The 106,537-nt window shown below is 42.1% G+C and overlaps 2 protein-coding genes across 2 annotated transcripts; both read right to left on the bottom strand.

Annotated features, from left to right (window-relative positions):
* Window positions 1-52,036: 52,036 nt before the first annotated feature.
* On the bottom strand, window positions 52,037-73,263 carry Nup35 (nucleoporin 35). Its single transcript, XM_021627282.2, has 9 exons — window positions 73,125-73,263; window positions 69,433-69,603; window positions 67,934-68,061; window positions 65,740-65,794; window positions 58,135-58,276; window positions 55,646-55,715; window positions 54,777-54,905; window positions 53,482-53,646; window positions 52,037-52,602 (listed from the first exon to the last, which is right to left on the bottom strand). The coding sequence occupies exons 1-9, from the start codon at window positions 73,162-73,164 to the stop codon at window positions 52,525-52,527; spliced, it is 978 nt and encodes a 325-aa protein (XP_021482957.1). The 5' UTR covers window positions 73,165-73,263; the 3' UTR covers window positions 52,037-52,524.
* Window positions 73,264-79,117: 5,854 nt separating this feature from the next.
* Dusp19 (dual specificity phosphatase 19) lies at window positions 79,118-93,176 on the bottom strand. Its single transcript, XM_060390387.1, has 4 exons — window positions 92,560-93,176; window positions 88,644-88,690; window positions 87,642-87,794; window positions 79,118-83,354 (listed from the first exon to the last, which is right to left on the bottom strand). The coding sequence occupies exons 1-4, from the start codon at window positions 92,780-92,782 to the stop codon at window positions 83,115-83,117; spliced, it is 663 nt and encodes a 220-aa protein (XP_060246370.1). The 5' UTR covers window positions 92,783-93,176; the 3' UTR covers window positions 79,118-83,114.
* Window positions 93,177-106,537: the final 13,361 nt, after the last annotated feature.

Raw genomic sequence — 106,537 nt, forward strand, 5'->3', positions numbered from 1 at the left:
GGAAGGCTAGGGTGCAAGAAAAACATCAGACAAATTAAATCTATATCTGACTCTGTGTGTTTTCAGGCTTTTGAAAGAAATTTTAAAAACAAGCAAACAAACAAACAAAAAACTTGAGAATGAAGATGTGACTTCATGAAAATAAAATTGTTTCTCCTGGTGTACTTTCTGAGCCTGTACCTAGTGACACAACACAGCAGGTGAAATATTACACAAAGCTCATTTCTTGCTCATTGTGAATACAGCCTCAGACACAAATGTTATTCTAAAGGATAAGTCAGTAAACTTTAGAGATGTCATGAGTCATTCAGAAGTTATCAATGTTGTTACAAAAACTTCGTATTTGAAAACATTTTATGTGTTTTACCACCACTTGATACATGTGAATAATTCTGTTCTTCTTGACCCATTCAGGTATCTTACCACACCATTTAAAGGGTTTTGTTTATGGAGGAACACAAAGACTGGCATCAAAAGTACACTAAAGAGCCGGAGAGATGGCTGAGCTGCCAAAGGCTAAGCTCAGAACCAAAACACCAAAAGTGCACTAAACTTATGGCAGAAAGATACACGTTGGCTGCTCATTTTCTCTGATTTACAATCCGACTTCCTTTACTTACAGTGACAATAAGGTGCAGTGGATATAAAAGGAACGCTTCTAAAGCAATCCTAGCACCTAGGGATCTTTCATCTATCATTCATTTCTCATTTAACATCACAAAGGGAAGATGGTCATTCAAATTATCAAAAATCAATCCTAAAGCCTAAGACAAGTCTGTTGTCAACTTTACTGAAAATCTTCAGGTTCTCCCAGCACTGCTTCCCCTCACTAAACAGGCCCTTCCAACTTCAGCGAGAACTGCAGCCCTACAAATCAAGGAATAAGGCCCTTGAATTATTTTTATTCAAGGAATTACTTTTGAAAATGATACAAAATTATTTTCCTACAGCCTTATCCTTTCCCCTTAAGATTCTTAAGTCAAAAATGGTAGTGTCAACAGTTCTTATATTGTTTTTTATTTATATTCCCCAAAGCACTAGGCAACTTTTAATATGAAAAATGAATGTGTGTCTTAAATCTCATGGTTTAGAAAAAAACACAAGCAACTAAGTATGAGGAATAAAACACTGTCTCTTTTAAAAAAGACAGTCAGAACGTCTTCCACTTGTGGAGTCTGATAGCCTGTCACACAATCAAATGAGGGGCCTTTAACAGTTTGACTGACATCCGTGGAACCTGTGGGTTTAACAGCACAGGATTCTGATAAGAAAAAGCTATAAACAGATGAGGTACATGTGGGTTATGTCTCCCTTGAAACTCTCGGGGCTCTAAAATCTAAGAGATGATGTGCTTTGAGCCTTCAAATTCAATGACCCTGAACAGAGATGATCTCCCTCCCCTCAGATTATGAACGGCCAGGAAACACCAGTCACATTTCACAGCAGAGCAGTGGCTCGAGAAACAAACAGAGCTGATCCGCCAAAGCCAGTGTGTGGTCAGACTTGTAATCCAAGCCCCAGGGACATGTGAGAAGGAAGGGTAGAGAAAGGAGCAAAGGAGGCAATGGCCCAGGGCACAGGGTCCACTTTCAACAAGTCAAAAGTTCCTTCTTGTAGGATCCTTGCATGTTACAGCAATATCAATTAATCTGACTAGCCCACAAGGCAGAGTACCATCACTTATGGTAAATAGAAATAAACACTACATTGACTAAAATTGGATGTATTCATGTAGGAAGCCCTGTTAAACACACCACACTATTAGAGTGTCATTTGGGAAATAAAGTCAGACATTTCATTTGTATTTCTTAATGAAAGTGAATCATTAGGAGGTGGAGAACACAAAATAGTGACCTGAAAATAAGCCTGCAGCAAAGGAAGCTGCGTGAGGCCTACTGTGCTCCATTCTGAGGGTGTAACTGTGATAAGGGCATGGTTTCCATAGACTTAAAAATGCATAAGAATTATGACTGTCAGAGAAACAAGCATTTTTCAGAGTCTGCTCTGACCCGGGTGCTATCCAGCCGTACTACAGCTCCGCTCTCCTTTTATCCTACAAGATCCGTGAAATAAGCAGCAAGGATAGCATTATGTATGAATAAAAGCCCAGGATTTGTGGCCTTCAAATCTTACACATTTCTCAAAGCCGTCCAGCGGAATAAGAAACAACACATGAAATGTTCGCATCAGCAAAAGCCGCGTGTTAAGTGTAGATATAATACTGTAAGACTTCGGAGTTAATTTCTGGTTGGGTATGCTGTAGAATGTCCATGTCTTCCTCCCCTAAAGAGGAGATGAGGGGACAGACACCCACAGAAGAATGACCATAATGAGACCAAGAGAGAAGGCGGGCATCCACAAACCAACGAGAGGCTTTTGATCAGCACACTGATTAACGATGTCCGCCTTCCCAGATGGTGAGGGGGAGGCATGCTGCTCTAATGGCCTTGCTTAAGTTCCTCAGACTCTGGCCCTTTGTGATGGGAGCACTAGCAAGTTAGGAAGAAGTAACCAAAATATCATACCTATAGTCAACCCTCTCACTCAAGACAGACCCTTCCCTAAGAAGAAGCCGTACAACTGTTTATTGGAATCGGTGTACGACAGGTTTGCAGAATTAGCTTGTTCAACAACAACAAAAACTAAACTAAACTAAAAAGACCTAACAGAAACAAAGTGAGATGAAAAAAACCAACCCTGAGTGGGTTAAAGAGAAGGCATGGCTGTGATGCAATCTTTTTAAAACATCTAATTAAGCATCCTCAGTAGGACTGCAGTCTACTGTGGAAAGAAGTCATCTCCAACAGAGAGGTCTCCTGCGGAATTTTGTCTCCCCACAAGTCCACCCACACTGCCAACCACCTGTTCACAGAAAGCTGTGAGTAATAATTAGTGAATGAAAAAGAAAATAATGTGACATAAAAGAGTAAAGTAGGCAGGTTCTCAGCTACATCTCATAACACTTTAAAAGGTAGAGGACAATTTTGTGCCAGAACTTTGTTATACATGATAATACATGTAGATGGGTCACAAGTTCTAAATCCCATAACTGAGAAGCACAGAAAACTCCTACCAGTGATGACTGGGTTAAGTTCCAACTTACTGAGAAACAAAACAATATTAGATGGATGATAACAGATATGTAGGTTGTCTGACTGATTAATATATGAAAGATAGCCAGAAAGACAGAGATAAATATTTCCTAATACTCCATCTTGAAATGTTCAATCTTGCAGAAAATTTAATTCAATTTACTAAACACTTTCTTGATAGCAATTATCACCAACTGTATCAAGCTGCCCTGATAGTGTGTGGTAGTGATTAAAAATCCATAACTTTGCTGGCTTTGCATCCCACAATCTCCAGCTAGCTGATGACAACTTACCCTTTGTCTCATTTACCATCAGGCTTCTAACCATGAGTCTAAAACAGTATAGAGGATTTTTTGGCAGGCTGAGTAAAATTACACTCAGATTCACACAATAATGTAAATGTTTTTTATTTCCTCAGATGAGGGGGTAAGATGAGAACCATATACAAGCTTTATGATACGTGGCTTGAGCTGAGCCCAGAACATTTCTGTCTAAATATCCCTAGGCCTAGGCCTGGAAGCTTCTAATCTTCTGCAAGCCAGACCTTGAGGCTTCAGCTTCCAGCTCCATTTGCTCACCTAGGCCTAGAACGTTTTTAGCCTCCAAGACTTACTACTGAATAAGATCACCCTTTCTAGTTCTTTCTGAACTCTGGCTGGCTGGTATAACTCAACTGTTCTGGTTTAAAACTCCTCTCCAAGCTGACTGCTTCAAACTGGCTTCTGTTGGCTTTTCACTGAATTGCTCTGCTTAGAAAAACTGTTTCTGAACTCTATGAACTGATGTGCAAGAAATCAACTACAATCACACAAACTGCACCCAACTGCACCAAACTGTACAGCCAAAATCTACTGTACTGTCTCCATGAACTCCTTGCTCTCTCTCTCTGCACTGCTCTTAAGTACCTTCTCTTTCCCACCTGTTCTTGTAAGAATTGAGCATATCCTATCTCTGACTCATTCTGTCAAATCTTTCTCTGATTCATCATTTTGTCTGCCCCTCAATTAGATAGCATTGTTTGGGACTAAGGGTGTGTTCTAAATTTCAGCCAAAGAGATTAAAGGTGTGTCATTTTTTTATTCCAGCCAGAGGAATTAAAGGTGTATATTCTGGACAGAGGGATTAAAACTGTGTATTATTATTATTATAATTATTATCCTGGGCACGTATTCCAGGATTGCAATCTACTGTGGAATGTCATCTCTGAACAGAGAGGTCTCCTATGAAATTTCATAGATAGGATTATACAGACCTAGGACTTTGGATGTCCAGAGTAGCCTTCTTGCTAGATTAAAATTCCTGAACATCTCTAAGACTTCTAAACTTCAGTTCACTGTTGTTATCAAAACTATGTTCATATGGCTTCACCCAAGTTTTAAGTAGAAGAGCTCTAACAGAAATAGAAGAGGATCTAGTTCCAAGAGCCCCCCCCCCTTCTGGTCTTAATTTAACCAGTCATGACTAAAACCCCTCCCTCTTTTCAGATCTGACCTTCACTTTCTCTTTCTATCTAGTGGCACTCTCTCTCTTCTCTCTTCTTCTTTTTCTTCTTCTTCTTCTCCTTGTCACTTCGTGTGTGTGTGGGTGTGTGTGTGTGTTCATGGTTACACAAGTATATAGATGTCAGAGAACTGTGAAGGGAAACCTTGGATGTTGGTCCTCTGATGCCTTCCACCTTTTTTTTTTTTGAGACAGAATATCTCATTAACCTGGAACTTCACCAAGGCACCTAGACTAGGTTAAAAGAGAAACCCAATGATCAACCTGCTTCTGCATCCTTAGTGCTGTGAAAAGATTTTAATGACCCATTTATTTATAAATGCTTTTAAAACTTTTGTTGTTTCAGAGTAGTTACTTTCTATTTATTTATTACAATTTATTCAATTTGTATCCTGGCTGTGGCCCCCTCCCTCATCTTCTCCCTCTATGTCCCTTCACTAGTCCACTGATAGGGGAGGTCCTCCTCCCCTTCCATCTGACCCTAGCCTATCAGGTCTCATCAAGACTGCCTGCATTGTCTTCCTCTGTGGCCTGGTAAGGCTGATCCCCCTTCGGGGGTGGGGAGGAGATGATCAAAGAGCCAGCCCATGAGTTCATATCAGAGACAGTCCCTGTTCCCCTTACTAGGAAATCCACTTGGACACTGAGCTGCCATGGGCTACATCTGTGCAGGGGATCATGCATGGTCCTTGGTTAGAGCATCAGTCTCAGAAAACACCCCTATGCCAAGATTTTTTGTTTCTGTTGCTCTCCTTGTGGAGTTCCTGTCCCTTCCAGATCTTTCTGTCTCCCCCTTCTTTCATAGATTCCCTGCACTCTGCCCAAAGTTTGATTATGAGTCTCAGTATCTGCTCAATATCCTGCTGGGTAGAGTCTTTCAGAGGCCCTCTGTGGTAGGCTCCTGTCCCGTTCTCTGTTTTCTACCTCAGAGTAGTTATTAACACACTGTGTGATGCTTCCGTCCTAACTAGAGGTTCCTTGCATCAAAAGATAAAAGTATTGGTAGAAATCTGCGCCCTGTGGGATTTTCAGGGCCTTTCATAGAATTTCTATTACTTTTCTATAGACTTCAGGGTGATTCTAAACTGGTGTCCTGTTTCTTCTGGAACATTTCTGTCTTTGTTTTTTGCTATTCCTGTAAGTCAACCTAACATGTCAACTCAAGCCCCAACTTTTTTATTTCCTCTGCTTTCAATGCTACTGTCAGTGGTTGGCTTCAATATAGATTTTGGTGGTAATGGTAAGAAAAACACCTAACATTGCAGAAACTTTTAAGTTAGATATTAAACATCTTTTCTTAAAATAATTATTAATGCTTCATAACTCATATTCCAATTTTCTACTCTTGCACAACTCTCCTCTTCCTCCCTTCGTCCCTTTACTCTCTTCCTCCCTTCATCCCTTTACTCTCTTCCTCCCTCCCCCTCTTTCTGTACAAGTTATAGTGCAGCTTTAAATTTTGCTTTTCTCTCCATGAATACTTTCTACTTCATCAACTGATAAATAATAAAATATAATGTAACCATACAAGAAAATGTTTTCTGTAATAAAAGAAATGAGAACTAAAATATGCTAGAACATTAAAGCATAAAAACTAGTCCCAGAAATCCACATGTTGTATAATTCCATTTATATGCAACATCCAGAATAGACAGATCTGCAAAATTAGAAAGCATAAGAGTGGTTGCCTAGGGCTGGGGAAATTGACAGGGAATCCATGGATGCATGATTCTATAAATATACAAGAAGCCAAGAAAGTAAGTTCAACGCTACTTAAATTATTTCTGAATAAATCCGTTATAAAACAAACAAATGGAACAAGGGAAACTGTCCTTGCCTGGCGTGGGCGAGTCTCCAGATGTGCCCACCACTGCAAAGAGACAGAAACACACATGTCTGTGTCCAGCATCCCCTGCTAATAACTGGAGTCGGTATCTTGTAGTCAGACTACATGCCGTAAGTAAGTCACGGCCCTCACAGAAATGCAGTGCACAGGAATGTTTACCACCGAGGCAATGCTGTGGGACTCACTGTGATGGATATTTGTGAGTTACTCACATCAACAGCCTCCGCTTGTTGAAGTGATCATGGTTTATTGCCACCTGTTCTCCACTCAGCCCTCACTGTGACTCCCATTGCTCTGTTCATTCTGTTATTAAATAAATCTGGTTCATTTTAAAAACCTGGTTTGTGCTCCTAGTACAGAACAACAAGCCCTGGGAAGCTTGGCTCTTCGTGTGTCGTCCTGATATAAATTTAATGGACTTTGGCACTCACAGGCAAACCATGGGTAGATCATTTCCTTAAAGATTCTTTGCTGCAAAGCTACAGTAAAATCTCAGCTATTTTTAAATTAAATTGTCTTTGAACTGATCAACACCATCATATCATGAAAAGCACGAAGTAAACATGTTTTGTTTTTTGTTTTTTGTTTTTTTCATTTCTGTCGGTCAGGGTGGAGCTACTTGGGGCTACTCCAGGCCCAGGAGGCTGTAGAGGATGTCCAGGTGCAATTCCCAGAGGAGAGTTGCCAGGAAGGCGGAAATCTGAGCCCACGTGAAGCTGCTTTGAGAAAATGAAGAGAAAGAAAAAGAAAGAAATACGTATAAGGCAAAAAACATGGCAAAGACCAAGGAAAATGAACAACCGTGTCCCAGGACAAAGCCTAGAGACCATCCCCAAAATAATTAGACATGGGAGGACAGATGAAGTGGACAGAGATTTTGTTAACTGCCGCTGAAGTCAACCCATGAACACACAAATGATGTTTGTGAAAGATGTGGCATTCTTTCTGGGTTATCCACCTTGCTATGGCCTTTTCTAGGTCCTCATTTACCTGCAAAGTTCGTTCTTTACAGCTGAGTGCAACTCCACTGTGTAAGTGCGCCCTGGTTTCCTTACCCCCTCATTTGTTAAGCGCATTTAGGTTGTATTGCACTAGGAAAACTATGGACATTGTTGAGCAAATATCTGTGGGAAAGGATCTTCAGTCCTTTGGGCATATGCTAAAGAAGGGCATAGGTGGGTTAAATGCTAGATGTGGTTTTGGTTTTTTCCGGATTCTCCATACTGATTTCCAGAGTGAGTGCAACGGTTCTCGCTCACACCAGCAATGCACGAGAGTCGTTTGAATTTGCAATTCCCTGATTGCTGAGGGTGGTGAGCACTTCCGGGTCATCTCTGAGCCGCTTTCACTTCCTCCTTTGGGGATTCTCTTTATACACCAAGCCGAGATTTTTATTTTCTATTGTTGTTTTTTAATTATTTTTTGTTTCTTTGCTTTTTTTGAGATTATAATATAATTACATCCTTCCCCTCTTCCTCCCTCCACACCGTCCCATATACCTTTGCTCTCTTTCAAAGTCATGGCCTTTTTATAATTAATTGTTACATGCCTATGTACAGAGCGCGCAGCCTGTGCAGATTGCTTGCATGCATGTTCTCGGGGGTCGTATTATCTGTTTCATTAACCCTTTGGGTCTCTTCAGGCCTTTGCATCTTCTGGGCGTTAATGCTCTGTCAGATGTACCTCTGGCAAAGACTCTGTCCCCTTCTGTGAGCTTCTTCTGCATTGGATAAACTCTTTCCTTGGCTGTACAGAGCCTTTTGGTTTTACAAGGTTCAACTTGTCAATTGCTGGCCTTCATTCCGTGGCAAATGGAAGTAAGGAATCAATGAACGGAGTCCTGTTCAGAAAGTTCTTTCTGACACCTATATCTTGTAAGGTACCGCCTGTGTTTTCTTCAAAAATTTTCAGTGTTTCAGGCTTCAAATTGGGAGATTTGATCCACTTAGATATAATTTTGGTTCCGGCTTATGAATATAGTTTTAATTTCATTGTTCTGCATGTAGACATCTAGAGTTAAGAGGCATTTGATTATCATACTTGCTAACAAGTGGCCATGAACTCCACAGCTTAGTGAAGTGAATGTGTCCAAGATGACGAGAAGGTGGGAAAGGGGCTTTTTTGTTTTGAGTTAAAATATATTTTTCCATTTGCTTTTCCTCCCTTTAGCCTTCCCATGTAGCTCTTTCACTTTCTTTTAAATTAATGACTATTTCTTTAAAATAGCCATTGTTGTAACATATATCTGTACATATTTATAAATACAGTATATATGTAACATATACTTTTAAATACCTAGTAGAATAATGTAGAAAAGACCAGTTACTGGACCTGATGTATTGATTTTATTTAGAGACTCACTTACAGCTCTGCCAGTACTGCTGATTGCCCAGCACGGCTTCACTTACTACCTGGAACAGAATGACCTGGAAAAATGGCTGAAACAACAGATTTCTGTCCTCAACAACCAGACTAATCTGACTTGCTCGCTTGCCCCACCTAGTGGTTTTAGAGTATAGAATGAGGTCACAAGCCGGACCTGATGCTGAGGCCTTTCAGGAGCTGTCCTGGCTTCAGCCCACTGGAGAAGAGAATACATCTCCTCTCTCCCACTCTCAGTGGTGTTGCAAGGCTTATTCCAGAAAGAGTCCGACAACAAATACATAAACACACTTATTCAGCTCATAAAAAGTTGCTTGTATGTATATGGTTTTAGGGTTTCCCACTTGATATTGGATAACTAATTTGGGGGGCTCTTCCCTGGGGAAGATGATTTGCTCCCACTCTCGGCATTCCTCATTTGCCTGTAGTGTTCTGTCTAGGGTTAAGATTTAGCCTATCCATTACAGCATGTCTATGATGCCTATGAACTAAAACAAGGACCAACGTGCCGTGATAGCTCTCTGGATGCAATAGTGGCTGGCACTCATAGCTTGGTGGTAGGCAACAGCTCTCTAATTAAATTTAAGAGTCACTTAGAAAAGGACACCATGCCTGGTGTTGGAGACCTAATGAAGAACCCTGATGCCCACAGATAAGTGTCAGCCTTTCCCACCAAAGATGCAAAAGTTTTAAGGAGATGAAAAAATAGAAATTTGCAATTGTGGACTGGAGAGATGGCTCAGAGGATCAGAGCAATGTCTGCTCTTCCAGATGGCCTGAGTTCAATTCCCAGCACCCACATGGTAGCTCACAACCATCTATAATAAGGTCTGGTGCTCTCTTCTGGTATGCAGGTGTACATGCAGGCAGAACACTGCATACAAAATAAATAAATAAACCTTTTTTTTTAAAGAAATTTGCAGTTGTGCAGTAATTATTTCAATACCAGCTTAGGCTTCAAAATAAGTAATTCCAACCATAAATATAGTGGGATAATTATATAATCATGGAAAAACAGATAAACTTCAAAGTTTATAGGAAAGACAAGTGAAGTTCTGGAGAGTGCCAATTTTTAAAACTCTGGATAATATGATTGACCTGCTAGAGCTATTGGAACTGGCCTAATACTTTTTTAAACCCAATTTCATTAGCTGCTGCTGCCAAGAAATGCATCAAGTTAAAATGAAAATGCTGGGCTGTATGCCCTTCAGCAGAAGCCACCAAGTGTTGAGCGTTACCAACAATGGGCACCTTTTCATCTGCAGACAACTTAGTCTCAACGCTTTGTAAAAAAAAGGGGGGGAGGGTCAAGTCAGTGAACAGTGGCCTCCATTTATTGCTGACTTTTCCCAAAGCCCTGGATATTTGAGCTGACAAATACAGACACAGTTTTCATTTTCTAAAACAACATTAGTTTGCTGCACCATTGGGTAAAATCCAAGCATTTAGTCAGGCTTGTTTCCCTTGCTGCCTGGCTTAGCACATGTAATGAGAATTCTGTCTCTCACGTCCATGCCAACTTGAATACACTTGTGCAAGAATAACAGAGCCGGCACCTACCGAGACAGACAAGGCCGCAGAAAATAATCAAGCTCGGCCTTACCCAGGCGGCATTTGGCTTTGAAGCACTGTAGCTAATGAACCACAGAAAACTAATGATGAACTACAGTTTTCTATTAGTCTCATAAAATTTCATAATTTAAACTACTCAATCCATTTGTTCTACTTAAAATCCATTTGTTCCCTTAAGCAGTGTTACCTTAAGACTACCTGATAAAATACTCAAGTATTTTTCACCTTAGAAATAAATATATAAGACACATGGAAATATGGCTAGATTGTATTTTGGTTTGGTTTGGTTTTGGTTTGAGGTTTGGTTTCGGTTTGCTTTGTTTTGTTTTTAACAGACTCTTTACACAGCCCTGGCTATCCTAGAACTCACTACATAGAGCCAGATGGCCTTAAATTCACAGAGATCTGCCTGCCTCTATCTCAACACCCAGGTTTGGTTAGATTTTATTTGGGCATTTAAAGGGTTAAATATAACATTTATCAAAACATTGCTCTTTAAGAAGGATCCTGAAATGTAAATGTAGATCCCTGTTTTTATTTAATTCTATGTAAATTTTATACTCATATAGTAAAGTGCTATATACTAGGTTACACTATTTTACATATATTTTGTTGTCTTTTTCTGTTACAAGCATTAGTCTTTAATAGCTGAGCCATCTCATCAGCCTTTATTTTGCATATATTTTTCTCATTTGAGTCTTCTGGACATAAATAAAATATATACTTCATTATCCTCATTTTTATTAATTGCTTAGCACACAAAATAATGGGCTTAATTGTGTTATGTATATCACACATGTATGTATATCAATATGCTCTGCCTTTATTTACCCTTCACTGTCCTCCCCTATAATTTTTCCCACCCACTCCTTGCTGTTTTTTTTTCTTTCACCAAATAGTTCTACTGCTTTCATGCCACATCTATTCCAGCACCTTCTCTTGCTCTCTCTTCCCCTCCCTTTTACATCATTCTTCTTTCTTAACCCTTTTTTACTTTCACACTACCTGTATTTTTCCACATGTGGTAGAAAAGGTGATGTTTGTCATTCTGAGTTTTTAATATAATGGCCCCCACTTCAATACATTTTTTGCAAATGTTGTTTCATTCTTCTTTACATCTGAATAAAAATTTATTGTTTATATTATATTTTTAATCCATTCATCTTAGCCCAGACCCAGAAGGAAAAAAAAAAAAACACTGTGTGTTTTCTCTCATATATAGATGTTAGCTTTGAATCTTTAGATACATGTGTTTCATTTGGAATACCCACAGAGATTTAGGAAACAAGTAAGAGATCATAGGGGGAGAAAGGATATTCCAAGGAACATAGAATACAGTGATAGAAAGGAGTAAAAGGAATAATGGAACAGGAAGGATTAAATAAGCAGGGAATATGGGGGCAAGGTAGAAGGGGACTGGGGGAAGAATAAAGAAATAGTAAAGGCCTTCTGAAAAAGTCATGTAAGACTCTACCACTGTAGAAGAAGTTCTCTAAAATGTATGCATATACACACATAAAAGTAGCTTAAATGGAGTTATTCTACAACAGGGAAACACTATCCCAACTAGACACAACATGTTAGTAAACCTAGTACCAGGAACAGATTTCCTTTTGTGAGTTATTTGACAAGCAGCTCCAGAGCCCCCCAAACATTGCAGGCTATTACCAATGATCTTGATTACCTTCCAGAACTTGAGGGTAAGACCCTCTTACTAAAGACACTGTATACCTGAGACATAGAACATGGAAAATCAAGGTGATGCTAGCAGAGTCCATTTAATCATTTTACTAACTAGTATAGCTCTTGAAGGTATCATACATGCTACCAGAGGATAATGGTAATAGTCAGCCTTGCCCAGTTGCGTACCCTGTAACCTACAATACTGACTAGCCTGACAAGTTATATACAGTGGTGCAATAGTGGCATAAATGTTACAGGAGCAACCAACCACTTTCTAATTGGACCTAAGGTCTACGTCTACCCCATGAGATAGAATCCATACCCGGCACTGATAACCAGTCCAAGAACACGTGACTAGATAAACCATAGAGCCTATAAGATAACCTCATGTGATTCGGTTAGAAGTACATAGTATTTAAACAACTTATTGCTATGCTCACAGATCAGCACATTTCTCAACCCTCTTCAAAGAAGCTCTGTCTTGCAGGAGATGACAACACGGAGACCCTCAACTGGTAGGTGAACAAAGAATAATTCTCAACCTCAAATAAAACATGCATACCATGCCCCTCCCTGAGAGGCTCAGAGATCATAACAGAAAAAGAGGCAGAAAGATTGCAAGAGAGGAAGGCAGTGGAGGGCTTCGAGGAAACTGTTTTCTGGATGCAGCAAGATAGTTGCATAAATGAACTCACAAAAACTGTAACAACTTATAAAAGCTCATGCCAGGGAAAACCTCAACAAGGAGCAGCCAAGGTGAGCATAAAATCCCACCACAAACTGCGGAGTTGCTGACATTTGGTAGCTGCTGAGAAGAGAGTCAATTTTCTTAGAAGCGTGACGCCTGGTTAGCTGAACTGGCTTCAAGCAAGCCCCACCCTCAAAAGTAATTGGGCAACACAAATTGTTCTCAATAGGTTTATAAAGAAGAATAAAAAGTAGAAAAAAAAGGAAAAGGAAAAGAAGGAAGAGGAAGAATTGAAGTTGGATAGATAAAGAGATGAGGGTGGGAAGAGTTGTGGGAAAGTAAATATAATCAGAACATAGTACATGAAGTTCTCAAAGCATCAATAAAGAGCATTTGAAAACATCCACTTATCCACTTGGTGACTTCTTTATCGCTATGGCAGCATCCATCCTCCTGCTACCATTATAGCCACTGTGAAGCCACTTCCCCTTTCCTCACCTCTGCCTTAGAGTTTGGATAGTTTGAGTACTAACCTTTGACTTTCATCTAGGAGTAGTTACATGCCTGGAGTCTACTCAGTGAGATACATAAGCACAAGTCTCCTGCAGAGCTGGTCAAAACATCTCTAGAGCTTGATGACAAAAATGACAAGGATTACTAGCATACTAATATGACTTTTCCTTCCCTTTCCGCTTAGCTCATAAATATATCTAGCAGCCATGTTATTATCTGTGAGGTAAAGCAAAACAGACAAAAGAAGTTGTCAGTGCGGAAGAGATACATTTCCAGGTCTAGTACAGTTGACTCAGGCTTCTTGTTAAGTATCAGTAAAGGTCTTCTTGCTACAAGCTCTCTTAGCTACATTTTCTATATCCCAGAAACAAAGTATCAACTCTAACTTACGTGTGTGGATTCTATGTTTCAAAGAATGTGATAAATGTTCTTGTAAAGCTCACATCCTCAGGGAAAAGACGTTCGGCAACCAAAAGTAAAGATTTTCCAGGACAACAGAAAACAGTAAAGTAGAGCAGAGGACTGCAGAGTGGCAGGCAGACCTGGAGACAGCTTCTCCAGGCCATCTTACAGGAACTGCAACCAAATCATCTACCACTCATGATAGAAGGCCCTTTCAAGAAAAATTTCTCTATGAAATTATCTCTTTCCAAAATAAAAGTGAGATAAAATCAATCTTTAGAGAGAAAATAAACTTGCATGTTAAGTAAATACAATGCACAAGAGCGATGAGAAAGGGAAATGTCATATGTATTCTAAAGTGCACAGATGATCAATATGGCAGAAGCCCAGTGAATTAAGAGCAATACGTTGCCAGGAAAGTAAACAATTTAGATAACATCCATGTATTTGATTTTTATAACTTTTTATTTAGTCAGAACTATTTGACTTCTTGAAAGCTATGTTTGACTTTGAGCAATTTGTTGCCATTCACTAAAGCATTCTCAGGACATTATTCTGTCTCAAATATAATATATCCATGACAAGCTTGAAGTGATTTCAGACAAATGTGCGCTTTTTACATTCTAAAGACAAGGGTGATCTGAGGAGGAGATTCTTCAAAGTCTGACTGTAGAGGAAGAAGAAATAAATACAGTGTTTTCTGGGATTGTACAATTTAGCTCTCTAAGCAGAGTTTTGGCATATTTTTCACACTCTTTCCTAAAATACTCTCAACATGAACCTACAGCATTTTCTCTTTTAACTGAGCTAGCACCAAAGAATGGGAAAAAATAAACAATTTCCTCATAACATGTTCAGAAATTTTGACACCCACATTTAATGATGAACTATGGAATTCCTTCAAGTCGCCATCTGTTAGCAGGCTGCTTTAGAGCAGTGGTGCAAAAATGTTGATAATTTCTTCCGTGAGGAAACAGCTGGTGGGTGAAGCAGGAGAATGATAGATGCTAATATAACCAGTTAATCTCGTTTCCATAGCCTTTCGTATAAGCATCAGGGCAATAAGCTAAGCATGACTGCTTTTTACCTTGCATCTAACAGGGAATGTGAGATAGATGTGTAGAGTTCTAAAAATAAAACCAGAAGAAAAATAACATAAAAATGGCAAGTCTGGATTCGCTGTCATTTTTGTTTTGAAGTTATGACCTCAATGTACAAGTGAATATGATCATGAATCTAAAGGTTGGATCAGAACATAAACATAGACACAGTCATACAAATGACAAATATATTGTTTTCCTTTGCATTTGAGTTAAGCTCTATTTGATCACAAGAAAAATATTATTATAAAATTGCAGTTAGTACTAGGTCCTCTGCATTCATGCTATGGTTGTTTACCTTCAGGTTTTGTACCCCTAACAATGGGAATGGGAGTGTCTCTGATTCTCTTCTCTGCTCTTGGGATCCTTTTCCTCCTACTGGATCACCTTGCACAGTCCTGATATGAGGGTTTGTGCCTCATCTTATTGCATCATGTTATGCCATGTTCAGTTAATACATTTGGGAAGCCTGCTCTTTTCTGAAGGGAAACACACGGGAGAGAGAGTGAGGAGTGGTCTAGGAGGAGTGGAGGGGTGTTGCAGGACATTTGAACACACCGTGAACCCCAAGATTCTGTCATTTACTGAAAAAAAAAAAAAACAACTGTTTTTAGTTGTGGTGTGGCTCAGCCCAAGCACACAACTTTAATCCAATAGCTTTTCGCTTGAATATTATAAACAGGATTAAATGAAGATAGTGTTAGGACAAGAGGTGGAGCAAGAAACCAGATGACAGGAAGTGAGCACAGGAAAAGGCATAGTAAGAGGAAATCAGGTGGATAGAGGTACACAGAAAGTAGAAGGGAGACATTCAATTTGAAGCGTTTGTTTTTGGTGGGTTTTATTTTTGTTTGTTTGTTTGTTTGTTTGTTTGTTTGTTTGGGAAGGCATGGGAAAGGAGCATTCCATCTTTTTGGGACCTTGGCTGAGGAGGAAGATCAGTTGGGTGCTTTCTGTGCCTCTCTGAGCTAGCAGGCTTTCACCCAGCATCTGGTTCCCAAGTCTTTATTGGTAAAAATCGAACAATTAAGCTTTTCTTTAAAAAAACAACAAGAACAAAAAAACCGGAGGAAGGGAGGATATGTTGTATGAGAGAAGAGTAAATAAAAAGACAAAGAAATGAAATAAAATTGCAGCTTAAAAATATTAAAGGAGTGGGAAAGTATATCATTATTTTGTAGCCCAAATAAAGTCATGGTTATTATCAACAAATCAAGTATTCAGCTTTTCAGTGGGAAGCGTTGGACTGCGATCACCACAAACTACTGCCGAAGCTTAGTGTCACAACAAAGGGGCACCTGACCGTGTTCCACCTGATATGATGAGGTAGAAGCCCCCAGAACCACCTGTGAAATATTCTGACCTTAAAAATGTGAAGGCATAGCTAGTCAAATTTCTAAAACCTTTGATTTACAAGTAGGGTCTAAAAAGGAATAATTAAAGCATCAAAACAAAGCAAAGAGACAAATCCAGAATGCGGTCATGCTTTGAGACAGAACAGTTCAGTAGCATGGGTGAAAAGCTAATGAAGAGGCCTTCCATGTGAATGGAGACACAGAGTACAAAGTACTGTCTTACTGGGGTTCCTGTTCCTGTGAGGAAACATCGTGACTAAACCAAAAGTAACTTGGGGAGCAAAGGGTTTATTTCAGGCTATATTTCTACATCACAAATCCATCATGAAGTCAGGGCAGGAACTGGAGGCGGGAGCTGATGCAAGGACCATGGAGGAGTGCTGTTTACCAGCTTGCTCCTCCTGGCTTGCTCAGCCTGCTTTCTTATCCACGGCACCACGAGCCTATGGGCGGGCTACCCACAGTGGGCTGGGCCCTCCCTCATCATTCGCAGGTAAAGAAAATGCTCCACAGGCTTACCCACAAACCAATCAGATAGGGCACTCCCTCTGCTCAAATGCCTGTAGCTCGTGATAACAACAACAACAACAAAACTAACCAGGACAAAGAGCAAATATGTCACCCTGTTGGACGCCTGTACTGTAGCGCACGGTCTGACAAGAGATTAAAATTTTCAGGAAGTCGTTAAGTATGTATTAGACGACACCAAATAATTGTTGTAAGTCCTGAATAAGAAAGGAATCACCAGGAGAAAATAACTAGTCTTCACAAACTTGTACTGAGATTTAGTATTGCATGAAATTTATCTTAAACTTAATCAGCAATGAAAGGGGGAGGTATAGCAAAACCCTGATAAGCCCGATCAACTAATTTTCCATGTTTGGACGTTTTCATAATACTTTTAATACTCACTGATCAGAGTTTTGCTAGGCAATTTGTATGAAAATGTCCTTTCGGGAAAAAATGATATTAGCAAAAGGCAATTAAAGGGAAAATCCGCAGCTATTGAAAACGCAGTGACAGATAGGAGCTGCCATGTACGCATGGCACCACAGGCATGAAACAGGCATTTATGTATGATGGCTTTCCTTAACTATTTATGAAACGTGTGTGCTACCAGGGCCTGATTAAGGAGGGAAACAAAATATGCGGAAATTAAAGCACACTTCAAAGCATATCCCGGCTCACACACTAGCTACATACGCAGGTAAGTTTCTTCAGTTTGGGGTTTTCGGCAGAACCGTTCATTCAGCTACATACAGATTTGCACAAAATCAAACGCCTGTAAATTTTTTAACAACTCTGAAATTCTGTCTGCTTATAAAGGATCGTTGTAAATGACTGCTGTCTTTTGGGTTGTTTTGTGGTTTGTTTGTTTGTTTGTTTGTTTGAGAATAATCAAGGAGCATGATAAATGATAGGTGTGCAAGTATTTTTGGGAGGGGTTGAGTTGAAGTCGATTAGCTATGCAGCCAAGTATTCAAAAGTAACGTAGCGACATCATATGGGCGTTCCAGCTGCAGTTCTTAGAGGAACCTCTTCGCTGGCTTCCATAGTGGCCGCACATATGTCTCTAAGTTGTACATAAGTGTTCCTCTTTCCCAACATCCGTGACATGAATTACACGATAACCATGTGCCTACCAGAGATAGAATGTGAAGGCTGATGGAAGAAGCTATCCAGGTATCATGTTAGTCTGCTTCTAAAATCTATTCCCTATCAGCTTTATAGTGGTATAAAATCCACTATAAATATGAAGCAAATAATTCTATCTTGAACCAGTAAATTCCGGTCTCCTAGCTGGGCGGTGTATGCCTATTTCAGTAGGAAAACACTATCAGAAGAAAGCAGGAGACATGCAGACACCCTCCTACACACAGTCGTCCGCTCACCTTCGCTACCCAGCTCCTACCTACAGATAGGAAGAATGAGTGCCAGTCGTCCACTATACTAAATCCAACATGATCTTTACATCGCTCTGCAAGTTCAAGAACCTGAGAACCAAGTAAGACGACTGCCTGGTGCTCTTCACCTGTGTCCACCCCACAGTGCCTTTTGGCCTTTTTTATCAGTTACCTAAATTGTTGTTTTTTTAAAGATGTTTTTCCACAACTAAATTTTAACTAATTAGAGACAAGCTCTACTATGCTGTTGTCTGTGTTTCTTCCTGGACTAAATGACTGCACCGGACCTAAGCAGCCATTTAGTAAATATGTTTAACTGCTTAATATGTGATTTCTCATTCATAAACAATAACAGGCTGCATTCAGACAGAGGGAAGAAAACGTACATAACCTTGTGGTAGAAGAGTCAGTGGGTGCTGGGAAAATAGAAAATGGTAAGTATTCAGAAGAGGTTACACACTGCATAGGCCTGTACTCCGATAAGGACTTGATTCACCATCCTGTGAGCAATCAAAAGCCATTAAACACAACTTAAAGCATTGCCAATGTCAAATTAAAAGTGGTTTTGGATTGTCCTTCTTTTTATCCATCTATCCTGTTTTAACTTTCCCAGTGGTTTTTACAAAAGGTTCCCCTCACTGACTTTTCCTGAATCAAAAAGCATTTAGAGGGCTTTTCTTATCGCTACTTTAGATTTTTCAATTAACAGAACTGTCAGAACAAATGCGATAGTATTTTAAGAAGAATCTCCTTAAGCTTCTGTCAGGCCTTTTTTATTTCCTAAATCCAATCATATTCTGCTGAAAATCCCCCACTTCCTCAGAGAGGGTGAGCAAACTCCTGCACATCTGAAAATTACACAGAAGTCGCTGGGTGTCTCACCAAGATGCGATTAAGTACAAAATGACTCTTGTCCGGCTCGGATCCCTTACGAGTTTAGTGTCTTCCATGGAAAACAGACCAGCTACACAAATAATTGTTTTCTTAATAGGAGATCTGCTAACAAAATACAATACAAATACAATCCATGTAAGCTTCAAGGCACTGTGCCTCGAGGAAAAGTCTGATGGAGGAGTGTCCAGGAAGATGCATGAGGGCTGAACACAAGAGGCTGCTAACAGCATATGTCTTGTGGTCACCTGTAGGACTCTAGTCACAATGCTTTGGATTTATAACATTTCTATCAGTTGTGTGGCCCAAGAAAATTAATATTGATATCAGTGTCTATGTTTCCAAAACAGCCATAGAATTGTTGCTGCCGATTGTTGTAAAGAGTGAAAGACAATGAGAAAGACACTGAGTAGAACGAGCAGCTCAGTAAACAGTCATTTGTTTTATTACCCAGCAGGTGTATTGGGCGGCATCTACTAAATTTTCTAGAACTTGTGTCAGCTCTGACAGTTCTTGGGCAGCTCCAGCATCTTCTTGCAAGGGTGGAAAGTATTTGGGAACAAGGACAACAAACTCAGAATCATAATCACATGTCTCTGAGCAAGCCATTTTCTCTCTTTCCACGTGTTCTCCGGCTTCTAAGAAGGCAATAGAACCCATTCTGAAGCTGGTGTGGAAGATCATATAGGTGAACCAGCATGGATCCAAGCTGCTTGAAAACTTGGACAAGGTTTTTCAGGCCACACTTTTAGGTTAGTGCCTCATAAAGTGAACTATCTATTAAGTCAAACAAAAGTATATGATACACTAAAAGCTAATTTAAAGGTTCCTTTTCAGGGACTGAAGAAGTGGCTCAGTGGTTAAGGGGAATTATCTACTCATTCACAGGACTGGGTTCAGGCTCTAGTACCCACATTGGTTCAAAATGAGGATCACAATCATCTGTAGCTCCGTGCTGGGGTTCCAGAGCCCTCTTTTGGCCTCCACAGGAACAGGCACATATGTAGTGCACATACAGACAAGGAGGCACACACGCATACACGTAAAACAAAGAGAAATCTTTTTAAAAGATTTCTTTTCAATAATCAATAAACATGGTGAGGTGCTTCTTCAAACATCAGAAATACATTGCATGCACACATGAAATTCTAAAGAACCAATGACACATTAAAATAAAAAATGAATTATCAGACAAGTGCCTTGACAGCCAACTCTGCCATTTACAGTGCTACCTGAGGTAAGTCAGTGACCACACTGAATTTAGTTTTCTAATGTGCAAAATGGAAATAATGATCACAGGCATGAGTTAATAACAATTAATACTGAATTGTACTGTGCCACGATGTATTGTAGCTCATGTGTAGTGTAGGCTGTTTGGTTTTGTTGTTTTGTTTTAGAGGCTGAAGGTCTGTGTCTACCCTGTGTTATAGAAGTCTACCTTTTTTTTTTCAAATTTATGTCTTTAGGTCACATTTCTATAAGTTGCATTATTTTGACTCATTTCCCTCCTGACTATCCTTTTGGTGTTTGTGATTAATGATTCTTGATGTTAACATTATTTGTTTAGGATCCGTGAGCTGCATATCTATCGCGCAGCACATTCACAATGCTGGGCAATATTTACTCCCTCCTAAACCTCCAAGCCCTCAGTTTCCTAACATTTAGATTTCCCACATTATACTTGCTTTTTGTGAAATCTTAGGTCTGGTTCATGTTCCAGGTCCTCTCCTCCAGCTCTGCTCTCCTCCTGCTCTCCTCTCCTCGAGCTCCTCCTCCTTCTCGCCCCTTCCTGTTCTCTAGCTCCTCCCCTCTTTCCTGTCCTCTGGCTCCTCCCATTGCACAACATTGTATCTAGTTGCTTTATTTGTGTCCTGTTTACACAAGAGTTGAGACAGGATGCTTATAGTGAGTATCACAATGCAATATCCAGATTGAAACCAGAGAGTGGGGGGTGGGGAAATCAGCATTTGAATTAACAAGGGTAAGGCATATACATTTTAAAAGAGCATTATACCAACATCCAAGTGTTCCAGGATAGCTCATTTCTCAATTTAAATCAAAAGCTAAAAATGACTGACCACACAAGTGAGACAAATTATGATTGCAAAGGGAGAAATCTTGAGTGGAATCATCAAGAACTAGCCCAGTAAATGAATGAATGAGAAGAACATATAGCAAGCTTACACTAACATATAGAAAACTTCAGTGGTCTGGATAGAAGATCAAGCCAGACACAACATTCTCTCAAACCAAAACCTAGCAAGGACCAAATGGAGCAAGGCTCTAGCTCTCATCAGGTGTATAGAGGCTGAGAAAGGTGAGGAAGATAGGCCAGGTTGTTAGTAAGGCTTAGTAAACGAGGCATCGCTACAACATACAAGTGCAAACAAAACTTCATGTGCCTGTCTAAACACGGCAGCAAGTTCCTCAAGGGATTTGGCTAGGAGTATTGGTGCTGCTCACACAAAACCACGATGCAGGCAAAGCAACCTTGCATGAAGAGAGATGCCAGATAGGATGCTCATAGCGCAGGTGGAAAGTCAATGACTGGACTCAAAACTTCAAAGGATTCTTTTATTAAGATAACATGAACTGGAGGTCATTGCTCATTTGCCAGGCAAAGGATCCTAGAGTCCTTTAGAATTAGAGTAAATCCACTCTGCCTTTATTCCGTAGATGAGACTGAGCCTGGTTGGTGGCACATATATTTATGATACGATTCAGTGAATGTTTTCCCACCTGATTCACAAATCACCAAATGCTCAAATAAACTCTCACTCATATTTTAATGTATCCTAATCATTTAATATCACTAATGCCCATTATATGACTATGTATATGGATGTGTACATGTGTGTGTGTGTGTGTAATTGTTACCAAGGTAGACCGTAGATGAAAACTTTCAAAACCAGCAAACAATATTTATTTAAGGCTAATTTCCTATAGCATAATGGAATATGACTGTTAATTAAAGTCATTTTGGGTAAAATGAATGATGCCTCACATTTTACCCAGGAACTGCTATTGAACCAGGAAGCCATAGTGTTTCTTGTTAGTCATTAACTTCCACTGTCTGCTCCTACCAAATACGTAGCTCAATGGGATAATCTAATTTTCTTTCTCTGCCCTCCTCAAGTACTGCATCATAGGTCTCAATGAATAACCACAAAAAATGGCTGCTAGTCCCAATCAATAAAAAATCTATTTCTTGTTGCACATGACAGTGTGCACCTGTAATTGCCATACTAGCAGGGCAAAGGAAAGAATGGTATTAAATCTGAGCTAGCCTCAACTAGTATCAAATATATATATATATCATAAAAACTATCATAAAAAGTCATCAAAAGAAAATATTCTTGAACATACAAGAAAGCTATATACGAAGGAACAAACCACAATTTCATCCACAAATAAGCTCACCTACATCATTTAGTCCTCAGAAAAACTCATGTATACAGAGGTATGCCGACTATGACATTAAATGCGAATTTGAAGTGCAATATTTAATGTCCAAACTTTTAGAACTAAAAAAATACTTACACATGCATATATAGTTATTACTATAAACATTTGTTTTTTAGAAGTGAAATATACTTAGTTACATAGTGTTTTATAGTATTGATTTGTCCATGTTTCTTGAGAGATATAAAATGTTAAGAAATTAATTGAGAAAGAGCATTTAATTTTTCTATGAAATTTATATCTTGTTGAATTATTAAATATTGATTTTAAAGATAGCTCCAAGGCATGGGAGCAGTGTCTCAGCACTTAAGAGTACTGACTGCTCCTCCAGAGGACACAGGTTCAATTTCAGTAGCCACATAAAGGTTTTGTAAGTCCTATGCCCTCTCAGACCCCCAAAGGCGCTTCACACACGTGGTACACAAGTAGACATGCAGAAAAAAAAAAACACCAATACACACAAAATAATAAAGGAAATATAATAAATTTGAAGCATAAAATAATAAAAGTTAAAAAAAAGGCTTCAAGGACAACGTTGTTACTATTTAAAAACGCATTCTATAGCAGAAAACAAAGCTGTGTGGTAACTTAAAATGGGGAAATAACAGAGTTCCAGCTACCAAAGCTATTTCAGAAACACTGCTGAACTGGAGATGAAAACAGTAAGTAAGCAAAGAGTACTATTAGTCCTTACTGATTCCTCTTGTTGAAGCCCATGGGCAGTGGCAGATGGAAGACAATGGAAGGTTTAATGTCACCTGGAAAAGGAGATTAATCTGCAAGAATGTCAGGCAAGAAACCACAGCAAAACTCTGGAGATTCTATTTATGGCAGCTTCTTGGAAACTGTGGGATCCTCTAGGCATGACTTGCTAGTCATGTGAAGGAGAGATTTCTGGTTTCTTTGAAGACTCAGTTTTGTCATGTGATGTTTTGCTGGAGGCTGGCTTGGGAGACGGCACGTGACATTCTGCGGTGAGCTCTCTCATTTGAGGGCGTGACTTTGGCCAGCTGAGAACATCCGTGGGTGGACTCTGAGGAGAGGAGATATATTGAGGCCCCCACACAGTGAGGCTTTGGTTTTTGGATCGACATCCCTGTGCTGATCTTCGTGCTTTGGCCCTTGACTTCACAGAGAGAAATATTCCAGAGAACTTCTCTGGGAAATCCCATTGAGTCTTTCAGTTTTTGCTGCTTTATGTTGGCTTTTGGACTGGACTGCTGGTATCCTGACAGCTGAGTTTGGTAATCCTCTAAAGACCTAATCAGCAGGAAGTAGATAAAACAGGTCTACAGCGCCTTTCCCTAATAATCTTCTACCTCAGGTCAGGGTGTTGGAGTGGAGGTAAAGGTGTTAAAGAGCTCTAAGTAAAGGAGGTTTGCTGAAAAATCTGAGCCTACAGTTATGTGTCTCAATGTTTGTTTGGGTTTTTTTTTTCAAGTGTATTTCTTCCTTGCTTAATGACTTCATTAGTACCTGAAAACCCTGCCGTTAAATAAAGAGCTTTTAAATGAAGGGAAAAGGAGTTTCCATTAAATTTAATAGAAAAATTATGGTTGTTTCATCTCAATACAAGATACCCAATTTTCACAGCCAGAAAAATATAAGAGTTTGCATTAGCAATAAACAACAATTTTTGTAAGGAAAATACATAAGCTTAGTAACACCCCTACTTAGTAACACCCATACCGTTGTATTGCTCTGACCTTTTCACTAATCTTTCAAGCTTAGAGGCTCACGGTTATTTTCCAGTCAGACTACACTTGAAAATAAAATTTATAATACAGAAAAACACCTTTCTCAGCAAGACACAGGCATAGTGAGGGCGGAACAGACTCAGAAAACACTACAGACTCCTCTTTCACTTAGACTGCGCACACAAAACATGCTTTGTGCTCACCCCACAAAGTAGTCAGTGTATCTGTCCCAGAAGCACTGTCCCAATTGTGCTGTCACACTTGCTGCATGGCCTATAGCACTTGGGACATGTCCCAAAAGGTTTTGCTACATTTTGGTGTGCTCTCATCAAGCCCTGAAGAACGGCTCACCCTGATGGCCCCAGACTCACCAAGGCCACCACGTTGATTCCCAAACTAGCATCTTTTTAACCAACAGAAATGTTTGCAATCATTATCAATCATTATCACCACTGATTATGATTACCAATGACCAAATCACGCTACCCTGTCAATCCGTCTAGAACCATTGCCATGAATCAACCCAGAGCGTAAAACATCCTTTGACCTATCTACAGAGTATTCCCCTACAAAAGCCAGTTCTAAAACTGGGAGAGATCAGGATAAGGACACTGAAAACATGAAATAATCAGAGAACTGTAACACACTCAAAGCTAATTGAATGTATCTAGGAATAGAGCTTCCCACCAAAAAAAGAAAAAAAAAATCTATGAAATGCTTGAGAAGAAAGCAAATGCTGATTCTATGGAAACTTGGTGAAATGTAAAAGAATTCAGTAAAATGGTTCATGAGGATAATTCTAAATGAGAAATCAACAAACATTGAAATAATAAACAAAGAAAGTTTTAATTACAAGAATTAAAATACACATTGCCCCAGAATTTGACCTTTGAGTCTTAACAGATGTGTGTGGCTTAACTCTGCTGTAATTAGAAGGTTGAGCCATTACAGGATTCAAGTCTGTGGCACGTTGGGAAATAACAGAATGCAATAATGTTCATGTCTTTGAAATAGAAAAGACTGAGACTTGAATTTACATACATGTGGAATCAGAAAAGCATTTAGAAATCTTCTTGCCTAGATCTATATTCACATCCTTTCTTGAGGACCCTAACAAGAATTTAATTTGTTGCTTGAATATCTCCTGTAATAAAGAACTCGGGAGCTCACATCATTAAACTCAGTATTATTGTCCATAAAGCACAAGGTACCGTGGGGGGTAACGTGCTGATGTGGTGAGATAAAGGAAATAAAACAACTTTTTTACACCTTAGCTAACCTTCTCTTCCACATACTGGTATCTGCTGATTTTCTCTTGTGCAGCATCAAAGTATATCTACTATAAAAGGCAACACTCAAATTGAGTAAACTTCCTGTAAAAATATGTAAACTTGGAATTCACAAAAAAAATGACATTTTTAACAAAAAAGAATGTATCAAGGAATATCTCATCTTGATTATTTATAAAAATTGTGGGAAAACTATTTTAAAATATACATGGAAATCTAAGAGAACTAGAATACCAAAAGCAGTCTTAAAGAAGGCAAGTTGGAGACTTGCCATTCTTCATCTGGTGGTAGTCTGAGACACGGCTGTCAGCTTCCAGAAAAGAACAGAGGGACCCTGAGATCAAAGGTTCCATTTCTCTCAGGAATGGCTGGAGTTCTTTGGGTGGGGTCCCGCCTGTGCTGGCATTCTGGTCTCATAGAGGAGGTGGAAATGGGTTTTCCACTGGTGTTACACCGGCAGCAGAGGCAGTGGGAAATCATGAGTTCCAAAAGCCTGTGATGATATCAAAGCATTACAGCTCTTTTTCTAAGCCTGGTGAGGCTCGGGCCCAGCAGGCTGAAAGGCAGGTATGGTGAGATATAAGCCTGGAAGGCCAGAAGGTGAGTCCAGGGTCAGCAGGTGCTTCCCTGGTGGTCATCAAACTCATGACGGTTGGGCAGGCAGCCAAGCCCCAGGAGTTCAATGGTGAATTTCCAGGGAGGAAGGGAGCCCTCCCTTCCCCAGAATAGATGATGAATTTTAGGCCGCCATGGTGGAAAGATGATGACACCATGCACCATGTTTATTTCCTGTGAAATCAGGGATTTATAAACCTTGGGCAGTGGGAGGGGTTTCGAGGGTAAAAGTGTTTGATTCGTTGGAGCTAGAGGTGCTAGGGAAACTTGATTTAGATGTAGTGGTACAGTACCTCATTCACATGCAGAAGCAGCGTCCTATCACAAGAAGGAGAACATATTACTTAATCATCCTGTAGGTAGGGAGGATCTCCAGGTACAATTGAAGGTCATTTGCTGAAAGCTAAGATCTCCTTCAAATAGGGTGGGATATTTCCAAGAATCTCCAGGTTCTTGATGAGTAAGTTTCTTATCAGGAAAGGGTCGGGCCTGTAATCTTCCCGGAAGACTTTGTGACAATTCTTACGGGATCTGGAATTCCTCAGATCAGAAGAAGAGAGGACCCCAATGAGAGAGGGAGTCCACCATTAAAGACTGAGCTCAGAGGCTCTCTGGAAACATCAGATTTTGACCTTACCTCAGAGTCCTATGAGACTCACAAAACTCAGCTGAAACTTACTATGTTTCACCTTTTGCTTTCCAACTGGTCTTTGTCGTTTGTGAAAGATAAAGATCTAGTTTCATTCTTCTGCATGTGAATTAACTCTTTTTCCAAAGTAGTTTTTAAGATTTCTTTTACTTCTTTTAGAGTATAATTAGAGCATTTTCCCCTTTTTCCTTTTCTTCCATCAAGCCCTTTCATATAACCTCACTTGTTCGCTTCCAAAATTGTGGTCTTTTTTTTCATGAATTGTTGTTACATGTGTGTGCGTATACATTTATATTTCTAAATATAACCTGCTCGTCTGTATAATACGACCTGCGTGTATACATTTTCAGGGCTGACCGATTTGTACTAGATAATTAACGTTTATGCTCATCTCTGAGGAAGACTTTTCTCCCTCTATCAGCATTCCTGAGTTGCCTGTATACTCTGTGTAAGGCTGAGATGTCTTGATCTTTCTGTCCCGCCAACGTTACCCTGTCTGTTGCTGTTTCCCTTGCTCAGCTCACACTTAGGCAGCCATGTTGCTGAGATTTTACGGGTACACATCCTGTTGTTACTAGGAGACACCATACACAGCAAACTCTCTTGGATCTTGTAAGATCCACTGTCTCTTACAATCTTCCTACATCCTCCTCTACAATGTTCTCTAAGCCTTATGTATGGGAGTGTTTTGTAGAGGTGTCCTTCAGGACTGGGCTCCACAACTCTGCATTTTGAATGGTTGTGCAGTTTTTTGAAGCAACTGTCCTTTCCCAATGTATTCTTGGCATCTTTGTTTGAAAGTCATTGGACTGAATGTGTGCACTTCTTTCTGGAATTGCCACTGATTTTTCTTGTGTGTTTTTGTATCCGTGACATGTTATTTTGAATAATGTGGCTTTGTGATGTATTTAAGGTCAGCTGGCGTGATGTTCTTGAATTTGTTCTTCATTTCAAAGTTGCCATGGCAATTCATAGCCTTTTATAGATCCATAGATATTTTGGGATTTTGTTTCTTTCCAAGAGGCATTTCAAATTTTGATGATTATTACACTAAGACTTTAGGTTTACTGGGTGGTGTGAACATTTTGATAATGTTAATTCTTCCAGACTGCAGGAATGGGATATGTTCCTATCTGATTGCTCATCTTTTATTTCTTTCCTCAGAATTCTGTAGTTTTTGATGCAGACTTTTCACCTCTATGGTTGAATAGATTCTTGGATATTTATTATTTGATTCTTGTGACTATTGTACATAAGATTATTTTCCTGAATTGTCTTTTATATAGTCCATTGTTGATATATAGAAATGCTACCAGTAGCACTATTTGAACTTGGTGTGTTTTAGAGAGAGAGAGAGAGAACAATGAAGTTGCAAGGAAGTTGGGAGAGTGATTGGAAATGGGATTGGGAATGAATATGATCAAACTACATTGAATGTATGCATAAAATTCTCAAAGAATGAAACATATAAAATTCTTATTTTTAAATGCTATCTGTTTCATGTCCTGCAAAAATAAATTAAATGAAAATATTAAATATAACTAAGAGATTCAGTAATATGATAAAGCAAGCAAAAGAAAGAATTTTTAAATTTAAAGACAAGTCTTTTGAAATAACCCAGCCAGTCAAATGCAAGTCACATGATAGCCCCTGACCTAAAATTGTTATGTCAAGAAAACTGTCAAATGTGTCATTGATGTTGCCTGAAAATGTAACATTGAAATGTCATTTTTAATAGCATTTTACATGTGTGAACAAGTTGTTTTACAAAAAATGAAAATAGGTCAATGTCCAAAATGGCACCACTTTGCAAAAATCATTATGGTAAAAAATTCATTCCCTTAAATAGTCATTTTATAAGTTAAGTGTCAACAATTCCAAGTGGAAAGTACATTTTGAGCTGTTTAGATGTCACTTAAAACTCAGTCGTTTGTGTCATTTAAACCTTGAGATTACTGAACTGTTGGCCTGTCTCATATTGAGATTGTGCTGGACAAAATGTAGGAGCTTAAGGACTTTAAGCCCAACTGTGGCTTTTCTCTTTAGGAGAGCCCTTCGAAGTAAAAGCTTTTCCATCTTGGTATAATTGCTCAGAACAGCACTGTGGCAAATATCATCACCTCCCACACAATCTCTAGGTCAGCCTCATAAGTTAAAGCATTATTATTTATAGAGCCTTGCCAAAATAACTTTTCTGTCTAATAGGGGAGACCACGTTTTCTCAGGAGGTCAAGTATGACATGGAGGAAAGAAAGTAGCAATCTTCTAGCCAAGAAGGACCGGTTAACTCACCCCTGAGGTGGCAACACTTGCTGCCCTTCCCCCTGAAGCTAATGCTCCTGTTTCTATCTAGGTCAGTGCTTCTCAACCTTCCTAATGCTGTGAACCTTTAATACAGTTCCTCATGTTGTGGTGACCCCAAGCATAAAATTGTTCCATTGCTACTTCATACCTGTAATTCTACTACTGTTATGAATTGTAGTATAAAAGTGTAATGTGCAATATATATCTGATATGAGACCCCTATGAAATGGTCATTTAAACCAACAGGGGTCACAACCCAGAGGTTTAAACAGCTGATCTAAGCCAATAACTCCCTCTCGTCGGGGTTATAAGAGAGTTAGTTGTTCGCTACTTTATCTTCAAAAGTATATGACAGTTAAATACAGATTGTTTCTCCATTAACCAATCTCATATGACAATAAGTTTTATATAAGAGTCAAAGGGCAATAGAGCCCCTGAACCCCAATGTGAAAAATTGTCTAGTTGTGATTCAAATCTTTTTGGAACAAGTGAAGACGGTGCTATGCAACTGAACCTTCTGTAACAATAGGTGTGCTCTGATCTGGCCTGTCTGATGGGTTAGCCACTAGGTAACTTCTGTCCATTTAAATTTAAACTAGATTGCTAGAGACGTGCCCACTAGGCCAAGGAGAAAAGTGAAAGTTTGGGAAGCCCTGCCAAATAAGTCCAAGTAACATAAAAAAAAAAAAAAAAAAAAAAACTAAAATGTTTCTGTGTTAGTGCCACACTCGCACAGAACCCTCAGAGTTACGGCTCTCAAAAGTCCTTCTGTGCCCATCAGGAAAGCAAAGGCCATAATTCTGATAGTTTATACACAGGAGCTTGTTAGAGGCATGGGGAGGAAAATAAGGAAAAATAAAATGTGTCTTCTATCCTTTTCGGTTCAGTAGCTAAGACACAAGAATTAAGCTGGCAAAAGAGTAACAGAAGAAAGCTGTTTAACTTGATACGAATGTTTTAATATTTTGTGTAGAAGAAACTTCATAGAAAATGAAGAAGTAGTTAGGCCCAGGGATTATGCATCACGCTAGCAAAGGACAATAAATATGTAAAGAAAGTGTATGACAAAAAGAAAGTTTGTCATGGAGTGGTCATGAATGTGTGCGGGAACTAGTGAAAAGCTGACATTTTAGTTAGGTTTGCTTGCACAGACCCATCTGCGGGGAAACCGCCGTCTCCCGCTCCCTAGTGCACAGAAGCAGGCACACAAAGGTTCACAAGGGGAAACACATTCCCTGCCTTCTGGTTTTGCCTTCAGCTCCAAACACTCCCTAAGTCCTAGCGGCATATTCTGAGATGAGAGATTCAGTCCCCGCCACTCTCACTAGTGGTTTTTGTACTAGCAGAGGCCTTCTGCCTACTGTAACAATTTTCATTTCAGCGGCATGAATATGAAGTTGAGCCATTAAGGATCTAGTCTCCGCCTCCTCATGATTAAGATTTTGGGTTCTTTTACCTAGGTTCCTGTATCAGGTGCCCTCGGTGAAATGTCTTCTGAAACTCTCCAAGCCGCAGAACGCTCTCTGGGACTCCTTCGCCGAGCACGGCCGCGGTGTTCTTCTGAACGCGGTTAACTGGGGCAAACAGGATGGACCTACTTGGACTTTAATCCAAGTACAGTTGGAAGCTTCAAAACGTTTGGGAAGGAAGCGAATGGCGAATCGACTTACAGTGTGAAGCAAGGGTTGTAGGAAGAAAACAGAACGGAGTGAACACGGGGAAACCCTCAGAAGACCAGAAAGCAATCCTGTGAGCGCCGATACACGCTGCAGCGCTGGTCCCCGCGGCCTCTGTAAAGATCCCGTATGAACCGCGCTCTGAAACCCAGGACCAAAGTGCAAGGTTAAGACACAGATGCTGCAATGTCATCGCAAGCCAGCTCGGAACTTCAGGCTGACCCCCGAGATTCACCGAATGTAAGAATATAGACTATGTCCTCATTCAGACATAGAGAGAGCCCAAAAGGAGAAAGACAAAAATACCAGGAAAAGGTGAAAGCGTAGCCGGGGGCGGCAGGATGACTGAGAAGAGCGGAGACTCGGGCCCCACAGCCGCCAGGCGCTGGATGTCCTTTCGCAGCTCCCAGTCAGACTTTCCTGAGCGTCCGCGTCTATAAACGGGACAGAGCACGGAGCATGGGCCTTAGCTTAGCATGGAAGAGTGCCTCAAATGTCGTAGTTGGTTCAGAAACAAAGACAGACTTACAGTAATACACACCTTCTCAGTATAAATGTAACCACTACATCACTCAGCTCTCCCATGTAGAAAATTTAATCTCTATTAGTTATATAAACTCGGTTGCCTCCTTTACAAACCTTGTCCATCCACTTCGTGGCCCTCTATTGAGTTTACTCAGACATTTGCCCTTGATAAAACAGTACGGACAGCTTGAAATGTATTTTCTAGGTGAATATAATTAGGGCTCTGCATATAACTCCCTTGCAAAAGTAGGATCGATCCAAAAAATCATCCGCTTTGAGGTGAGGAGGCAAGCCACAACAGAAAAGGCATCCTTGTGCTTTGAACCATGACTTGGAAAAGGTCAAAAAGGAAGTGTTAGCATTTGAAGTGTGACTCATACTGCTTCCCTCGTGATTGTGCGCACAGGCGAGGCGTTTCGTTACATTTCAATGCCTAAATTATAAATCAGTAGCTATTTGCAGCCATAATTATTTACCATATATAATTAAGTTTGTAGTCACAAACTCTGGCAAGAATCAACATTAACATTTTTATTTCTCTTTTTAAACTGGTTAAATGATGAATGTAGTTATTACAGAGCGATTATAGGACTGAAAGTCCTTAATTGTTACCAAATCTTAAACCCTATTCTGTACTTGAATTTATTCTTACAGAATAAATCAAAGAATGAGCAGTTTGAACAGTTGCCATTTTTACATAAATGCCATGCATTTCTTCAAGGCTGCCTTTCATAAGTATATCATTTTAATGCTCATAGACTTCATACAGAAACTGTGTAGCAAAGCAAGGGTAAAATTAAACGACTCATTTTCTTTGTGATCAGAGCTGCAAACCCTTTCTTTTATCTTGTGAATTTCACCAAATACCTCACAGTCATTTACTGAAGTTTTCTTCTCTCATTCACATTTCAAGCTGTTGCATACAAAATTAACTCAACTCTTCATAATATACCCCAAATTTTCCTTTTAAATGTCCTATAATAAAGCCAGTACTAGCTAACACCTAGCAGAGGGAAGACCCAGTTTATTTTCTAATTTGTTTTAAATAATTCTAATATTTGAATTTGAAACATAGTTACATCATTTTCCCTCTTCCTTTTCCTCCCTCTAACCCATATCATAGACTCTCTCCCTTTCTCTTTCTCACGTTCATGGCCTGTGTGTCTTTAACTGTTTATACATATATTCATAAATGTGTAACTACAACCTGCTCAGAACATAAACGCATACAGTGTTAATTGTATGTATATTATTTCTGGGCCGATCACTTTGTACTGGATAACCAACTGGAGGTCTCTTCCCTAGAGAGGACTGTTTCTCCCCCACAGAATGACTTAGCTCTTTGGCTAGGGGTAAGGCCCCTGGGAATTCTCCATTCCATGTTAATAAGTCTATCGGTGTGGCCTTTGTTTGCTCTTCTTTAGGCAGCCAAGTTGTTGAGATGTCATGGATGTAGCTTCCCTGACATTTTCTGAAACAAAAATCTCATAGCAAACTTCCTGTTCCTCTGGCTCTTACAATCTTTCTGCCCTGTCTTCCACAATGATCCCTGAGCCTTGGGTACAGGAATTGTATTGCAGGTGTATCATCTGGGGCCAGTGAAGGACCAGCCTGACTCCATCTTAACAATGGAGGCCATTTTCTTGTAAGGTCAGAACAAGCCCATTTCTGTTTGCTTCAGAATTCAAATGGACCATGCTTTAACACGTTTCTGGAATTTGACATGTTCCCTATCCTATGGGTTTTGACTCATGCTTTGAATATAATATAAAATGTTCTGCCAGATAATTTTGAAATGTTCAGCCAAATTCCTACGTAACAAAAATTCCCCTGGAAATCCCCCACTCTTTGAACCCCCCTCGTCTTTGCAGGGCTTGGGGGGACTGATGTGTAAACCCACTATTTCCTATGTTCAAGGTTGTATTTTCAAGCCCTGTTTTAGGGAGACAGCCCTGTCTGGCAGGAAATAAATCTTGCTTAATTTGACCAAAGAACCTGGGTGATGGTTCAGTGGGACTTAACTACTCTTGTTCTCTGCATTTTGATCTCTTGCAGTTTCCTGTAATAGTTTCTGTTATCAAAAGAAGTTTCTTTGATGAGCGTTAAGAGCTGCAGTTATCTGTGAGGTAAGGAGAAGTAATTAGAACACAGTCAGGAATCATGCTGGTTTAGTAAAGTAGTTGCTGGCTCCTTTAAGATTTGAGAGAATGGCCTCATTAGCCAGGGGAAGTTAGCTGAGTTGTCAGCCATGCTCTCCCTGTTGTTAAGTCCAATTAGAAAGCTGTTGACTAACTGCCAAGTCGTGAGTGGCACTTTTGGCTCAGGGTCATCATGCCAAACTGGTCATTGTAGCTACAGGTGTGAGAGCTGGGAAAGGCTCTTGCATGCTTCCCTGCCTTGAATGCTTGCACAGCGCCTACTGGGACCATGAAAGCTAGTCCTCAAGGAGCAAGCATTCGTTCAGGTCAATTCCAGCTCAGGGGCCTCTGGGCCGTTTGTGAGAAGTGCATGGTGTCTTCAGAAATAGATGTACCTTCAACCTCTGGCAAGCAACCAAGGACAATCACAATAGCCTGTAATGTTTTGGGAGTCTCCTGGACAAGCCTGACTTGAAAAGACGTGTCTCGTGCCTCGTGTTGGGCTTTTGTTAGCTGCTCTGTGGCTCGTGGGGGGAGCACCGTCAGCACATGTGAAAATTTTTCATTTAAACTATTATGTGTAAACATGGGATTGTATGTATATAATTTTAAGTGAATGGAGAACAGTGCGAGTCTAAGTGACTCTTTCAGACGTCCTTATGGCTATCTTACCTCCTCCCCTTCTTGTTCAGTGGACGTGAGTGAGGACTAGCGTCAGTGAACACGGCTGTATCTGAAGAGTGAGACGTCAAGTCCTTTCGGCATGTGGCGAGGAGTGGTATAGCTGGACCCTCGGGCGATGAACTGTTTCTGAAGATTCTGGAAACTTTAGGAGACGCAGGCTAAACTGGAGGAAGTAGGTTATTGGGGTGCTTAGGGATGTATTACCTCTGACTGCTTCCTGTCTTGCTTTCTGTTTCCTGTTAAGAAAACAGTGCTCCTCCACCACACACTCCTAATGCCAAGATTTCCTCCCCAACTGTGTAGAGCCCAGCAACTGTGGATTAAACCTTCTGAAACTGTAAACCAAAATGAACCCTCCTATTCACTGCTTACTCTTTAGGAAATGGAGGCTGCTGTGGGGGACTGTGCAGGAAGAACTCCAAGGCCTAACAGAAGAAGAGAGGACCAAATCTAAAATACATCACAAACAAAAGACTTTCTGAAAACAGTGATTCCATCAGAAGCCAAACTGATGGGATTTGAGATGTTAGTGACAATGGGCAACGGTGAGCCTGCCTTTTGCCACAACCTCTGCTTGCATTTTCACTTCTTTACTCTGAAATAAATGGAGAACACACACAAGTTTACAGTAGCCCCCCCAAAATGTGACCTTATCCTACACTCCAGTGTGAAATAATGCCAGTACAACCTCTGTAGATCCCCTCCTTCGACTGTAAGTATTTCACAGAAGTTAGTGTTAACTTTATCTGTACATTGACACGGTTTTCTTTCCTTCCGCAGGTTTATTTTATTACTCTGTGTGGATGCGGCTGCACATGTGAGAGTCAGAGGACGACTTTACGGAGTCTCTTCTTCCCCCCACCATCCCCCACCCCCCCCATCCCCACCATCCCCCCATCCCCACCATCCCCCCATTCCCCCATCCCCCCATCTCTCTATCCCCCCATCCCCCCATCCCCCTATCCCCACCATCCCCCCATCCCCACCATCTCCACCACCTCCACCATCCCCACCATCCCCACCCCCGTCACGTATGTGTGTTGCAGAAATAGAAGTCAGGTCATCAGGTTGGAGCAGCGTGTTTTACCCAGGGAGCCATCGGGGGTCCAGTGCTCTTTTCTGGCTTCCACAAGCCCTGCACACACACGGTAGACAAACACATACAGACAAAGCATCTTTACAAATGAAGAATTCTTCAAAAGAGAAAAGTTCCATCTGTTGAGCAGGGATGACAGATAGGTTGGTAAAAACAAAACAAAACAAAACAAAAACAAAAACAAAAACAAAAAAACTTGCCTTTCATGAATGAAAACCTGGGCCTGATCTTCAGAACCCACATGAAAACGCCATGTATGGTGGCACTGTCTTATAACCCCAGGGTTTTTAGTTGGGGTTTCTACTACTTCGAAGGGAAAAAAACAAACAACAACAACAAACAAAAAAAAAAAACACCAATACTAAAGGACGTTTGTAGAGAAAATGGTTTATTTCATACTACTGTTCCAGGTAAGAACTCATCACTGATAGAAATCAGGGTAGGAACTCAAACAGGGCAGGCACCTGGAGACAGGAGCTGATGCAAAGGCCTTGGAGGGGTGCTGCTTACTGACTTGTTCCTTGTGGCTTGCCTAGCTGTTTTCTTACAGCACCCAGGACCACCAGCCCATGGGTGGCACCATCCACAGTAAGCTCAATCAGGCGGGGGCATTTTCTCAGGTGAGATTCCTGTTTCCCAAAGCACTATAATTTCTGTCAAGTTGGCATAAAACTGGCACCCAGTTCTGGAGAGGCAGAGACAGGGGTAGCCATGGGCCTGGTGGCTGGCCAGTGTAGCCAAATTAGTGAGCTCCAAGCCAAGGAGAAGCCCTGTCTCAAGGAAGGTGGGTAGCATTCCTGAAGATGTCTCACGGTGTCAGTGACCTCTGGCCTCCATGTGCTCACATGCACTCACATGAACACTCATGGGCACACACGCAAACACACTCACAAACAGGCATGTGCGCGTACATTTTCTTAAAGAAAATAATATCTGTTGCATGGAAGATGAAGGCCATGTTTTTGATGTTTATGTACATTCTTCGAAAGCATCAGGCTAATTGTGGAAAGCCTTAAGACACAATCCCAGAAAGTGAGGAAGTGTCTGTAACTGGGGGGTAAAGTTAAAAACATTTTTAAAATGAGAAAATCACACAACAAATGCATCATAAGCACCTGCTAAGATCATGCACTATTTTAGATACTTGTGATGAATCAGCAAAGAAAATAAGCAAATATTTCTGCTATTTTGGAGAGGAAAACATTAAACAATAAGTATTATATAATATAATCATTAAAATGTAAATTACATAATACAATTAGTGTGCAATCGCAGAACAAAGGAAATAAAGCGTCCTAGGGCTAAGAACAGTCGCTCAATTTTATATGAAGAAAGTGATCAAAATTTACCTCAATACAGCCAGGCATTGGGGCACACACCTGTAATCCCAGCACCCCGGGAGGCAGGGGCAGGCGGATCTCTGTGAGTTCGAGGCCAGCCTGGTCTACAAAGTGAGTACAGGCCAGCCAAGGCTACACAGAGAAACCCTGTCTCCAAAAAAGAAAAAAAAATTGAACCAAAGTAAATGGTGACAAATCGATATGAAGTGTGGCCTTGAGAGGTCCATACACGCAGTAAACTCGATTCCCAGGTAGGGGTGCTAGTGAAGAAGGCTCGTAAAGCTTTAGGAGTTGAATGAAGGAGTGTAGTAGCTGTGGGAGGGTCAGTGACTCGTCCCTGTCTGTTTCTTACCTGCCGCTCGGCCATCATGGTAAGCCGCTCTGATCCTCCTGTCCTCCCCAGCATGGGATTCTGCCTCAGCGTGGCCCAGAACCTACCAAGCTGGCTATCCACAAATGAAAAGTTCTGAAACCATCAGCCCAAGCAAATCTTTCCTCCTCTTGCTTCTTTTAAAATTCACCACAGCAATGAAAAGTTTGACACCAAGACAAAAGTAAGACAAGAAAATGGCACTGGGCATTGCTGTGTCTGCAATCGTGTAATTTGAGAGAAAGGACTTGGGGTTTTCTGTGCTCACATTCACCCACGCTTTGAAGCAATTCCCTTCACTGTGTAAATGTCACAACACTGAGCCTTCACTGCATGGGAATAAAATGGTGTGTTGTTTCAAAGACTTAGGACAAGAAACAATGGTGACCCTTCCCAGAGGCCTAAAAATGAAAGCCAGTGCATTGCACTTAATTTCATTTGTAGCAGGCTATTGCTTGAATCCGAAGTGCCTCCCATTCCTCCCCTAACACACACAGGCTTTTTGAATGACTGGTGGTGCTATTTCAGGAGGTTGTAGAACCTTAAGGAGGTGGGGTTTAGCAGGCAGAAGAAGCAGGCCACTAGACACAGGCCTTTGAAGGCTGAGCTTGGATCCTGGCTCCTGCGCATCTCTGTCTGCTTCATGGTCCACTGTGACAGGAACAGCTGTCTTCTGCCACAAGCTCCCATCACCATGGTACTCTACTCAATCACATGGACCAAGCAATCTGCAACCATGAGCCAAAATATGCCTCTCCTCCCCTAGCCGTCTCTGTAGGCATTGTGGATACAGCCACACAAGGGTCACTAGCACAAGGCACCTCTCTCTTCCTCTACCGAAGGCATGTTGTGAAAGGATCAGAACCGGAAAGCTTCACTACAACAGAAGTGCCAAACCCACTACCGACTGCCAGATGCCAACCAGACCCTTGGTGGATGCGGGTAGAGCCTGTGACTAACACCTAAGTGGTCTCTGCTGCACTGTAGTTGGGTGATGATGAAGATCATGCAGAGTCCTGTAGGCAATCCGGCGCTCTTACCATCTTTCTCGCAGTAATGAAAAGAATGAAAGGAAGGTCTAACATTAGACGGAAAAGCCCAGTAGTTTCAGCACACTGCTTTCTGTTTAAAAATCTCTTGTATTGGTTTTAAGTCCTCCAACCTATTTACTTCAATCTTGATTTTTGTCCCCAGAAATACGCTAATCTATGTAAATGCACCATGTCTTCGATTAGTTGTCATTTATAAAGAAAAATTCTATAGTTTCATATATATTCTCATTAGTAGGTATGATAATATGGAATTTTTATAACAGTTGATATCTATAATTCAGGACTTTGAGGGAAAAAAGTCCTCCAAGATGATGTGCTTGCTTTTTAATATTCCATACTTAATTCTATAAAGGGCTGAGTCCTCCACTGAGCATGTGATAAATTGATGACATGCTCCATTTTTATTTCACCAAACACAACGTGAAAATGAACATCTTTTGTTTGGAACCAAAATTCAATTATAAGGAAAAGAACATGCAATGTGAGATCAATAGCTTATTAGACCCTCAGCATGAGGGATGATTCCGGCTTAGCTTAATCTACTGAAATATGTATCTATATACTGTTCATTGGCGTATTCAAGTCTAAGTGCACACTGACATCCATTCAGTTTGCTGTTATGAAACACAAAGGGCAGAGTGAGTGGTGCTCAAAAACATAGCAGAGACCTTGAGCTCAACAAGCTAAAATATAAACAAAAATATATAAACTCTCTTTAAATGTAAACTTGGAATTTGAATACTCAGTAGTCTAATTGCAATGAACATTTTATTTTCAAAAAGTCGATTGGCAAGAAAACAGAAATAAGTTAGTCCTCTAAAAATGGAAATAATTTTAAAAAGTGTGTTTCAAGTGTGATTATCTATTGTTTTGCTCTCTGTTTTGATACAGTATTTCTACCATCCGGGCTGGTCTTCAGTCCTGGAGCGGGCACCTCCTGCCCTAACCGCCCGAGAAGCGAGATTGCAGGTGTGCACATCCAGAGCCATCAGCTTGTAAAGTCGCCAGCGTCTGTGAGAAAGCAAGGCATCAGCTGTGGGGCTAAGTTAGAGAAAATGAAAAACTAACTCATTTGCCTTCCTAAGACCCCCATCAGTGGAATGATCACGGCAAAAACCTGCAGCCGTGAATTCTGCAAGCACTGAAGGGAAACATTTTGGATAGCTGTGAGATTTTGCTATACAGTGAGTAGCGGTATATGACTAAAGAAAGATAAAGTTAAGAAGAAATGCAATTCTTGTTTTCAATGATAAGTAGTGCTGTATGTTTTATGATGAACAATCCTTAGCAAAATAAAACAAAAGGAAAAGTAATGACTCAAAAGGAAGGTAAAAAGTATTTATTTCATGTAGCGTTTTGCCTGCCTGCCAGAAGAGGGCACCAAATCTCATTATAGTTGTGAGCTATCATGTGGTTGATGGGAGTTGAACTCAGGACCTCTAGGAAGAGCAGCCAGTGCTCTTAACCTCTAAGCCAACACTCCAGCCCAGTAAAAATCATTATAGTGGTTAAGAACAGTGCCTCATGTAAGAGGTGCCCAGAAGGGAGCAGGCAACTCCTCTGTAGTCAGAGTGAGGACAGTGTTTGTGACTTTTCTCATTGTGAAAGGATACATCACAGGGCAACAAGTGGGGAGAGACCTTTTTAGCTCACAGTGGGAGGGGATGCAGACCATGACGCTGGGAAGGCGTTGTAGCCAGTGGCTGGCAGAATAGGAACCAGAGGAGGGCAATACCAGAGCTCAGTGGCGTCTGGATTTCCCTTTTTCAGTCTGGGGCAGGAAATCATGGGGTCGTGCTAGCCACAATGCAGCAGGCCTTTCCCCACTCAAGGAGTCCTCTCTGAAAAATCCCGCACGACATTATCACCCCGAGCGTTTCTCGTTTCAAGCAAGCTGACAACTGAAAGGAGTGATTCCAGCTCACGCAAGACTGTGGCTGGGTCGAGGTGGACGAGAGGCTTGAAGAAGTTCTCTTCCACTTACCTTAATTTCCGCAGGGGAAAGCGAGCCCAGATCCACTGACACGGAGCAAGAAAATGAAACTGGAGAACTTGGCAAATTCTCAAACTTATATTACTTCTGAAATATGCAAAGCAACTCTTTTTATAACTCAATTGATTTCTTGTTAACACTTCACTCTGTTTGGAGGGGTGGAGGAGGACGAGGATCCTGTAAACCTGCCAATTGCTAGTTCCAGCCGGAACAACCTCTAAACTGGGAGACAGTCACCCAGCTCAAGCTGGTTGCTCCTCTCAAGCTGTCCTCTGGGCAAAGGGGAAGCTTGCGGAACTAACGGGGCGCCCCTGCCATGTGGCCTCCGTCCTGTCCTAGCCTCACTGGATGTGACTTCCAAGAGGACCAAATTGCTGACTGAGAAACACACTGAGAAACTCCTGTCTTCTGAGGACACCGTCCACCACCCCTGCTCACATCCACACCCCCAAGCCTCATCGCTTCCACTCTCTAGCAGATCTACTGTGTGCATCCTCAGCCTGCAGGCGACTCCCAGGGCGTATGCAGCCTCATTCACTCCTGCAGAAACTCACTCCCTTCCTGACACAAGAGGTCTCTGAGACCCTGTAGCGCTCATCTTTTTTAAGTACCTCTACCCACTTTTGCTTTACCATTGTCTCCCCCTGACAAGAGACACCCCAGTTAGCCGCCTCACAGGAGCATTCCTGATGGAAAATGGGGACAAGGGCTCATTTATTTGGGACTGTCTTCAGCCGCTTGCAGCCTTGGACAAAAGAAGTCAGAACCTCAAGTCTGACTACTTCTTTCCAGAGTGAGGAGCCAGAGGAAGTGGGTTCCTTAAGTTTCCTGACAGGGTCTTACAGAGCACTGAATCCTGCTTTTCATTTGGCCGTTAAACCCAGCGGCTTAACTTGAATTCGGTAACTTTGTTATATTGTAGAAGAAAACATGGTGATCAGTAATGATGGCCTGATTCTAAGTAACAATAGACTTGCATTGGGTTAGAACGCAGGACTGCTTAAGATGGAATTACAGTGGATTCGGAGTCCTAGAATCTGATTCCTTCCACACAAACAGTAATAACTGCAATCTGTTTTCTATTTGCTCAGGCCTGGCAAGGAATTGCAAGGGTGACTTTTCAAGCCAGCATTTCATCCTGATTGCTTCAGCCACCCCCACACACACACCTTGTTTTAGTGCCATTACCACCTCTTTTATTCCATGCTGACGTGATTATTTTAAGAGGCACAAACTTTACAAGTAGGCAGATCAATAAACATGCTTTACTGGTACCTAAACTGCAAACTGAAAATATTTACCACCTGGCTATGTTGAAGTTGTTTATGCATTCTCTCTTAAAGGTCATGTCTCTAGACTGAAGGCCAGACTGGCATTGCTTGTGTTTTGCTCATTGCTGTTTAACCCATAGCAACCTTTTTTTCCTCTTGGGAAGAAAAAAACCTCATCAATTCTTATTAGAATACATAGGTCTGACAGTCAAGGCTGTTAAGTTTTCAAAGTGTATTAATTCTACCCTCTTACTGAGGAAATGTCAAACGTGTTAAAATGTAATATGAAACTACAGCTTCACCGAAGAGGCTCAAAGTTGCTGTACTTAACAGAACAAAAATGTGTATCGATTGGCCCCTTCAAAGTTTGGTAAATTAACTCCTTCATCATCCTTTTGTGAATCAACGCATTCGAGACACGTTTGTGAACCATGAGAACATGGATCTTTGAGGGTAAATTACACATTCATAGGAGGTCAGACAAGATGATAAAGGAGTGACATTTTCACCTTACATAGGCACACGGGCTTTTATTTCTAAAGCAAGAGTAATTTCACGAGGCCATCATATCTCAAAAGTTTATAGTTCAATGCACTTTCTCCGGTGTACTGCACAGCTGGATTTCTTCTCCTAATGTTTTGTTTCATGATCACAGGTAAACTTTGAGAAACGTTTACCAGTTTGCAAATTAGTGATGAATGTATGACAATTACAGCCCTTTAAGTTCCCATTTCTTCTAACTGGTTTCAACGTTAGACAAACCAGGCTTGAACCAAACACTGCTCTCTATTATTGCCATGACCTACCGTATCTGCACTGCTTCAGCGGCCCTGCCTGCATCCGGAGGACAAGTAGACTTAAGGTTCCTCTATGGAGAGCGACAGGGTTTTGTCTGTTTATACGACAGGTGCTCAGTGACACTCGGCTTTAGAGAGCTAGTAAAGCAGAGACACTTGGAGCTCAGGTGTGGAGGAAGGGGCGTGGAGGCTTTCTGTGTGAAGCTGTTGTGAACAAAGCCTCAGAGGCAAGTAATCCAGAAGTGTGGACCATTCTTTTTTTTCCATTTTTTTCATGGCAGTCATTAGCAGGCACTCAAGCATAACTTGGACCAAAACAGCGCACTTTCTCCATAGAGAGATTTTATTAACAAGACTCAGGTTGCTGTGAGATTCTGTATCCTCAGAACCACACATATTCCGTGGCATACAGAAGCTGCTGGGAGAAATGCTCTGTGCTCAGGTTCAGAGCTCAGAGAATTAGCAGCTCACAAGACTGATTGAATATTTCACCCTATGTTTAGAAAGAATATAAAATTAATCAACTGGAGCAATGCTGATTCAGTCCAGAAGTTGCTTGTCAGTCTCCTAATCTCTGCTTTCCATTTCTTTTTGTGGCTAATGTTTACATCTTTCACTATTGGTCCTGTATCCTCAGTCCAAATTCATAGGCTTGTGGTGCTGCTGACAAACGTTTACGTCCACTGGACAGCTGCTGTCACACTACACGGCCTGTGCTGGAAGTGGAGCCCTCAGCTCGCCTGCTCACGCTGGCGTCTTTCACTAGCCTCCTGCATTCTGTCCATGGCACCCTCTCGCTTTGCTTATATTTATTTGTTGTGAATGTGTGAGTGTATGTAAATGTGTGTGCAAATGTGTAAATGTGTGTGTGTGAATATGTGTGAGTATATGTAAATGTGTGTGTGAGTGTGTGTGTGTGTGTGAGTGTATGTAAATGTGTGTGAGAGTGTGTGTGTGTGAATGTGTGAGTGTATGTAAATGTGTGTGTGTGTGTGTGAGACGGTGTGTGAATGTGCACATGCCACCGTGTGCATGTGGAGGTCAGAGGACAATCTGTGACATGTGGTTCTCTCTCCTTCCGGCACACGAGCTCTGGGGCGTGAACTCAGGTCATCAGCTGTAGTAGCAAACTCCATGACCCTCTGAGCTGGAGCCTTGGCCGGAGCTTCCAGCTCTGGCGCTGGGATAACGGAGTGTGCCTCTTGTAGACCTGAGCAGTCAGAGTCCTTTGCTTTTCACCCAGGAAGGGGTCATACGCACCAGCCACGTTCCGATGTGCCTTTGACTGCCCTTGTCCCGCACTTGATAATTAAACGAACAGGTTAACATTCATTTTCTTATGCTCTTGCTTCATCCTGTATCCGGAAGCCCGGCCCTGCTTTGTGGCTTTGCTCCATACACTGGTTGTTTAAGAGAACCGCGCGCAGGTCTTCAGTTTGCGCAGGGTGGTGTGCGAGGCTGACAGGAACACCCGTGATGGCTCTGGCTCCAAAGACAGACGTCTGTGGACATCACCATGGACCAACGTGTTCACAGCTCACCTGCCGCATGATGGGTCTGCAGAGTTTAGGTCATCAGGGTTTTCTCCTCTCCAGGAAACTGATCTTAAATCTGCTCAACCACGCATGCCTCCCGCCACCCCAGCCTTCCTGAGATGGTTCTTCTCCACATCTCTCCACCACGCCACGCTGCTTCTCCACAGCCTTACGGCAATGGGGCAGCTAAACATGGGCGGAAGCCATCAACTACAACCGAAGAGGCTGGAGTGGCCCGCAGCTAGGCTTCCTGCAACACTGAACTATAACTCCCTGGTTCTGCTTTAAAGCACGGGTTCCGTAGTTCAGCGTTTTTGTTCTGTGTAAAGGAAAACTTGGGGTGGCAGGAACGTATGTACCCCTGCTCATTCTTGCCCCAGCACACCTTTGAGCCTTTATAATAAACGAAGTACGTGTTATACAATTCAAATCGAGATTCACACGTGGCAAGAAGGTACAAAGCCATAAAAAGTGTTTCAGTATTTCCAGAAGCGTAGGCGCTTTCACCTCCTTTTCCAGCGGCTGTTTGGACACTTCTGGCTAGTCGCCACCAGGTGGCGGCACACCTGCACTTGAGAAGTGTTTCTAAGCGTTACTAAGTGAGAGAAGAGAGCTGACTGTTTCTAGGAACTTTAACTTACACGTGGATGCGTTTCAAAACCACCTCCGGAAGACAACTTCTAAGCAGCAGCTGGGAAGAGACGGAGAGTTTAAATTTACAGATGTTCCACAGATTAATCAAGGAAATAACTTAGTGAAACTTGTTTTCTGGACCCCTCTCTTAAAGAAAAGTTCAGAGTCCCTGCTCAAAAACTGTCATCTGGTTCCTTCCGTTTGCTGAAACTTAGATCTAAAAAGCTATTCATGCTCCCTAAGCCAGTGAAACTCTTTACTCCAAAAACATGTGCCCACCTGAACCCAGACCATATGTGCTAGCACCAAGATATATGAAGAAGTAAACAAAAGGTAATATTTCAACATTCACAACTAATAAACATGACCAGTGACTTGATATTCAGACAATATTTTGCATAACGTTTTGGTTTACAGATCCATCTGTGTTTTAAATTGTTTATATGGTTTTTAGTACTTTTAAAGCTTTTAATTCTTAAAATATTTTTAAGCAACAGAGCTGTACTGGGAGGCCCAAAAACACAACAGTTCTCTAGTGCACCTCAAATTTAAAATCCAAGTGTGTTTCTATAATTTTCCCTTCTTCCTCTAACTAGTTCCGGGCTCCAGTGCCCAGTCCCTGACTCCCTCTCAAACTTATGGCCTCTTATTCTTTATTATTGTTACAAACACACACAACCTGCTGAGTCCACTCGGTTTTACGCTTGTGTGTGTTTTAGGGCTGATGAGTTGGAACTACATTACCAAGTAGCGTGCTCACTTGGGAAGTGGTGATTCTCTCTCAGCAGCTGGGCACTACCTGCAGCATTGTATACGGGGGTGGGGCCTCGTCAGTTTCATCTGTCCACGCTGGTATGTCAGCTAGAGTTGCCACTGTTCACGTATGGGCCAAGCAGCCTCGTTAAAGCAGCTTTCCTATATTACCTAGAAGACACAATCCTGACTTTGCATTCCTCTAGCTGTGACAATCGTTCTATCCAGTCTTCTGCGATTTCCTTGGCTACAGAGGTTGTGTTGTAGATGTGTGAGTTGGGGCTGGATAGCAGACAGTCGGTTGTTCTGCCTTGTGAGCGGCTGTGGCTTTCTGTAACGTTCTTCTGCTGCTGTAGGAAGCTCCACTGCTGCAGGGTGAGGGCCACACATACCCCTGCATATATGCATACGGATTTAGAATGCAGGTAACGATTACAGTGGGTTAGAAGAGTGAAAGAAGTAGGTTCTCCTCTAAGATCCACTGGTAATTGGGAAGTCACAGCATAACTTCCATCCTGTTGAATAAGCCTCAAGTGCAATTAGAGAGCTGTTGGCTGCCGACAAGCTACAGGTGCCTCTACTGCATTTTCAGGGCTGCCTTGCCATGATGTCACTGTGGATTACAGACAGTCCTACCTACAGCCAGATAGGACCACCAACTGCTTTTCCCCCACTGGGAGTTTGAAAACCACCTTCTAGCACTCTGAAAGGAAGCCCTTAGGGACAAGATTCCCAGGTCACATTCAGCTCAGTTCCTCTAAATCCTGTCTCCAAGGTGTGTGGTATCTTGAACAGGACTGGTGGGAGGCAAACAAAGATAACAGCAATAGCCTACGTTGTTTGGGGAGCTGCTTGGGGAGCTGCTTGGATCCTGTAACTGTGAGCCCAGGGGGGGGGGAATGACCATAGAGGTAGGAGTTCCTGAGGAAAATACCAGGATGCAGGTGACATGCAGGTAGAAAAATGGGCGGGGAGCTTGAGTTAGGGAGAGGAAGGGAGGGAAGACAGTATTGGAGAGGAGAGGAAGGAGAAATAATAACACTAAGGATGTTTTTAAAGCCACAGGGAATTAGAACTATAAGAGTGAGTGAGTGTGTGTGTGTGTGTGTATGGTCGGAATGAAGTTCTACCACATGAGATGGTAACTTTCCCCAAGAGCCATAAAGCCATAGACTGATAAAATCCCCAATACCAGACATTAGAAACTTTTTATCAAGGGCAGTTCTGCATATAATCTGATACTGCCATTTCCATTTGTGTTGAAATGATAACCCTCATGAATTTAGGTTAAGACTCTGTGAGGGGGGACAGAAATGGAGGTGCATACATCATTAGAGCTGAGAGACAGAGGTTCAAGCCAACATGGGAAGCACATGTTTGCTTCATCTCCTTCCTGATCATGAATGATAGTGGGAGATACTAGAACAAACAACTAATAATAAAGACAAAGGAACAAAGCAGCTTATGGGAATGTCTACACAGATGCCATAGCACAGAGCATATTACTGAGTGGATCTGAGCAAAAATGGAAGACACTCCTCAAAGCAGCACCTTGGTGTGCACGGTTTTTCCTCTCAGTTCCTAATCCCATCCCTTACTCTTCTTTGTGAGGCTGGAACTGGTGCCACAGAGTCCATTTCTTCCCCCCAGCCAGCCGGATCCTCTCTGCCAAGAGACTGTACAGAAAGAGCACAGCCAGCACCAAGAAATAGGAACTGTCTTTTTCAAAGATCTGTTCTCGATGTGGCTAGACCAAATTAAAACTGAGAATAATGACAACAGAAATACAGAAAAGAGAGGATCCCATTAAATAAGGGAGAGTGAAAAGAAGTAAGGAAAAGCCAGCTGCCAAACAGTGGCGCATTGTAAGAAAACCACAGGGAAGAGACCAACGGGCAGCTAGAAGGGCTTTGGGGAGTTCACCGTGGAGAACCAATTCTACATACAAAGAAAGGCTAACAAGGTATCAAAATCAAAGCTCAGCTGAGCCTGGCGAATCAGCTGGGAAGGCAAGGCAGTCACCTCTCTGAGTTCCAGGCCAGCTTGGTCTACAAAGGAAGTTTCCAGGCTTGCCAAGGTGACACAGTAAGACCCTATCTCAAAAATAATGGAAGAGGAGGCGGAAAGAGGGAGGAGAAGGGTAGGAGTAGGGGGAAGATCAAATCTCCCAAGTTAGCATCATAAGAAAGAAGGAATGACACCTGTGTTTAGGCAGTGGAAGCAAGACAGACAGACATGCCCCAGAAAAGAGCAATACTATAAAACCTGAATGGACCTAAGAAACAGCAAGAAACAACGCAAGCAAAATGGAACAATGTAAGTCGGAATTAGAACAACTACAAGAGGAGAGACAGAACTCAGAAAAGAATCCAGTTTTAAAAAGTTTCAAATAGGGCTGGAGAGATGGCTCAGTGGTTAAGAGCACTGTCTGCTCTTCTAAAGGTCATGAGTTCAATTCCCAGCAACCACATGGTGGCTCACAACCATCTATAATGTGAACTGATTCCCTCTTCTGGCAGGTGTAAATGCAGATAGAACACTCATTTACATAAAATAAATAAATCTTAAAAAAAAAAGTTTAAAAAGAAGCTTCAAATAAAGGACACATAACTGAGCAAGTGCATAAGGCTCATTAAAGAAAGGTGAGCATGTAAACTCAGCTCCACCATTCTCTCTCTTTCTTCTTCCTACCCACCTATACAGATTGTACTCCAAGAGCATCAGCATACTTTCTGCTAGTACTCTTTTGGGGGTCTCCCAACCACCTCCCTGCTGTCCAAATACTGACAAGTGAGTAATGAGCTGACTTGCACAGCAATCCCCTCAAGGGGAAGCATTTCTTCCAGAACCGAGCGTTCTTGAGGGCCTCTCTCAGTAGTAGATAAAGGAGATGCTGCAAGAGTTAAGAGCACTCACTGGCTGCTCTTCCACAGGACCGGGTTTCATTCCCACACCCACACGGTACCTTACACTGCCTGTAGCTCTCAGTTCCAGGGGATCCGGCACCTTCTAGCCTCCGTGACACCAGGTATGGAAACGGTGTACATACGAATATGCAGGCTAAACACCCACACACGTAAAATGAAGAAGAAATAGCTGATAAATATTCAGGACACCTGAAGTCAAGTGTCTTGTCAGAGGACAGGAGAAAAGCCACCAGGTTTGCCACACTGGTGAGGCCTGAAGGGCACAGTGGTCTAGGGCATGGACTAGCCTCTCCCTAAATAACAAAACTCAACTTTGCACTTCTCACTGCTGAAAAGGAGATAGAACTGTGGATTGCTGGGAAATGCCTTGGATCTATTCCTTGAATCAGAAAACTTCCATGGGGCAGAGTAGGAGGGCCCTGAAGCTAATTAAGGTTATAATACAGTAACTCAGGCCAAATGTTGGGGCATAGCCCAACAGTCTAGAGATACAAAGCCTCTGGCAAGCCCTGATTACAGAAGTCATCGACACAAACCTTTGCTGTTGTAGAGCTAAGCTAGGGTTACTGCACCCTTACCTTCCTGTAACTGCCAACTGTTCACTGGTTACAAAGCAACTTCTGGCATCCTGCCAATTATATAACAAATATCAAATATGTACCAAGCTTCCCATCAAAGGCTGGGCATTACCAGACATGCTAAGACTAGATCAGTGGAGTAGCAATTCACAATACCATCAGGAAAGGGCCCATCCAATTCAGGAAGAGATAGCCAATGCCATTAACTTTCAGAACACCAGCACCTCTCCCTCATCGCACCACCTTTGATTTTAGTGGACCTATCATGGCTGACAGCACAGGGAAAACGCAGGCTTGATGGGATTTGACGCCATAGTGGACCTTGAAAGTCTACCCACCTCCGAGCTTCCACAGTAAATCACTGGCTCCTTGGTCTATTGACGCAAGGTCAAATGAAATGCTGACCACAGCAGGGAAGAGCCGTCCACCATGTTATCCAGCTCATCTGAGGAAAATTTTGAGCTATTTATAAGGTCTCCTCTGTACTTCCTTTCCACAACATCTGGAGTATATTCATGTTTCCCTCCTCAGGTAACACTGCTGGTTCAAGTCTTGCTGTATTAACAGTCAGGCCAAAGCTTGCTCTAGGATAAAATTCTCAGCTGAGTTTGGTGTTCTTCTGATACATACTTCGAAATACTTGTGAATTTGTTTTGCTTTTTGCCAGATAGTGTCCTTCTTAATGTATGAGTTGTTTTCTGTATTGCAAATAGGATTTACTAATCTCATTAACTACTTATTTCAAAAACCATCTCTACCTTATTTGTTTTTGCAGCACCAGGTACCAGAGACTTACACATGCTGGATAAGAATTTCTTGACTTGCATTGTGATACATGCCTGTAATCCCAGCACTCAAGGGGGCAGAGACAGTCAGATCTCTGTGAGTTCAAGGCCAGCCTAGTCTACAAAGCGAGTCCAGGACAGCCAAGGTTATACAGAGAAACCTTGTCTTAAAAAACAAAAACAAAGAATTTCTCAGCTCACTCCCAACCTATCGCTTCCATTTTTATCTTACATTCCCCCTTAGGGAACAGATATGCTTTTGTTCATTCTAGTTTACTTTTCTTGAAAACTTTTTCACCTTTAGTTCCAATACTTTAAAATTTTAAACTTCTGATATTTTTTATTGTTCTATAGTTTATTTTCTAAACATATTAAAATTCAATATAAGGGGTTATAATTTTATCTACTTCATAGGCATTCTTCCATGTCTACAGAAATATCACTGTCTCTCTCCTTTCATGATGTTAGCACTAATATTAATTTTGCCATCCTTGTGTGAATTGGCATTTTGATTAGAGGACTTGGTTCGGATCCTCCTAGCTTTACGGAGATAACAACTCCATAGTTTTATTACACAATAAATAAAAAATGCAAAAACCCGCTTAAAGATTTATTTGGTTCTTAAAGGAAATTATGTAATGGATACAAAATGCTATTAAGGGAAAATCAAGTCCAAATACAACAACAAAAAAAACATTTCTAGCAAAAAAACAAACTTCACATTTCATAAAGGCCTAGACAAGCATTAAGAGGCTCCATCCAATAAGAACAAGGCAGCCCTTTTTGAGTGTTCCCATTGCATAGCCAATTCTATTGTGAATAGAGTTCCTTGTATAATGAAACAAACATAAAAATACTTGAATGCAAGTGTTCTAATGAAAACAGATTTTTAGCCAAAGCTTCATCCCAGAAAACTGAAATGTTCAGTTGTTGCTTCGCAGTGACTTAATAAAGCTTCTCAAAACCTTGCAGTGACTGTTTATAAAAATGTGCTAATGCAGACTGAGGGCCCAGGGAACAAGCGCTGCACTCAGCCTTGATAGAGCAGCTTTTTACAGCCAGCAGCAGTGAAGGCAGAGTGACTGCTGCACGTGCAGTCTAAAAGGAGCTTCTGTATCACGCCCTCCGCGGCTTGGGGACCACCAAAGAGGAAAGACTGTAAGAGCTGGGTCCTGGGGAAGAGCGCTGTGGGACTCATGCTCTCACGGCAGCCAAGGCAGCTGTCCTGGGAGCAGCTCTCCTGGGGGCAGCTCTCCCGGGGTCTGCTCAGAACTGGAGGGCAGCCTTCCAGTCAGACGAGCTTACAGGACACTGGGCCTCTGCAGCACTGACTGTTGATGGCTGCTGGAGGGGGTGTTCTTGTCTGCAGCCACTGTCAACTCCCTTGTTCCAGGAGGTAGTGCCACACCCCTGCTCATCCAGGAAGCCCTGGCTAAACTCTGCGGCCATTAACAAAGACAGGTGGGAAGGAGACATGTAGGGGATGGAAGACAGGGTGAGAGGGGGAAGGACCATAATCAGAATGTATGTGTGTAGCAAATTGTCAAATACTTGCATGAGTGTGGAAGAAAGAAGGGAGAGAGGAAGTGAAGAAGGAAGGAAGGAATGGAGGAAGGGAGGGAGGAAAAGAGGGAGGAAGGGGGGACGGAGGGAAGGAGGAAGAGAAAAAAAGAAAAAATTGTATTAAAATAAAAAATTAGCTTGGTGCATGCCCTGTATTTTTTAATTAAAAACTTCTTTAAGAGCCCTTTGCTAAGGACCTTACCAGAGTAAATAATTTGAACAAAAAAGAAAAATGGACAGCAATAAAACAAAACTGTTTTTCTCAAAGCTACAAGTACACAGTGATTGTCTATGTGCAAGTGTGTGTATAATGTGTATGTATAGATATTAAAGTTCATTAAGACACTACTGACACTGTCAATAGCATCTGCCAAGGCATGAAAACACTATTCCTTAAGTGTATGGAGGACTGGCTCTTCTAGTGTACACCACTGTAACAAACCCTAGGAGAGAAAGGCTTCTACATAATCCCAAAGGTAAATGCAGTAACGGTGACAACAGCTGGAAAAAAAGACTTCCTGTCTCCAAAACCTGATACAGGTCAGCATCAGCAGTACATGGGTTTTAAAGCAAAGACTTCAGAGAAGGGAACAAAGGTGCCAGGCTTGTACCTGTGTCCAGTGATCAAGACAAGCACCTCCACAAGCGTGACACCAGAGCCTCTTCTCTTTTATACCTAGTACTTTAAAAAAAAAAAAAAAAAGCAGAATGTGAATCTCTCTAGTCTAGTGGCTAAGATGTGAAAAAACTGAGGTACAAGTTGAACCAAAAAATTAATTTTAAGTGCAGCTGCTTTACCAAGGCCTCGTGCGCTGGATGGTGAGGAGCAGAGAAGGAACTATTTAACTTTACAGTATATAGGACACTGCCAATACTGTGGCAACTTCATTAAGATCATGATTTGAATAAAGCCAACAAAAAATAGTTAATTTGGGGAAAATTATAAAATTCTTACATGACCTGTATTAAGCATATTAACTGACTTAACTCTACAGAGATAATTTTTCTGGTGTATTGAAATATATGGATTAAAAATATCTCAGATCTGAGAAGTGCTTCAAACAAAATAAAACGGGAAGGAAATCAAGGGTGACAAAACATAATGGTAATGAAATCTGGACTCCGGTTTAAATTAGTAAGATGTTTTCTATTATTTCAGTGAACTTTTCTGACAATTTATTTAATTTTATGTACATTAGTGTTACTGTGTCAGATCCCTTGGAAATGGCATTACAGACAGTTGTGAGCTGCCATGTGGGGGCTGGGAATCAAACCTGGGTCCTTTGGAAGAGCAGACAGTGCTCTTAACCACTGAGCATATCCCCATCCCCTTCAGTGAACTTTTTACAACAATGAATCAACCTTCCAGACAAATATTCCACACATAAAAATTGACAAAGTTTATTGAGACACTAGTAGTAGATGGTTTTTAAGAAGAACATAAAAGACAACAACCCACAGACACATACAAAGATAATCGAGATATTAAATACTACCCAAATTAAAGACCATCATTCAAATTGCTAACTGTAATCAGTGTGTCGCGGTGAAGCAGCTGTCACCCTCCGTGGATTTCATCATCCTCTCGTGAAAGCTACGGAGGCTGGCCTAAGTGACTGCAGTCAGACTGAGCACTGGGCCTTGGGCACGCACTGCGCCACAGCAGGCACAGAAGGCCGTCTGGGCAACCTCTCTTCAGGCGTATCCGGCCGTCCTGTAAAGTGCAGGCTACCAGCGGGCTGTTTCCTCAAACAAAGGCTTGGGAAGGCCATATCCGAGACAGCTGCCCACACTGGCAGGAATGGTTCTACAGCTAACCAGGGACCCGGCGGGGCTAGCCAACGGCCCAGTCCAGCTCGCGGCGCTACCAGCCGAACATGTACTCCATCGCTCTGGACACAAGGCTGTCGTCTTTCTTTGGTGTCTGTCTGTCAGAAATGACCTGTTAACACGCACAGCACAGCAAAGAAAGAAGGCAGATGCATACAGTTAGTCTCCATGGTGGCAGTCCATCTACAGTCAGTGCCTACATTTATAGCACTGACACTAAAACTTGAATTTTTAACACCTAGTTAGAAAACTGAGTAAGTAAAACCAAACCTTACAAGAAAGGAAGAACTTAAAACTATCAACAAAGAACCCTGATCCTGTACTGATGTCCAAGCTTCAGGAGACTAGGGTGTGCAATGGCACCATCCATCCGACCAGCCTGCACACACTTCAAGTGCCGGAACCACGGCCTGTGCCACAATTCAGGGCCTTTAGTGACTAGGAGGGGCCAACAAAGGAACCCTCCTAACCCCCACGCCATTCTTCAGGGAACGGAAGGAATTCCCTTTTTAATGGCGACATTCTCGTCCCTGATATTGCCAGCTGGTCACCTTCCTGGGAACCGGCACTACTGTGCTGCTGCACTTGTTTCTGTCTATGAGTTGTATCAGCTCGGTTAGCGTTTTCTCATGCCAGCATGCACAGTATGGATGCTTACGTGTGCATACAAATGTCACTGGGGAAAACCTCTCAAGATATTTTTTACTCTGTTTTCTTTTGCTTTGCAGTACTGGAGGGCACTTCTGCACCTCTGCTGGCTAAGTGCCTACCACTGAGCTATATACCCGGCCCAAACTGAGAACTGCTTCAATATTCAAGCCATCTTTCAAACTGGTGAAGGCTCTGACTTCAAAATGGGAAATGTAGAAGTTTGAAGGTTTCATCAAGGAAAACCGCCAGGAGACATTTAATTGTACACACACACTCCACTAATCTAATGAAACAGTGAACAGTCTACATACGCCTCAGGCTCTACCTCCCCTGAGAATACCTGATAGTCACTAGTGGAGGCCTTGTACGCTGTGGCAAGAGGCCTCATGGTAGAAATCCTAGGAGTGCTTCCGGTCTGTGATGGAGTGCCTAAGGTCTTGATTGGTGTCGTAAAGGCTACAGATGAAGATGACAAGGCTCCTCTGTCACTGTTTTCCATGACACTCTGGAGAAACAAAGAAATACAGGCACACCATCTAATACTATGAAGTATTTCACATACACAAAAACCCCAAACTATTAAAGGCTACCAGATTTGATCATAGAAAGTTTCCGAATAAATTAAGCTTTGAGAATACAGTATGTTTCTTAGCTAAAATTTGAGATCTAATCCTCAGTCACATTAAACAGCCTCAATTTAATTACAAAGCATCAGATCAAGAATCTCTAAGCAAAACAGATGTTTTAGGAAGAAACAGGGTTCCAGACAAGGTGAGAGGAATGGGAGTAAGATCAAACACATGATAAACATGTATGAAGCCTTTCTAAAAAGTATCTCAGAGTAGGCACTATGATAAGCCAACAGGAACAAAACCGAAAGAATGCAATCCATGCCAGTGTTCAATCACTGCTGCGCCATCAGACAGCCTCTGGCAGAGGGCTCTGGGCTCCACAGCCCACGGCATTGCAGACTCTGAGTCTCTCTTCCTACTCAGGTCTCCCTTAAGAACTCCTTAAGGGACTCCCTTAAGAACACAGATGCTGTCTCACTCGTGCTCTGCGCGCATGGGTGACAAGCACCACGCCTAGTACATAGCTTTTGCATATGCTTACCTCAAGTATGCTCAAAATGATTCCTAAAGTTCTAAGAACAGTTTAACTTCTATTGACTAAGGTTGAAAAAGTACATGCAAAATAATCTTTGAAGGCTCTGAAACAGAAGTGAGTTTCAGAAAACGCTGGCTATTAAGGCTAACCATTAGCATCTGTGTGAGGTGTCCGTGCTGAAACAGCCCCAGATATTAGGGCTTACCAAAGCTGATGTTGCAGGTTTACAGTCCAGAGACCTAAAATTTGGGACTCACTTCAGTAATTCTCTACAACTGGCTTAGGCTCTCTAGATCTCCCTTTAAAAAATAAAAGAGGAGGAGGAGAAGAACAAGAAGAGGTGTGGACAAATTATTTAGCATCCTGTGACCACTTCCGGCCTCCTGAACACTCTACCAGCACACACTTCACTTTACAAACTGAGGCAGCAAGTGTAGTGAGGCTAAGGAACAGGCGCCGGTGTCCATCCTCATCTGTGCTCTTCACACACACTACGCAAGCTATCTGCCCTCCTCAAATACAACTCACTTTATCTATACATGGTTTGACACCGATCATGATGGATTCTCCAAATATTCTCCCGTCTTTGCTCAAGGCTTTGCGTGCCTGCAGTTTAGATTGGTAACGAATATGCATCCAGTTGCCTGTGTTCGACATCTGCAAAGAACAAAACTGTTTCTTAAGATACAAAACACACACCTAACACACAAACAGCACGACAAAACCGACTTTCATTTCTTATTTGATACCTTGTAAAAGCTGCATATTAGAATTCAGAAAGATCCTATTAAACAGGCTCAATAATCCCTATCCATATCTCAACTCTAAAATAAAACATGTAGCAAATATTCCCTGAAAGTAAAGTAACTCTCAAAAGAATTATCTCCTACAGAAAATTTATCTTAGCAATTATTACGAAATTTCTAAAATGCTATATTCACGAATATGCCTGTGTGGGAGTGAGAACTGAAGTAGTAGAAATGCAATTCAAGCATGAACTGTGAGGAGTACAGGACTCTCTTAAGGCTACTGTCGGATATGGAGATCTTACTTAGACTCTACAAGCTCTGGACCCCCACTTCCTGTCCCCGGGAAAGCTTAAGAGGAAAACATGACTGTGATATGAGACATAATCAACTATCCTAGGAGACTGTGAACTATCTAAGAAAGGGACAGGAGGCTCTGAAGCTCTCACTCAACCCTGGACCTATTCCTTCTCAGCAAACACTACACAAGTTTGAGTCTCCTAGATTCCAAAGCACATATTCTTTGAAAATAAAAACTAAATTTAAATTTAGAAAAAAGACAAAATTCAGAGGTAGTGTTCTTCAATTTATAACTTGTCTTTCTTTAACCAAAATCTTAATTTCAGAAAAAAAAATATTAGTAAGCCTTACCACATGCTTTAAGATATTCCCATACTGTGCAAACTGTAACAATATATAAGAAGCAGATGCTTGTGGAAACCTAGGGGAAAATTGCCCAGACAAGATCATCAATTTCCAGTATCAATACAAAAGCAAACTACCATACCACACTTCCCCTATAGAAATTCTGTCAGTCACTTCAAGGCCATGCCTCAGAATTGCTTTTGACTCAACTATTCTCCATTCCCAGAGCCCATCTCTGAAGTTTTTCAAATCCCCACTCCTAGAACTTATTTCAACAGCTCTTTAATAGCTAGCCAGATGCAGGTCTGCAGACATGATTACAGTACTTATTTATACGCACTACTTAGGTGTACTATAACTAGAAGGGTGAACTGTTTAAATTAGTACTCCATACCACTATGCAATGATCGTCTCAAGATTTGTAGAATTTAGTGCTCAAAAATATAACTTGTCATCAATAACAAAGCTACAAAGTCACTTAAAAGGACAATACTCAAAACTAAAATTCAGTAACAATGCTACAAAACTACTTGAAGGTGATACTCAAAAAGTTAATAGCCATACCTTTAAGAGAATACTTTATTAAGTCTTACACAGTTTGAATATTTTACAGTAAGCTGTGATTACTTATGTAGTCCAAATAAGAAATGATTTTCTGAATGAAAACAGTAACAGCTATTACCAGTCTAGAAAAATATTTATCTTAAATTTTTTAGACCACTAACATAAATTACCCTGAAACTTCACAATTACACAGCCCTAAAAAATTTTTTAAAATAAAAAAATCTGTCACACACACATGTGAAAATAAACACATAAAATCAATGTGGGTAAGCCAAGGCTCATGGCACATGCCTTTAATCCCGGCGCTCAGGAGATGGGGGCAGGCAGGGTCTCTGACTAGCTAGACGCAGAGTGAGAGCCTGTCTTAGCCACCCTCCACCAATGTGAATAAAACACTGCATTCAGAACTGAAATTTCACTTTTTACTTATGTATCTCTGGATATGAGATTTTTTAGTTCCAAAAACAAGCAACAAATAAGAGACAAACATGAAAAGAAAAATAATGGTTGCAAGTTGAGAATAGCATTTTAGAAATCAAACATGGTTTTAAGGCTCTGCCGCGGCCACTTTCATAAAACCTAATATTCTAGTACTCTTAAAATGATCACCCAAGACAATGGATAATATTTTATTACTACGACCTCAAGTTTACAAAAAGCTTAAACCAACAGAGGAACATATAATGCATCCTAGAAATACTTCCATTAAATGATCAAAATGGAATGTTTTTTCCTTCAGAGACTGTGTCTCAGTGAACATACAGAACAGCTAAAACATCAAAGTATTAAGAAAGAGCGTTGGAAAATCGGAAATATTTTAAGACTTCAAGCAATCCAAGCACTTCTAACTACTTACACACTTCAAAGACACTATTCTGAACCCGAAACAGTTAGAAACAGACACGTGTGTTCAGTGCTGCTCAGATTTCCCGAGAAAACAGAAAATCTTCAACATTGAAAAGGGAAATCAAGTAGCCAGCTCAAATGCCAAAACACGGGGCTTTGCAAGGGTTTCCAAGGAAACAAGGGAATGCCCCTGCCCAGCTTCTTACTGAAACAGTCAGGAACGGGCAAATCTCTTCAAGGCAGTGGCCATCACGGCCTTAAGGGAAAGGCCAGTGCAGACAAAGCAATATGAAAGACTTTCCTCCAAGCACTCCTACACACCTTTTGAATTTTTAAAATTTAAAATAAATTAAATGTATAAAATCCAATAAATATTTATTGCCCTCTATTTATTCTTCCTTCAAGAAGCCCAATGTGTTATCTTTATATATTTTAGTCCCAAAATAGAATAGGGAGGTGCAATGAAACAAGGCAATCCTACTTTCATAATAACCTGCATGTAATTTAGCAGAAAGACCAAACTGGAACAGACCTCAGTTTCTGCTGAGGTCTTGCTATTTAATGAGCTGTGATCCTCTACTGGGGGATTTTCTTTTTCTGTCTATAGTCCATTTCCTCATCTGTGTAAGTGAAAGATTTCTAAGGTTCTTAAATTATTATGGCAATAAAATTATTTTGCTGCATCTTGGAGTCTCATCACATTTGCAATATTAAACTCCAACTAGAGTGCCACCACTGTGACACAGACGTAAGCATAAATCCGTGCAAGCCTGCTGGGAACACTAACGCGCGGAAGGAACCACAAGAAAGGGCCCCTAAGCTGACTGACAGCCTCGCCTTTAACGACTGGTAAATAACTTGGGAAGCGTGTGCACGCACGGTTTTAGTTAACGAGGTCCAGGCTGTGGACAGCACGCAAGGATGGCGCATCAGGACAGGAGAGCTGATAAGCAGACGCTGAGGCGAGTGCTGCCAACTGTTCTAGCTGTCCGATCAGGTGGCAGGTGGCTGGTGCTTGCTCTGCAGTCTCTGAAAGCTTCTAAACTGTTTAACAGTTTGATCAATACTGGGTCCAGAGTCCTTACCCAAACACAGTCACCCAGGTGTCATCCAGGTGATCTTCTGAAGTCAGAGAGTCTCCCTGAGTATAAAAAGGGTCCAGTTGAGCAGGAGATAGTGTTGTCTTTCGTGGTTGACCAATATTTGCTGGACTAAACATGCTTTGCCCTGTGTTGGTAAATTTAGGGAGTTAGTTATGATTAAAAACACATGGGCTTATTTTAAAGAAAGCTCTCAGTCCAAAGGGAAAATTATATTAAAAGTTGACAATTAGATTAAATGATCTGAAACATACAACTGTAGCTAACAGCCATTTCATACTATCATGTAGAGGCACTCATTAATAAGTGGGATAATCGATCACTTTATTTTTGAGATGGGGCTTCACTATATAGCCTAGGCTGGCTTCAAACTTGCAACCCTCCTGTATCAGCCTTCTGTGTTCAGATTACAGGCACATGCCGCCACATACGAGTCCACATTTGGTTACTCTGAAATTAAGTCCTAATGTCACATCATAAGCATGCTAAACTTTTGCCAATTTCAACAGAAAAGTAACAAAAGCTCCTTCTCCTCCCTCCAGCCCATCGCTGGGGATGAAACCAGGAGTGTCACACCCATGAGGCAGCTGACTCACTGTCCTGAGCTACATCCCAACCCTTGGTTATGGAAGGACACATGATTCTCCTGCATCTACTAGGACTGCAGATGTATGCCGTGTCTAAGCTTATTTCTCCTCAAAGTGCTAGAACAGAGACAAACAGGCATGGGATGTTGGAGAACAGCAAAGAGGGGCTGTGAGCACAGCAAGGCAGCATGAAGGCGATGAAGCACATCAGGTCTCCAGTGTGGTGACCCAGTGAAGACAATGGCCCCTGCCAGGCCCAAGAAGACTGTGGCTGGTGTCAGATAAAAGCAAGTAGTCCACTCCCGCCATACTGTGCAAGGAAGACTAGGAATACAACCCATGAGGAAGCCCTTATAAAAGCTGCCATAAGGCTTTTGCTTGGACCTTAGATGAAGCTGACAAACCAGTGGAAAACTGTGGGCAAGAGGGACAGAAAAGGACTATCAATGTGACGTGACAATACAGAACCTGATCCCTCTTAAGGATTTACCAAGTCTTTCCTTACATGTGTGATTTTACTTCCTTACAGTCCTGTAAGATCAAAAACTGGGATGCTCTAGGGACAGGCAGTTAACAAGAAAGGAAACCATGTAAAAAGCAGCTGGAACTCTAACAGGCAGTGAGAAGCATGGCTCTCGGTTTCCTAGAGAAACTTACACTTAGCATAGTGTCAGAACACAAGTGTAATCCAGAAGCCCCAGTAAGACCCTAGGCCAGGCAAGATAAAATTCCCTTTACTGGTAGTACAAAGTTTCATTTGCCTTTTCATTCTTGCCCTGTGAGCACACAGGACTTTTCCAGAGCTTCACTATGTTTGGTGGAATGAGAAGCAGATTATGAAAATGTAGCTTTATCTTACTAAACCAGACACCAATCACTAGACACATAAAACTTCACCACTCCTTATCATGAGAATTACATATCTTAGGAAAAAGTATTTTTCACTTCAAAAATACTGATGGGTTTACTGTTAAATCCACCAAATCCCAAACCCCAAGTTTATTTTTAAATGAACACATATTTAAAATTTTGGCTTTAATTTCCCATTTTTAAATGATACAAGGACTTCTTTAACTAGTAAATAAGTTATAATGAGGCATGCCCTACCCAGTAGTCAGATAAGCTCCAGATGCCCCTCACAGTAGCACCGATTGGCCCACACTAATTACATTCAGTGTGGATCACTTCCTCTTGCAAAATGACCACCAAGTAGCTAACAGCTACAACTTGCAGGAGAAAAGGGGTTTGGGAGTTCATGGTTTCAGAGGGATTCAAGGCCAAATAATATTCTACTTCAGCCACATGTCCCTAGCCATCTCATCTAACCTATTAATGTAACCTTTACTTCGGGTTGGGGGGGAAGGTTACTCACAACAGATCTACTAGGCTTCTTTAAAACCCTTCCAAAGGGACAGCTAGATGGCTCTGCAAGACGCAAAGGCCCTTTCCACCAAGAAAGATGATAGAGTTCCATCCCTGAGATCCTCATGGTGGAAGAGTGAACTTGAACAATTTGCCCTGACCTCAGCATGCATGCCATGGCAGGTGTGCATGCACACCAGGACCAAACTAGATGGGGAAGAAGAGAATACAAAGAAACAAGGTAAAAGAGGACTAACTACATGCTTCCTCTGGTCCTCAACTCTGATGTCCGTGGACACAATGCAGGATCCCATCATCTCAGCGAGAGCTGACTACAGCAGCCTGCGCGCAGACAAGCTCATAGGGATTCTGCTGATTGCATAGCCTAAGTGGGAAGACTTGTCTCCTCGCTGGGATGCAGGACGGAGACACAAAGACTAGGCTGAGCACAAACATGCATCCGTTAACTCATAGTTCTTTGCTCTTTAATGTGGATGGACTCTGACCAGCTGCTTCCAGTCCCTGTTGCCTTGGCTTCTCCACAATGATAGGCTGTGGCCTGGAACTCTGAGCCAAATAAACCTTTTCTCCCTTAACTTGTCTTTGTCAGGATAGTTTGCATCACCATGGATTGAAAAACTGTAACACACTGTAACACCCTGAACAATTATCCTTCTCCTTGAAATCGCAGACGGATTTAATTGGTAAAATACACTTTAAAATGAGACATGTAACATGGACCATCCAGGATCTGGAGAGGTGGCTCAGCATTTAGGAGCACATAATGCTCTTGCCTCTGGAGGACTTAAGTGTAGTCCCACACCTGTCAGGCAGCTCACACCTAACTGCAACCCCAACCTTAAGGGACCCAATGCCATCTTCAAGACTCTGTGGGCACTATTTAAATGTGCAGTCACACTCCGACACACACAATTAAAAATAAATCTTGCCAGGTACAATGGCACATCTTTAATAACAGCACTTGAGCGGCAAGAGCTAGAGGATCTCTGAGTTCAATGTCACCTAGTCTAAAAAGCAAGTTAATGGGTAGCTAGGGCTACACGAGGATACTGTACCTCAAAAGCAAAGAGACAGGATAGACAGATGGACCTTATCAACCATCTCTTTTAAATCTAATTAATTCTTACTACAAAGATATGCTTTTAATAAGCCAAAGACAATAAAAGGTACCTACATTAGTAAAAACCTGAAGCCAGTTCAATTTTTATGCTCTGTGTTACCATTAAGATACAGTTTACTTATGCTACATCATGTAATAACCTTCAAGCAAAAATTAAAGTAAGGCTCAAGTTGAGACAACCATTATGACCTTTAAAAAGACAAATCAAAATTGTCTCAAATGAATATGCAATCTAATTTTTGTCTTGTCAACTAATCTAAAAAATGCAATTACTTACACTAATTGAAAAGTACTTACATAAATTTAGTATAATTGCTCCCCTGATTTCACTTCCTTTAAATCAAACTATGCTTTGTAAGATGAAAACCCACAAAAAAAAAAAAAAAAAAAAAAAAACCCACATGCGCCTATGAAACCACATCAAACTGGACTGAAGTTTATCTCCCTTGGCATATCACCATCCAAACAGCCTTCATAAAATCAGATTAAAGAAAAGGCAAAGCCTTTATTACCCTTCAATTAAAGAACAGATAGATTCAATTATTTCAAAATAAATGAAAACAAAAGAAAACTTGCAGGAAACTTCAAAAAGACATGGTAAATGAATGCTGGGAAAGGTGTTCTTGGCCATGACACCTTCTTACCATGAAAACAAGTAGCACAGATGTGTAATAAAGAATTTTGCCTCAGTCAAATCGACACGAGAGCCACGGTTTGGCTCCTAGGAAGTAGTATCTACACCCTGGAAACATCCCCAGTGAGACAAGAAGTTTTCTTAATCACGGTAAGCGCCTCAGACTGAACGTGACAGCTTATAGACAGACCACAACAGCCCTTGCAATGGTTCCTGAGAGCCTTTCACATAAATTATCAAACAGACTCATTTTAGCAACCCCCAAGTTTCTATACAGCCCATGTGATGATACACAGTCCTGAACACCTTCACCCTCACACCCTGCGTCTGAAGGAAAGATAAACTGGTAGGTACTTTCATACAACTTATGAGCTAACACACTCATTGATCCTGGGGTGCTTGGACCCTGTCTATCCTAGCCAGACATAACTGTCCCTGTCTTAGCAGAGGGGTGCTGCTTCCTGGGCTGCTCACCGCGGCTTGCTCAGCCTGCTTCCTAACATAATGCAGGACTACCTGCTCAGCAATGGCACTGCCCAGTGAGCTGGTCCCTCCCAAATAAATCACTGATCAAGAGCATGTCCCACACACTTGCCTACAGGCCAATCTGATGGAGGCATTTTCTCAAATAAAGGACCCTCTTCCCAGAAGACCCTGACTCCCAACCCAGTGAAACGAAAGATTTTGTCTCTGAAGGCAAGAAAAAAAGCTACATATGCTGAAACTAGCTTCCCATTGACCCTTCCTAAAATATTCAGCATATTATCCCACACCAAAGCACACTGTGAAACTGAGAACACAAACCATGTAGAGATGTTAAATTTTTTCAACCATCAGCCACAAGTTGTCATGGCAAATAAATTCTACAGAACACTAGAATCTGGAAGACAAAGGAACTTTGTCTCTGAAATTCCCATATCAAGTATGATTAAAAAGAAGCATTTCCACCTTGAGTTTTGTGTTTTTCTTATTCTGCAAGCTTTATGATTAAACCACATTAAAATTTCTAAAGAGTAAAGAAAATGGAAGATACACAATTAGAAAAATGAGCTCAACACAGGAAATGAAGGCAAATCCTAGCATGACAGTTGTTCACCTTGTGAAAGAGCAAACTGCCAAGAGTGATGTGCTCAGCTCACAGCAAAACAAACAACAAACATGCTTGAAGCTGGCCATTCTAAAGAAGGATAAACATGTATCATAGCAACAGAAAACTTGCAAATGGCACAGAATAAATTAGACCAACAAGAAGTGGCGCTAGAACACTTTGCAAGGCCCTAGGTTCAGTCTCTAGCACTGCCAAAAAATTGTAGAAAGAAAAAGCAAATGGGCTAAAAAAAAAAAAAAAGATTTCATGTCCCAATCTAGAGTCCGCTGAGGAGGCAGTCTGGCCTGTAGTCATGCCTGTGGGGACTCCCCTGATTGTTAAGATGTAGGCGGTTCTGGAGAGTGCAGGTGAACATGGGTCTGCAAGCTGGCAGGCAGCACCCTCCACTCTTCTGCTTGACTTCCTACCCTAATCTGCAAACTGAAATTAACCCGTTCAGACAAGGGTGTAGATGTAAATTACCTCAAGAAAATACAGCAACATTTAAAAACTGAAACTTGAAAATTAGCATTATAAGTGTATGTTGTTAGCTAAGTAATAGTCCTTGAGATAGTTAAACCCTAAAACTCGAAACCTGTGGATGCTACTCGGTTAAAAATAAATAAATAAATAAATAAATAAATAAATCTCCCAAATAATGAATTTTCAAGATTAAAAAAAAAAAAAGACTCTGAAAATGTGATCATGTGATTATGAATCTACACTATCCAAGATAATTCCAGGAGACCAAACTTTTTTGGCACCCATCCTTGTAAGAAGGAAGCAAGGGAAGATTTTGCTAGAGGTATATTTGTTACTTCTCTACTAGTATAATATAACGCCAACTCTAAGGCTACATAGAAGAGAGTCTAACTGGGCAACAGTCCCAGAGGTTAGCTTTCGTGGTAGAATAAAGATGACAGGCAGCAGGAGTGGCAGCTGAGAACTCACATGTTGATCCACACAAGGCAAAGAACACAGGGGAATGGTAAGAGCCTTTTGAAATCTCATCCACCCCTAGTGACAACACGGCCACTCCTCCTAATCCTTCCTATAAAATTCCACCAACTGAGGAGCAAGCATTCAAACATAAGAGTGGTTATGGGCCATTCTCTCATTCAAATCACCACAAGAGGTGATGTGATAAGAAACCTTAAGTTTTGAAGTTAAGCAAAGATGAACATTTATTGACACCAAATACAGGAACCAAGAAAACCGCTCTAAGTAAAGTCTATGTTTTCTCAATTTTCTCATCAACTCCCTTTTCTCTATTTTGCTTATTGTTTGCAAGTGCATAACTTGGTATATCTGCTAGATCTTTCCAAAAAAAATACTCCTTTTTACTTGTGCCTCACTAAGACTTTGTGTAAACAAACACTTTAAACTCAAAATAGAAGCAGCAGGGTATTCTAGCAGTCCAGTGATGAGAATATACCTATTAACCTATTCTTGCTTCTTATATTCCAATTTCATTTGTTACCATGGTCTTCCTTTTGCATCTATACCACTCCATCTCTCTCTTGGATTTGGAAATCTAGACATCTCCACACAGCCTCCCTGTTCCCACTCTACTCCAAATCCCTAAACTATTATCATCACAGCAACAGTCTTCTCACTGCTTAAGCAGCTTTCTGAACACAGATTAGGTACTATGATGCTCTGCAAAGCGCTACAACAATATTAATACATGGATTACCTTTCTAATCTCAGAGATTTTTAGCCAGTCTCTCCTTCACTGAGTCCACTTCAGCCACACCTTTCTCTTACTCTTAAGACCCAGACACACTTTCCTTGGGGCCTTTGAACTTGCTGTTCCCTTTCCGTCTATCTACAACATTTTTTTTCATCTCCCTCACTTTCGGGTTTTTAAACAATTTTCCTACCTGTGGGGAGGTAAAATAATGCCCCCCAATGATGTTTATAACCTAATCCCCAGAATATGGGGACTATTCTGTAGTATTTGACAAAAAGGAATTATAGTTGTAGGTGGAATTGAGTCTGCTAATCATCTGGCTTTCTAACAGACATTCAGGAAGGTGATGCATTCACAGAGCAAGTGAGTGAGTGAGTGAATGAACGAATGAATGAAGATATAACTACAAGAATGGCCAATGAGGTAGTGCACACCTCACACCTTTAATTCAATCACTTGGGAGGCAACTGTAAATCCCTGTGAATTTGAAGCCAGCCTGATCTACATAGAAAGTTCTATGACAGCCAGGGCTATACAGTGAGAACCTGTCTCCAACAACCACAACACGCTCTACCTTCAGAACGACAACACATAGCGCAGCTTAAGCCAGTACTCAGCTTATGGAAACTAACAAAACAGCAACAGAAAATTAACACACTCCTCCACAAAATTCCCATCCAGATGAGACAGCACAGCTAACACCCAAGAGGATCCTAACACCCAAGAGGATCCCATTCTAAGGATGATACTGACAGTGACTGAAATGTTATAAAAGAAAAAAACCAAGGATTTTACTCAGTGGCTGTTAGACTTACAACTCAGTATCACTACCCCTCAGTATTCTCAGTTGCAGCTTTATTTTATACAGTTTTTAATAGCTCTGAAACTACTTCAAAGGTCTACTAAGTTTCTTAAGAATTCTTAAATTCTTAGTACTGTTGGTAGACTATTCTAGCCGTAAAGCAATCTATGCAAAGCACTGCCTTTCTAAAGGAGGCTGCTAACGTTTCAGAAAGTCTCCAGATTTAAAAAGGAAAAGTGCTGGCCATCATCAGAGCAGAGAACAGTTTGAAGTGGAAGACTCACCAGCCACAGGAGTTGTCACTCCAGCAAGAGGACTCTGCATCGCTGACATGTTTGCCTACGTGAAAAAGAGCACAGCATTAAAACACTAAGTTCTAACCACGCACACGCACAGCAATTACTAAAATTTCATAGGTAAGCTTCCTTGACAGAAGAATTGAATTGCTGAAATGGACTAACGTTGTCTCTAATCAGCTCACTCTTCCAAAGATGAAGTGTCACTTCTTCTGTCTTCATCAGTATTAACCCAAAATATGGAGATAAATTTCCTTTAGACCCCTTAATATACATTTAAATAGGAAATGTGGGGCTGGTGAGATGGCTCAGCATTAAGTGCCTTTGCTGCCCAGCTCAACACCTGAGTTCAATCGCCAGAACCCAGCCGGTGGGAAGACAGGACCCGCTCTTACAGGCTATCTGTGGCCTCAATGGTGCATCCTGGCACTTCTGAGCCCACACACATACATACACACACAAAATAAAAATGTAACTTAAAAGAAGTTACACTGGATAAAGAAAATCTTCTATACAAATGAACAGTAACATGATAGCTACTTGGTTTTAGTTCCCAGTGTACACTACTCAAACTAATGGACATATGGTGATTTCATCAAATTTACACAGAAAAAGAGAAACAATGCAATTCTAAACAGACATAAACTATAAAACAGAACACATTCAAATGACTACAAAAGACAACTTATGCTAACACTATCAGTAAAATATTACAAGAGGAAAGAATCATTAAGCATCCCTAAGTAAATATATTAGAGGAGTTACAAATTCATTAGCAGGGGCTAGAGGGAAGGCTCAGCAGTTCAAAGCACTTGCTGCTCTTCCAGAAGATCTGAGTTCAGTTCCCAATGCCCACTGTCGGACAGCTTGCAGGGCTTCTAACACCAGCTCAAGGGGATCCAGGGAGGTTTGGCCTCCCACGGCACGCACAGTGGCATATACCCACAAAGAAATCCATACATATTCATAAATAAAAATAAATGTTAAAATTCTCCTAACAACCAAACAAACAAAAAACCCACCCACTATCCAACTATAGGGCACAGCATGGTATCTTGGGGGACGTGGCTAATTTCGGCCCTCTTCTATTAATAACATTCAAACTGACCTCAGTCAGAAACATCTCTATACACTATGTCCTCCAATCTTTTAAACGCTTCAAACGTAACGAACGCTAGTTCTTTCCATAATGCAATGGTCATGAATCCAGAAGCCAGCGGTTCTCGTGCCAGGCTGCACATGGGATCTCACGTGACCTTCAGAATGATCCCTAGTCAGGATGTTCTGTATTTAGTAAACCTGGAAGAGCACTGCCCATTAAGAATGCTGCATATGCCAGGCACGACATCACACACTTGTCATGAGAACTGTCAGAACACTGACAGGAAAAGCATACTACATGATTAGCTCATCAATATGCAGGAGGCAGCTTTTTTAGTAAAGCGCTGAATCTGTCTCTAAAAGGATACCTGTCTAAATAACAAAAAACCATAAAACAATGCTCTCAGGCCAGGCATGGTGGCATGGACCTTTAATCTCATAACTTGGGAGGCAGAAACTGAGATATGTGAAAATTCCAGACCAGCAAGGACTACACGGTGACAGCCTATCTCAAAACTAGTACGGTGACAGCCTATCTCAAAACCAGTAACAAAGCTCTCATTATTAAACTTTCAACCTCCAAGTGCAACCCTGAATTGTCACTTTAACTTTTTTCCAGAAAATATTGCACAAATCTTAAGCTTTAACATGGAATGACTTAAACCCCTAATTATATTCTCCATTTACAATACTCAGGCTGGGAACATGGACAGGTTAACAAAACATACCTACAAAAACCACAGATGTACTTACATGAGAAAACTATCCAGTCTTCTCTCCTTTTTTTGCTAGTACAGGACCTTGCTCTCGAGGACAGGCCAGCTTCTAACTCTCATCCTCCTGCCTGCCTCAGCCTCCCAAGTGGTACAGGTATATGCCACGATGCCCACCCGAGGATTCCACAACATCTTAAGTATCTTTCATGTTACCCTAAGCAGAGCACATATGTACTTAATGCTTATTCAGTGCTCATGGTTACTCCAGACTTAACATCAGGAAAACTTTCTAATTACTGACCTCACTGTGTAAGCATACAAAACCACAAAATGACACCTATGGAGCATGGGAATTGCTGTATCACCTGTCTTCTTGACGTCAAAGGTGTTGATCCGAGTCCTGGGCTGGAAATGTCATCATATATACTTCTAACAGGCGGAGCTCCGCTTTTATCTTTATGAGCAGGTACAACTGGTTGAGGTGGAGAGCCCCCTACAATGTATAAAACCAGTCAGGTGAAAAAGCAGAGTAACCATTCATCTCGTCAGGTTTGTTTAGTCTGTGCTTTTGAAATAACACACTTGTTTCCTAGAGCTATTCAAACTTTGCTACGTGTAATGGTCACCTGGGGCTCCTTTAACATCAGGCTCCTATTTCAAAGGTGGAACCTGTGACTACAGCTGACATGCTCCCAAGCAACGTCACAGTGCCGGTGAACTTCAGACTCCACGCTGAATAAAACGTTTCACAACAAACTACTACTGTAAATTTTAGGTTTTAGAAAATACATGTAACATTGATTCTTCTACTTAATGCTTAACATTTCCACACCAATGGGATCAACCCCAGGGCCACACATGGGAATTTAGGGCCTTGGTCCTAACTACCCAGCAGGCTGAGTTGGGCAGATCACCTGGATTACAAGGTCAAGGCCAGGATGGAAAACATCAAACCCTGTCTAAAATGAAATATACTCCCATATCGTCCTTCAAGTAGGTGTTGAACAACTCAATTATATATATTTATATATGGGAATAATTTAAATCACCCCAGTATGGAATCTGACTATCAAAACTAAACAGATCCTTTAAGACCAACTTTTGTGACATAAGCAATGCTAAACGACAAAGCAGCCCAAACGACATTTAAGCAAATGTGAGAACTTCAACAGTAATCTAGCTACTAGAGCCCAGGCCAGGGAATGAACCTGGATGTAGCATCACTCTGCCACTAAAGGGTAGGTTTTGTCCACTTATTATTTAGCTTCAGGTTCCTCTTCTGAAATACTGTTTTTTGAAAAATGGAGCTATTACTACTTATCTTTTCAAACTGATTTTTTTTTTAATGGGATAAATATAAAAAGCCTGGCATACTGCCTGGCTTACCACTTAGTCTAGAGCTTGGGGGTTTTCTGGTAGTTGCTTACTGGTTTCTTCTGAGACGGTTTATTATTCTGAGACAGTTTCTTGCGGCTCAAACTGACCTCCAAATCACAGTGTGGGGCCGGGCGTCCCTGAGCTCCTCACCCTCATGCCTGTTTTCTAGGTACTGGATATAGGCTTTCCCCACCATGCCTGGCTATGCATATGGTTTTTTAAGACAGCGTCTTTACCCTACAGCCGCAGCTTGCCTGAGATACTATGTGGCCCAGACTGGCCTTGAACTCATCACAATCCTCCTGCAGCAGTCTCCTAAATTCTGGGATGACAGGGGCTCACCACCAGACTGGGCTAAGGCATAACTTTACAATAAAAGTATTTCAGAAAGAATAATAAAGTACTGTTGAGTGTTGTACCATCACTTCTCTGAAATTCTACCATGCACACTGATAGACCATAATACTACTATAAGCAATTAACCCACCTGCAAGTAAGGGTGATCTCATTTCCATTACTCCTACTGAAGGGCCACTAACTGATCGAGGTTGCGGAGTCACTGGCGCTGGTAAATCCCCCATTAAAAATCCAGGTAAGAACTGGGCATTAACGCCTGGCTTTGGAGAGGTTGGTGAACCCAGCATCATTGGTTCAGATCCTAAATTAATCAAAAAATGAAATAGAATAATACCATTTCCATCATAGTACCTCACAAACAGATACAGTAAGTAATTTATGATAAAAGTTGGATAATTTAGCCAAAAAACCTTAAGTATTATGCACTATAGTTGAATTTATTTGAAAAGCAGTAACAGTTCTTTCGAAAATGTGAAACTCTCTTGTATTCCCAATATTAACCTTTCCCTCGTTTTCACGATGCTAGAAAGCCAGCTGCTACACAAGCTCCCCACACTACACTACACCCATAGTGTCAATCACTGACAGTTCCTGTTGTACTATTTCACTGAGTTAAAATCATCATTTGAAAACCGTATGTTATTATTTTTAAAAAATCTCTAATACAAGCAGAATAATTTATTTTTACTTCTGTGTTTCAACTGTGCACCTCAAAACAAGAATACACCAATTTTTATACAAATCTTGACAAATTGGAAACAACTGGCTTAGCCTCTTCTCTATACATAAAACAGTTAATTACTTCAGCAATAAAAATGTAATCATGTACACATTAGAACACTAATGAAGTTATAACTTGCCTTCTAACTAAGAAAATAGTTATAAAACTTATTTTCAGATCATGTATCTTAACTTCATTAAAACATCATTTGGAAAATGGAAATCAACATAGTTTCTCTAACATAAAACCAATATAAAGAGGTAACTAGTATTTCACAACCATCAATTCAAAATTAATCTTCTAGAGTTTTGAGATGCCTCCCTCAGTAGTTAAAATCACTGGCTGGCCAGGTGGCAGTGATGGTGCGCGCCTTTAATTCCAGCTTTCGAAAGGCAGAGGCAGGTGAATCCCTGTGAGTTTGAGGCCAGGATGTTCTACAAAGTTCCAGGACAGCCAAGGCTACACAAAGAAACCCTGTCTCAAAAAACAAAAATAAAATGTCATTGGCTGCTGTTCCAGAGAACCCGGGCTTGTTTCCCAGTGCCCACGTGGTGGCTTACAAAACTCCCAGTTCCATGAGATTTGCTGCTCTATTTTGGCTTCCTCAGACACCAGGCACACATGTAGTACATAACATCAATCAACCAAGGCGAACACCCATACACACAACATAAAACCAAATACATATTTAAAAATTTAACCTCAAATGGAAGTCAGAGTATTCCCATTATGAAGATAAGAAAGCTATAAGTGAATTTCAGAGTAAAACTGATTTAAAAAAGCACAGGCTACACAAGGATGTGGGTTCAGGTTCTCTAAAACGAGAGCACAGGGTAGAATCCACTTCCCGCTTTTGTTGGGGCGGAACAAGTACAGCACCTGATCTGAGAGCTAATACTCAGAAAGTACTTAATCCTAATTGTCTACCCGCAGTTTCAAACACAAAGCCTTAGTAAAGCGGTCATGTACACTGTGCATTTCTGCTGGTGAATACTTGATTTTCTGAGTTAGGCAATAAGCCTTTGTATGACTATTGTATATGAAGAAGTCTGATGTTTGGCCTGATAGTTATGTGGTTTTTTGACCACTTCTAAATAGCCTAAATAGTTGTTTTCTGATATTCAAAAGCTTTCGATAACTTCTTCTTCCTTCCATGACTCAGATCTAGGTATTAACAGTATAAGTTTAAAAAGAGGAAAAAAACAAAATAATTCAGAAAGATAAAATAGGTATCAAAAAAGGTGTAAGGCTGGGTGGTAACAGCACACGCCTTTAATCCCAACACTTGGGAGGTAGGGTCAGATCTCTATGAGTTTGAGGCTAGCCTGGTCTACAGAGTTCCAGGCCAGCCAGAAAAACCCAGGCTTAAACTACCATCCCCCAATCAAACTAAGGTGTAAAGAAATACTGTAATTCTTTTGTAATGTTCTAATTATGTTATGTAGTGCTATTACACATCTCAAAAGAAAATTAAACTCAAACCAGAAGTCTCAACAAAGCATACTCCTCAATAGGGATTCAGGAAGCTACAGTAGCAAAGTACAAGGTGTTTAGTACCCCACAAACTGCCTTCCCTCCGCCACCCACAAGAGGAAGGAATATCATGACAAGTGCAAGAATTAGGTCAAGGGCTGGCGAGGTGGCTCAGCAGGTAAAAACCCTTGCCAGTAGGCCTAAATTCAGTCCCCAGGACACACACATAACTTTCACATTATATAAGTAACACATAGGGAGCAGACTGTTACTAACCATCCCTTCATGACTAAAACATCAAGGCTTAATGACTGCATCCTTCATGTCTCAAATTTCACTTCTCAATCTCTGTCCCTAAATATTAAGTATTGCACTGTCTTACTCAGCGAGCAATGCGCTGACATTAAAGGTGCTGGAAGAATGTCATACCAGCAGCACCTAAAAAAACGTGAACTATGACCCATTAGTATCAGGAATGCAGATTCTTGGCTAAGCAACATGCAAGGACATATTAGTTCACATTTATTACACCAACACATATCCTGCAAAATGTCATTATTGACCAGAAAACCCTGGAACTGTTAACTGAAGTGTCCTGCTCTCTAACTATGAAGAACACCTGGATAAACATCTGTGCACAAGTTTTAATGCAACAGTGTATCTACATTATTAACATTATAGGTTCACTTTTTAATTTTTTACATTTATTTTTATTAATTACAGTTTATTCACTTTGTATCCCAGCTGTAGCCCCATCCCCCATCCCGTCCCAATCCCATCCTCCCTCCCTCTTCTCCTATGCCCCTCTACGTTCAGTTTTTATGACGCGCTAAAAAAGAAATCCAATTCAAGTTATGCTAGTCTTTTGTTTGCTTTTTTGTGTTTTTGTTTTTCGAGACAGGGTTTCTCTGTGCAGCCCTCGCTGTCCTGGAAAGCGTATTTGTAAATCAGGCTGGCCTCGAACTCATAGACCTCCACCTTCCTCTGCTTCCAAGCGCTTAATTAAAGGCGTGCAGCCCCACCGCCCGGCTATGTTACGCTATTCTTAAAAGAACTTTATGCCCCAAACGCGGTAAGCATTACATGCCATTTGAATCTACAAAGTTAACTGTGCACAATACAGAACGTGTTTGCTCTCTTTCGGAAGCTCAGAAAGTTATAAACTAATACTGTGCTAAGTCCATGCAACCGGAGACAGGTTGTTTTTGTCTTTTCACAAAATGCGGCCGTTGCCATTACTGGCCGACCTGCTCATCTGTTGTATGTTTTTAAAACGGTACATTCGGAAAGTTTCCCCAGCAGGCAAGGAGGAGCAATCATTACAATCAACGGTCCTCCAGCAGAGCGCTGCTCCCCGGCGGGGGAGGAGAGCCGGGTCGGGTCGGCTCTAGCCACGCATTCATACAAACACTCCTCTGCGAGGTTAAAGCCGGAGCCAGAAACCAAGCTGGCCCGGGGCCGCGCCACCCGCGTGCACGCTTTCGGGGTGCGGGCCGGCGACCACGGCCGGGCAGGGCGCGGGGCCGGGCTGTCACCGGCCACGGCGCTCCCCGCTCCCCCCGGGGCGGCGACGGCCGCCCACGGCCCGCGGCGCCCGCCTGCGCCGCGAGAGACTGCGGTTCACTCACCCAGCGTGGGCGCCTGGGGATCCACGGCAAACGCTGCCATCGCCGCGGCGACACAGCTCCGGCAAGGACCTCCGCCGTTTTCAAAAATGGCGGAAACGCTCCATGAGGCCCCGCGGCCTTGTGGGTTGCGTAACTTCCGGCCATGCGCACTGCGAGGGCTGAGGGTGCTTCGGCCATTTTCGAAGAGGGCGGGTCTGGGGCTCTAAGAAAGGTTTTATGGGGATGCAGGGATGCGTACGGGACCTCTGGTTCTGAGAATGGCTCTGGTGACGCCGCAAGCCTCCCCGTATGTTGGTGTTTGTGCTTCATACAAACAGATCCCTTTGCTGTCTTGATAATTAGCGAGTTTCCCCCGTGTTCTGTCATCCATCGACTTCCTTAACCCCTGTAAGAAGCTTAAGGAAACTGTCCCATCCTTTTTCTCAACTTTATTTCTGCACTTGAAACATTTGTTTCTCAAAGTATGTTTTCCACCACACTCTGTATGTCATTTCTCTTAAATGTTGTGTTATGTAGGCATAATTTTACTTTAAAGCATAATCATAGTTTATTGCATATTAATACATACAAAAGATATAAATTTAAAATATGTAAATAAAGGGTGATACGAAAAAACTCTGAAGCCACACTGCCATTCTGCCCATGACATCCCTGTCCTTCGCTCTTCCTTCTGATGCTTTTCCTTGGGGTATATTCATGTACTAGTCACACACAAGTACATAGGATGTGTGTATTAAAATGTGTTTAGTTTTGGCCGGGTGGTGTGGTGGCCCACGCCTTTAACCCTACCGCTCTGGAAACAAGCAGGCAAGATCTCCGAGTTCGGGACCAGCCTGGTCTACAGAGGGAGTTCCAGGGTTACTCCAAGGAACCATGTCTCTTAAAAAACAAAAACAAAAACAAAAAAAGCTTTCAAAAATATCGACTTACTATTTCTCTCCAAGCTTATCAGAGTGAATTGATAGTGTTGTGGTGTTTGAATCCACTGGGAAAGACCAAAGATTCAATTCAAATTTAAATTAAATGAATTTATTCCTACTGCTACCAGGAAGACCTTCTGGCCTTAGAGCCAAAAAGCATGCTGGAGTTCAAGGGAGCTGAGGGAAAGGTTTAGAAAAGTGGACATTACAATTATCTCATCTTTAGGAACTAACAAGTGTAGTTACCTCGAAGCAGTAACTTCTGTGGCCTCCAGGAGTTCACGGGCAACAGCCTCAAGCCTGGTACCAAGTGAAGTTTGTCAGACACCACAGGAGAGTCAGGCATAAATTATTACAAGGCTTCACCACCGTGGGGAAAGTGTCACTTTTCCCCAGGGTAGAGCGGTTTCTTCCTGGGCAGAAAACTGCACAGTGCCATCAGGTTAGGGCTGGCAGTCACATCTTCACAATAGTGATTCAACATTAAATGGCAGATTTCTAGAACTCAATTTGTTGTTATTGGTTTGGTTTGGTTTGGTTTGGTTTGGTATATATATTGGAGACTGGGTTTCTCTGTGTAGTCCTGGCTGTCCTGGAACTCACTCTGTAAACCAGGATGACCTGCCTGCCTCTGACTCTGTGTGCTGGGATTAAAAGCATGTGCCACTTCCACTCAGCCAGAGTTCAAATTTGAAAACCACCTACAGGTTCAATTTGCTTTTTTTAAGAAATGAGTACGCTGAGTGTGATGCTTCATGTCTTTAATCCCAGCACTCAGGAGGCAGAAACAGTGGATCTCTGTGAGTTCAACATCATCCTGGTCTGTACACAGTGACTTTCAGGACAGCAAGGGCTACAAAGACCATACCAATAGATAGATAGATAGATAGATAGATAGATAGATAGATAGATAGATAGATAGATGCATACATATATACATGCATACATACATAGACACATTTTTTTTAATGAGAGTGAGTTGAATTGTACATACCCCAAGGTTCCTGTCTTGACCTTGTACATATGAGTGAGTGTATACTCAACAATGGTCTTTGCAGAGACAAAGCACATTAAGTTTGTACTGGATTTCCAACTAATTGGTACCTTAAAGCATCGCTGTTTTTTGTTTTTTGAGGCTAAAAATCCAAAATGTGTTTTAAAGTGCTACTATGAAGGTATCAATGCAGCTGGCTTCTCCATCTGTTTCTTTCCAACTTCTAAAGACTTAGAAGTTGACTTAGACATCAGACTGCTGATGTCTGGTCAAAGCCAAGAGCACAGCATTCCTCTCTCTCTCTCTCTCTCTCTCTCTCTCTCTCTCTCTCTCTCTGCCACTTCTTCCTAAAACTTCTATCATCATGTGCCTAACACCTCGGTACCGACACATGTCTTTCTGCCTCCTTTCTAACTGTTCTTAGGGCTCTCTCTCAGCCCAAGTAATCTATTTGGGGTAGTTAAGTGAATAATCACATCTGCAACACACTTGTGGCGCACGAGGCAACATTTCAAAATTGCAGAGGTTACAGCCCCCTACTCACAGCAATGCGCTTTTCAGGATAAATTACCAAAAGTTTCCTCAGTTAAAGGATTTTTTTTTTCAGGGAGGTGGGGAGTTGTTTTTAACAGGGTCTCACTAAATAGTCCTGGCTAGCCTGGAACTCGAGGTGTAGACCAAACTGTCCTCAAACTCACAGAGATCTTCCTGCTTCAGTTTCCTCAGTGCAGGGATTAAAGGTGTGCACTCCCCCACCTAGAAAAAGCTGTTCTTAATTGTGATCTACACAACCAGAAGCAAACACGTGCTTGTTAAAAAGAGACAGTTGCGGCTGGTAGTACTGTTATGTTGATGAACTGCTTGTCTCCATGAGGATCTGAGTTTGAGCCTCAGACCCCACATTAAAAATCCAGCACTCGGCTGGAAGGTGGTGGCACACGCCTTGGATCCCAGCCCTCAGGAGGCAGAAGCAGGCAGACCTCTTGAGGCCAGCCTAGTCTACAAAGTGAGTTCCAGAACAGCCAGGGCTACACAGAGAAACCCTTTCTAAAAAAGGTGGTAGAGCCTCAGAACCAACACCCAAGGCTTTCCTCTAGTCTTCATCCACACTTTCATGAGGACTACAACTCACTTGTCAGGAGATGCTTATTTTTATTTTTATTTATTTATTAGTTATTATTGTTAGAACAAGAGCCATTATCTTTTCTTTCTAATTTTAATTTTATCAGTAAATACATGAAAAAATTAGTTACAAGTTAAAATAGATATTGAACAGAGAGTAATTGTCCGATGCAATTTTGCATGTCTGAAGATTTGTCAGTCATAAGCTTTGCACCTTAGTTCTATCAGAATTGTTTATTATCATAAATAAAGTCTTGTTTTTAGTTCTGTTTATTGCTTTTGTTGTATAATAAGAGTTTCAAAACTTTGGTTATCCTGTATGAAAAACACTTGTCTAGTTTTTTATGCTTCTTGTCACTCTTTGGAGATTTTCATATTTGCTATACCTGTGTTCATCTTTTTGTTTGTGGTTGGTTGGCTTTTCGAGACAAGTTTGTGTAGACAAGGGTGTCCTTGAACTCAGAGGTCCACCTGCCTCTGCCTCCCAAGTGACATAACCACCACCGACTGGCTTAGATTAGCATTTTAATTACAATGCATGTGTTTGTGTTCTCCTCTGAACCTACTGATAACGTCACGTCGACTTCCTCCACATCTTTCTGAATTACTAGTTTACTCAAGACACAAGAGCTGATCTTTTGCACTCTTGATTTTCACACTTACATGGAGACCTCTTCCTTCAAAGCCTCGTGCACACATCTAAGCAACACAGGGGTAAAGCTCTAGTTACAGAAAAATACAAGAAAAGTTCAGGCCAGACCAACTCAGGGTTCTTGCCCACCGGCCTATCACTGAACACTACAGGAAACACAGCGAGAACCTTGGTCCACAAAGAATTCCGTGTGAAAGTAACCCCAGGTGGGATAAGTATGAACTTTCTTCTAAAAACAAAGCCTGAAATTTCAGAAGTATATAATATCTCAAATTTATTTACCTTTAATCAATTGCTACAGTCACAATCAAATTTTGTATATCTATCATGAATACTTATAACTCATCCCTTAATTCTCTATTAACATATGAAATCAATCTAGCACTCTTAAGATAATGTTGTCTATTTTGTAATTATGTAAAGACATAATTTTAAAAACTCAAAGTGGGGCTGGAGAGATGGCTCAGTGGTTAAGAACATGTACTGCTCTTCCTAGGAGCCAGAATTCAATTCCCAGCACCACCACCAGGCAGCTCACAGCCAACTCTAACTCCAGCTCAGGGGCATCAGAGGCATCTACGTGCAATCACACGCACTAAAACACAGAAATATGATTAAAAATAAATTAAAAATTAAAAACCAAAGCATTGAAAAAAGATATCCACCTTTTGTAGGACTTTAGGAAAAAGATGGAATTTGTCATCTTCAGACAGAGAGCAGAGGGAGGAAACATCACGCCTGTGCTTATTTATCATCTGCCTTTGGTAGCTGACAGGTCATGGGCTGTCATTCATTTATACTGTGATGTCACATAAAGCACCCGCGTAGTCACAGCAGCCAAGGCCAAATGACCTCCAAAACAGCTTCATGAGTTAAAATGTAAGAGCCACCCCAACAAAAACACAGGTCCACAGCTGGGCTCTACAAAAAATAACAGAAGCCGTATCTCTAAGTGCCTTTAAACAAACAACAACAAACAGAAATTGGAGGGTTTGCTGGTGATCTCATTATAGGAAACAACTGACCAAAAAGGCACAACCAGACATAGACGAAACATGAGCTCGGATAGTTTGCCTGCTCCTTTCTAACCAGCTAAATGGATCCTTTTGCTTTCTGGAAGTAAAGAATAATTTCCAAACTTAAATTACTTTCATGTGCCATTATGATCCCTGGTCTTGTATTCAAATATCAGTTAGGTTCAGTGAGATATTATAAAGGCACAGGGAAGTTAGAACAGTCAAAATAGAGGGCTTCAGGCAGGGAGAGTGGGTTGGGGGGAGTCTCTCCTTTCTCAGAAGAGTTATGTCTGGAATTTACCTTGCAAGGACATGTTCAAGAGGGAGTACAGAGGATGACTGACAGTTAACAAGAATTCTGGTGATTATGCTAGTTTTCTTATATTTTGCTTGACACTTTCTCTAATTTAGAAATAAATGAGCCCAAATTCTAAGATATTCAAAAGGCATACATTTTTGTCTCCACTTATGTGAAAATTGTTAGTGAAAAAAATCAATGAAGTAATTGCTCTTTGCCTAATAATTATTTTTATTTAGCGAATGGGTATTTTGTGGAGGGCTGGTGCAACTCCTTGAGTAGCTGGAGTTTATGGGGCACTGCTCATTCTGAGAGTTAGTCTAATCATGTGAATTATAGAAAGCTTAGTGTCAACCTTGTATGTAATACACTGTTTATTCACACCAAAATCGATACACGTTAATCTACTCCAGCATACTATACAGCACTTAATAAGTCTGGCTTCTCCCACGGTGTACTCCACCAAACAGATCTTTCCAAGGTCAACGATAACCTCCGTGTGCTAAGGCCAGACATCTTCAGCGCACATTTGTGGTGTGTAACTTCTTGGCGTGGCTCGTTTAGCGTGCACTCTGGGGCTCTCCTCAGCTCCTCTGGCCATGTGCTCTGCTTGCTCCCTTCTCTCTGGCCTCACGTCTTTCCTTGGCTCACCCTCCACCCTTTAAATGTGCTTCTCCAGGGCCCAGTTTTATACTCTTAGCTTCACTCTAAGCTCCTACTGCCAGTTCATACCAATTCCCAAATGTGCCATCAAGCTGCCCTCTTGACATACACATTTGACACGGGTATCTCCAGGATACCTTGAATCAAATATAAGGGGCCAACGTAGTCATGAACATTTATCCCAAAGAATGGCACCATTCCTCTCTAATTATTAAAGCTGCAAACCCTGGGATGATTTTGAAAACTCCTCTTTTTCAATAAAATTCAATTCCAAGGCCTGTTATGCCAGGTTCATGGGACCCTCAGAGACCACCAGGAGACGACTTGATGCAATTGCAAGAGAGCTTTATTACGAGAGCGATCGAACTCGGAACCCAAGTCTCACTGGCGCAGCAGTAGAGAAGTGGGACCCGGAGCTCTGAGTGAACAGGATTTTTAAAGGGAAAGTCTGTGAGCAGGGGGTTTCCATGGCAGCAAGCAGGGGGCACAAGCCTTGGCGTTACAGAATTGGGTGAAGTTTAGCAGGGCAGGGTGACCTTTTCTGAGGCACACAATCACAATGGCTAAGGCATATAATCACAATGGCTATTTTTCTAAACCATATCTGAAACATTGGGGAGAATTTTCCCACCCGATTTTTAACCGATTCCCATTGATTATTGCCAGGGAGTTTGTCTCTATTTTCTATGAAGCATTTATTCTGTGATATTTCCTGGAGGCTGTTGCTAGGAGAGTTAACTTTGTTTTCTGCCAGGTGTACACTCTGTGATATTTCCTGGTGCCTGAATTCAGTTCCCAGTCAAAATCTTTATTTCAAAATGGAGTTATATTCAGGCTATCTTAAGCTCTTCAGGCCTGTTAAGATCTAGTCTCTAAATATTTTCAAAGTGCCCACTTCTTCCCTATTTATTTATTATTTATAAGATCTAGTTTCTAAATATTTTTCAAAGTACTCAGTTCTTTCCTATTTATTTATTTGTTTGTTTGGATTTTTCAAGACATGGTTTCTCTGTGTAGGCCTGGCTGTCATAGACTTGCTTTGCAGACCAGGCAGACCTTGAACTCACAAAGATCCACCTCCCCCTGCTTCCCTGAGTTCTGGGATTAAAGGCGTGAACCTACCCCTATGTTCAGCTTTCTTTCCTTTTTATAAGATTTATTGTTATTATTTTACTTATGTGCAGATATGTGTGTTTGTATGTGGGTATGTACATGTGTGTGCAGGTGCCTGCAGCAGCCAAAGTTGTCATGTACCCTGGAACTGAGCTGCAATTACACACTGTTGAGAGTTCCCTGACGTTTGCGCTGGTGACCACACTCTGGTCCTCTGGCAGGGCAGTCAGAGCCATTTCACACTTCTTTCCATCTGTTCTGTATTAACTGCATCTGCCAACACCCACACCAGTATCGCCATAGTAGCACGTGCTACAGGGCGGGAGACAAGCTTTCTTCGGAAATTCGCTCCCTGGAAGGTCCCTGGCAGATTCATCCCACTTGGAGATTTCTACGCTTTTTCAGTTGTGGCTCTGGGGCTGGATTAATAAATTCTTTGATCTTTCTCTGTGACTCCTGAAACAGCACAACTAATTTTATAAAAAAATTTATTAATGGTAGATTATTAAAAGCGTTAATAAAAATAATATGTAAAAGGAATAAGTTTAAGAAAAGTAATAAGTTAGATTTAGTATTAATAGGCATTAAAAATAGTAAAAATTATAGTAAAAATATTATTATTATTTCTTAAGAAATAATAGCATGAGAGGTGCAGCTGGCAGAAGTTTCCCCTCCCTTCAGTGCCTTGCTTCTAAGGAAGATAATAAATCTTTAGTGGGACATATGGGAGGATGGTTAACAAAGGAGTAATTAGATTTTGATATAGAGATTTTGGCAGGCATCTGACTTAGCTCCTGACTTTCCTCTTCACTGGTTAGCAATAATAAAACTGCATTTGAGGTTTCTTTTTCTTTGTTTGCTCTGATCAAAAAGTTTTTGGGCCAAGATTTCTTGTGGGCACTGCTTTATATTTGACTGCATTTTGAGTTAAAATATAAACTTTATATTCTTGGTAAAAGTCTAAATGTTCTGGGAAGTATGCCAATTTTAAGGTGCCTTTTGTAAAATCATTATAAAAATACTAGCCTGATTTCAGTAAAGTGCAGCAGAGTCAAAAACCATCAAGGTGTCTCTGTCTGTCAATTCATTGCCAAAACCGTGTCTTCCTGTCCGAAGCCTTGTTCTCCCAAGGACGTCGGGAGCCCGACTGGGCCGGTCCGTGGCATGCATCTGCCTTCAACACTTGAAACCTGGACCTAACCTCTTCACTGCTCTTGCTTTCCTCTGCACTCACTCTAGGCAATGTAAGCAGACTGAGCCTTTGAAGCAACCTCCTGAAGATGAGAGCTACAGCTTCGTTAGTAGAGTTCCTGCCTAGCATGCAAGAAACCCAGCCCCAACCACATAAGTCATGGTGTAGGCTTGCAATTGCAGCACTTGAGAGCTGATGGGAGGGACCAGAGTTGAAGGTCATTCTCAGACCTTCTAAACAGGGGACCCTGTCAAATAAGCGAGCTATCATTCTTCACCCTGGAGAGATGGTTAAAAGTACACAGAGGACCTGGGTTCAATTCCCAGCACCCACATGGAGCTCACAGCTGTCTGAAATTCCAGACCCAGAGAATCCCACTCCACCTCCTGGCTTCTTTCCTTCTGGCACTGTATGCACGTGGTGCACAGACTCACATGAAGCCAGAACACATATACATAAAATAAACAACAACCACAAAACATTCTAAGCACATTCTGATGAAAACCTTTATCCTCCCACTAATCTAAAAGACTGACATCCTAAAACTCTACCAGCTCTCCCTTGATCCGTCCAGCAGTCCTTCACTGACGACGTCACATGCCCTCTGGCTCACTGCTCCCACATCTCAGCTCTCCTTCCGCTACTCCAGGGCTTCATGTTCCTTCTCAGTCTTGGCCTTTACATAAATCCTTGACTCAATTCTGAAACATCTGCCACAACCCACTCACCTTCAGTCAACTCCTACTTATCTTTCAGAACTTATCACAGATGTCACTCAGAAGGCAGAAAAGGATTCCCTCATAGCTAGTCAGAGTTGACATTTGCAGTATGTACATGCATAACATTTCAAAAGATTTGTGTGTGTGAGTGTGTGTGTGTGAGTGTGTGAGTGTGAGTGTGTGTGTGTGAGTGTGTGAGTGTGTGTGTGTGTGAGTGTGTGTGTGTGAGTGAGTGTGTGTGTGTGTGTGTGTGTGTGTGTGAGTGTGTGTGTGTGTGTTGCTGATAATGGAAGTCAGGGACTTTTGCAAACTAAGCATGGACTCTACCTCCTGATGTGTGGTCCCCCACCCCCAATTCAAACCTTGAGGTAAACTTACAATGTACATAATTAAGTTTTCTTAACCTGAAAGCATTAAAAAAAAAAACCCTCTTCAAACTGTTCTTCCAGAAAAAAACAAAACAACAACAAAAAAACGTACATAATAATATTAAGCATTCTAACAATGTTTAAATTTTTATAGATTCATAACTTTTTTCCTAAAAATATGTTTTCCAGCAGAATACTGAGATATAAAATAGATTAATTGTAAGATTACATCTTAAAAATTGTCTCTCACTATAAGGCTGTTTTTAAGAATTCCAAGAGACCAAAAATATGACAGATGACCAGTTAACAGAATGCTTAGCACCCAAGTTAAAAAGAGCAAAGTATAGGTGATAACACCTAATTTTAAAAAAATCATAAAATCACAACAGAGCATCTACACAATCACTTTAAGAGTTTGTAACCACTATCTAGATGTTGATATGAGCCTTTTGACTCTGGCACTCTTTGAGGAGGCTGAAGGTATTATTTTTAACCTTAAGAATATTGTTTCCAAAATTTTTACTTCCATTTGAAATGACAAGTCTTCACTTGGTCCATCACTCCAAAGGTTGTCGTTCAGGAAAGCGTGCAGGAGGAAAGAATGAATTAAGACTTCACTGTTTTTCTAACTGTAACTAGGGTGCTTGTTTGTTTGTTTGTTTTTGTTTAAAGTGTCTCCTACACATATCAGTGTTTACTGACTTGATAATATACCGATTTCTCTTATAATTCAAAGAAACACTTAACCAGATATTGCAATAACAAAGGAAAGGCAAAACTTAAAAAAGCATTAATTCAGGGCGGTGAAAGCAACCTCCAGGTCACCAGTAAAAGATAACAGAAAAGGGAAGTTTTACAAGTTTGTCTCGGAGGCAGGAGGACAGAGGCATATGCAGGTGTCTGTCTGTCTGTCTGTCTCTGTCGGAGTGCGGCTCACGATCCGAGGGCCGTGTCCACTGCGGGTGCCTGGTCGCCGCCACGGCTCCCTTTGTCCACTCGGTAGGTGCGGAGCTGGTCCACGAAGCCGGGGTTCGGACACACGGACGGCCTTGCCCCTTTCACCAGCGACAAAGCAGTGGTGAACGCGAGTTCTTCCGACCTCATGAGGAAGCCGATGACAACCGCCGCGGCCCTGGACACCCCTGCGTTACAGTGAACGAGAACCACGCCATCCTGGAACACGGCCAAACACACTTCGCGTCAGTAAGCCAGGCGGGCATGCTCCGGAGGCTCGCCCACAGGGTCAGTAACTCGGCTCTTTGCCAGAGTAAAAGAGAGGGGGAATCAGCCCTCAAACAGCTGCTGGATGAAACGCTCTGACGTGGGTGGAGTTCTTCCACACGCGCCACTCGAGCCAAGGACACCTAAGAGCCCACTAACTCACAGCTACGTAAATGACTGCTGCCGCCAGCTTGGAAATCTACAAACATGGCTGGTAAGGAAAAGGTCAGCCGTGTTACATGACTCTGTAAGGAAGAAAATTAAACCCGTCAACTGATCAGTTAGTAAATGCATAGCTCAGACCGACAGGAAGCGGGAAAGGCAATCGGATGCCGGCGGAGAGGTCAGTGAAACCCTTCTCGGGTAACTTGTAAATGATACTTTACAAGTGAACCGAGCACGGGGCAGGGTGGACGCCGCTGTGGGCGGTACCGCGTTGAGAATGAACGCGAGCGACGTGACGGCTCGGACTGACACTGCCTGGCCTACCGCAGGCTTTCAAAACTTAATGATCTGGACAGTGGCGCACACGCCACAGGATCCGACGTTCCAGCAACTGTTTCTCCACTCTTCATTTGCTACAACACAGGAAAGCACAGGCGGGGCAGACCTTCCCTTAGGGACAGGACCCTATCCCCACGCGCACTTTACACCACTGCCCCTGCGCCCCTGCGGGGCTTTTGACTGCTTTAGGTTTTCAAGGCAGCTCCCTCACATCTGTGTACATGCGGTCAACTTTCTCTCTCCATCCATTATATCAAATTTGCAAGTGTATCTCTTTTCAACAATGATTAGAAGCAAAATTAACTGATATTTTGATGTTTCTTACATCAACAAGTCTACTTCACTTGTTTTCTTATAGATACTTAGGATACATTTTTGAGTTTTGGTTCTGCAAAAGGAAAGGAAAATAATATTCACTATATACACCTACACATAAGGAAATTTCAGCATTTTTAAAAATTTATTTTTATTTTTTTAATTTAAAAATTGTTTTTAATTTTTAATTTTTTTTAAAAAATTGAGAAATACACAAACACACACACACCACAGGTGGGTTGTGCATACAGGGCTGCAGTGCTCCTGGAAGCCGGAAGGACACGTTGCCCCCTGGAGCTGGGGCTCCAGGTGTGAGCTGCCTGGGCACAGAGCACTAACCCTGGCTCTCCACAAGCGAGCACTCTTAACTGCGCGGCCACCTCTCCAGCCTCTCATCCTGTTCTCTGTGTGCCTCCTCTGCTTTTGCAGCACTGAGAATGCACCCACAGGACACACACAGGACACACAGGACACACACAGGACACACACAGGGCATACACAGGGCACATACAGGGCACACACAGAGCGCACACTCCTCTTACTTTTAATTTTAAGACGGGTTCTCTGTAAGTAGCCCGTAGTTCTAAACCCACCCATCAATCCTCAGTCTTCCTGCCTCAACTGATTTTATTTCACTTTTTACCAACAGCTAATTTTTTATGACTCAAGTGTTTAAAAATTATACTACAACTTGAAAATTACTAATGTATATTACTGAGCTCAAAACAAATCTCCAGATCTCAAACTTACATGTTTTGAAGTGTAATATTTTCCTTTCACTATGTCGTTGCTACTTTTTTTTAGGATTTATTCTATTTACGTACACTGCCTGCATGTATGCATGTGCAGCTTGTGTATGACGCACCTCGGAGGTCAGAGGAAGGTGCTGGAGTCCCTGGAGCCACAGCTTCAGGCGGCTGGGAGATGCCATGTTGGGGCTGGGCACTGGGCCTGTGCCCTCAACAGCTAAGCCAGCTCTCCGGCTCCAATAACCAGCTTTCTATGGCTCTTAAAGCACTTCCTTCCTATTTTTCAAAATTAATCTGTAGAGATAATAGCATCCTTGAAGGTATTTCTAAAACAATGGTTGGATTGCTTTCTTGTCCCCAGAGCTGACAATAATAAAACAAGGCTTTTCTTTGGGGTTAGTGCTGTGCTACACCTGACAGATGTTGTGCTCTTCTTGACACAGCTGACCCTGGCTTCTGTCCTAGGAAGAGGACCCCTCCCAAGTGAGAGGAGGGCTGCCTGACCCATCTCTGTATCTCCAGCACTAAGTTCAGTTCTTAGCACATAGCAGGAATTCGTCAATATTTGCTAAGTAAACAAATAGATGTGGTGTGCATTTCCGTGAAGAAAACTTGACACCTAAAAGTTCAAAGTAAGGGAAGTGGAAATGCCCGGTAGGTAGAGGCAGGGATTGTCAAACATTCAGTCCTCATCTGGAAAGTGTCTTGGCAATGCCCAGACTCACAACTAGCAAAGTGCAGAAAATAAGTGTCTGTGCAGTGCCCAGCCATAAGCGGATCATCTATACGATACCCGCCTCCCCTCAAAGCGCAAGGAACACTGTAGCCAGAGGCCAGGGGCGGGGAGCAACAGCGTCTTGGACACAACAGGACACAAAGTTACTACTGCAGCCCAGGTTCCCGGATAAGATCAGGCCGGTCAACATTCCAGCATGGAGTGGGAGGACTCATGGGGTCCTAATCCTGCCTCAGGAGCTAGTGACAGCCGACAGGCACTGGCGGGAGGGGCCAGGCTTCCTTATACCTGTGCTCTCGGGCAGGTTTACCATGCTCCAGTGAGGGCCACATGCCATGTTTACATGGCAATACCAACTGGACTCAGGGAGTTATTACAAAAAAGAGGACGTGAATATGAGAGGGCGATGTGGGAGGCTCTTAGAGGGAGAGAGTGGTGGTGAATAGGATTAAAATACAATGTATCCACATATGAAAGTCTCAAAGGACAAATTTAAAATATTACGCTAATAATAAAATTGAATACAATCACGAAATATTTCCACACTTTTTTGGACCGTCAGACTCTGTCAGTCAGTGAAGCAAGACTGAGGTACAGCCTCGTTCTCATGCTGAAATCTGACAGCAAGCTTCTGGTAGCACAGGTCACTTTGACAGCACTCATGACTGTCCAGCAAGGCGCTGTGGTTTGAATACAGGTTCATAGTTTCAAAGCTTGGGTTCACGTAACCAGGTTAGGAGTTGGTGGCACTCCAGGATATACTCTTTCTTAGAGGGTTGTAGCCAAGTTCCCAGGGGACTCCTGGTTAGTTCTCAGGGGAGGAAATTGTTACATGAACCCCACCACCATCCTGCCTGTGGATTGATCTTGCTAACTATCAACAAGTCTGGGAGTGTGAATTCTCTGACACAATTCTTTATCAAAGATGTACATATGTTCAATTATATATAATGACTAAAGGAATTACTTAGAAATTAAAAACTTAATTACAACGAAAATGTAAAAAAGGAATTACTTATTGACAAAAACAAACAAACAAACAAACAAACAAACAAACAAAAAACGTCATTTCAAGATACAGTTTTAGGTAATAGCCATCCTAGAAGCCTGCCTGTCAGAATGTTGACACACAACAGAGATTAAGACTGAACCAACCAATATGCCGGACTGGTCTTCGAATGTCACCAAACCTGCAGACAGTTTCTGATTAGGATTTTATACAAGCTCAGCACAGCAGTACACCTTCTGCCTTACAATTCTATGGTTCAAAATGCAGAAGAGCAAAGACATGGCTCGGCTGGTGGAGTAACTGCTTGGTGTGAGGGTTCTGGTTCGATCCCCAGCACAACATAAAGAGAGGTAAGGCAATGTACACCTGTAATTCCAGTACATGGATGGCGGAGGCAGAAGGATCTAAAGTTCAAGCTCTTCCTCGGGCACAGAGCGAGTTTGAGGCTTCGCCTAAGCTACACGAGACCCTGCCTCAATAAGTATATCAATAAAAATGTAAATGCACAGACACAAAGTCTCTGTGCCTGAGTCATTAAATGAATGAATATTCATCATCAGGAATACACTGGCGAGACTAGAGCAGACTGTACCCTTTGGTCCATCTGGTTCTTACAAATCATCCAGGATGTGCTAACACAGCCTCAGACGACATTTAACTACCTATTTGCACAGGGAAATTCAGTCAGCCAGGGAGTTTCCTGGTAAGAACTCAGAACAAAACTCAGTTAATATGGAAAGTAAGCTTCTCATTAAGAGAAAAAACAATTGAAGAACTTAAAAACATAAGGATTTAATGAGCATTGCTGGAAGAGAATTTTCATGATGGTTCTTCACAAATTCATTGCAAAATGTACAAAGACAGGGTGGTGGCTCTATGCTTTGGGATTTCTGCTTCTGAAGAACTGTTACCAAAATAAAACTCACCTTCAGTTTCGCTTGCTCAATAAACTCAAAACATTCTGGAAAATAAGACAGGATATTGGTTTCAGGCACATCCAATATAGAAATAGTCTTATATGTAAATTCACTGAGGAAAGCATTTTCAACTCCATATGCAACATTGAGAATATGAGTCACCTTAAAGGAAAGGAAAAAAAGATGATTTTTAGGTTCTATGAATTAGATGATCTAAAAACAGACTCTAATTTTAATTTCCGCAATAAGAATAATCAAAACCATTACTTGACTCACTGAACGATACATCTTCTCTTTGCCCTTTCCTCTGTCCCGTCCTCAACCACAGAGCTCTTCTACAACACGTGCATGACCCTTTCGGTGTAGTCCAGCTCCTTAGAGAGCTCCCTCCCTGCACTAGGAACTCAATGAAAACACAGCCCGGCTGAAGCATCCTAAGCACTGAGTGAACAATGAGCTCAGCAGAAAGTACTGACTTAAAATAGCTATCAAGGGGGAGGGGCAGGGACCCTTCAAGAGAACCAGAACCGCAACTACTTAACAGGAGCTGAGTGTCTGGCACAACAGCAAACAGCTACACGTTGCTCTGAGGAAATACTGAAAACGGGCAAGAAAGCCTATGGGTGTGTGAAGGGAGCGGGAAAGAAGCACTGTTGCGGGAGACTGGCCAATGAACTGGGACTCAAGAACGGGTGTTTGACAGGAGGAGATGGGGGTCCGGCCCACAGGGAACTGCTTAAGCAGAGGCAAGAAGTAAGTGTTTCCAGGGTCAGGTTCATGCGGTGCGAAGGGGTCTGAGAGGGACGTGAGCCTGGAAAAGGAACGAATCACAGACCTGTATAGTAAAGTAGGTGCAATTATTTGGCAGTGCTACTAAAACGATGGCCCGAGTGGCACATACTAAACCCAATTAGGCAGAGGTTGAAGGAATACAATGTTTCCCACGTAATGGAAGGAGGGACATCGTCGGATTGCAGTGCCAGGCTTGGAGAGTCCATTGAGCTCCCTTACCTTGAGCTTCCTCAGCAGCTCCAGATCATGAGCAGCATCCTGTGAGCCTGAGGAAATAAACCATATTACCTTGAACATAAGTACAGTCTCAGTTTTCCTGTGAGCTTTGTGTAATGATTCTCTTAAAAAACAAAACAAGGGGGGAAATCAACATGAAAGGACATCAATTCGAGTTTTGGAAGAGAAATTTGGTAATATTCATCATAAAAATGTATCTTTTATGAATCTATGGACCTTCCCATTGTAAATAACTTATACTAAAATTATAGATGCTGCAGTGATTAGCTCTAAGGATGTTCAACATATGACAAATAAAAATACAGCCAGTAAGCAAAGACAGCTCCAAGTCCAAAACAGGTGCGGAGATGAATAAAAGATCACACAGGGGCTGGAGATGGCTTAGAGGTTAAGAGCACTTGTTGCTCTTCCAGAGGTCCTGAGTTCAATTCCCAGCAACCACATGGCGGCTCACAACCATCTATAGTGAAATCTGTTGACTTCTTCTGGCCTGCAGGCATACATTGTATACAAAATAAATAAATAAATAAATAAATAAATAAAAAGATCACACAGTTACATATGAAATCTGTGCAGCAGCAGGCACCACTAGAAATAACAATTAAAGTAGGAAAGGCACGGGACGCACGTTCTTAGTACATAGGAAACGGAAAAGTGCTCCAGAGGCTTAGAACATGCCTCAGTGGGAAACCACTGCTACCACAGGACCCGAGTTTAGATCCCTAATACAGACATAAAATCCACCACGGTGCAAAATATACAACAAAAAACAGAAAGTCCCCGGAACAAAACATTAAATGTGGGGTTATGGATCTTATTTTTTTCTTCCTTATACACCTCACTATTTATAATGAACACCCCTTTCTTTTATACAAGAAAAAAAGGGTAATAAGAGAACCAGACACCCACAAAGTAAGTTCAGGCCAGCTGGAGAGGGAACGCTCAGTAGCTCTGAGCCACGGGCTCCCGCCCACACATTGTATTCAGCCAGTGCCGTAGCCTTCACAGTCTCTTCCTGCTGGAGATGGCTCTTTACTCGCCCACATGTGGAGACTGGCTCTTGTTAGTAAGCAGATTCCTGCCCAAGGTCGACAGAGTGTAGCAGGTTTCTCGGATAATCAAATAGGACATTTACAATGAAGGATTTCAAGGATTTTACTTTTCTGTGGTTCCATTTCCACAAGCAATGTTCTCTCCCCCCCCCCCCCGTCTCTCTCTCTCTCTCTCTCTCTCTCTCTCCTCTCCATATCCGAGGAATCAGAATCAGCCAGCTTCCCTTGCATGATTTCAGATAATAGGGTGAGGGGGTGGGGGGGTCACAGGTACACAGCGAGTCCAAGCTGAGAGGTTCCTTACTGAACACACATTCTGCTTCTTTCAACTTGGAAGTTTGTCTTCCAAAACCTAAGCACATGGCCAATATGGATGGTGGGTACAGAAATTGCCTGTTCTCTCATCATTCCGTAACTTCCTATCAGTTTGAAATACCTCATGACTGAAAGGTACTTCTCAGTTTTCTACCATAAGAAGTCTTAACTGTGTTGGGGTGGGGAAACAGGTTCAGAAAAACTAATATTAATTTAGTAGTTTAGAAAACATATCATGTTTTAATTGATTATTCTGTTCTGTTTGTATTTTACAATAGTAAAAAGTGTAGCATGGCTTAAATGAAATTGTTTCCTTTTTCTTTTTTTTAATTTAATTTTTTTATTATTAGTTACATTTTATTAACTCTATATCCCAGCTGTATCCCGCTCCCTTATTCCAGCCCAATCCCACCCTCCCTCCCTCATCTCCTCCCTGCCCCTTTCCAAGTCCACTGATTGGGGAGGACCTCCTCCCCTTTCATCTGACCCTGTTTTATCAGGTATCTTCAGGACTGGCTGCAAAGTCCTCCTCTGTGGCCTAGCAGGACTGCTCCTCCCTTGGGGGGTGGGAAGGTAATTGTTTCCTTTTTCACCCTACACTGATGGCCTTGGTAATATTCCCTCTCCCTCTATTCCTCTGTCCCTTCCTCTGTCTTTCCCTTCAAACCTGAGACAGACAGGTCAGGTCAACGATATTGCAGAGACAGTTGTCCTTTCTAAGGACTTCCACGCTGTGACACTATTGATATAAACCTTCTGTGTGTTTGTGGTATTGAGGCCAGCACCTGTCACAGAGTCCAACTACGTTGCTCAAGGTACCCTCAGTCTGTAGCCCAAGCAGGATTCAGCCTAGTTATTATTCTGACTCAGCTTCTGGAACAGCTGTGATTGTAGCCAGTTAAAAGTCTTTTTAAAGCATATTTGCTCATTTATTCACATACTTTTTATTTTCTCTATTTATTGTGTGTGAGAGAGAGACAGAGACAGAGAAAAAGAGGTGACAAGATGGGGAGAAAAAGAGACAGTGACAAAGGAAAGAGATAAGAGTTTGTGGGCAACTGTAGTGGTCAGAAAAAGCTTCTTGGGTGGGAGCAAATAACTGAAAACACTCATATGCATATACTCATTCTCAGACACAGAGAACAAGGTCGGAACCGTCCAGCTCGGCCAAATAATTCACCGAAGTTTTTGCTGTGAGAAGATGATATATTTTCTCCTCTGAGCTGCAAAGTCTAGCTGGCCTTATTTATTCAGTCAATCTACACACAGTGTGTATGACAATTCTTTAGACACATGGTATAACTTACACCACTCGAGTTTTTCGAAGAAAAATCCACAGTGCCAGAACAACATTATAGGATGTCACTTCGGTTGAAACCAGCGGATCAGGGCCTGGAGAAGTGGATCAGTGCTTGAGAGCACTTGCCACTCTTGCAGAGGACTGAGGTTCAGCTCTCAGCACCCACATGGTGGCTCACAACCATTCTTAACTCTGGTTCAAGGGACTCTGATGACCTCTTCTGACCTCTGAGATTACCATGCATGAACATAGCACACATGCATTTACTCATGAAACATGAAAACATAAAACTAAATAAATAAACTGGAAATACTTTATGCAGATGGCTTTTTGGAAGTCTTGAGAGGATAAATGAATGGCAGCACCTGATGTAAGTCTAGCTGCAAACAACGCGGTACCATGATAGTGGGCAAGAGCCAGTCACACTTGGACTTGATGCCCTCGGACATTCTGCTGAATCTGTTCCCTGTGCAAATCACGCTCCCAACCTTAAAGCTCAGTTCCCATTTGTAACATGAAGACAATCCGTGTCTGAAGATCCCTAAGAGAATCACATGCCCTGTATACTTCAGAGTGTGGTTATGTCTGACTCCTGGGCCTGTGTCCAAACCTTAGTTTCTCATTCACAAATGTAAAGCAACGCAGACTTGTGGGACAGGCTGGTTTCTGAAGAACATCCTACCAGGTCGTCAAGATAGCCAGTGAGTTCTCTTACACACTCGCTTCCTTTTTGTTTTACCTGTGGGGGATGCCTGTATATAAATTCAGCACCTCCATATCACAAGAAATAACATCATCATCAGGCTGGCAGCTGTAAAACAGAATGCGTGTTCCTAACACCCAAGAGACAGGCACCATGAACAGAGGCAGGTACCGGAGAACACTTTCAACGTTGTTTCGACAGCCAAGGAGTCACCTGCTTTCTCAGTCTTTTTGTAAAACAAGAAAACACAACATCTTATTATCCTCCAGAGAACGTTAGAAAAACAGGGAGAACATTTGTTCCAAAAGTCAATACTCAGGTGTCAAACTGATATAACGTTTTTAGAAGAATGTTGTGGGGACAGACTCGTCCCTATTTTGTTCCTAACGGAGTAAGCGTTACAACTCTTCATCAGGATAAGTTGGTAATGTTATTGTGCACTGGGGATCGTTATGCCTGGAGGAGGCTGATGGCAAAGGAATCCAGCTAAAGGGACTCCACAAGGCAGCGGCAAGCCAGTCTACTCACCCAGAAGCAGCCAGGGCTTAACAACGCCAACTTGCAGGTCCAAGCTAAAGTCCTGCACATAGCCACAGCCAGCCCCTCCGCTGGGCTCGGCTTCCACAACGTGAACCGTGGCACCCTTCCAGGTTTCTATCATTTTCTTCCCACTTAGCGTGGTCACCCTGGTGCACTGCTTCCTGAGATCATTCCGGGAGAATGCTTGGATTTCTTGTTTCAGGGAGTGCATTACATGAGCGGAGGGGGGAAAGCAGCAAGCACGAAACCCCACCGCCCCGGGCTTCACCTACTGGAGCTGGCCCCGCAGGTGACGGCCACCTTTAAGAGAGGAGAGAGCAGCCCAGCCCGCCGTCCCGAGCGCCCTTGTAAGGCGGGATGTGATTGGCCGCTAAGAAACAAGCACCGATTGGATGCTGTTTCTCCTCCTCCGGCGGAACGCCTGTGTCTTCCGGGTCCGTGCAGATGCATCCTGCTGGGGCCAGTGTTTGCTCTCCGTGTTTAATCCTCGGCTCTCCAAGCGCAGTGATTTTCTGGAAATGTTCGAACGGTTCCGGTGATGACGGTGGAGAGAGCCGCTGACCCACGGGCCCTGCCTACCCTGGTGTGGCCTCCTGTGGCTCACAAAGGCCTCCGGCTGCTGCTGTCCCCACGGGCCGCTGCTCGCTTCCTGTGCCTCCCCTACCTTCCCCCGCTGTTACTCCTAGGAGAAACGTGGACTAGACGAAACCACTGAGTCTGTTAGTGAGGCTCCACATGAAATACAATCTACATAAAATGTTTTAAATATGCGTTTCTGTGGACTAGCAAGGTTAAAATGTATGTGTATTCTGACTTTTTCCACAACTTGTACAGAAAGAATGGCAGCAACTCTACACGTAGTTGGGAAAAACACAAAACTTTACCAAATAGACGAACTCTGCAAGATTTCTGCAGCTTAAGTTTTCATTATTAACACTAAAATGCAATTTTAAGATAATGTGAATACAATGTATAACGTTAAGACTTAGGAAAATGTATTCTCCAGCATTCCATACAAACATTTTTTGTTGCTTTTGAAGCTTCCTGACATTTTACGGGCGGATTGTTTGGGCCCCTTCAAAATGAGTTGGAATTGTGAGCCCAAGTGTTCTGATATTTGGAGACAGGACCTCTGGGGGATAAGCAGTATTGTATTACAGCATATGTCAGGATTAATGGCGTCATGAAATTGGAGGAGAACTCATCCTTGTCTGACCCTGTACTAGATAAAGGAGGCTTAGGGAAGCTGGGGGAAGCAGTGTCGAGGAACAATACCCCGGAAACCTTGTCTAGGCCAGCACCCTGATTCTCAGCTTCTTGGCCTCCCAACCACAAGAAGGAAACTTCCCTTGCTGACGCTACAGTTTATAGTTTTGGCTATGGAAGCCTGAGATATGAACCAAAAATGTCTCCTTCACATGGTGCTATCTGCGTATAATACCTAGCGGAAACCCCAAAGTGAACTGTAAATTGCTTGCATCATTTAGTTGCTCACAGGCTCAGCAAAAACAGCTCTAACCGTAAACCAATCCATGTGTTTACCTAACAGTGAGCTCTTATTTCATGTGGAGGACTCTGCTAACAACTTTCACACACTTAGTGTGATGCATTTAGCATATAACAATACTTTATAGAGACATGTTATTTTACTTCACTTAAATAGTAAGCTTAATATATAATATATGTAATAAATACAAATTTATATATATTCTCAGTTTACGACTGGGGAAATTGGATTTTTTACCATGGGATGCTGCTCTGTCCTCAAATAACTGTAACTGTAAACAAACGTTAGCTGAACAACTATGTATCAGGCGCACAGTTGTTACACATGGTTGATTAACTCTGGGTTACCAGCAATGCCTGTGTTACAGTAAGAAAAGAAAGAGACCGGGCGGCAGCGTTTAATCCCAACGCTGGGGAGGCAGAGGCGGGCGGATCTCTATGAGTTTGAAGCCAGCCTGTTCTACAGATCGAGTTCCAGGACAGCCAGGGCTACACAGAGAAACCCTGTCTCAAAAAAACCAAAAGAGAAAAGAAATAAAACACTTCCATTTAACCAAGAGTGAGTCCATATTTGAAATCTACTTTATGCTCCCTGTCTTCTTTCCTCTGTCTGTTGTATGTCTGAATCTCTCTGGCTGGAGGCTGTCTTACGACTCTGTCCCTGTCCCTGTGTCTGTGTCTGCATCTGTACCTGTGTCTGTGACTGTCCTGACTCTGTGTCTGTCTGTTGTCTAACTGTGTCTATGTCAGTTTTGAGCATCACAGAAAACATCACCGAGGGAAGGAATGATATACTTCATGGAAATCTTTAACAGACTTTTTACAAGCGATTAAGTCATTGGCTTCAACTGACCCAGATAGTACTACAAATACTGTTGCTCAGTCAATTTCCAAATGTTTGATCAATGTTTTAGAATATTGCTTTCCACCTCCACATATGCTGCTTTCCGAAAATGATCCTCGTGCATTATTATGGGTTGGGGCATAGAAGAGTTACATAGTTAGATTACAGCTATACATTACCTTAGGTTTTAAGGTATTTACATGGGAAATTCAAGGCAAGTAAGGTTGATTGTAACAGTTTCCTTTTCTTCTTTCTCTTTCTTTCTTTCTTTCTTTCTTTCTTTCTTTCTTTCTTTCTTGTTATTGTTGTTTTACTTTGTTTTGTTTTTTGAGACACGGTTTCTCTGTGTAGGCTTGGCTGTCCTGAAGCTTGCTTTGAAGATCAGACTGGCCTCAAACTGAGGGATCCGCCTGACTTTGCCTCCAGTGAGTTGGGATTAAAGGCACACACCCACACTTTCATTGTTTTCTTAAAAGTAGTTTTTCAAGCGGGCTGAGTACACAGTAAGACAGCAGTCTTATGTGATGTCACTCTGACTGTGAGGGCCAGCAAAAGATCCAGTCTCATCCTTATGATATGCTGTTATACTCATCGTGATTATTAAAGGGAATAAAGCTTCTGCTGTTTATGGAGCAGGTACTGAAGTGAAGTGAGCAAGCAGGTGGACAGTAAGAGTGTGTGGGGTGTGTGAGTGTGTGTACCTGGTGAAAGAACGCTGTGCTGTTCGGGACAGGTTGGTGAGAGAAGCCTCATCCAATAAAATAAACTTTGAAACAGAGACATGCGGAAGGCAGCTTAGAAGTATCTGGGTAAGAGCATCATAGTAAGGGCCTAAAATACACTTAATGTTTGCAGCATGTGCTTCAGCTAGTGTCCAGACAAGAGGAGAATGCTGAGAAGAAGGAGAGGTGGGTGTGGAGGCTCAAGAAATGCCCAGGTGGCTCATACGGCTTTAGTGAGTTAGTAACAACAACAGCAGAATGTTGGTGGTGAGTTAGTAACAACAACAACAGCAGAATGTTGGTGGCGATAAGGACAGAGAGATAGTAAGAGCTTGATGTCATATTCTAGGTGAGACCAATGGTGTGATGGGCCCTATGCTGTGCTAACCAGATGCTTCTTGAGCAAATGTCTGTTTGTTGGGGGTTTGGTCTGATGCTTGTATTTTGATGCTAATTACTGGCCCTCAAGACCTGGTTACTGCCCTATCCTTGTGCAAACCTGCCTAAGACATTATTCCTGATTGGTTAATAAAAAAGGTCTGTACCTGGGCAATGCAGAAGGAGGTAGGCATGGCTAAGGCTCCTGGGCTTTGGGGACAAGAGAATCATGGCAAGGAGACAGACAGATGGAAAGAGAAGGAAGCCATGGCGGGTTAGCACGGTAAAGAACCGCTTGGGCCAGGAGGAAGAACTCCGAAAGTGGAGTGGAAAGGAGCGATCCAGATGCAGGAGAAGCAAGTATTTGTAAGATTGTGGATGGAAGGCAGCCCGGATAAGGATGGTTAAGGCAGATGGCGTTGGATGCGGCTGGGAAGTGGATGGGGAGGTTATTTAGATAGTGTAGGTGGAAATATCAGCCCAGCCCAAGGTGTCAGGAGACAATCATAAAATCTAACAAGCATCTGTATTTTATTGATTGTGATAGTGGGTTAGATAATACTGCCATAATAATTATAGGGCAAATAATAAACATTATTTAGCCTGTTACCTTTTATTTACAATACTTGTTATTTCTACTGCTGTGAATATTGTTGACAGAGTGGCAATTTTTTCAAAGTCTTCCTCCTCTTCAGAACGCTACTGTCTGAGGTCACACCCCTCACAGCCTGAGTGGCATCCATGAATGAATGATGTGGGAACCTAGAGGCCTGGTCATCTTAGCCTAACTTGGTACAACTCTATAAGGTCACTGTAACTTTACAGGACAGAATGTGATTGGCCACGGCCGTCATAAAGTCTGTTTAACCACTTGATTTCTGTCTGCTCAGTCTTGCTTCCTTTCTCCTTCCACAAGTACTGATCCCAAGGACATTTTAAAAATTACTATTTATCGTTTATTTTATGTGTATGGCTGTTTCGCCTGCATGTATGCCTGTGTAGTAAGTGCATTCAGTGCCCACAGAGACCAGTGCCCACCAGATCCTCAGGAACTAGGTTACAGACAGCTGTCAACTGCCCTGTGGGTGCTGGGAATGGAGCCTGGGTTCTGCTGCTGCAGAGCAGCCTGTGCTCTTAACCACTGAGCCATCTCTCCTGTCACTCTCCCCTCCTTTTTAAAAACCTTGAGTATTAAACTATACCTCAACCTGCTTGAAATGAAAAAAAAATATATATATATATATATCTTTGACAAATCTTAAAACAAATCTTTTGACAGGCAATGTGTTACTTATTCACTAGAGGAATCGAGGCAGGAGTAACAAAATTTGTGCAGAGGCGGCTGCCATAGTAAGAATGAAAGACAGCACTTGCTCATAGTAGAATGGCGACAGACAGGGAAGTGACAGGCATATTACAGATACACAGGGTTATCTAGGATTAAATTATAGCTCCCAAATCTATCTCATATTGATACACTGAACCTATTACATATTGTAGCATAGTCAACACCCTCAGCAGAACACTGGAATTTTGTTTTCTCTCCTCCTTTCTCCTCCAGTGGCTAGTCGCCAGCTGGCCACTCTCACTGCCCTGGCCCAGCATTGCAAGATAGTATAGTAATTCACATTGCAAATCTAGGCAAAGATAACTTCTCAAAGTACGTTTTCCACAGAAAGTCATCACTATTGAATCATCATTCATTAAAAATGTCATAAATCGGGGCTGGAGAGATGGCTCAGAGGTTAAGAGCACTGGCTGTTCTTCCAAAGGTCCTGAGGTCTATTCCCAGTCAACCGTATGGTGGCTCACAACCATCTATAATGAGATCTGATGCCCTCTTCTGGCCTGCAGAAACACATGCAGGCAGAATACTGTATACATAATAAATCTTTTAAAATGGCATAAATCAAAACATTACAACTAGGGACAGTTTGTCTATGAGAATGAAACCAGCCAGGCGTGGAGGCGAACACCTCTAATCCCAGCCCTCAGGGAGGCAGAGGCAGGCAGTTCTCTGTGAGTTCCAGAACAGCCTGGCCTACAAAGTGAGTCCAGGACAGCCAAGGCTACACAGAGAAACCCTGTCATGAGAGAGAGAGAGAGAGAGTGAAACCACAAGGAATTGCTAATAGAACAAAGGATATTTGGATAATTCCAAAATTATTGGCCTGAGCAACTGAGTAATAAATTTGCCCCTTCCTAATAAAAGATTAATGCAAAAATGAGGAGCCATTTGTGATACAATATGTGTGCTGGTTGGTCTTATGTCAACTTGACACACAAACTAGAGTTATCTGAAAGAAGGGAACCTCAATTGAGAAAATGTCTCCATTAGATACATTTTCTTAATTAGCGGTTGACTGGGGAGGGCCCAGCCCATTGTGGATGGCACCATCTGGGCTTAATAAGTAGGCTGAGCAAGCCACGGGAAGCAGGTCAGTAACAGCATCCCTCGGTGGCTTTTGCTTCAGCTCCTACCTTCTGCCCTGCTTGGGTTTCTGCCCTGACTTCCTTCAATGATGAACAGTGATGTGGAAGCTCAGGCAAATAAGCCCTCTCCTCCCCAGTTTGCTTTTGGGCCATGTTGTTTGGTTACAGCAAAGAAACCCTAATTAAGACAAGACCCTTAATAAAGCTGTCGTTCAGGTGGTGATATCAAGTGGGCAAGTAACTAGCCATAGGAATCTGAACTTCCTAAGACGGTATTTTCTGAAAATGTGAATTTTGGAGCGTAAAGATGCATTACAGATATGTAACTGAATGAGGGTGATCAGGAGCAGAGGACCAACAGAGAAGTTCCATATATGTTCTCATTTGGACGTCATAAAAATGGGGAGAGGGCAGGGCTCAGCAAAGGAGAGATGTGAGAAGAGGTCAGGGAGTGGGAAACATCAGAGAATCCTGAGGTGACAAAGTGTTTTTCAAGCAGTGCGGTCTGTGTTGTCATATGCTAGTAAGTGTTATCAAGGGGAAGACTGAGACCTAATATTAGATTTAGAGGTGCCCTCAATAAAACAGATATTATGTTTACCGCTGTAACAGCACCATCCCATGTCAGCTGCCTCATAACTCAGTGAGGTGATACAATGTATTTTTGTTATTTAAAATGCTCATTCAACCTGGATATTAAAGATGTAGCCCTTGGTCACAAGGTTGGGGTTTCTTTGTTGAGTTTTAGTAAGGAGGCTGGTTTAGCACAGCTCTGTATTACTGAAGAACCTGTGGACTTCACCCATTTTGTAGAGACTGTACAGAATTCTTTCTGACATTTTGATAGCTGCAGTCATTCTTGATGTACTGAATGCTCTGCAGATGTGTGCACAGGCCAATCTGACCTGGGAGATACCTCAATTAAGAAGACTCTAGGCTGTGTCAAATTGACAGATCCAGCTCACTCTGACACTGACACTGGGTATTTCAATGTTGTCTGGTTTAATGTATCATTTTTCAGAAGAGGAACTAAGGTCCAGAGAAGTAACCAGACCTGCCAAAGGCCCTATCGCTTGTCATCCCAGATCCATGGTTCAACACATAATGTGTATTTTATTGCATTGAAAGCATTTTAAGGGCAGAACTGTCTGAGCAGCTAGCCTGGGTGCAGAAGTGTTAGAAGAAGAATACTCTCGGTCCCGAGGTGCTTGCAGAAGGGAAAAGGGCAGCTAAATGCAACAGAACCAGGCTGGGTGGAAAGGAGGCCTTCCGCCCATGTGGTGGCATTGCTGGTGTCCCCTCCCATCAGTCGGGATTGTCCTGGGAAAGGAGCACTTCCGAATCTCCCTTCAGTAACATCACTTAACCACTGGCTTGACATGCGCATGCTTACTTGAATGAAAACAAGAGATGAGGTCAGGCTATTAACACTCCCTTGTGGAGGGGTGGAGGCCCACAAGGCTTCCGCCTTCCCTGAAATTATGTGATGCAAGCACTGACCATGGCTGGGACTGTCCAGCAGTGCCTTTGTGTAGTCACCCCTGCTCCTGTTACTAGCCCCAGTAAACTCACTGATTCACCAAAGGGACTAAGAATCCTTTCATTGTCGTTCTGTCACTGCCATCTCCACCTGAAGTGATCAGGCATTTATTTCTTCATAAATAAAAGGAAAAGACATGAAACACTTGAAACCCAAACAGGAATCTAAAGATGAGAGGCAGAACACCGCAGCGGAAATCCTCGGGTAGCCACCTTCATCTGCGTGGTGGGGTGGGGTGTTTCCTCATTGTGGCTACTCTTATAAGCTCCAGGATGAGAAGTGGAACATTCAGCTGAGGCTGGACCATCTCAGAGGGAAGTGGTCCACGTGAGGGAGGAATCAAGCATAGAGGAGCCATCCTCCGTGCTAGGTTCTGTGTTGCAGGATATCTGATCCCATTGTGAACCCCAAGACTGTGCGCTATAAAAACCTGCTTCTTGTTTGCCATGGCTCAGCCCTAAGGCACACTTTTAACCCAAGAGATTTCTGTTTACTGTAAACAAGTATTTGTGGTTTTTGGCTCAGCCCTAGCACACTCCTTCAATCCAAGAATAAATTCAGCACCAGGTCAGGAGGCAGAGCAAGAAACCAGCAGACAGGACTTAAACAGAAAGAGGGGACACCGAGAGAACGTTATTTAAGATAGAGGAAGAGGGGCTTCTGGCTTTCAGCTTTTTCCATCTGGGACATGAACTGAGTAAGGAAGGCCTTTTCCTCTGGGACATGAGCTGAGGACAGTTTGCTGGGGGCTTTTTTTGCCTCTCTGAGCTAGCAGACTTTCATTCCAGCATCTGGCTGCTGAGTCTTCATTGGTAAAATGGAAGGTTCGGGATTTCCTTTCTTTTTAACAACAGTTCTAGTTTGGAAGGAAAAGTAGAAAATAATGAGGAGAGAGTTACTGGGTTGCCTTTTCTCTCAGCTGTCAGAGTATAGGGGAAGCTGACAAGGGAGTTGTCTGAGTTACTTAAAGAAATGGTGGCAGGGTTTGTGTCAAGCCAGAGTTCTAAAATTTCAATTCTAAAATTTTAACAGAAAGCTGGACTCTGAGCTTGCAAGCTTCTGGGCAGCTTTATCGCCTGCACAGGAGTTCAATGAAGGGTGAAAGGCAGAGAAGGGCCGGCACTCCCGCACTGTGCCCGGTTCCGAAGGCGGAGGACCTCCTGGGTGGGAACTTCCTGGGTGGGAACTTCCTGGTGGGGTAACCAGGCTCCTCACAGGGGAGGACTGTACGGGGTGGTGGAAACCTTCCTGAAGTGTGGACTTTTGATTACCTGCTCAGGTGAAGGAAACGTGGGCTAGCTTGGGGACTGCAGTTGACTGTGTCAATTCATGGGAACCTCTGAAAGGCTCCCTGGGGTAGATCCCCTCCGCGCTGCTGCTGCCCCCACTATTGCACTGTGGAAAAGGGTTTTCTCCCTTTATGATCAGTTTAAATATTTATTAGTGTGCTGAGTGTGTGCGTGTTTGTGTGTGCTCTCACGAGTGAGCATGTGCAATGGCTCACGTGTGAGTCAAGGGACAACACTGTACAATCTGTTCTCCTTGCACCTTCACATTTGTTTTCTCCATTGAATTCCATCACTAGGAGTGCGCAGCAAGCACAGTTCCCCTGAGCCATCTTACAGGCCCCATCGCCTTTTTCCACAGAGGATGCGAAACAAGCGATGGCTATCTTTTTATATGGGGTTGTTTGTTTTAAAATACAAAACAGGTCACATTTCAGAAAGAGAGTAAGGGAGAGGTTTGTTTTTTGTTTTTGTTTTGTTTTGTTTTTGTTTGTTTTGGGGTTTTTTGCCGGACATGAGTGAGCGTGGCTCAGAAACAGATTCAGGTTGCTTGAAGTGGTTCTGTGAAGCTTTTAAAGTTATAAAACAAGAGACAATTGTAAGTCAAGTTATTTTCTAGACACGCTAGTGAGATCACCAGCAAGGTGGGTTACAGGCAAGTGCAGACTTCCTACTGTCAGCTTTAGAGGCTCTCCATTAAGAGTCTTTGCTGGTGGGTGCTGGAGGTGGTTATCTGCTATGGGTTTTAACTGACAGTCACAAGGATGTTAGACCACAGGCCTGGAGGGATTGCCCAGAAGGTCAGAGCACTGGCTGCTCTTCTAGAAGATCCAGGTTCCATTCCCAGCACCCACAGGGCAGCACACATCATCTGTAACTCCAGTTTCTAGGATTTTACATCATCTGGGCCCCGTGGGCACCAGGCATATACATGCCACACAGACATGCATGCAGACAAAACACCTAAACACATAAAATTAATATTAAAAATAAATAGTTTTTTAAAAAGAGGTAGATCAGATATACTAGTAGCCAATTATTAAGGGAACCAAAGGCTATTAAGGGAACTAAAGATATACATCAAGATAATTTTGCCTCTAGATTTGCAACATCCCATCTCTCAGAAACTTCTGATCAGTCACTCTGTCTTGTAGTCACCTGTTACACAGGTGTGGCTTTTTTCTGCATAGTTCAGTTCATGGTTCCCTGGTTGGGTGACTCTCAAATTTACTCATGTGAAGGACAAATGTTGGAATAGTATCACCCACTTTTAGGGCAGGACTTTCGACTTTACGTAACCTAATTTTAAAAATCCCTTACAAATATGCCTAGAGATTTTTTATCCATGGTGAATCTAAATTTATCAAATTGATAAGTTTAACTGTCACAATCATTCCTAACTGTACATTTCCCTTTGTGGTACACTATGATATATTTCATTTGATATTTGGAATATTTAAAATAATTCATTATTTTTTAGTTTAGTTTATTAGAGGGATGATTTTTGTAGCTATTGTCTCCTGTACAGGTTTTAATTTTTGGAAAGATTGGTCTTTTATGTCTATTTTAGCCACTGTTCTATCACTGTGAAGAGACAATATGACCAAGGCAACTTTTATGAAAAAGAGCATTTAACTGGAGGCTTTCTTACAGTTTCAGAGGGTCAGTCCATTGTGGTAGAATTCAGGTAGGCACTAGAGCAGTAGCTGAGAGCCACAGTCTGATGTGTGAGCAGAGAGAGACAGAGACAGAGAACTGAGCCTAGCATTGGCTTTTGGAACCTCAAAGCCCACTCCCAGTGAAATACTCTCCCTAACAAGGCCACACCTCCTAATCCTTGTAATCCTTTCAAATAGTTCCATTCCCATTTGAATGCTCGGTCACAAATGCTTGGTGACCATGCATTCCAACATATGAGCCTATGGGGGGCCATTCTTATTCAAAATTCCAATGTCCAAATTATTATGAATTTATTTATGTTTAGTAATTTTATCCTTTTATTATTTTGGCATTATACTAGATTCCAGCTTGGGTTGTCAAATGGACAGTCACATTACAGAAAACAATCAGATAACAACATAACTTTTCTAATAAAATTGGGCTTTCTTCATGTAACAAACATTATTGGTGACATTAGTAGAGACGAGAAGCTAGAATTGTGAAAACATTGGATTTCATAGACTTTGTGAGATATTTTTCCCTGTCAGCTGGTGAATCCCAAGTCCAAGTGGGACAAATGGCAGAACTTCTGAGATCACGTCCACCCTCTGTACAAAGGTGTCACTATAATGCTACTCACTGAGTGACTTACAGGTTTGAAGAAGCCATATGGAAAAATAATAAAAACCTAAGTTAAAAAACAAGGCACCTTGCACAAGTGGGAAAAGGTGCTTTAAGGTAAGATGGTTGTGCAAAAACCTAGTGCTGGGGGTCCAAGCCCTTGATCACCCCACCAAAAATTTGTTAAAGACTCTACACCAGTAGTGATGAAGAAATCAGGCTGGGCCAAAGCTGGAAGCTCCTTCATGTCTGTCAGCTTGAAGGCCATGTGTGGGCTGCTCTGAGAGAATTGCCAGAGGTCCTTCACAGCTAAGGCCCCTGTACTTTTTGCTATCAGTAGGCTAGATAATAGACGGCCACAGGTGCCATCACGGCATGACTTCTATGGATGAAACCAACTCCTCCAGCTGTGTACCAGGTCTTCCCCATCAGAGGAAGCCCATGTTTAGTACTGTAAGAGCAGGCAAAACTCTGTTGATTGAGGAAATCGTGGCACACAAGCCAAGGCTGCTAGGATTGTTTTGTTAAATAGATACAATGTGACTGTCAAATTTCCATCTGCTTAGTACTCTGCTATCAGTGCCCGTCAAAGGAGGCTTCTGTTTTGCGGTAGGTGGTGGCGATTAAGGAGGGACGTGACGGGGGTGGTGGCTTTAATAAGGATGCTTCCACCCCCACCCCCGAGGGCTCACATGTTTGAATGCCTGGTCCCCAGTTACTGGAAGAGCAGGCAGTGCTCTTCTGAGCCATCTCTCTGGCCCCCGGTGAAGCCATTCTTGAAGCAGACCAGCTATGATTGCCCACAGCAGAGTCCCACGAGATCAAGCCTATTAGTATTCCCTCATGAGCTGGGCACGGAGGCTCACGCCTTTAAGGCCAGCACTTGTGAGTTTGAGGCTAGTCTGGTCTTCAGAGTGAATTCCAGATCCTGTCTCAAAAAGCAAAACCAAAGAAAAATTCCCTCATGGAAGGAGGGCGTAGGTTTCCAAGGCTTCCAAGGTTCCCAAGGCAACCTTTCCCTGAAGTCATATCAGCAGTAAAGAATGCTGAGGTAATGGGGTGGGTTGTCTCCGGTGGTGCCGCTGCCATCAATGAGGCATGGACGGTGAGGGATGTTCCGGGGATGCCCCTGCCGTTGAGCTACCCGTGCTCCCGTCTAACCGACTCCTTGGGCTGACGGAGAGCAGAGTCCTTTCTGTGCTGAAGCTGTCTGTACCCTCTGTCTGGAGGATTATCTTCACGGCTTCTCAGGAAGAGTCACACAGCAAAGGGCCAAGGGGCTGGGCTCAGGGAACACAGCCTGAGACACATTTCTTTGCCCTCCTTTTTCTCACACTCTCCTCCCTCCCCCCATGATAACAGGTATTAAAACCTTTTTCCTCCTTCCCCCATGATAACGGGTGTTAAGTCTGGGTCCCTCAACCTGCCACACAAGTACACAACGAGCCCCCGTTTTGCTTTTTGTTTTGAGAAATGGTCTAAGATGTTCAGGCTGACTCTAAACTCACTATGTGGAGTCCCTGAAGGTCTTGACTGGTGATCCTTCTCCTCAGACACCTGGGGTATCTGGGATTACGGGCCCATGCCCTTGCTGCTGGCTTCATTTCTCTGTCTTGGCAGATTTAGGGTGCTCATGCCAAGCAGTACACTGGGCATTCTCCCAGCATTGGCTCTAATCTGTCTGAAAACCTCAATTTCAATAAAGTAACCGAAATGCAAAGAACTAGCAAGCAGCAAACTCTGTGGGTAAAGGTCTGCTGGGTTTCCAGACTCATTTTCGTCTTGCTGCACGACATGGCATGACATTTTGCATGATAAAATCTGCCGTGGCAACACATAATCTTTATTAATGCGGATGAGTAAAATCTTTCTAGGATGCTGCAGTCAGAATCCTTCACTGTGCCTTAGTTTCTGGCCCGGTTAGAACTCCCATCTGCAGTGCCCCAGGCAGCGCTGGCTCGGCCTGCAGTGAGTGCAGGGAAAGTGCCTTCGAGGCTCTGGCACCTGCTCTCTGGTCTTTTCAAAGACATTAAGAAATTAGCTCAATTAAAGCCAGTTTGAGTGCAGGTTTTCTTTGTCAGTTAAATACCTCATAAGTGAATTTGTTAATGGGACGTTTTTGGTTCCACATCATGTTTTTGTCATATTTGCATGGCTTTATTTGTGCTATAATAATACAAAAAAGCAATAAAACAAAAATGGATCCTTCTGCCATACCTACAAATATATTATTTGAGAGTTTGAGGTATTAGTTAAGTATTTTGCATTGCCTAAAAAAGCAGATTTTATTTTCAAAACATAGAGAAAGGCAGCTTAGAACATAATTCAGAATTCCAATGTTCTAAATTTTATTCTATATTTTATACACAAAAATAGGTTTAGCATAATCATCAATTTCCTTTTTATTTGTTCTGTTTCCTCAAAAATAGACAGTTTTTAACTTGTTTTTGAAATTAATGATGTTAATTACATATATTATATTTACTATAGTCATTTATGAAACTCATGACTGGGAAATCAGCCAATACACACTTCTGGAGTGACTGCAACCCGGATAGTGCTTCAGCACAGGCTGGGAAGGCACAGAAAAACAAACTTCGCTGAACTTCTGTCGTAAGACACATCATTCCTGTATGTACCAACACAGAGAAACACTTTCAGTTGAACATTGTTGCATTTAGGACATTATTGCTTATAAGATGCATTCTAATTTCAAAAAAAAGAATAAGATTGTAAAATATACATTTTGACAAAATTTTAAGACTAAGAAGAGATTCTGATTTTTACGATCCACAGGAGAGGGGTAAAAACCAAGCCAGAGGGGGAGACATGGCTCTGCAGTTAAGAGCATTTGGTTGTCTTGCAGAGTTCAGTTCCCAGCACCCACATGGCAATCAGCTCACAAGACTTTGTAACCACAGTTCCAGGGCATCTGATGCTTTCCTTGTGATCCTCATGGGCTCCTACACACATATGG

This window comes from Meriones unguiculatus, chromosome 8, assembly GCF_030254825.1.
Source record: "Meriones unguiculatus strain TT.TT164.6M chromosome 8, Bangor_MerUng_6.1, whole genome shotgun sequence".
NCBI lineage: Eukaryota > Metazoa > Chordata > Mammalia > Rodentia > Muridae > Meriones > Meriones unguiculatus.

Bases quoted from the DNA above. Each gene is read 5' to 3' on its own strand.
- Nup35 (XM_021627282.2), bottom strand. From the start codon at position 73,164: ATGGCAGCGTTTGCCGTGGATCCCCAGGCGCCCACGCTGG. The intron at 69,604-73,124 runs GTGAGTGAACCG...TGATTAATTTAG, and splicing joins TCCCCAGGCGCCCACGCTGG to GATCTGAACCAATGATGCTG. The intron at 54,906-55,645 runs GTAAGGCTTACT...TGTTCTTTGCAG, and splicing joins GGAATATCTTAAAGCATGTG to ATGTCGAACACAGGCAACTG.
- Dusp19 (XM_060390387.1), bottom strand. From the start codon at position 92,782: ATGCACTCCCTGAAACAAGAAATCCAAGCATTCTCCCGGAATGATCTC. The intron at 88,691-92,559 runs GTGAGTAGACTG...TTATTTCCTCAG, and splicing joins TAAGCCCTGGCTGCTTCTGG to GCTCACAGGATGCTGCTCAT. The intron at 83,355-87,641 runs GTGAGTTTTATT...GCCGTGTTCCAG, and splicing joins TTGAGCAAGCGAAACTGAAG to GATGGCGTGGTTCTCGTTCA.